Raw genomic sequence first — 117167 nt, 5'->3', positions numbered from 1 at the left:
ACTTACTGCCGGTGAAGTGGTGCTGCTGCAGCCATGGGTGTGTGTGTCTCCAGCTGTTTCCGCTCCCCTGCCAGCCTCCCTATGGTCTCCTTCGGGCCCGTTTCAGGCCTCTCTAAGCACGCAGTGGCCATTTTGGAGGCCACCATGCATGTACACAGGCAGGAGCGTAACAATGATAGGGCAAGGGGAGACAGTTGTCTGGGGGCCCCACTGCCTGGAGGGGCACCCCAGGGGCACCTCATGTGACTCCCCATTGCCCCCTGCCCAGCCCCATAGCCTCTCAGCCACTTGCCTTCTTCGCTGTCTCTCCTGCTTGTTCTGCTGGCCCGCAATCGAAGCAGCAGGCAAGCTGCAAAGAGCTCCTTTCCTCCCGCCTCTCAGCTGATCGGCGGGGCTTCCACGGAGGCCTCCGTGTAGGCCGCAGTGAAGCCTGAACTCGAGTAGGGCCCAAGCCAGCCAGGAAGGAGGAGGCAGCCAGAGTGTTCTCTGCAGCAGAAGACCCCTTGCTGCCCTGCTTAACCCAGACCAGCATTTGCCAGGTAGAGTGTGAACTCCTTTTTGTGGTTACCTTTCCCGCCCCCATATATAGGGATCTGCTTGCCATAGGGCTTGGATATGGCGGGGGGGGGGAGGGACCGAGAAGTCTCTGAATATTTATTTTGAAACAGCTTGGAAAATTTGCTGACTTAAAAAAAACTATCTAAAAAGTCCTATAAGTGGTTTGTTTCATGGCAGAAAATTGCAAAAACTTCTGGAACAGTATTTTATTAATTTTATTTATTCATTCATTCATTTATAAATGCACTTATGTTCAAGTTGTTTTGCAACCCAGAAGGTCTGAGTGAGAACTGTGAAGCATGTGTGGTGCTTTTATTTTATTTTTCTTGTGTGTGAACTGCTCCCCAATAACTTGCAGGGACTTCAGGGTAAATCTGGCCAACATGTGAATGCAGCACCTCCATTCCAGAGGAGATGTGTCTTAAAGGGCTTTAAAAGCCTCCTGTGAAAAACCTCCTGCAATCAAACTTGACTGAATTTGTTCAGAATTCTGGGAAAACAAACATAGGCTCAACCTGCATGGTTGAAAGTCTCCTTTGCTAATCTGCAGCGAGGGGGCCATTTTAATCGTTCATCTTTCTAGTGTGTTCTAGGCTTTAAAAGTATTACAAATGTATAGTACTCAATGTATATCACTATATATTGTGATGTGTGTGTGTGTATTTAGTGAAATGTATTTGCAGGCAGCATATTTATTTTGGAATATCAGACTTAAATCCTTGGGGGCCTGGGATGTGTGGAGGCCCTGGACTTTGTGTGTGGGGGGGCATTTTAAAATCTTGTCTCTGGGCCCACTCCAACCTTGCTACGCCCCTGTACACAGGCCATTTGCGTGCCCAGACTCGGGCACACAAATGGCCCATGTGCATACATGGTGACTTCCAAAATGTACACTGTGCACTCAGAGAGGCCCAACTGAGAGGAGGCCAGTGGGGGGAGAGGAACTGCAGAAGACACACACACACACACACACACACACACACACACACACACACACACCGTGGCTACAGCAGCACTCCCTAATGCTATGGAAGTACTCAGCGATGGTGAGTCTACCTTCCCCCTCCCCAAACGTAATGTCTCTGGCACCCCCAAACCAGTCCGAATTAGAACCAAACTGGGCCCCTCATTTGGAGTGCCAAAACTGAACATGTCCGGTCTGGTTCGAGTCTGGTTTGGACTCGAACCAAACCAGGTGAACCAGTTTTGTGCACATCCCCACCAGCTGTTATATGAAGAAAGGAAATGGAAGTTGTCGCTCTCCATCTCCAGGCAACAGTTTCCCCCCAGCTTAGTTTCTTCTGCAGTTGCAGGCTGTCCTCCCTGTGGGTAGTAGTGGTGGAGTGCCTTTATTCTCATGGAGCTGATGGGCAGCTGATGGAGCCAGGGGTGTAAGAGGGGGCCTGTGTTCACCCCCTCTCTGGCGGCCCCTCAGAGTGAGGGAGATAATGAAGAAAATAGGGAGAGGTGGAGCTAGAGGGCCCTCAGAAGCTAGGGGCCCAGGTTCTTTCAGTCCTTTCGCTCAATTATAGCTACACCCCTGGATGGAGTGCCTTTATTCTGCCACATTCTTCCTGCCCCACACCAGTATATTAAATTTCTATACAAAACTAAATGATCAAGAAATAGCAGCAAGGATTAAATAATACAACAATCAACTTAAAAGCTCTCTGGAACAAGGTTTTATTAATTGCCCAAGTGTAAATAAAATAAGCTGACATTTTAATATTTAATTGAATTTATATTCTGTTGCCTTCCATGATGGAACTCAATCAGGTAGGGTAGATTAGGCTTGGAGATGGTGGCTCACCTGTGGGACCACTCAGTGACTTTTGTAGCTGTGTGGTTTAATTCTGGACTTACTATATTCAAACTCACCGCAGCACACTGATTCACACTGATGCCCACCCTAAAAGGCTGCTTTGAAACTTGAGCCCGTTGCTGTTGATTATTTCTGCAGTGGTGCAGTTTCTTCCTCTTTCATATGGTGCCCTTTTCAAGCTTGGACTGGCCCACTGGGCAGCAGGGCATTTTCCCGGGGCACCGTCACCTGGTGCGCCCTGCTGTGCTTCCTGGGCTCTCCCCGTGACAGCTGCCCGGCTCCCCTTCCCCCCTCTCCCTGTCCAGAGAGCCCCACCTCCTCTCCTTCTGATTGGTTGTGAGAAGCTGGTTTGAGTAAACGCGGCAACAATTCTGGTGTGGGGCAGGGACTGTTGAAAAGTATGGGAGAATGATCTTACACCTGTCAGTAGGTTGCATAAAACAACACACTTCCACTTCCCCTTCCTCACCACCCTCCAGATCCAGAAAAGAGTGCTGGAGCTGGAAGAGAAGCCCCACCTTGGCTTGGACACATACACACACGTGCATGTCTCTCTGTGTATCTATTACGAGCATTGCGAGGGGAAGGTCTGCATTTTCTTTTTTTCATTTTAAAATTTTATTGATTTTTACAATACCTTAACAATCAAGTTACACTTAATTAAGTAAATATTGACTTCCCGCTTACCAGTCTGCGTGGTTCTTGTTAACTATACATATAAGCCATTGCTATAATAATACAAAACTTATATACACCAGCTTACAATTCGATTTTACCCTACCCAACCTGCTGTAATTACTAAATTTCAAACCCTGCTGAAAGGTCCATGTTAGAAAAATAGTTCTTTAAGTAAAGCAAGAAAGGTTCCCAATCTTCTTTGAAACATTCCAAGTTTTCATCCCTTATAAGTGTTGTAAGTTTTACCATCTCCGCATATTCCAAAATTTTTATCAACCAGTCTTCTTTTGAAGGCATTTTATTGTCTTTCCATTTCTGCGCATATACTATTCTAGCCGCCGTGGTTGCATACATAAAAAGAGTTAAGTTTCTTCTAGAGAACCCTCCTTGAGGCATTTTCTTAGCTCCCCAACTCCACTTCCAACCGTTCCCTCCTTCTCTCCCACTCTGAATTCTCACAAGCTCTTGCCCGCAAAGGGGGCGCTTGAACGGAAGCTTCTTAACTCCCAAGTCCAAACACCAGGGGGGGGGGTTTGAGCACCAATGGGTGTATGTGCTGGATACATATTTCCAACTAAAAGAGAGTGAGAGGGTGAGTATCCTGTGGCCCCACATTCACTGCACTGCCCCACCCTTTATGCTTCTCTTTCCCATTTTTCATGCACAGACCCCTCCCCGTGAAGCAAAATCTCTTTGCGCTGGGAGAACGACCGAGAAGGAGTGGCGGTGGGGAAGGCGGACCTCTCACCTATCCTGGTTGCCTTTCCTGTATGTGGCAGATAAGGGGAGGGGGGCAGGGGCGTAGCAAGGTTGGAGTGGGCCCAGAGACAAGATTTTAAAATGGCCCCCCCCTCACTGAAGCTCAGCTCATGAAGTAAAGAAATCTTAAATGAGGATGAATAGTGGTAACAAAAAGCACAGTAAAATTTATATATAAATTATTTTTGAAAAGGTTTTGTAGATTGTGGATAATGCAAGTCATTTAATGGTACTAGAGAAAGACATGCTGTACTGGTAGCTCCAAGTCTTAACACTCACCTCAATATCGGAGAATGAATACAACTGAAGGAACCTCAGGCAGGTGTGCAGCTGAGCGAGTCAATCATGTGACTTGCCTCCGGCGGCCCCCCCCAAGGCAATGGGCCCCCAGACAACTGTCTCCCCTTGCCCTATTATAGTTACGCCCCTGGAGGTGGGGGGGTCAGTAGCTAATTGTCTTATCCTTCCCCCCACCACCACCACACACACACCACTTCCCCTGCCTTGGGGCATGTAGGCTCTTCTGGGTGGCTTTAATGGTTTGTAGGGTTTCTCCATCTTCTTTCTCCCCCAAATAGTTTGAACATACATTGCCCAAATTCTATGGCATCTCCACTGGGGAAACTCATCTTAAATGAAGCCTGCTCTTCCCAGCCACCTAAGGGAGAGAGAAAAAGCATGTTGTAGCCAAGAGATTACTTTTGAAATGCCTTTCCATTAAAGAGGCTGTCGATGAGCTGGTCGCTAGTCACCATCACTCTATTTGAGCTCCCCCCGCCCCCGGGTATTCTGCAGATCTATGTCGTCCCAAAAATAAAGGACACCCTTTTTAGAAATCTGGCACATGCTCTCTCTCCTGGATCCAAATTTCAGCTTGGATCACATATTCAAGATGACTTAATGCATACTTTTTACCTCCTCATCCTCATCCCAAGCCCACTACCTTATACTTGCAGTCATGGTGGCTGAGGAATGAGAGAAGTGTGTGTGTCCCTGCCTCACTTTTTAAATGCATGCTTAGAGTGAAGTGGGAAATATAATTTGCATTAGCAATTGCAAAGACAGTTCCTCGATGGTAGTTATTCGAGACTAATTGGCACAAAGTAAAAAGCCTGTGTGTGATCTTGTGCAAGTTTCAATAATGAGATGGAGGGGAGTAAGTAGAATTTTGTGAAGGTGGTTGTTCATGCTGGCCAGTGAACTGCTGTGAAATGCAAACCTTACTTATATGTTAAAATATACATACGAATCCCGCCCCCACCACCACACACACAGAGACACTCACTCAGTTCTGGACTTGTAAAGGTAAAGTGTGCCGTCAAGTCGATTTCAACTCCTGGCAACCACAGACCCCTGTGGTTGTCTTAGGTAGAATACAGGAGGGGTTTACCATTGCCATCTCCCTCACAGTATGAGATGATGCCTTTCAGCATCTTCCATGTAGCATGTGTATAAATGTATCTGTAAGGGACAGAGAGGAGCCATGAGATTTCATAACCCCATGTGAAATGAGCCTGTTCTTCTATATGCCTTAAAATAACACAGCTTGAGAGGCTGATACTTATCTCCTCAGCTATCCTGGAGACCTTACTTCTTATAAAGTCAGAGCCAGAGGTAGGGAGCTGGGGGTGAGAGAAAATGTTTTTTTGTGTGCCACACGGTGCATGGTGCATTATTTACGTGTGTGAGAGAGAGTGATGTGCACACACCAGGGGCGTAGCAAGGTTGGAGTGGGCCCAGAGACAAGATTTTAAAACGCTGTTCTAGTAGCTCCAGGTCTTAACACTCAAATCAATTTCGGAGGATGAATACATCTGAAGGAAGCCCGGGTGGGTGTGCGGCTGGGGGAGTCAGTCATGTGACTTGCCTCTGGGGGGCCCCCCAAGGCAGTGGGCCCCCAGACAACTGTCTCCCCCTGCCCTATTATAGTTACGCCCCTGGCACACACTGCCTTGATAGTGCTGCCCAGAACAAAACTCTTCCCACTCACTGATGGTAAGAACTAGAGGGAACACTGGTGGGAGGGCAGGCAGCTCGTGGAAACTGGTGGGGAGAGAGAACTTAAAACAGTGCTATTGTAGGACTGAAGGGGAGATTGTGGAGTGACTCATAGAGTGAATTAAGATGCCATCTGCTTCCGTTTCTAACTATCCTGCAGGAACTGGGCTACATAGGAACACATATATCCAAACTAATTTATTAGTATAGAATTGTGCTTTCTTAATAGTTACAAGTGATATTTCATTTGAAGTATTTATAGTAACCTATAAGTAACAGAAAACAGAGGTCAGATATCAAAAGTTAACAGAAAAAAATAATTATTAAATGAAACCCAAAAGGTATGGTGAAACCTACCCATTCTGCTCAAAACCTGGCACCCTCCCCACATACTTTCCACTGCCTCTCAGTGCCCCCAGTCCGGCCCTATATAGTTGAGCTTGTACAGTATCTTGTGCTCACTGCTACTTTTCCCCCTTCCAAGTTGGACATCCCAGTTAGTCAGCCTTTCCTCAAGTCTTAAATTGAGAAACATTTGTCATAAGGCAATGGGAGCACAAATGAAACAATCTAGCACATGGGGTACTCTAAAATCTAAGTGCTGCAGAAATCATAGTAGAAAACATTCTGCTTCCACTAAAGAAGATCAAAGCTGTAGGATGAGCTTAAAGTGGTTTTATATACAGATGATATTCATTCATCAAATGAATGAATGAATGAATATCACTTTCGGACCTAGCTAACTCTGCCCTTCCCTTGATGAAACTGATTGCTAAATATGCTTCTCTTTCAGGATGAAAAATTAATTGGTCAAAATCTGATGCACTATATTTGTGTAGGGAATGTCTTTCTGGTAAGAGACACCCTTCTATTACAGCAGCGTGCACAGAGGCAAAACACAGCGGAGTCTGCCTAGGCATGCGTGTATGCTGAGAGCAAAAGAAATTATTTGGAGCTAGTTCATAGTTTCAAATCAATGAGTCTTTATTGGAGAACTCCATTCTAGATAGGAAAGTGGAGAGATAGTATCTCTAATCTAGCTAGCTAGCTGGATGCAGAGAGATGCTGTCTGCATCTCTGCACACATGGTGCAGAGAGAGAGGCAAGCCTGTGGGTGATAGAGGGAAGAAAGGAAGGTAGGAAGGAGGGGAGGCAGGAAGTCCCTGAGAGTAGCAAATTAAAGGCATAGTGTCAGAGCAGTAGAGAGGAGGAATGACCAATGTTTTGATCCCTGTAGCCCTCTGACTCACTAGTCTGTCCCCCTCTGTCATTGAGGCATTAGGTAGCACAGAGTCCTTCACTTCCAACAATTTGGGTCCTTGCCAAAAGATATTTCTTTAATTATGTTGGGTGTCCATTGACAGAAATATCAGTTTACATACTTGAGTGTTACTAATTCCAAAGACTGAATGAGTGAGTGAGTGAATGAATGAATGAATGAGCATTACTATTTATATACTGCTTTTCAACAGAAGTTTCCAAAGTGGTTTACATAGATGTAAATAAATAAGTAAAATGTCAAGCGATCTCATTAAATTTAGACCCCCTTCTTAATAAAATTGAGATCAATGTATAACACCAGGGCAAATTACACTTTACAGGGCAAAATTAATGCACTCAAATCTAATGTAATATCTAGAATGATTTGTGTTTTGCTTGGCTTACCGCTGAAGGGACCACAAACTTATTTTATGAAAATTGAGAAGATGTTTCTTACCTTCATATGCTTGCCTTCACACTGCAAAAGCTCCACCTTCCCCTCAAAAAGGGAGGCGTTAACCTACCACAGTGCAGGTATTAACATAATGCCTTTTTGGACTGAAATAATTGGAAGTTGGATAAAACTATAAACGCTATTAGCTGGGCTGGGCACAGAGCATCTGCGTCTCTGCCGGCCCACTTCTCCCTCCCACCCAGCCATGGTTTCTCTCTTGCTTTCAAGCCAGCCCATCCCCTCCTCCTGCCTGCTGCCTCCTCATCCCGGCAGCCATTTTCTCCCGTCCCCATTGCTAGTCCGGCAGCTGCTTGCGAACTCTTGCGAGAGCTGCCACACATGGGATTAGCACAGGGTACGCCTAGGAGAAATAAATATATAGATGCCTGTCTAGGCATACCTTGAGATGCAATATTTAGCACCTCTTAGAAAAGATCTGGCCCTAAATTCTAAGTTTTTGAAATATCCCAAGAGATTTCCCCCTTACAACTGTGGCAACATGCAGTGCATGGGAATCTCCTTTTAATGCACCTCTGAATCTTTACTCACATGACTCACTAACATTGTGCAGTGATCCCCAAATAAAGATAGCCAAACAATAATTCTTATGGAAATAATGGACTGAGAAGGGGCTATTTATCTTACCTCAACTAAGATGTCCTTCACTGGAATTTAAATCATTTGCAGTTAAAAGAAGAATATGGTTTAAAACAACTAGCACCCTGGCAATACCTACAGTTGTATCACAGTATAGCAGTTTGGCTCAGTCCTCATGCCCTTGGAGCCTCAGAGCATCCTGAAATTCTAGCTTTTCGGAAATCAGTCTCTAAGTTGGCAATGGCTCAAAAATTTTTATGCAGTGTTCTAAGAGCAACCAATCTTGATGTTTTGAAGAAAGAATGATTGGAATAGGAATTCAGTCCAGGAAATCTTTCTGGTCCATTGGAAAGCGGTTGTAGTGAATATCCTGAAGTCCTCTCTTGATAATTCAACTCCAGTTGAGGAGGAGGAGGAGGCGGAGGAGGAGGCGGAGGAGGAGAAGAAGAAGAAGAAGAAGAAGAAGAAACAACTAGCATTATATTCTTATTGGACCCTGGACAGATTTTTTAGATTGGGGATCACAACCTTTTGGAGAGCCAGCGTGGTGTAATGGTTAGAGGACTGGGGAGACCCGAGTTCAAATCCCCATTCAGCCATGATACTAGCTGGGTGACTCTGGGCCAGTCACTTCTCTCTCAGCCTAACCTACTTCACAGGGTTGTTGTGAGGAGAAACTTAAGTATGTAGTACACTGCTCTGGGCTCCTTGAAGGAAGAGCGGGATATAAAATGTTAATAATAATAATAATGATGATGATGATGATGATGATGATGATAATGATGATGATGATGATGGAACAGCAGGGAAGTACCTTGCCTAGGGAGCAAGAGGTTGCTGGTTTGAATCCCTGCTGATATGTTTCCCAGACTACGGGAAACACCAATATCAGGCAGCAGCGATATAGGAAAATGTATAATCTCATACTGCAGGAGAGATGGCAATGGTAAACCACTCCTGTATTTTACCAAAGAAAACCACATGGCTCTGTGGTCCCAAGAAATCTTTTTCCTGTGTGTTCCCACCAGCTGGTTCTGGATTTTTCTACAAGAATTTCTCCCTCCCCATCTCCTGGACTCCCTCCACAGAATTTAACCAATCTGCTAAAAAAAACCACCCCCCAAGTGCTTGCAATTGCAAATACTCAGAGCAGGCCATACTCAACAGCTGTCAAACTCTGTTTTACTGAGTTTTGAAAAATGCCAAGTTTTGGAAAATGCCACTCCACACATCAAAGGAAAGTGGTGGGGCATAACAGGCTTTTTTCAAAAGCCACTGAAAATAGAGGACTATTTTAAGTCAGACATAAATTGGGCTAAGCCAAAATGTGCAGCCTCAATTTGGGGAAAAACAGAGTTCTGTTGGTAAAGGTCCCTGATAGCCCGAAGGGACTTCGAAGTAATGGCAGCTGATATGTGAACTCACACTCTTCATCCCGAAGGAGATTCGAACCAAAAGCCATGTGTGTAAAGCCGAGTCAACACTGTCTAGGCAGCACCACTTTACCTTTTGGAGTATGCAGTGTTCCAGGACACATTGACTTCACCTTTTGGGGGAATATATCACTGTACACCTATATTGGAATGAGATAGTTGAGTGAATGAACTTAGCTTCAACTGTTCCCTTTAAATCTTCAAAAATTGCAATTGTGCTAGGTTTAATCTCTCAGATTACAGATTTATCAGTAGCCCAAAGGGACTAATTCTGCAACCTTGGACCACAACTGGATGACTGGTTGACAGATGTGGTGGAGCTTGCAGCTAGAGAGGAAGTCACCTTCAGGAAGATGGACAAATCGTTCAAATTTCCAGAACTATGGACTTATTTGGGTTCTAAGAGTACATACTCACACAATCAATGTTTGGTTCATGGGAGAGCTGTTTTTCTTCTTATTGTTAAAGTATTTATTTATGTTTAGCTCCTTTTTTTCCTTTTTGAGGCTAGTGACTATAATATGCACAACTTGTGTTGTGCTGTTTGATTGGTTTACTACAATTCTTCAATAAATAATAACAAAAAAGGACAAAGCACTTTTAAATTAATAAGTGAAACTCACTATGCACTAGGGTCTGTCATTCTCTCCCCTCAACCTTGAGGGTCCTGTGTCTTGAAGAGTTTGTAGGATAGGCAGGAGTCTAAATTATGCAAATGTTGTGGCATGGAAATCTGGCCACAAGAGCAGCTGTGCCTGTCAGATTTGTAGCTGTCATGCAAATATCTAAAGCAAAACAGCCCTAAGGGTAAAGTTGTGCAGTTGAGCCGGTGTCGACTCCTGGTGACTACAGAGCCCTGTGGTTTTCTTTGATAGAATACAGGAGGGGTTTACCATTGCCTCCTCCCGCACTGTATGAGATGATGCCTTTCAACACCTTCCTATATCACTGCTGCCCAATATAGGTGGGAAACACACCAGCAGGGATTCGAAACAGCAACCTCTTGCTCGCTAGGCAAGTTATTTCTCTGCTGCGCCATTAGGTGGCTTCAGAGAGGCCCTACTAAAAAGAAATTTGGCAACCCTAACTAGAAATATTCAAAAAAATATTTTTCCATATGCAGCTAGGTGGTTTAAGAGAAACCATTTGTTCTAGGTATATCATCTAGCTTTGCTGTATCTCCAGGTTTGTTAGTTGCTCCATTAATAGATTTGCAAGTACTGTATCCCTGCAACATGGCTCTGTTTCCCTGTCACTGCAGAGTGGGAGGACAGATGAGTTGTGTGTCTACACAGATGGACATTTGAAGCTCGTAAAGCAACCTGTTTTTCTTCATAGTCTCTGTGCATATAGGAGCCTAGCAAGCTTACTGCACCTGAAGGTAGGTTACTAATTAGGTTAGGAGAATATATTTTGTAAGACAGAGAAGCCATATTGGGCATCTGCTCTGACCCTGTTCCCCAAATCATAGCGCTCAATAAACGCTGAGGGTGTTGACCAAATAGCTGGCTAGTCTAGTTTGTCTAGCTCAGAAAAAAGGAGGCCTCTCAAATTAGTCACAGAGGATGAGAGACCACTCTGGTGATGTTTTCTTAGCCAGTTGTTATGCTAAAGTTAGTCACTCAGCGGGCCAGAAACTGGGAAGAAACAAAGCCCTGGTAACAGACAGTCTATTACTGACTTGGCATGATGAAGCCCTATACAAGTAGCACGAGAAAGCATGTTTCATGTTTAGCGTGAGCGAGGCTCTCCTTTTGATCCTGTGGCAGCAGGGCAAGTCAAGGCATGGCGCTATGGGATAACTCTGAGGGACAAATTACTCTACTAGTGGTCAGAGGTGTTGTGAACACTTAATACCTCTAAGCTAGGCCTGCTCAACTTAGGCCCCCCAGATGTTTTTCGACAACTCCCATAATCCCCAGACATTGTGGCCAACAGACAGGGATTATGGGAATTGTAGGCCAACATCTGCAGCAGGGCCAGAGTTGAGCATCCCTGTTCTAAACTCAGCTTACTCCTCCTGGACTTTCTCCCTGCCAAGTAGGAACAGCCCCAGGTTCTTGCTCACCTGAGGCAAGCTGTGACTGCCTTGCACTCTCCACAGCATTTAATGGGGCACAGGTTGAGGAGACTGTTTCCTGTCAGAGTCAAACAGTAAGCAATGTCCAAACCACAGCCAGTCTGAGTTGTTACAATATCCAGTCAGTCAAACCAAGTCCAAGTCGAATTCCACAAACAGAGTCCAAACAGTCCGGAGTCAAAAGTACAGTCAAACAAGCAGGGACACAGCTGAGTAGCTCACCAAAGTACAACGTTGGTACCAGCAATGTGGTTGTGGCGAAGCCATCTTAAATAGGCTGAAGCCATGTGCTCTCAATCATGGGTCCCTGAGTCAGCAGCTTTCCTTGTTAGTCGAGCCGTTCTGCACGTGCATCTCATCTCCTCCTGTCTCTTCAACTGATGCCTCTCTACAGCTGAGACTGGCTGCGCCTCCTCCACAGGAGCTGTTGTACTAGGCTCTGTTTCATTTTCAATGTCCCGTGAGTCGGTCCTGCTTGCTTCTGCAACTTCTTGCCTTTGATGTAGCTGCACTCCCTCCTCCACTGTCACACTGCCTGCCTCCTCCTCCTCCTCCTCAGAGTCTGACAGCACGCCCATGACACACCTGAGGCAAGCTGCGACTGCCTCACACCCTCCACAGCATTTAAAGGGGCACAGGTTGAGGAGACTGTTTCCTGGCTGGTAGTCTTTTCTCATTACCTTGGCCACCTTTCAAGACTGGCAAGGGGGCTGGGCAATGAGAAACTGCTGCCAGCAAGCAGCCTCCTCTCCTTAAGCCCATATACCAAAGCCTTTCAAAAGTTAGGTGGGCGTATCCACACTGGACCTTCAAAAGGCAGCAAATGGTGGTTGAGCAAGGCCTCTCCCCTCAGCACCCATCCTGAGCGTCCCCCGGCAGCCCATGTGCAGAGCACACAGGTATTCAATGGCGGAGAAGTGTGCTAAATTTTTCTGAGGTGTGAATTCTCATTCTATCATAGCAAATGAGATTTTTTTCAATTAAACAACTCTCATGACCCCACTTTCACTTTTTCACACTTTCCTTTACTATGAATAATATGAGGAAGTAATCAATTTAGCACACTTCTCCTTATGAAGACAAACCTCATAAAAATAAATTCACCAAAATTCCCCCCTCTGCCCAATCACTCTTAAATTGGGGATGGGTGGTAGCCTCCACCCATTAGGCACTATCTACCAGCCCACCCCACTCCTTTGGGGCAGATCCACTTTCTGCCCCCAATCTGCCCCAAAGACACCCAAACTTCAAAAATTCTCAAAAAATCAGCCTTCTGCCCAATCCCCCTGAAATTGGTATGGTAGCCTCCACCCATTAGGCACTACCACCCCACCCCACTCTTTTGGGGCAGATCCACTTTCTGCCCCCAAACTGCCCCAAAGTCACCAAAACTTAAAATTTTTTCAAAAAATCACCCCTTTGTCCAAACCCCCTGAAATTGGGGTGGTAGCCTGCACCCATTAGGCACTACCACCCCACCCCACTATTCTGCCCCAGGCCCCACTTTCTGCCCCAATATGCCCCAATCTGCCCCAAAGACATGAAAATTTCAGAAATTTACCAAAAATCAGCCCTTTGCCCAATCCCCCTGAAATTGGGGTGGTAGCCTGCACCCATTAGGCACTACCACCCCACCCCACTCCTTTTGCCCAAATCCCATGCTATGCCCCCGAACTGCCACAAAGTCACTAAAACTTTAAAAATTCACAAAAAATCAGGACTTTACCCAATCCCCCTGAAATTGGGGTGGTAGACTCTACCCATTGGGCACTACCACCCCACCCCAAAATTTTGCCCCTGGGCCCCTTTTTACCCCCCCGAATCGATTTGGATTCGGATTCGGATGAAATCCGAATCCGAACCGAATCAAGGGTGATTCGGGTGACCCAGATTCGGGCACAAAACAGAACGGGGGTGATTCGGCTCGGGTCCGAGCCGAATCACCCGAAAATCCGAATTGCACACCCCTAATCATAATAGTATTATGATTATAGTAATAATGACAACAGAACTTTGTACAGAGCTCTACAGATAATATAACATTTTTTACAAGTGAACAAAGGTCAATCTTCTTCCGTTGCACTTCCTCCCCCTTCAGTTGCGCTGCCTCCACCTTCACTTCCGCCAGCTTCGCTTCCTCCAGCTTCGCTTCCTCCAGCTTGGCTTCCTCCAGCTTGGCTTCCTCCAGCTTGGCTTCCTGCACCCGAACTTCTGAAAATATAAAGTAGATTAAATTATTAAATTAAAATGCACTCAGTAAATTTTATTTCCCCCCAGTGAATCTGGGAAACATTTCTTTGTTGCCATTACTATGGCAAACTAGAAACTGTGGGCTGGTTTTCACAACTGACGGATAGGATCAGGATGCACCTTTCCATATAGACATACCTCTTTTCAACAGGGAGACTGTGGCTCTTACCTAGCCTACCAAGCCGTTCTAGGTCCTTTGAGCTTCTGCCTCGTTTGGTATTTCTTGCTTTTCCATAACCTTCAAGCCTGGCTTTGTGGTTTGCCAGCACAGCCCAATTCTGGCTCTCACATATCTTTTACAGGATTGCAGGTACACATACAAGGTGTCTTGCAGCATTCCCGCACTAAACCTGGTCTCCTACAGACTGAAATGGTTGCAAAACCTTAATTCCTCATAGTGGGTTGGTTTATACAATTCTAATGAGAGTCAGAGACATGTCCTACCCAGGTTTGGGAGCTGTGTGTGCTCCCATTTCTGTTAATAACGAAACATACGTCAGAATAATGTTTTGCAAAAGCAGATGTCTTCTTAAGATCACAGTCTAACAACAGATTAACACAAGAGGGAAGAAGAAACAGTAAAGTTTTGGACTTTGCAGCTACTCACGCTTTCTTTGACTCTGTGCTAGCGCCACCTTCTGCCGTCGATCTGTTAAAGAGTGAAAAGCAAAATTTAAGAACAATTTGTGGCAATCAGGCTTGTTCTCTTCCCTTTCCGGATCTGGTCCTCAGGTCTGAAAAAACCAAAGGCTGTTCAGGTGCTAGAAATGCAACTCTGGATTCCACCCCATAAATTTTGTTTGAGAATTCCATCACAGAGACCAGGTGAGTAGGGATAATGGAGTAGCGCGGGGGGGGGGGGACTATACCTGGGCCGTGGGCCCCACCAGGGTGCCCCAGGGCATCATCCCCACCTACTGCTACCTGGTGCTGCACCTATCTTCTTTCCCGTTGTGACATGGCCCATTCAATCAGTGAGTGCTTTCTGTGCCGGCCCAGTAGGGTTCTTCCTTCCTCTCCTTGGCAAGCAAGAGAGAGAATCCCCCAGCTGGGTCAACACAGAAAGCGTTCTCCAGTTGGATGCACCACAGATCTTGCTCAGCCCCAGAAACGCCTCCTGCATTGGTGTACTGACACAGGGTGGAAGGGGTATGGCCGGCAGGGGATGGCACAGCCGGAGACAAGCCTGGCATCAGAGGAGGAGGCAGTGGCAGTAGCAGTATGTGTGTGGGGAGACCCGGTGCTGACAGAGGAGACATCGTCGGGTGGCAGGGGTACAAGCCTGGCAGCATTGGCAGGAAAAGGGCAGGCACCTGCCTGTCCAGAGTTGCTGCCAGCCTTCCTACAGCCTGGACAGAGACTGGGAGTGGGTGAGGTACTCAAAACAACTTTCTCTGGCCCATCTTTAACAAGCAGAGATTCCATTTCTTCTTTGACTATGTCTTAGTGGGAACTGATTAGTTTGTTATTGTTTTATGCCTAAGTCTATTGCAATGCATGCAGAGCATCCTATATTAAGTCTGCTCAAAGGTGGAGTAGATAGTGGATGTAGGGTAGAGCAAACTGGCATAAGTAAAAGGTTGTGCAAATTAGCTACCTTTAAAAAATGTATCTGACAATCCTACTTTGTACTAGGCTGTCTTAAAGACCAGCTCTAAGATGACCAGATTAATGAGAGGAAGAAGCAGGCCCAGATTCCTCTACATTTACTTACCCTCGTTTTGAAGCTTCACTGGGGGGCTTTGTCAATGATGATTTTGGTGATGGTGTGTGCAGAGCTCCTTCCACAGGTGCAGGTATAGACGGACGTGCGGAGTGAGGTGCGGAGTGAGGTGCAGAGGGAGGTGCAGAGGGAGGTGCAGACTGATGTACAGATGGAAGTGCGGAGTGAGGTGCAGACGGAGGTACGGACTGATATTCGGATGCTGGTACAGACTGAAGTTCGGATGGAGGTACAGATTGATATACAGATGGCGGTACCGACTGAAGTACAGATGGAGGTACAGACTGATGCATGGATGGAGATACTGATGGGGGTACGTATGGATGTACGGATGGAGTTGCAGATGGAGGGGCGTACGGAGTTATATATGGAGGTACGGATGGAGGTACAGATGGAGGTACGGATGGAGGTATATACGGAGCCATATACATGGGCATTGATGGAGGCACAGATGGAGGTGCGGATTGAGGTGCAAAGTGGGACGGATGTGCAGACCTAACAGAATGAAAGCAGACATTAAAGAGAATCTGCTGCATCTAGGCCAGCCTGAGCACATTTGCTTACAGCACTACACAAACCAACCACATACACCTTTGCTCCAAACAGTCTGTGCTCTATCAGAGGCAGCGGTGCCCCTAGGTAATTTTGGAGCCTGGACCTAAAGGCTTCTGGAGCCCCTGCCCCACAAGTTAAGCATCATCCCCCTACACACACACATACACATACACACACTGTGACACACACAATATTTTTAATACGTGGATTCTTGAGGGCACAAACAGCAATTGAACTTACAGGAATGTAAGAATATAAAACAGATATATTTATGCAGATATGCACTAGCAGAAATGTTAACACACAAGTTGAACATATTCCCATCCCACATATTTCTTTTCCCACTCCCTCCTCTGTCTCTAAAGCACCTGGCACAGGTCACAATTAAACTTGACCACCTGGTGCAGTGAGGGCCAGGGGTGACCACACCACCCAGGACAGCCTAAAAAGGATGTGGGGGCCCCCAAGGGGTGTGGAGGCCAGTGTTGCCTCTAGCAGGGATTTCCAGATATTGTTCACTACAACACCCAGCAATGGCCTTTGGCTGCAATGGCCTTTGGCTGGGGATTCTGGGAGCTGTAGTCAACAACATCTGGGAATCCCTGTTAGAGAGAACACTGGTGGAGGCCCTGGACTTTGGCCCCAAAGTTCAGGGGTAAGAGCGCACCACTGAGCAGAGGCAATTCAGGAGTATATTGACAGTAGCTTCAGGACAAACCAACAAACATCCTTCATCATACAATGCATATTCTCATGGAATTCATTGCCACAAGATGTGGCGATGGCCACTAGCTTGGATGAGTTTGAAAGGAGAGGATGCCAATTCATGGAGCAGAGGTCCACTGACAGCTCAATCAAGATAGCTCAATTGAACTTCCACATACAGAGGCAGTATATCTCTGCATACTTGATATTAGGGACAAACACTGGGCAAACATTATTGGTTTCATGCTCTGTTTGTGGTCTAGCCAGTGGTGGGCACTGCAAGCTAGACTAGATGAATCTTTCACCTGCTCCAGTAGAACGTTTTAATATCCTATCTGTATCTGGTAACCTCTCGCTTAGATAACTACAATGCATTGTATGTAGAGTTGCTTTAAAAAATGACCCAGAAACTACAGCTGGTAAAAAATAGGGCTGCAAGATTATTAACTAAGACTGGACATTTTCAGCACATGACGCCAGTGCTTCATCAGCTGCACTGGCTCCCAGTCCGTTTCCAGGCCCAATTCAAAGTGCTGGTTTTAACCTTTAAAGCTCTAAATGGCTTGGGGGCCGGGTTACCTGAGAGAGTGCCTTGCTCCCTATGTCCCAACCAGGACCTTAAGGTCTTCTTCCGAGGCCCTCCTCTGAGTGCCCCTGCCAAACGAGGAGAGGCGGGTGGCTACTAGGGAGAGGGCCTTTTAGGTGGTTGCACCGCATTTATGGAATAGCCACCTGAGTGAGCTTTGCTTGGCTTCATTGCTTTGTTCTTTTAGATGCCAAGTAAAGACCTTTTTGTTCAGTCCAGCCTTTTAAATCTTGATGTTCAAATTTGATTTTTTAAAACGGATTTTAAAAGAGTTTTTAAATTCCTTTGTATTGCATTTTGTATTTTCCCTCCCCCCTCCCCTTTTTGGTCTGTTATGATTTAATGAGGTGGTTCCCAGATGGGGTTAAGCAGGGGCTGAGGGGATCGGGGGTTGCCCGGAGGTTCTAGCATGCCTGAGAGCTCCGAGCCGGGAGGTTGCTTTTTAGCCTCCCGGTTGGGAGTCTACTTGTGAGTTGCTGTGGTGCAGAGCTGCGCCGCAGCAACACACGATGCAAAAACTCGGGTTAGCAGAGCACTCGCTCCGCTAACCTGGGCTTAGGGGAGGGTAATTGTAGCCCAGTGGTTCTCACGTGTGGGCACAATTGGGCTACGCTCCCTTATCATGAGAATCGCCTCAATGTGTTATGTGTTTTGATTTCACGTTGTAAGCCACCCAGAGAACAATTTGTTATGGGGTAGCTAACAAAGTTGTTCTTCATCATCATCATCATCATCTTACATTTATTACTGGCTGATATCCAGAGCAGCAACCAGAATAGCTGCCAATTTTTGCTGCTCTTTCCTGTCCCCATAAGTGCTCTTTACCTTCCAAAAATCCCTCAAGGACATAGTTTTGGAAGGCAAAGGATACAGAAAAAACTTCTAAGGTGTGAATTCTCATTCTTTCATAGCAAATGAGATTTTTTTTCAATTAAACAACTCTCATGACCCCACTTTCACTTTTTCACACTTTCCTTTACTATGAATAATATGAGGAAGTAATCAATTTAGCACACTTCACCTTATGAAGACAAACCTCATAAAAATAAATTCACCAAAATTCCCCCCTCTGCCCAATCACTCTTAAATTGGGGATGGGTGGTAGCCTCCACCCATTAGGCACTATCTACCAGCCCACCCCACTCCTTTGGGGCAGATCCACTTTCTGCCCCCAATCTGCCCCAAAGACACCCAAACTTCAAAAATTCTCAAAAAACCATCCCTCTGCCCAATCCCCCTGAAATTGGTGTGGTAGCCTCCACCCATTAGGCACTACCACCCCACCCCACTATTTTGGGGCAGATCCACTTTCTGCCCCCAATCTGCCCCAAAGACATGAAAATTTCAGAAATTTACCAAAAATCAGCCCTTTGCCCAATCCCCCTGAAATTGGGGTGGTAGCCTGCACCCATTAGGCACTACCACCCCACTCCTTTTGCCCAGATCCCATGCTATGCCCCCGAACTGCCCCAAAGTCACTAAAACTTTAAAAATTCACCAAAAATCAACCATGAACCGAATCACCCGAATTTTTCGGGTCCGAAATTCGGGTGATTCGGCTCGTGCCCGAAAAATATCGGGGGACATCGGGGGTGATTCGGTTCGGCCCCGAATCACCCGAAATTGTTCATTTCGGGCACAGATTGTTCTGTGCCCGAAATTTTTTGCACATCCCTAGAACTCTGCAATTACTCACAGTGTCTTCGAACTGGGCTTTCTAGCAGGGGACGGTGCAGTCATTTGTGACCTGTCAAAGCAAGAGAAGCAGAAGTCAGAGAAATGAATGGGGTTCAAGGCTGCATTCTTCTCCTCCCTAGTCATTTGGTCATCAAATTGCAATTACTTCTCAAAGACAGCAGCTTTTTCAAAGTCACTCAGCTGTAGCGCTAGATATACAGTGTCAGCTCCAGTGCTGATGCTGCCCGAGGTGAGGTCCATGCGCTGCTGGCCACACCCTTGACACTGGCAGCAGCATCAGGGGACAAGGCCAGAGCTGCCTCTTTCATGCACCCATTCCTCGTCACTGCCATGCGGATGGATTTTGAACTGCAGATCAGCTGTGTGGGAGGAACAAGCTCCCTTTTCACCCTCCTCTCTGCTGAACCTGCAGTTTAAAATCCCATCCCCAATGGGGAAGAGCGAAGAAGGTCATGGAGACAGGAAGGGAGTCAGGAGTGGCTGGCAGGGGAAGTGACATCTGGCCGGTGAAGGGCAGGGCACTCAAGCTGTACTGCTATTCTGCAAGCAAAAGAGTTTGCTGTCATTATGCTTTAAACGCATAACTGATTCAAAGTGTGTGAACAGGGCACTTTCCAGATTGCACGCTATCACAGTGTCACAATGGTTCTCTTAAGTGTGCTTCCATAGTGCCTGTGTTTTGACATCATAGACCCTGTGTGGTATGGAAGGTGCTTTTCATATTTCTGATGCCGCCTTTTGGATTTTGTTGCTGTGTCACAGCCCTATAACGTCGCATCTGCATTGGGGTGGGTGGGGATCTGCCCGTTGTAGGAGGCTTGCCCCCTTATAACGGATCTCTAATGTGGTTTGAATTTGGCGCCACAAAACATTGCAGTTTACACCTTTTTTTGCGGTGTAAGGATCACAATCTGGAAAGCGCCCTGGTGACCAAATAAGGGGCAAACTGCACATGACATGAGATCCATGGTTAGAAGACGAAAATTCTCCCCACCATACCAAAGTGGCCATTTGCCCCCAAACTGATGATTTGCAAAGGAACCATTTCGGCACTTTCCTGCAGCAAAATGCTTCCCTTCAGGCAAATCGCATTCAAAATGTAAACAGCAGGGGGAGCAGTCTCACGAAAACTAAAGTAAAGTAAAGTGTGCAATCAAGTCAATTTCCACTCCTGGCACCTACAGAGTCCTGTGGTACACTTTTGGTAAAAGAAAGGAGGGGGTTACCATTGCCTCCTCCCACTTAGTATGAGATGGTGGCCTTTCAGCATCTTCCTATATTGCTGCTGCCCGATATATTATCAGTGGGGATTTGAACCAGCAACTTTCTGCTTGTTAATCAAGCATTTCCCGCTGTGCCACTTAAGGTGACTAACAACCCCCCAAAACAGCAACTTCTTTACGCCGGATATACAACATCATAGCACTATATTGCAGCGATTAAATTCGAAACAAGGCATCCAACATATGAATGGCACCCTGCTGTCAGCGTAGGGACTGCGGTGTCACAGCACAGGAAGTGTGGAAGCACACTTCAGAGATACATCCTGACCCTATTGCAGGGTCTAATCTGGAAAGTGCCTTCTAGGTTAAGGCTGTCTACTTACTAATGCCAGCTTTAATGTCATTTGTAGCTTGGTGCTCAGTATTTACAGTTAGTTCCTGAATGGACCAGTCAAAAAATAACTGAGGAACCTGATCTGGAACTGATTGAACTTACATTTTTAATAGTTCAGTTCTTTGATTCTTCATATTATGCTGTGTGTACCTATTTCTCTGTTGTTCAGGGCTGTTTGTGTTATCGGTGAAACCAAAGGCTGAATGGAAGGAAGGCATGAATCTTCCCATGGATTGATGTTCCCCAGACCTCTAGTAGTGGAGGCATACTTTTTTTTCTGATTTAAAGTGAGGGGCACACTTTCTTCCTAGGTCTGCAAAGGCTTACTTTTAGAATGTGGAAGCGTAATAGCCACCTGCCCTCACGGGAGCCCACCCCATGTGGTGTTTTCCATGAGCCACTGAGTTGGGGGGCTGGGGCAGATCTGCCGCTGGGTGACTGTGTGGAGCAAAAACACGTCACTCAGTGGGACCAGGGTTAGGGGAGCCACGCGCTACCTGCCTCTCTCTCTCCCTCTTGCCTCTCTCTCTTTCTCTCTCTCCGTCACCATCAGCAGCAAAAGGCTGGCGCATGGGCGAATGACATCACAGCTCAGTGACATGCGCCATCATTTGCCCACATGCTGGCTCTTTGCTGCCAGCAGCAACAAGGACAGAGGCAGGCAGGTGGTCAAGTGGGTGGGAAGCTGTGGAGGGAGGCAGGGAGGGTGGCAGCCAGGTGGGTAGGCAGAGGTTAGCTGCGGTGGCAGTGAGAGGCATCAAAAAATCTGGCCATGGGCCATTGCCTGTATCATGACGCAAGTGGCTAGGGGAGCCTGCTGACTGGAAGCTCAGAGTGGTGACTTGCGGAGATGCAACAAGCAGGCAGCCCCTCTCAGGCTGGGGAGTTCTTCTATGCCACTGCACTGGGAGTGACACAGCTCCAACATGACAGGATCGCCTGCCCTCAGTGGGGTCTCCCCTCCCCAGAGGCAGTGCCCGAGCAGTGAGTCATGTAGGAGTGCAGCAGATTCTCTGCAGGGAAGTACTTGGGGCTTCAGGAGCTGTGATTATTCTCATGAGTTTATTCCTTGTGGCACATTATTCATTCTACTTCAAGAGCCCCACCGCTCATTAAGATCATCTGGGGAGGTCGGCCCACAACTGACACCGGCGTGTCTGGTGGCAACTCAGAGTTCGGCCCCCTCTGTGGCCACCCAAAACTTTAGAGTGCACTCCCTGTCAAAACAAGAGCTTCAACATTTCTGGTAGCCTTTAGAAAAATGCTCAAAACGAACATGCTTTGTATTGTTTTATTTGTTGTACTTTAACCCTTTTATGTTCTTTTAATTTTTGTAAACTGCCTTGAGACATATGTTTGGGCAGTATAAAATATATAAACAGGTTGCTTACCTGTAACAGGTGATCTGGTAGTGATTCCATACATTCATAAGGACTGGGTTCTGCGCCTGCGCAGACCATACTTTGGATAGAATTCTCTAGCTCCTCGCGACGCCCAACTGCCCGCAGCGCGTGCCTACAGTACCCTTAAATGGCGGTTAGGCATCCCCTTTCCTCAGTTTCTTGATGATAAGCCATTCAGTGTGACTGAGGATGACTGGCACTACGATTCTGAGTAGAGTTAGATATCAAGATGTCACCAAGGCAAGCACTGTAGCTTAATCTCCTTGTTCACCCAAATATGCAGTGGGGATGGACAGGCAGGTCTTATGAATGTATGGAACCACTACCAGGTCACCTGTTACAGGTAAGCAACCTGTTTATCTGGATAGTGGTTCCAACATCCATAAAGACTGGGTGAATCACAAGCTGCATAGTATGGTGGTGGGTGCATGAAGCTACGGTAGGATTCTCTTTAAAACCGCCCGTCCAAATTCAGCCGCAGCTGCTAATCTAATGTCCAAGGCATGATGCTTGATAAAAGTCTGGTGTGATGCCCACGTGGCTGCCACACAGATGTCCTGAAATCTGATGCCCGATAGGTGAGCTGCAGAGGTTGCATATGACCTGGTGGAGTGTGCCCGTATCTTAGAGGGTGGAGTAATGTTCTGCAATTCATAAGCCTTCTTAGCTCCACCAGCCAGAACACCAACTTCTGGCGGGATGGGGGCTGTCCCCTATGCCAGTCCTTCTCACAGACAAATAAGAGATTCGTCTTACAGACCCATTGTGTAGCTTTCAGATAGTACAGCAGTGCCCTTCTCACATCCAGAGAATGCATTGCCTTGTCAAGCTGTGTCTCAGGATTCTTAAAGAAGGTTGGCAAGACTATATTCGTATTGAGGTGGAAATCAGTGATGACCTTTGGTCTGAAGTCCGGGTCTAAACGCATCATTACACGGTCAGAGTGAATCACGGTGTATGGTTCGTCTATCCGGAGGGCCCCAAGTTCACTCACCCTCCTTGCCGTGGTTATTGCCACTAAGAATAAAGTCTTAAGGGTTGTTAATTTCAATGACGCTGAGGCCATGGGTTCAAGAGAGGCCTCTGTCAGTGCCCCTAGGACTAGCGAAAGGCTCCATTTCTCTGCAGGCTGTCGAACAAGTGGGTATAGATTATTTATTCCTCTGAGGAAGTCTTTACATTTAGGGTGTGTGAAAACAGTCTTGCCATCCCAACCTGTGTGCCGCGAAGACAAAGCGGCCATGTGGACCTTTATTGAAACATTAGCTAATCCCGCCCTCTTCAATGAGGTGAGATAAAGGAGCACGTCCTTAAGCTCAGCCTTTTTAGGTTGAAATCGATGTTCTTGAGCATAGGAGCAAAATCTACGCCACTTAGCATTGTAGTTCTTTCTCGTAGATACCCTACAAGTGTTCAAAAGGATCTTCTTCAGAAGCCTATATTCCAAGCTGTTAGATTTAGTACTGACAGGTTGGGGTGGAGGATCTGGCCCAGATTCTGTGTTAGTTGATCTTCCCACTTGGGGAGGCGTATGTAGGTCCCCTTTGACAGTTTGAGTAGCTGTGTGAACCAGGGCTGGCGAGGCCACCAGGGAGCAATCACGATTGCCCGCGTACGTTCCTGGAGGAGTTTGGCCACAATCCTGGGAAAGGAGCGGAGTTGGTGGATATATGTAGAAGAAGCTCCTCACCCATTGAAATTGAAAGGCGTCGCCCTTGGAATGTCTGCCCAGACCCATTCTGGAACAATAAACATCGCATTTCTTGTTGTGTTCTGTCGCAAACAGATCCACCTCTGGCCACCCCCAGGTTATGAACAAATCCTGAAGGATCTCTGTGTGTAGTTCCCACTCGTGTTGTTGCAGTACAATTTCCCTGCTTAACGAATCCGCCAAGCAGTTTAGGCTCCCCTTGATATGTATCGCTTGTAAGTGGAGACCTCTCGGGATACACCAATTCCATATTTGCAAGCTTAGGTTGCATAGTGCACGTGACACTGTACCCTCTTGTTTGTTCACACAGGCTATTGCTGTGGTGTTGTCCATCTGTAGCTGGACCACTGTGTTCCGTAGATCATTTTGAAACGTGAGCAAAGCCCTGTACGCAGCTAGTAGTTCCAGGAAGTTGATATGCATGAGACTCTCTTTCCGATTCCACAGGCCTTGAGCCCTTCTGTCTCCCATGTGGGCCCCCCAGCCCCGCATGGTTGTGTCCGTTGTCAGGGTAGGTAATGGATTCTTGAATGGTACCTCCTTCAAGAGATGAGCCTCTCTTGTCCACCAATGTAACGACAGCAGAACCTTTCGTGGTAGTAGTAGCCATCTGGTCTGCGGATCGCGTTTCGGACGAAAAAGACGGAGGAACCAAAGCTGTAAATTGCGCATCCTTAACTTCGCATAGGGTACTGTAGTGGTGCATGAAGCCATTAGGCCCAGAAGAACCTGTATTGTCCTCGCCCTCTGTAGTGGCGTCAACTGGAATTTTCGCACTAGGGCACATATGCGTAGGTACTGCTCCTCTGGCAGATATGCCATCTGCTGCAGCATATCAAGATGCGCTCCGATGTACTGTAGGCTTCGTGCTGGGGTCAGATGAGATTTCTTCCAGTTGATCTGAATCCCTAATTCAATTAATAGTGATTTCACAATCTCTATGTTGGAGATTAATTGCTCTTTGGATTTGGCTGTTATGAGCCAATCATCGAGGTACGGGTACACCGACACACAGGCCGAGTACCCTTAGGTGAGCAACAATGACTGCCATGCATTTTGTAAACACTCTTGGTGCTGTCACTAGCCCAAATGGCAGAACATTGTATTGATAGATCTGCGTCCCTAAGGTGAAGCGTAGATATTTCCGGTGGTTTTGCTGAATGCCTACATGGAAGAACGCATCCTTGAGGTCGAGCGTTTCAATCCATTGCTCTTCGTGGAGCAGGGGAAGGATGCTTTGCAACGTTGTCATGCGGAATTTTTGTACTTCGATGTATTGATTGAGCCAGCGTAAGTCCATTATTGGACTAATCCCTCCGTCCTTCTTCGGAATTTGAAAGTATCGGGAATAGAATCCCGACTGGCCCTGAGCCCACTGAACTGGTGATATGGTCTCTTTCTGCAGTAATTCCTGCACCTCCTCCCGCAAGACAGGAGTATCTGGTGTGAACCTCATTCCCTGGAATGGAGGGAGCTCCTTGAATTCTATAGCATAGACTGTCGAAACTATTCTTAAAACCCACCGGTCTGATGTTATGCGGTGCCATGCTTGAGCATGACTGGCAAGTTTGATGGTATTTCCGGCAGGCATCAAGGTGATCTTTCTCCTCGCGCTCTTGTTGGTATTGAATGTCTCGCAAGGAACCAAGGCTGAGATGTTGTCGGTCAGTGGGCTCTGTAATAGATCAAAGTTGCTGCTTCGGTTGCTGGGTCACTTTATTGCGGCCTTGTTGGTTACTCCTGTTCCGTGGCTGGAAATGTCTTCGATTGTAGCGCTAGTACTGGCGTTTGTAATCTCTTCGTTCTGGTTGGCGATAATAACCCTGCCTCTTTTGATAGGGTTGGTACCTTTGGTATGACTGGTACTGAGTAGAATTAAATTTCTGGTTCATGAAGGAGCATGCCGTCAATTTGGATTTTTTCCACTGCTCCATAGTTGTATCTGTGTCATCCGAGAATAGACCTTTTCCTCCAAAAGGCAAAACTTCAATACGGTCTTTCATATCTTGTTGTAGTTGGGTAGCCCTTAACCAGGCATGACGTCTCAAAACAACTGCAGATGTCAAAGTACGCGATTAGGACTCCGCTAAGTGCTTTGCGTTAGCCAGTTGCTGTCTTGTTGCAGTAGTTGTATGTAAGAAGGTAGCTTCAAATTTCTTCAGAAATGTCTCGTGATCTAAAGATGCCCGTTGGTCATAAAGAAGTTTCCACAGCGAGTGGGTGTACTTAGCTTGGCAAGCGATATAGTTCGCAATTTTTATTGATAGGCAAGCAGTCAAATAGGTTCGCCTTCCCAATACGTCCAGTTTGCGCCCCTCCTTGTCTGCTGGGGTTGTATGGCGCTTACCCCCTTTAGTGGTCGTAGCACAGTCTATCACCAAGGAGTTTTGTGTGGGATGTCTAATCAAATACTCATTCTATTCCTCCTGGACACAGTATAAAACTTCTAACCGTTTGGAGGTCGGTGATGTCTGGAGAATTTCCCAAGCAGACTTGGCCGCCCGTGAGATATGAGGCAACATTGGCAGATACACCGGCTGTAACCCCGTTGCCTTGTTCATCATATTCTATACTGGATCATCTAAATCCAGTGTCTTCTGCTTTACATCCAGGCCAAGGACACGGGCCATCTCCGCAATTTTTTGATGGTATCTCTTCATCTCATCATTTGGAGAAATAGAAGGGATTGCTGCAACATTGTCACTTGTATCAGGAAGTACGGGTTCCTCTGGAGCATCGGGCTCCGTTGTGTCTGATGAGTAGCGATCTGGGTCATCATCATCCTCATCATCATCCCCTGAAGAGGGAGGCAGCGGTGAAGTAGGAGGAACGTTGCCCCCGAACCGTGAAGAGGCATCATCCCTAATAGTGGGAATTGAGTGGTCTAGCAGATCCGCCTGGAGCGAAACAGACCTTAGAGATGGTGCCTCCTTTTGAGGGAGCTGTGTAGTTTGTAGGCAAACCAACTTCATTTTCCTAATAGTTTTTTTTCTGGTTCCGCTGGCCAATCGGCCTGCAGTGAGACTGTCCTTTGTAAAGTTATAGGAGTGGTAGTTTGCACTGCCGATTCCTTTAACACCCTCGGGGAATGCGTTTGTCCTCTTTCAGACAGCCATAACTGGAAGAGAGAGTACTCCTCTGGGGAGATGGTGCAGGTATTGCGCCACCCTCCCTGAGGTAGAAGGCCTGTTGTAGGAGTAGAGGGACATGTAAAGGACGGTGTTTTCGGGACTGGAGTGGTGTCTCTGAATCCCTGAAAGGTATATGTGGAGGGTGTAGTCTCTTCTGACCATAGCATGCGGTGGAGAGTGTCCTCCTCACTGATGTCATGCATTGGAGGTTGAACCTCACAGTCCATGTCGTGGTCTGGTATTGGCTCGAGTTCATCATCGTGGATTATTGCCACTGTCTCATACTGTCTCGTGTCAGTACCGAGGTCGGTCCCGATCGCTGCTTCTTCTGTGTACTCGTCCAGCACATAAAGATTCAATCCCACTTTCAATCTTGATATCGTCTTCGACCTCGTAGCCTCTGCTGTAAGCATCGTTGTCCCAGGTATATTTGAGGTCAACTCTGCTTCTGATGTTGAAGCCTCTGTTGTAGCCATCTTCGGCATTGGGGCCATTCTCAATGTCGATGGCTTTGCTGGTTTCGATGTCGATGCTGGTTTGTGTCTGGACGTCGATGCCGATTTCAACGTTGATGGTTCTGCTGATGTGTATCTAGACATTAATGGAGACTGATCTGGAGTAGGGGCAGGCAAAAGTGAGGCTGCTCGGCGTTGAGGGCTCTGATAGGTCTGAAGTCCCGTAGGGGAAGGCGTGTATTCGGAGCCAATCATGACCTCCTTTGTCCGGTGCTTCTTAAATCTTTTCTCTTCCAGCCCCATTCTTGGTGTCGAGCTCTTTTGTTTCCGAACCGGTAGGGTCCCCTCCGGTTTCTTAAAGGCTTGAGCTGCAGCCGGAGTCGAAACTTTAGAAGTCAAGGAGCTCGGTGTCATGGTGGTCTTTGTCAATTTCTTCGACGTCGAAGCAGCTAGGATGGCATCTTTAGATGACGCGGACTCCGAGACTTTAGACTGCGTCACAGCAGGTCTCGAGTCTGAGGCCCCACGATGCTTAGACTGCAATGCCTGCTCCATTAATACCACTTTAAGGTGAGCCGCTCTGTTCTTTAGAGTCTGCTTATTGAAGGTAGAGCATATGGATCAACTAGAAATATTATGGGCCTCTCCTAGACAGAATAGGCAAATCTCATGCCCGTCCATGGAAGGGATTTTCCCGCGGCAATCGCAGCACCTTTTGAAGGTGGTTTTCTCCCTTGGCATTTCCTTGTCTAAACTCATGGAGAGCCAAACAAGTCAGACCTATTTTGGGTCTGAATTGTTTACCAAAGAGAAGTCTGTTGCTATTCCAAGTAGTTCGCCAGAGAAAACCGTCGTCCGTTCCGAGTCGTTCGCCAGAGAAAAACCGCCGTCCGCGTCTTTTTTTTTTTTTTTTAGATCAGTTCGTCTTAGCCAAGGGTTGTTCAAAAGGTTAGTAAAAGTCCATGCCAGTCGTAGTAAACTATTCAGTAATCTCTCTGAGGAGCAAAAGTTTCCCGAAGATGTGATCGCTTTGGCGGTCAACAAGAAACTGAGGAAAGAGGACGCCTAACCACCGTTTAAGGTTACTGCAGCCACGCGCTGCCGGCGGTTGGGCGTCGCAAAGAGCTAGAGAATTCTATCCGAAGTATGGTCTGCGCAGGCGCAGAACCCAGTCCTTATGGATGTTGGAACCACTATCCAGATCAAATAAATACGTCGAATAAACATTGTTTGGGAATTACTGCTGTGCATATTAAGACACAATTTGTATTTTGCATGGCACGCAGACGTTACTCCATGGGTGTCCTTTTTCCCAGTCCAGTTGGAGCTTGCATTTGTCTTCTGTGCAGCTAGAAAAGGAACTGGTCCTGCCTGCCGAACTAGATTAGCTTCCCTTTCCTAGCCATACTACTGGGCGCTTTCCAGATTAGATCCTGCAACAGGGTCACGACGTATCTCTGAAATGTGCTTCCGCACTTCCTGTGTTGTGACACCGCAGTCCCTACGATGACAGCAGGGTGCTGTTCATATGTCGGATGCCTTGTTTCAAATTTAATCACTGTGATATAGTGCTATAATATTGTATATGCGGTATTAAAAAGTTGCTGTTTGGGGGGGTTGTTAGTTTTCGTGAGGCTGCTCTCCCCACAGGGTGCTTTGCTATTTACATTTTGAATGCGATTTGCCTGAATGGAAGCATTTTGTCGCTGTTGAGCAGCTAATCTGGAAAGCGTCCCAGACAGCGACCGATAAGCCCTTGAACCAATCCAGGTTCCAGTTCAAGACGAAGAGGGAAAGACTCCCACAGGGCAACCCTGTTTTCCCCTCCAAAATTTCTTTGGAATTGAACATTTCCACACCATGTGTTTTCCCCGTCCTTGTTTCGCAGGCTAACATAATTTTCTTCAGCAGGAGGTCACATCATGGACAAATCCTAAACTAGAGAGCAGACCAAACAGCCTCCATGTGTACTGCGTGGGGTTACTGTTTTATAGCTGCTTCCCTCACAAACACAAAGTAAACACTTATATAGATTATACTAAGAGTTTGTTTGTTTGTTTGTTTGAAATATTTCTGCGTCTCTGGGCTGTTTACAATTAAAATCATTTATTCAGAAATAACTCCATTTTCTCCTTCCACTTCCCCACCCTTTTCCTTTCTGACTCCACCCCACATACTCTCTACAGGATCCCCACGGGGACAAACTTCTAAACCAGGGATCCTCAACTTTGGGCCCCCAGATGTTCTTGGACTTCAACTCCCATAATCCCCAGCCAAAGGCCACTGGGCCTGGGGATTATGGGAGTTGAAGTCCAAGAACATCTGGGGGCCCAACGTTGAGGATCCCTGTTCTAAACAACAAAACATAACAGATACTGAAGCTCTTCTCATGATCAGTGAGAAGAGCTTACGGCGGGTCTGTGGGGAGAGTGGGTTAACTTACCCCTCCCTGCAGACGATCACCAAGCCGTCCCTGGGCAGCCAATTGGCTGCCCACTCAATTACCAGCTCTGGTTGGGGCAGTGGGGATCGGGGGCCACCCGGCTCCCAGGATGCCCCACGCATCCTGTTTGAGCCTCCTGGCCAAGGTATCCTTGTGTGTCGCCATGGCGCAGTGCCGTGCTATGTTGGCATACGATCAGAAAACCCAGGTTAGCGGAGCACTCGCTCCACTAACCTGGGTTAAGGGGAGGGCTACATTGGCAGGCTAGCCGCCAGAGAATCACTGGGCTCGCCCGCAAGCCTGGTGGTTCTCATGATGGGGGGAACCGGGCTGGGCTCCTTTAGCCCGGTTTCCCGTGATCATGACAATAGACTCATTGGATAGAATACAACCATTACTTACATTTTTCTTGAGCTGGGCCTTCTTGAAGGCGGTTGTTCTAGCGGTGGTGGGCTTGGTGGACCTGGCGGGTTTGGTGGCGCTCCTGGTGCTCTGACAAACAGAGAAGAGCCAAAGTTATGTGGAGCTTGCAGAACAGTAACAGGGTCTCAAATGGTTTCACAACTTGGTATCATTTATCCAAGACTGTATGGCTGTTATGAACCTGGCTTTATTGGTACAGCGACACTGCACAAATTTGCCCTGCATTGATTCACATCATGCCAAGATTGTGTTGGTGGTTGAAAAGAGATAGCCTTAGCTATGAACTGCTTGTATCGAGAACAGGGTACTGGCTACACTTTTAGAAAGATCAAATCCAAATTGTGTGCTAAGTAAGGCTAAATCCTGCAACAGGAATAAATTATGTAAATGAAACAGTTTGGCAGTTTGGCAAAAATATAAATAAATAAATGTTTTTCCATAAGAGAGAATGGAGGAGGAGAATGACTCAGACCTCAGGCACTAGTGCTGGAGATGGAGCTTCTTCTTGGATCCAACCTCTTTGGCTGGATCCCCCTTCTTGCCTCACTACAGTGGATGCTGCTGCTTGGGGCTGCCTTCTCTTCTCCTACTAGCTTTGAGGGCTAGAATCTCCAAGAAGGCTCCTTCTGCCCTTCCCTCAGCCCCAGAGAAGAGTGGGGAACTCAATACAAGTCAGACAGATGCCTCCGCTTTCTTCTGGGGCCTTCAGCTGAGCAAGAGATATTGACTGTTACCCTATGCACATTTAACCTGGGGGTTAGTTGCACTGAACTCCATGGGATTTACTTCTGAGTAGACATGCAAAGGAGCAGGATGCTTTCCAGATTACAATCTGTTCAGCAGTAAAATGCTTCAGCTTGGCAGGTTCATTTTGAAAATGTAAAGAGTTTGTGCAACCCTCCTACAATGGGAAAATACAACTATATATTTGTGACACACGTGCAACATCGTAGGACAAAAATGGAAGGATAAAATCCAAAAGAAGGCATCGGCAGGGGCATACCAAGGTAGGAGTGGGCCCAGAGACAAGATTTTAAAATGGGCCCCTCGCTGCCTTCCTCTCCTTCTCTTGGACCCATGTCTCTGCTGCAAAAGAACATTAAGGACACATGTAATATAGTGCAGCAGATTAACAGACAACCCAAACTGTCATCTGAATCTACTCCAAGATATATGGACCCAATGATGGGGGGTTGTTCTCAAACCCAACAAAACAATTTGCAAAATATGGGAAAGGCAACTTGTAGAAATTACATGCTGTGTTTTAAATATATTGGCTTTTCACAGTAGAGGTTTTCCATGGTAAAATCATATGTCTTAAAGAGCAATGCCAATTAATTTAACATATTTATTTATTATTTATTTATCAAATTTTTATACTGCCCTTCCAAAATGGCTCAGGGCGGTTTACAATTAAAACATCCAAACAATCCTGCCAACCAGTGCTTGGTTGTGGTTCTTTCAGAGTTTTTCCAATCTACGGTTATAACCAAGTGACTCAGTTTGAAAGCCTTGACCCTTATTTCAAAACACACCCACACCACCCGAGACTTTGTGCTGATATACTTTTATAATAAAACTGCAAACCTGTGTATACTGACTGGGAAGTCAAGTCTTTCCCTCCTCCACACATACACACACAACATGGCACACGTGGGTTCTTGAGGGCACAAACAGCAACTGAACTCACAAGAATATAATAATATAAGACAAGTATATTCATGCAAATATGCATTAGCAGAAACATTTCAACACATAACCTAACATATTCCCACATCCTGCATCCTTTATCCACTCCCCTCTCTGCCTCTGAAGAATCCAATATTTAAACAACTAAATTCCCAAGAATATAAAGATGTAAAAAAACCCAAGGTAATGGGGGGGGGTTTGAGGGAGGATGGGGGACCTTGGGATTTTGTTGTTTTTTAATGCAACTTGGGGGCTGGGTGGGAAAGAGACCCACCATTCAGAAAAGCAGAAGCTGCTTAGCTGCTCCCTCATGCCTTTCTCTCCTGGCTTGCACTCTTTCCCTCGTCATCACTGAATGGAGTGTTTGGAAGGAAGGCATTTTCCCCCTCTCCCAGCTTCCCTCCTGCTTCTGCTGCTTTTGCTTTTTCAGGACATTTGCAGAGTTCAGGAGTTTTGCAAACACAGAGAGCAGACATTGGTACAAAAAGAGAAACATACACAAGACAGACCCGATCTCCACAAGGGTGCTCCATTCTCCACACACACACCCCACACATGAAACAATTCCTCTTTCCCCTTTGAAGAGAGACGGTTTGCAAACTGAACTCCAAGCTCCATAATTTGCAAAAAAAACAACAACCCAAAATGGGGTGGGGTGGGGGCTTACTTGTTCTTGTCTTCTTTGTAGTGTCTCCCGCCCTCTTCCACCTCCAGATCCAGCCTGGGCAATAGAGGGCATATAGAACCGCCCCCCTCCCCCAACAGCAGGACAGAGCTCAGCAGCGTTCCAAACAATTATTCTCAGCTACCTCAGCCTGCCAGGGAGAAGGAAGCTTCGCCGAAGGGAAGTTTGCTTGTCTCCCTCCTTCCATCACCTTGGGCTCCAAGCAGCTCGCTCTCGCAAGCACGCTGCATGGGCTGCGAAGCAGGGAGAAATATGGCAGGCAGGCAGCTGCCTTTGCTCTCTCTTGCAGGCATGCTGCACGGCAGAATTGAGAGGGCAAGGGCTGGCCTTGGGGGGCCCTTCAGAGGCTGTGGGCCAGGAGGCATTCATCTCCCTTTGCCTCATTAGCGGTACGCCCCTGGACATCAGAAATGTGAACGGCACCTTGCTGACAGCGCAGGGACTGCAATGCCAAAACACAGGCAGTACGGAAGCACACTTAATGGATAGTAATGACACTGTTGTAGCATATATTCTGAAAGCGTCCAGGCTATGAAAGTGGATATTAAGCACGGCCCATTCCTATGCATGTCTACTCAGAATGAAGTCATTATGTTCATTGGCATTTACTCCTACATATATGTAGGCATAGGATTAATGCAGATTGCCGCTGTTTATTATCAGCACAAGTTTGAGAGTCAGGAAAAGCTCATTTTCAGGCTCGTTCTGGGAAATGGTGGGAGAGAGTGATCGCAATCTGCTCTAGCAACTCCATTGTTTTGTCCTCCATTTCCCAACTTTATTGCACATTAGAGAAAGGTTTTATTTAAAAAACTAAAAAACAAAACAATACCAAACTGCCCAAGGAGTCCCCCGTTGCAACTTCCCACATCAGCACCTCAAAGCTGGCAAACCTCTATTGAAAAATAATTGTGGAAGAGACATTGCAGGACATATAGTGGCCACCAGGACCAGGAAATGGCAGAGCATCATAATCAACCACATTGTCATCAAGCCACTCCTCATGCACCTCGAGTAATGCAATGCCTGTCCACACTAGTTGGTTATGCAACTGCATTAAAAATCAGGCAAATGGCCACGAACCAAGTCGGGGGGTGGGGATTGAGGAGGGAGATGTTGACAACATCAGAACGCAACAAGCTAGCAATGATGTCATCTAGATTCTCTGTAATAAGTGAGCTCAGCCTTTTGGCCGATGAGGAGGCTAACCAAACTACTGGGTTTATTAGTCTGTATTCGGCATACTGTATTCAAGGATCCTACCCTGAGCATCTCCTGAAAGCCTGGGATGAATACCATAGGCTGAGCGAGTCTGAAAATGACCGACCAGACTTCTTTGGGGACCAACAGCTCTTCATGGTCCTGGAGTTTGAGTTTGGTGGCAGCAACCTGGAGAACATGCGGAACCGGCAGCTGAGCTCCATGGCTGCGGCTAGGAGTATCTTGCACCAGCTCACTGCTTCTCTGGCCGTGGCTGAGAAGGCGCTCCACTTTGAGCACCGTGACCTGCACTGGGGGAACGTCCTGGTCAAAAAGACCAACCTGAAGGAGTTGAGTTTTACACTGAGTGGGGAAACCCACACCTTTCCCACTCACGGCATCCTTGTGAACATCATAGACTACACCTTCTCCAGGTTGGAGAAAGACGGCCTGACCGTCTACTGCGACCTCTCCACTGACGAAGAGGTGTTCCAAGGGAGAGGGGATTATCAGTTTGACATTTACTGCAAGATGAGAGAGGAGAACGAGAACAACTGGGCTGACTACTTTCCCCACAGCAATGTCCTGTGGCTGCACTATCTCACAGACAAACTCTTGAAAGAGGTCTCTTTATAAGAACAAGGTTACAACGGCCTCCATGAGGCAGGTGCAGCAACAACTGCAGCTGTTCTTCAAAGAGGTGCTTGGCTACAGAACTGCCACAGACCTACTGAACTCAAGCACCTTTTTCCACTGACTAAGCTGGGCTTGGGGTTGCAAACTGGGAATTTTTTTTTTTAAGGTGCTTTTTGAAACCATTTTAAAAATAATTTGGGAAAGAAGGTGTTGTTTTACTCTCCAAATGTTCTGACCACCTTTTGGGATTATGCAGAAACAGAAACACTTTTTTCTTTCAATTGTATTGGCTTATGTTTTAATGGATTTCAGCCTCAATGCGTTTTCCCCAAAAACCTGTGAATTCAACATTTAAAAGTGTTTGTTTGAAAACATTTTAATCTAAGCCAGGGTTTCTTGGCCTTGGGCCCCCAGATGTAGTTGGATTACAATTTCCAGAATCCCCGGCCACAAAAGCCATGGGGATTCTGGGAGTTGTAGTCCAACGATGTCTGAGGGGGCCAGGGTTAAGAAACCCTGACCTAACCTTTTCATTTGTTTTTAGCGTCTTGAAGTTTTCTTGCTTATTTTGAAAAACATTTCCAGGTCTTTATATCTTACAGTGTTTATGGCTTAAATAGCGGCTTATACAACAAATCTGTTGTATTGTTTTTATGGCTGTTTTTATATGTTTTTAGCTTGATTTTTTAATTGCTTTTTATTGTATGTTTTAATTTTTGTAAACCGCCTTGGGGTTGTTTTTTTAACGAAAGGCAGTATAGAAATGTAAAAATAAATAAATAAATAAATAAAATAAAAATGAAGGATAGTGATTCTGAAGGAAAGGGCTAGTGTAGGAGCAAAGATGAGATGTTATGCAACCCATGCAGATCTGAGAATATTCCTTTCATTTATACCTTGCCCAGCTGAATATATCCTCATCTTCTGAGGATTCTTCGTCATGCATTTTGTCCACCATGCTCTTTTTCTGTGCGTCATCCAGAGGCTGGTACATATCCTTGAGCCAAAGAGGCTTATCAAGCACTGAAGAACCTGCACTGTAAGACTGAGCAGAAGAAGGGGATGTGTCAGTGGGTCACAACAAACCAACTTCAGGCTTTGGGGTTGATATCATGCCATTATTTAGAGGTTTTCTAGATGATCGTAAAATATGCTACAAACAGAGCTTGCAAAATAACCTGAGAGTTTACAGAGAATCCAGAGCCTCCCACAGATTGTTGCGTTTTTCTTCTGGGATCTGATGGGGAGGTCACATGGGAAGAAGGTTGCTGGTGCGATTTTCACTGCGCCGCCTGCTGGCCACCTCTTGCTTCTCGTTATTAACCCACCCCTTTTCAAATTTATTTTCTGGTGAATGTGAGCTAATCACAAAAAACAAGGAGTGGCCAACAGGGGGGTGCAGCAAAAATTGCACCAAGGGCCTTCTTCCCATGTGACCTCCCCATCAGATCCCAGGAGAAAAAGCAGCACCAATCTTGGGGAGGGTCTGGATTCTCTGTAAACTCTTGGCTTGTATTTATCCACTAATTCTATATAGCATCTTTTACTGCCGTCTAGAAAACATCCTAGATATATTATAGTAATGCCCACCATTCTTCACATTAGAATGCTAAAAGGAAGAACTCAGAATGGGGCCATATAGATGAAGAAACGTGGCTATGTGGGCAGGAGGAGAAGTCTTAATCGCTGGGACAAGAAGCAGGTTTAGTTCTCATCACAAAATAGTTTAGAAATGCACAAAAAAAGCACTTTCACAGAAAAGTGAATAGAAGGTAGCCTCCTACAGAGAAAGGTAAAGTGAGGAATACTGCTGTGGTGAAGACAAAAATCTCTATTTCTAAAATTTCTGTTTGGCTACTTGAAAATCATATGAGGGACAGTGAAGGGAAATTTACATGGTGTAGAGTTGTTGGTTTTTTATATCAATAACTTGCAAAATCAGATCAAATAACTTGCAAAATTAGATCTCAATCTATTTAGGGCATCAGGAACATTTCTACAGTATTCATTGATTTTTTTGAGAGAACCCCCTCCCCCCCCCAAATTTTAGGCAAATGAGGGGAAATTTGCATGGGAAACTTTTTCAGATAAATTTCCAACAAACATTTCCAGAAAATCCATATCTCTGTTGATGACTAGAGAACATAAGCTATCTCCTTACCTGTTCTGCACCTTTCTTTTTTCTGCCCAGAAAGGTCCTTTGAAGAAGAATAAAAAGAAGAAATTAACACCCAGGCCTGATCATTTGCCTTGGAATGCTTGGAGATGGAGGAGGGAGAGAATGGAACAAACTGACACGTTATCTCAAAGAAATTGGTGATATGTGTTTTTTAGTGGTAGTCACAGTTGGTGTACCAATTTTGCCCATACATGAAAAAAGTTGTGCAAATTGCGCACATGGGATAGATTTGTACACTGAAATGTCAAAAATGGAGAAGGCATAATGACAACAGGAGGAGAGGTTTTAGAATATGAAGGCTGGGGAGTGTGTGGTTAGATGAATAACATGGCCAGAGGCTTATGCAGCACACAGAAGCTCTGCCCATTGAACACTGGAGGATTTGGCAGACACTGTTTGCATACTTTCAACTTTTCATCCACTGCCTTAATGGCTAAATAATTGTTTTGGTTTTTTTAGCATGGAAGTGGACACCGAAATCCTGCGCTTGAGACCGGGTCCTGTGTGTAGAATCCCAAGAATCACAGAAGACCAGGCATTCCTGAGCAAGGGTTACCGTTTTTCTTGAGGGGTGCCATCCTTAGCTGCAGAACGCTGCGAGCAGATCTGTTTGTCAAGACAAAGAGAGGGAAGACCATGAGCAACCAACCACCACATAAAGATTTCTTGCATCTGGCCAGAGCCAATGATTTGGGTGGGAAACCAAGACATTGGTTGGTTAGCATTCCTATAATTATAGTCCTCCTAAAAAAGAGAGGTGTTGGAGCTCATTGTTGCTTGGATCTCCCGACTCTAATCCCTGTTGTGAGGAAATGCCTGTGGTTAGTCAGGGGTAAGGGAATGACACTGAACGTGCTCAGAGTCCCTACTGTCTTTGCACGCTTCAGATCTGAGCTCTGGGATTAGAAACAGCAGCTGAGTCCACCAGAGGTTGAGGCAGGATGAACTCTGGCTCAATTTAAAGCTCTCTACAAAGCATGAGTATTTGGCATATCCAATGTGATAGTAGTTCTTCCTCAGCTGGAGGGGACCGTGTCTTTGGGGGACATTCGCTTCCCATCCCAAGCCCTTGGATATGGCAGTTAATAACTCCAACTTAAAAATGCATTTTTAGCTTACCTCAATCAAGCAAATTACTGAAATGATAATCATTATCACTGCAGTCACTGAAATAGCAAACAACAGCTTTTTGCCATAGCCAGATTCTGGGATTCCCTGGCTTGGAGTCTGCAAGGTGAGACAAAGAGAAGGAAAATGGAAAATAGGCTTTTTTGTGTTTCTGCTTTTAGTCCCCACAGAATAAAAAAACACCACTTGTATTGCTCTCTATTGAGCTTGCTCTCTTATGGACATATGCAATTGTCTTATACCAAGTCAAACATTGGTCCATTCAGCCCAGTACTGTCTACTCCATTTTACAGCTGCTCTCAGCCCTGAAGCCTTAACTAAGATGCTAGAGATTAAACCTGAGCTCTCCTGAATGCAAGACATGGGGAATTGCCAAACAGAGAACCACTCTATTTGAAAATTGAAGTTCACACAATTTCTCCACAGGGTGATCTGACGAGTTTGTTGGTCATTGTGAACTTTCACAGCATTACCTGCTGACCATTTGCTACCAATCCATGATGGGAATCAAGTCTTTTGAGACCATCACAGATTGGCAGCAAATGGTCAGCAGATGGCGCTGTGAAATTGTGTGATGGTTAGTGACATCATCTGAATGCATCATGGAGAAGTGGTAAGAACCTCCATTTTCAAACAGAGCATTTCTTCATCTGGAAACACCCATGATCTGCCACTCAGCCACGTGGTTCCTCTCAGATGCAGCCACAGGATGTTTGCAGGCCCTAGAGAATGAACTTTTTGGCCTCTGTTTTCCTTATTAAATGTCATAACGTATAATTAAGAATCTTCTTTGCTCCAGCACCACAATTTGTAATCTGCACCTGAGCTCCTCTGTTTCTGCTAATTTCCTGTTGCTGTTGTTTAATTTTAATTTGTTTCACTTCATCATCCATTAGTTTCTATGTTGCTATGTTGTAAAAACAAGTATACAAGAAGGAGGCTAAAGATTTACATTCCTTCTTAAAATAGCTCTCAAACCAAAGTTCAAAAGCAAATACTGAACATTTGCAAAATTCTACAATCCAGGATAAAGATAGATGTTAGATTTTTTTTTCTGATTCCAGAGAGCTGAAAGTGGTATGATTGAGCCATTGTCGTTCATGCTTTGCAAAGTCATTTTTATGGCACAGTGTCTTCTTTGGTCAAATAGGTTCTGCAGGAGTTTATAGTTCAAGGTGCAAAAATCACCCCCATTCAAGGGAGGTACGTGTGAGTGTGAGAAAGGGAGAGCAAATGAGAGAGAGAGCATGAGAGCACACAGGCAATGTAGATTCTTCATTCCACCTTGAGTTTTCTTCGAAACCATATTATCAGCTTTCTAGTATGAGCAAAAACCTCATTCCACTCTACTTTGTCCCTTTCAACCCAGATCAACCTGACTCTGCCTCTCCTTGCCTTTGATTTCTTGCTTCTTTACATGCTGTGGCCCTTGGCTGCAGGCCATATCCACAGATGCTGATCCCTTGAGCCAATTTGCACCTACCCAGTCACAGCTGAGTGGCCCACTAACCACTTTCAGCCATTTTCCAGGAAGGAGTCAAACCAAAACTCAACCTGAACTGAAAAACTAGCTCAGAATTTTGTTCAGTGTTCCAAAACTGAACTTTCTTGCTTGCCTTGAACTGGAGCCAAACCCTTTATCACAAAAAGTGGTAACTAGTTTATTTATTTAACATATTTCTATACTGCCCCAAACTTGTGTTTCTGGGTGGTTTACAATTAAAGTCATTTAGAAATTAAATTAAATTATATCAATTAAACAATTAAAATAATTTAAACATTAAAATCATTAACATTAAAATTATTTAAAATCCCACATTAAAAATATTAAAACTATAAATCTAATTAAAAGCTTTGGTGAAAAAATATGTCTTCAGTGACTTTTTAAAAGTTTCCAGAGATGTGGAGGCTCTTATTTCAACAAAAGTCTCTTAGTTTAAAAAAAAAAAGTGGCAAAATAATGTGGTTCAAAACAACCTATTTAATTGTATGGTAAATGTTTTGTTTTTCTGTTCTTTTAATCCTGTTCCATGTATTTTGTTGGTAGAAACCATTAACAGAATTGAAAAATAATTCATTTAAAAATATATTAGGGTCATTCACACAACCACTGGGGCAGGGGATGGGGAGGGCGACTCTCCATTCCCTCCCAGCCTCACCATTTATCTGCCTGCCCACATAGTTGACACTGCAATGAGCAACGTAGCAATCTGGAGGCTGGGGAAGCCAAGCCTGGCCTCCAGAATCCCACAATGCAGCACCACATGAGCAGCACTGTGCATTGAGAAACCCTAGAGGCTGGGTTGTTCCTTCCCTTGGTGTCTATCATTAAAATGGTTGCCAGCAGCCTGAAAGGTGCTACCAGCACATGACCAGATGATGAGGGTGCATGTACACCTTCTTACTTCACCTGGACTACCCGGTCGAGGAGTGCCGGAATTGGGACCGATCCTGGCAGTTCTCATGAGCAGCTGTGACCCGGTAGGGCTGCACTAGCATGGCTAGAGCTGGTCATGAGAATGACCTCATTGTTTCTCAAGTGAAATGGATATCATGGTACTTATTTTACAGATACAAGTAAAAGTTTGATGTTATTATTCTGCATGAGAGTTTGACATTATTCTGCATGTAATATAGTTTGATATTATTCTGCAAGAGATATATTCTGCAAAAGAATTTGATATTTTCTGCATGAAATATATTTAAATTCATTAAAAACTAATTCAAATTGTCTGAATCGGTTACCAAACCACTTTTTAAAGGCAGTGTCTAAATCAGAACTGTGTTTATTGAAATTGAAAAGAAAGCATGAACGACAACCCAAATGTTTAATGAGTTGACTCTATGCTTTCAAGAAGCCAGTGCCAGGTGAACTCCCATTGCCTCCCATTGTCCACACCCAGTGAGCAGCTTTGGAGCCACATCCAGGTCAGCTGATTGTTGCCCAAGCTCCCAACAACCCATTAGTAGGCTTGACAACCCCTCAGGCTTGACAAGGTTTGCCTCTTACCTCAGGTGTCCCCAGTTTTCTTGGACTTCCTGTGGTCAAGTTGGAGACATTCTTCACAGACAAGAAGTATGACTTCCACGGGGCAGAAGTATCCTTGACGTTTTCTCTCTCACTGAAGAGTTTCATGAGGAGACCTGTTCTGGAGATTAGCTTAGCACAGGCCAGCTGGACCTTGAACTCTGTGCAGTCCATTTTGAGGATACGGAGTGTGTGGGATATGAGGTTCCTCACTGGTGTGTTTGGGATAAGGGGCGATAGCCGCTTGTTCAGCTCAGCTTCAAAAAGGTCCCCTTGAAGCAAGTAGTCATCATCAGTGGGCAAGATGTTCAGCTTGTGATGAGCAGTGGTCTTCACTTCATGATGCTCCCAGTGTGTCTCATGGGACAATGTTATGTCAGGGGAGATTTCATTTAAGGAGGCCTCTGTGTCATCTCCTGGGATTTGGGGTGCCTCTGCATTATCTCCTGGGATTTGGGGCACACCACCTTCCTGAGTTCCATGCATGAGCTGGTTGAGCAGCGCTTCCTTTGCCATTAATGGTGCATTCTCTGATGTCTGCTCTGAGTTTCCTTCACTAGGTTCATTTTGGGAAGAGCCGAACGTACCCTCCAGCAGCGAACTCTGACTAGTGGTGCTAGTGGTAGTAGTGGTGGTAGTAGTGGTGGTGGTAGTGGTGGTAGTAGTTGTGGTGGTAGTGGTACTGGGAGCCGCTGTTTCTTCCTCATGCAGAGAGCGGTTTTGCTGGCTTGACTCATTGACATGTTTCAGAATGATAAGTACTCGGCCAGTCAAGTCAGCAGCGTCATTATCTACCATGATGGAAGCTGTCAACAAGGGGAAGCTAGTTGTGGACTGCATAACAGACCGCTTCCAAGCAGACCGGTGTGCTACTTGGCGAGGTCCCCCTTGCCTGCCCCTTTTATCTTCTGTAACTTGTTCTCTGAGTGCCATCTGTAGCAAATTGGCCAGCATGTACAGCTTTTTCAGTTCAGTCTTGTCATTCCACTTGATTTGCAGGACCTCTTCAGGTTTCAGCTTACCTAATTCCTGGACCGATTTCAAAAGGTGTGGGTTGAGTTCACCTAAACTGGTGTTTCTCTGGCTCACAGTGACCTTCATTGTTATGTTGCTGTGTAAAAGTTTCTCAGGCACAATGTTCAATATACCGCTGGCATTCAGCTTCCTGATTTCCAACGCCTTCATTACTTCTTTTTGCATCTTATTCAAAGCCTCATCTTTCTCTGCTCAGAAACAAGAAGAAAGGAACAGTATCATCCAATGTCAAGAGGCACTTGATGCTCAGATTAGCAAGTTGCAAAAAGAGAAGTTGTAAAGGAACAAATGTATTAGTGCATATCATCCTGTCGATTACATGCAGAGCAAGGATGCACCAGTTAGCAAGAAAGCAAACTAACAGGATTTCCCAACAAATTGCATCGGTGCAGCAGGGAAGCTGCAATTTTTGATGTCCCTCCCCCTTCCTCAGGAAGTCCTCTGTGACACCCAGAAATATGTCCCTGAGAATAGCACAGCCCTCGGGGACATGTTTTCAGGTGGCACAGAGGGAAAGACATCAAAAACTGCAGTTTCCCCACTGCAGTTAGTTGGGAAGTTCTGTTAGGCTGCTCTCTTGCTGCACTGGGGAAGCTTTGCTCTATGTGTCAGCTAGTCAGTGCAGCAAATCATCCTGGATTTTTGGATGGTCAACCGATCTGCAAGGGAGGAAGAAGCTGTGGAACTAGTTTGCCTGGTCTAAGTGGCGGTGGGATTTAGGGTACAAAGAGAGCTGGAAACAATATGAATATATGAAGGAGGCTGCCTCATATGGAGTTGAGACCACTGGTCTATTTAGCCCAGTACTGAGTACTCTGATTAACAGATTTTCAAGATCTCAAGCAAACAGTGCTTTCCGAGACATACCATCTAAGTCAGGCTTGCTCAACTTTTGCCCCCTTGCTGTTTTTGAACTACAGCTCCCATAATCCCCCATTACAGTGGCCAATAGCCAGGGGTTATGGGAGTAGTAGGCCAACTACTACTGCAGGAGGGCTGAAGTTGAGCAGGCCTGATCTAAGTCCTTCTAACTGGAGAAGACAGGAACTGAACCTCTTGCATGTAAGCCATGTGCCCTCCCACCAAGCTGTGCCCCCCTCCCACCATGGCTGGAGTTTGGAGCTGGCTGGCAGAGATCCTAAGAGGATTATGGAGAAAAGCAGTTTTTGGTTTCAGGGTGATGTTTTGCTTTTGGGCCTGTACAAGTTACTGTACATCCAGCACTGCTTGCATCTATGTGCTTGCTTTGTGATCTCTGTGTGTACTTGCTTCTGTATCCCGTTAAGCGATCCCCAAATTCCAAGGAAGATGACATCTGTGAGAATGTCCAGGTTGCAGTCTTAGTCTGAACATAGGGTACTTTCCAGACACAATCAACTGTGCGATGCTGAAAGCTTATGCATAAGTTCAGAGTGGGTTCTTACTGATAGTACAAATGTTCCCAAAAGCTTCTGCACTGCTTTCTATGAAGATCTTATTCTCTGACTACACACTGATCAAAGACCTACCTTGCACTATTTTCTCAGCAGCACCTGCCAGCCAATGCTTGCAGTCACCACATAGTAAAAGAACGGAATGCAAGTGCTGGCCAACAGGTGGTGCTGAGAAAATAGCACAAGATAAGAAGAAGTATGTGTAGTTTCAGTAAGAATGCCCCTCCCAAGGCCTCGTGCTGCATGGAGGGTGGTTTGTCCCAGCCCTGCCCTGGCATGAGCCCTTGAAGACCTCAGATTGATCCAGGACCGTTGTGGGGGCAAGGTTTGAACAGCAGCTACTGCTGCTCCCTGTCCCAAACTATCAGTTGGTGCCGGGTTTTCAAGGAGGGAGGAGCTCGCTAATGCGGCTCCTCCACTTGATCTGAGGGAGGCCTGCCTTTGCGGCCTCGTGGATGGCTTCAGCAGCAGCTTGAAGACAGCAGCGGGGTGCAGCTTTTAGCAGCGACAGCGAGGGGCAGCTTTGCAGTGGCGGCATCGATGACGGGCCTGCAGCATCGGCGGCTCCGGAGCTCCCGGTTTTTGGGCTGCGGCCCAGTTGGGGTGGTGGTTTGGGGCACTTCTTCAGCAGTGTGGGGGTGCCACACCAGTGGGCTTTGGCCTGGCACAAAACTTAGGAGGCCGGGGAAGGGACACGTGCTTCGTTGGGCCCAGGATTGGGCCTGTGGGGGCTTGGCTGGGCAGCGGGTCTATTAGCATGGGCTGTGAGGGAGTGCATTGGCCCTGGGGGTTGATGTTTGGTGGCAGTCTGGGTGAGCCCTGGTTGGTCTGCTGTTTTTGGCTTTCATTTTGCTTTCTGCTGGCGGGACTTTGGTTGGGTGCTGGTCTCTAGGGAAGGGCGGTTGGCCTAGTGGGTTTGTTCCCCTGTCTTGTTATAATCCCTATAGATTATAATATAGATTAAATCCCGAGAGCCAGCGTGGTGTAGTGGTTAGAGTGCTGGACTAGGACCGGGGAGACCCGAGTTCAAATCCCCATTCAGCCATAAAACTAGCTGGGTGACTCTGGGCCAGTCACTTCTCTTTCAGCCTAACCTACTTCACAGGGTTGTTGTGAAAGAGGAACTCAAGTATGTAGTACACCGCTCTGGGCTCCTTGGAGGAAGAGCGGGATATAAATGTAATAATAATAATAATAATAATAATAATATAGTCCCAATCTCTGTGTTGGAAGGAGGCATGGCTCCTAAGACGGCCCGAGGGAAGACTCGGGGGCAGCCTACTCGACCCCCGCGCCAGCCTGCACCACAGCCTTCTTTCTTGGATGAGGATGATGCAGCTATGGTTCAAATCAGGGGCCACATCCAATGCATGGAGGCTTTGGAACGGACTAAGAAGAACCCTTCTGATAAGGGGGCAGGTCCTTCTGGGGTGCCCGCACAGCCTCAGAAACGCACTCGGGGTGCTGTGAAGGCTCAAGTGTTAAAATCACTTTCTGATAGGTTGGCATCTTTGGAAGGTAATTCAGCGCCTGGTGTTCCTATCAAAGATGAGGACTCATCTTTGGTGGATCCTGGTGGTATTCTAGTCCCGGTGCCCATGTATGGATCAACTCCCATTGCGCCAGCGCTGGCAGAGTCCAGCGGCGGGAGTGGTCCTCCTCCTTTGTTGCCAGGTGATCACACTACACTTTCGCCCTCTGAAGGTACCGGCCCATGGCCTGCATATCCCTGGCCATATCTTCTCTTGGGGGATGGGGCTTCAACACATTTTGGGGCCCCCTACACACACATGGCGGGGGTGGGTGGGCACAAGCTTCCCAGGTGTTTTGGCCAGCACACAGGGGGTGGCCGAGCAAGTCTGGAGGGGCACGACTGCTCCTGGTGTGCCATCTATGGTAAGTGCCACAGGGGGAGCGGGATTTTACCCCATGGGTGTTTTGCTGTCCCCTCAGCACTCCCCTTAGGGGGCTGTTGGGCTCCCCCTAGGCGATAATTTACTGCCCACCATCAAGGAGAAGATATTAAAAGGGGAGTATGTAGACATGTTCAGCCTGTTGTTTCAGGAACCAGAAGTTAAACACAAGGAGGGAGAGTCCTGTAAGGACCATGAGGTGACCAAGCGAAAGCCTATGGAGAAGACTTGGAACAATTGGCTTTCGGGTCACACCATTTTTATGGGAGTGGTTCTACGGGCTCAGCTGGCTAGGGGGTTGGCATTAGTTAGTTAAGTACTTGGACATCATTCACCAGGCAGTGTCTGATTTCGCTGGGTCTGCATGGCTGCGGTACGATGACAATTTCTGTATGCGCTCAGTTTTGGATGCTTCTTTGCCGTGGGATGTTCCTCTACAGGAATCCTGGCTCGTCATTATGTCTCATTTCTACCTCGTGAAGGGTAATAGGTCCGACAGCAGCCATTTGCTGTCTCGGCCCACTGCAGTTATGGCCCAGTCTAGTGGGGGCCATCAGTGGGTTCAACCCCACCTAGTTTGTTGGCAGTTCAATAACGGGGGCTGGTGTGCCAGGACTGCCTACAAGTTTAAGCACGCCTGCAGGCTGTGCCGGTCTAAACACCCAAGCTCCACTTGCCTCGGGGCAAGGGTATGGGGTTCGGGTCCCAGAAATTGGCCAGGGAACAGCAGAAAGGGCAATCCCCCTCTTCCCCCTGCGGGAAAAGGGCCCCAACCCAGTTAAGCTGTACATGCTGGTTGCACGACTGTGGGATAATCCTGTTTGGAGGGCTGCGGGATTTTTAGGCAAGGGGTTTTTGGATGGTTTTAGGATACCATCTGAATCCCAGCGGACCGCCTTTTTGGCGCAGAACTTGCGGTCTGTTGAGGGTATGGAAGATGTGGTTGAAAGGAAGATAGGTAAAGAGGTTGCAGCCGGTAGGGTGCTGGGGCGTTTTGACACCCCGCCGTTTCCCAAATTGTGGGTGTCCCCTTTGGGGGTGTTCCCTAAGAAGGTTCCGGGCGAGTATCGCCTTACTCATCACCTTTTGTACCCGCATGGGTCTCAGTTAACAATGGGATCCCTGACTATTTGTGCTCTGCGTTACACCTCTTTTGATGAGGCGGTGCGGGTTGTCTGCGTGTGCAGGGTAGGGGCCTTGTTGGCAAAGTGCAACATTGAGTCTGCCTTTCGCCTTTTGCCAGCTTGGGTTTTTATTTGGTGGTAAGTTTTATTTTGATAGGGTTCTTGAAATTGGTTGTTCGGTGTCCTGTGTAGCCTTTGAAGCCTTTAGCACATTTTTGGAGTGCACCTTTTTGAGGTAGCTGTGTGACCTGATGATGGCGGGCCTTTGGTCCCCTCAGCACAGAATGTGACTCATGGTGGGCATTAGGGAGGATTTAGCTGTGTGGGAGGCATTCCTCAGGGGTTTCAACGAGGTTTCTTTTTGCAGGGGCGAGCAGCTCCTGGAGGCTGAGCTCCAGGTGCACTCTGATGAGGCTGGGGGAGTAGGTTTTGGCATTTATTTTCGTCGAGGCTGATGTGCGGCCCGGTGGCTGGCAAGCTGGGTGGATGCAGGGGTCACTCAGGACCTCACCTTTTTAGAACTGTTTCCTACTGTGGTGGCAGTACACCTCTGGGCCACGGAACTCACCAACTCCACGGTACGCTTTTGTTGTGACAGCCAGGCAGTTGTGCAAGTGATCAATGCCCAGACTTCCTGGTCACAGCGGGTCATGGGTCTCCTTCGGGTTTTGTGTTGCGGTGTCTCAGTTTTAATATTCTTTTAATATTCTTTTTGTAGCTAGGCATATTCCGGGGCTATGAAATGACATCGGCAATTAAGAGATAATGTGAGAACAGTTTTGAATGTATTGGAGTATTACGAAAAACACAATGATAAACAGATAGCTATGATTTTTCTGGACGCAGAGAAAGCTTTTGATAATGTCTCCTGGCAGTTTATGTGGAGGCTATTAGATGTAATGAGAGTTGGTAACAATTTCATTAGGGCTATCAAGACGATCTATTCGGAGCAATATGCTAAAATTATTATAAATGGGGAACTATCAGACAATTGTAAAATATAAAAAGGAACTAGACAAGGATGTCCACTTTCCCCATTACTTTTTATATTAGTACTGGAAGTGCTTTGCAGAAATATTAGAGAAGATGATCAAATACAAGGCCCAAAAATTGTGAAACAGGAGTATAAACTAAGAGCCTTTGCGGATGATGTAGTGTTTTTTCTAGAAAATCCATTAGAGAAGATCGGAAGACTCTTGGAAAAAATACAACAATTTGGCCAACTGGCTGGGTTTTATATAAATAAGACTAAAACGAAGGTGTTGACAAAAAATATGGATCAGAAATCTAAGGATAGATTTTTTGAAATAAGTGAACTGAAAGTGGAGTAGAAAATTAAATACTTGGGCGTCTGGTTGACAAACAAAAATGCTTTGTTGTTTTTAAATAATTATATTAAAATATGGAATACAGTAAAAAATGACTTGCAAAGATGGTCTCGAATGAACTTATCTTTAATGGGAAGAATTTCAGTTGTGAAAATGCATGTTTTACCTAAAATGATGTTTCTTTTCCAGACTATTCCTATAATTAATATTTTAACTTGTTTTAAGCAATGGCAAAAGGACATAACCAAATTTGTTTGGCAAGGGAAAAGACCAAGAATTAATTATAAAAATTTAACAGATGCTAAAGAAAGAGGTGGTCTTACCCTGCCAGACTTAAGGTTGTATTTTGATGCTGTTTGTTTGACGTGGTTAAAAGAATGGATAACATTAAGAAATCCTAGAATACTTGATCTGGAAGGATTTGATAGAAGGTTTGGATGGCATTCATATTTGTGGTATGATAAAAGTAAAGTACATAAAGATTTCCTTAATCACTATGTAAGAAGAAGTCTAATGAGAGTGTGGGTAAAATATAAAAAATGGTTGGAACCTAAAACTCCATTATGGCTATCCCCGATTGAAGCTTTAGCACGTAGAGAGATAAATATGCAACCAGAATGGGGTACCTATAGGGATTTGTTATGTTTCCAAGAAAAGGGCTGTAAATTAAAAAACCTAATTGAAGTACAAAATTTGGTTAGTAATTGGTTTCAGTATCATCAGTCAATTGGTTTCAGTATCATTCCGTATCATGAAGTTTATAAGAAGGATCTTAAAGTTGGATTTAAGGATCAAATGTCGAGATTTGAGAAGGAGCTGTGTGAAAATGATGAAAAATTTGTTTCTAAGATGTATAGGCTGTTGCTTTTGGAGGAGACAAGAGATGAAGTGGTTAAAACGACAATGATAAAATGGGCTCAAGATGTGGGTCATAATATACAGTAGATATGGCAGCTTGGGAAAAATTATGGAAAATGGATTTAAAGTTCATTGAATGTTATACTTTAAAAGAAAATTATTATACGATGATGTACAGGTGGTATTTGAACCTAAAAAATTAGCACTAATGTATAAAAATGTTTCAAACAAATGTTGGAAATGTTGACACTGTGAAGGAATTTTTTTCCATATGTGGTGGTCCTGTAGGAAGGCAAAGGCCTTTTGGGACATGATATATAATGAGTTAAAAAAAATTGTTTAAATGACATTTCCTAAGAGACCAGAATCCTTCCTGCTGGGAATAACACAAGGAGAGTTTTCCACAAGAAATTTAACATTCTTTATGTATGCAACCACGGCGGCCAGAATAGTATATGCGCAGAAATGGAAGGATAATGAATTGCCCTCAAAAGAAGATTGGTTGATAAAAATTTTGGAATATGCTGAGATGGCAAAACTTACAGTACTGATAAGAGATAAAAACTTGGAATGTTTTAAAGAAGATTGGAAACCATTCTTATTATACCTTAAGAACTATTTTTCTAATATTGATTTTTCAACAGGGTTTGAAATTTAGTAATATTAGCAGGTTGAGTAGAGTAAAACTGAGTTTGTAAGGTATAGGATATATGTTTTGAATTACTATAGCAATGGTTGAATTGTATAGTTAGTGATTTGCGCGGATTGGTGAGCAGGAAGTCAATATTTGTTTAACTGGATGTAACAAGATTGTTAAGATATTGTAAAAATCAATAAAAAATTTAAAAGCAAAAAAAAAAAAAAGGCATATTCCGGGGCTACAAAATGACATCGCTGACGCCCTGTCTCATTTCAGGTGGACATATTCAGGGAGTTGGTGCCCGAGTCCATGCCGGATCCGGAGCCCATGCCGGAAGCCCTGTGGCGGCTTGGCAGGTAGAAGCCTGGCGGGCTATTGAGGCTTCGTTAGCACCCAGTATCAGGGTTAGCTATTCTGCCAAGGTAGCCGCTTTTCCTGTGTTTAGGCGGGGCGAGGGTTTGTCTGAGGAATGGCCTATTCCCCTTGCACATCCTACAGCTTTTGGTTCATTTACACACTGCAGGTAGGGCGATGTCAACCTTGGCAGGGTATGTATCAGCATTGTGCTTTGAGGCACAAGCCAGGGTGGTTTCTGACTGTACCGGCGATTGCCGGGTGCGTCGTATGCTCTAGGGCTGGGCTAAGGGGTCCCCTAGGTGTCCAGATCTGTGGTGGCCATTGACCTTTGAGTTGGTCGCCGTAGTGGTTGGGCATTTGCAATCAGCTTGCAGTTCAGATTGGGAGGTTGTCTTGTTCCAAGCGGCTACACTGGTCTCCATCTTTGGCGCTTTCCAGGCGAGTGAGGTCTTGCCGCGCAGTGGGCACGCATCTCGCGAGCATTGTCTCAAATTCCAAGACTTGCTTTTGAAGGACGGGGAGGTGCAGCTTCTCTTGCGGTCGTCCAAAACGGATCAGAAGGTGAGGGGGCAAGTTATTAAGCTGGCCTCTGCCAAGGACCCCGGGGTGTGCCCTATGGGTGCTATGTGGCTTTGCAGCCCAGCACAGGCAGTTGCCTCTTCGTGCACATGGATGGTGGCCCATTGACGCTGTATCAACTGTGGTCTGTGCTGAAGAGGGTGCTCTCCTCCTTGGGTGAGCCGGTGCAGGAATTCAGTCTGCACTCTTTTCAGATCGGTGCCACAACCACAGCCAGCTGTTTGGATTTCCTGGACGACAAGATTCAAAAGATTGGGCTCTGGCAATCCAAGGTTTTCTTACGTTATGTGTACTAAGGAGCCTGTGGGCCCCTGGCTGCTTGCTGGGGGCTTGGCTGCTTGCTGGGCCAGCTATTTGCACTTTGGCGCTTTATGCCCTTGTGGCTGGTTTTCAACTTATGTTTTCTTAGCAGGTGCTGGCGGAGCAGCGGCTTCAGTTCGGGTCCTTATCTGTGGCCACTAATTGGTCTTTTGGTCTTTAAAATGGGACAGCACCTCCCAGATCGGCACCCAGCTTGGGCTGGGCCAGTGGGCCAGTATTTACTGGCTGGGAATGCGGGGGATGTTATGGAACCAGTTGCTCCCGGTTGTGCGTGACCATGTAGCCAGGAGACCCCCTCCAGACGTATTGGTTATTCATTTGGGGGGAAACGACTTGAGTCAGCAGACGGGGCTCTCCATCATCCAGCAGGCCCCTTCGGACTTTGCAGTGTTGGGATCCTGGATCCCCGGGGTGCGCATTGTTTGGGTAAATTGGTTACAACACTGTGTTTGGTGTGGGGCCCGGAGTCTAAGGGGTGTGGAATGGGCCCGGCGCAAAGCATCCGTGATTATTGGGAGGATTGTGCTGGTGTCTGGAGGTGCAGTTATTGCACAGATGGGTTTGGTTTATGCCCAGCCCGTTATTTAGACCTGATGGGGTTCACCTGTCTGTGCAGGGGTGTGACATCTACCTCTCTAATTCAAGGAAGGGGCTTGGCCTAGTGTTGGAGTGTCTTGGGGCCGGGAGGTTAAGCTAGGCTAACCTCCCTGGGTGGCAGGGACAGTGTGGGCTGGGTTGTCAGGAAAAGTGGGTATTAACATCTGTGAGCACCCTTGGACAGTTGAATAGGTTGATTGGTCTATTGCTCCCTTGTGGTTTGAGCAGACCAGGGATGCTGGTGGGCCATGAAACCGGCTTCAGGACTTCACAAATCCTAGGGCTCAGTGGTCTGGGAGATGCAAAGGCCTAGAAGTGTCCAGACCCCTGAGGGGTTGACTATGAAGGGATAGAAGCAAGTTGTTTACCTGCTTCCTTCCAGAGTCAGGGTGTGTCACCCAATTAGGATGCAGGGTAGGAATGTGGAGCCAGAACCAAGTGTTGTTAAGCCCGCACTGTCAAGAGGTGGGGTGGGGTGTTTTTTCCCTCCTTTGTCCACTACTCAATTAATTAATTGATGAATAAAGTTGTGGCCCTTTATACCCAACACTTAGTGTTCATGTCTTCTTGGGCTAGGGTCTGGGAACAATCCACTTAAACTTGCACAATTTATTGCTGCTGGAAGCACCATAAATCTCCGTGTGTTTTTTAAAAAGGAAGTTTCTAGCTGTTTGAAAGTCTATAAGCAAAATCACAACAAAGAACCTTGTAGCTCCATTAACACAATGTCCTGAGAGAGAGAGAGAGCCACCTGCCATCTCTTCCCCAGTTGCTCATTCTGCCTCTCAACAGCATAGTGGGGAAGACGGTTTTCTCTCCGGGAAAAGAGAGAACAGGAGTGTGGTCAAAGGAACCAGAGAGACCAGGGCACCCAGGGCTGTAGTTTCATGGATCCTGGTCCAACAAAAGCAATACGCATGTGACTGCTGAATCAAGCAGCATGGCCAATGTGGACGGAGGTACAACATGCATAGGGATACTGAGCAGCAAAGAAACATGTGCCTTGACAGCTAGATGATTAGGCAATCAATCACAGGGAGCTTGACAGTCTCCACACAACTAAGATTTGACTATGAGTTATTATTAGCAGTGATGCAGCTTATTGATTAGTAAGATCATAGGGCACTTCACACCATCGGTTTTTGGGTAGGAGATGCATCTTACACAAGTTTGGGAGCTGTGTGCACTCCCGTTGAGCAGTTGTGTGTGAGTAAAAAGCAAGTGTGGGGGGAATGATTGTCTGGGAAGCAGTAGCTGGGGAGGAGGATTTCCCCTTCCACTTTATTAAAGAGCTGGGAACAGCTGCTGGTTACCACCTAATGGCGCAGCAGGGAAATAACTTTCCTAGCGAGCATGAAGTTGCTGGCTCAAATCCCTGCTGGTATGTTTCCCAGACTATGGGAAAGACCTATATCGGGCTGCAGCAATATAGGAAGATGCTGAAAGGCATCATCTCATCCTGCGCGGGATATGGCAATGGTAAACCCCTCCTGTATTCTAGCAAAGAAAACCACATGGCTCTGTGATCACCAGGAGTCAACACTGACTCGACAGCGCAACTTTACGTTACAGCTGCAGGTTAGGATGAAGCTCTTCTGCCCAGATATTTCTTAGTAGATGATCACTCCCCGCCCCACACCTTGTTTTTTACTGACACACCATCAGTAAGTGGGAGCATGCACAGTTCCAGAACATGGGTAGGATGCTTCTCTGACCCAAGGAGTGATCATGTGAGCTGCCCTAATGTCTGTTTGCCCTTCAGTTTTTCAGTAAGTATTAACAAGTTTGTTTGCTTGTTTTAATAAGAACTTATTCTTGATCTCTGGAGTACAATTACTGGTTTGGCAATCGAATCTGAAAAATAATTAGAGTCCCAGGCAGCTGACACTCCTGAGAAAAGGATAGTAAGGGCCTCTAGAAAGTATTGCCCTTACACTTTCAGAGGTCACTCTGCACAAAACACAAGGAGGAAGGATACATATTTTGGACAAAGGGAAGGACTCCAGGAATCAAAGCAAAGGTCAAAAAATTATTTTATCTCCAAAAGGAGACATTTGCAGACCTGCTTTTATTTTTGTGCAGTTTTGGTCATTGCCATTTGAAGTGTTCTTTCTTAGTACATTCTGCCGATTAGCTCATTTTGCAACATTTTTTCCCCCCTGCTTAGAGGGAAAATTTTGAAATGCTCTTTAACATTCAAATCAATACAGAATTTCATAAACTACCGCTGGCCTACCGCAGAGAGTTTCGTTCGTGGTACATGTGTCGGTGCAGTCCAACTTAATTGTATCAGACAATACTTCAATGTCATCCTTCATACCGCAAAGACAGCAGGACATCTTGTTAGGCAAGATGCTGTGGAGGAAAAAGACAGAACTCCTCACAACTTCTTGGCATCTCTTGCAGAAGAGGACAGTAATCAGCAATACCCACACCAAATCCAGTCCTTTCAGGAGGGTGCTATGCCAACCCACACTTTTGGGCCTCTCCACGTATCGTCTTCCCCACATCTCTAAAGAAAATATTTCTAACTACAAACTACCCTATGAAGGAATATTCCCATCTCCATATACTGAAGAAGATGGAGCTGACTTTGCTGTGAGGGAGATAATTGATATCATCTTCCTCCCTTTGCTGTGAAGGAGATAATATTATCCCTTTGCTGTGAGGGATAATAATTTCTGATGAAATTATTACTTGCTGAAGAAGTATGAAGCTGCTTTATACTGTGGGAAATCCTTGGACCCTTGAGTTCAGTGCTTTCTAACTCTAACTGGCAATGGTTTTTTCAGTGCTTCAGATGGAGGTCTTTCCTAGCTCTGTTCCCTGATATTATTTTATCTGGAAATGCCAGAGAGTGAATTTGGGACCCTGCATGTGCACAGCTCTGTCATTAAGCTATGACCCCACTCCATTTCTGTTTGAGTGTTGGTGAGGGAAAGCACACAAAGGAAAAGAAGGAAAAGAAGGGAAAAAACTTTTTTTTAATGCAGTGATATTTCCAGAGAAGATAGAACTGGGAGATGTCTCAAAATGATGCCCAAAGATACTCATTACTCTAGCTAAGTGGCAGGGGCAGAGCCACCATTGGGCCAACGGGTTCAAAGAACCCGGGCCGCGCCCAATCAGGGCAATGGGGGGCCACACTTGCGGCCCCGACACTCCCCCCGCATCTGATGTCAGACGTGGGGGTGCTGGTTTAGCTCCTGAGTGAGGGCCGCGTGGCCCCCATTCAGGAGTTAAAGGGCCTCTGCGTTCACAGCGCAGCCAGGAGTGGCTCTTCCCTGCAGGTAAGAGCCGCTCCTGGCTGCGCTGCGAATGCAGTGCCAGCTGAAGTTTAACTCCCGAAGGGGCCGCACGGCCTCTTCAAGAGTGCAATGGCTGGCACTGCATTCGCAGCACGGCCTGGAGCGGCTCCGGGCCATGCCGCGAACGCAGCCTCAGCCTGAGTCTAGCTCCCGAAGGGGTCACATGGCCCCTTCGGAAGTTAAATGGCCGGCCCTGCGCCAGCCTGACTCGCTCCCAAATGAAGCTGCGGGGCGCCATTCGGAAGCCAGGCCACACACCGCACATCTGATGTCAGACGCGGGGGCGTGGCTAACCCCCGCATCTGATGTCAGATGCAGGGGGCGGGGTGAGTGGGGCTGCCGCAGCTGCCATACACAGGCTGGTGGTGGTCAGGTTCTGCCACTGCTAAGTAGTTTTCAAACTTTTTACCATCAGGGAATCTTTTCCGGTTTTTTGTCTCCTGAAGACTCCCTGCATATCTGCACCTTCCTGTGTGTTGCAGAGGATTCTGGGGAATGTTCCTGCACTCCTTCAACCCACACAGGGTGCTGGCCAGGGCTGTTGCCCTCACCATTGGTCCACACGGACTGAGCGTACAGCTTAGAACACACTCAACAGTCCTGTAGCTCCATATTTCAGTGGGAAGTTTGGTAGTGGTAGACAAGCTTCAGGCAGTGATGTCATTGCAAATTCAGAAGTGCAGGCACTCTCCATGACAGCCCCCATGGCCATGCACACCCCAACAGTCAGAGAAGCCGGGAAGTACCTACACTCCGTCCCTGCGCGTCCCCCCTCCACTATACCCCTGGCTTCAGGGAAGCTTGTCTCTCATTTCTGACCACCTCACTGAGAAGCCCCTGTCAAGTTTCTGAGGAATGCCTGTTCCCTAAACTACCACTCTAGCATGACTTCCATTCCCACAGCAAAACTTGATAGCATGTTGGGCAAGAAGTGTGGATTGGCTAACAACTTGCTAGCAGTGTGAGTATTGGTAAGCCGTCCTCCTCACAGGAAAAACTACAGCCTCTGAAGTCGCCCCTATCTACCTACTTAGAGGGCTGAGGAGTAGGAGGGGGTTAGAACAAGGCTGACTCCCCATTTCCAATTGTCTCTTTTCTTCTCTCGTTTGGCAACCAGCAAAGGGAAAAGGGTGTAGATAGTACTTACAGAGTCTTCAATTGCTGGGAGGTCTGGAGCAGGTCCTCCAATATCTTTGGGGTCATTTCTGTGGAACTAAGGTCTCTGAAATAAGGACAGAGAATTTTTGCAATGCCAATGCCAGATATCATGAGATCCAAAAGAGAAAGAGAAAGCCAGTGTGGTGTAGCAGAAGTAATGTCTAGGGAGACCCAATTTCATGAAGCTTGTTGGGTTTGCTGCTTTTGAACCACACAACTCCACATCATGCAGAATGGAAAAGGGAGAAAGCATCATGGCTTAGCTCTGGAGTCTTAGCTCTGGAGTACTGTTTAGTCAACAGTACTAAAGAAATGAGTGCTTCAAAGCACATGCAGAGTGTATTTTTCTCACCACTGAGTAACTAGCTTCAGCCTGCCCTGAAATCATGCCTCCGACCAGCAAGCTGGACCTCCAGTAACAAATGCATGAGGGCTGATCTAGTTTATTCAGTGATGACACAAAAGCAGCCTGCACATGATCAAAGGAGCTTAATTCGTTATCATTAATTCTTACATTCCAGGCACAAAATCTTGGCTCAAAACAAACTTGACAATCTACACATACTCCAAAAAATCTCTTCTTCTTCTTCTAATTATATCATGCATTTTAGAGTTGAAGCCCTGCATTAAAAACAGGATACAGGGAAATGCCCTACACTCTGCATATACTCAGAGGCAGTTTCACATAGTCAGAAATGTACTCTCAGATTTTTCCATTACAAAAAAAATATGGGAAAGGTCTGATGAGTTCTTCTGGACCACACAGTGGCCCTGAAGAGGAGTGTCTGTCCAAGATGCAGAAAAATCAGTGATCATGGTAATAACTAATTCATTTCAGGTACTTACAGAAGCTTCAGTGAGGGAAGCTTGTAAAAACAGGTATCATCAATGACTTTCAGCGGATTATGGTTGAGAACCCTGCAGTGGGGAGGAATTAGACCCACTGGTTACAAGCTTAGCACAATGCAGGAAGAAGCTCCAGCAGGCAGGGGTGGATTAAGCTATTTGCTGCCGATAGGTGACCAGAGATTTGCCACTCCAGCAAGGGTTCCCCTTTACAAGTAAAGGGCTTGGTGGGGGGAGGAATTAAATCTACTTTAAAAACATTTCCAGCCCATTTCAGGCCTTGTGTGCATGTGCGCAGAGGCCCCCAAACCCGACCTGTCATTTGAGAGGTAGGTGGGATGAGGAGCTCTCACTTCCATCTCCGCCACCATCCTGCCACATGCATGTATGAAGATGGCCTGATGACCTGTCATGATTTGGGAGGCAGGCGGGCCCACTAGGAGCTCTCGCTGCCTTCACACAGCAGCGGTTTAAAAAGTTTTCAAAGTAGATCCAACGTTCCCCTGCCCCCCAAGTGCACGTGGCAGATTAATGCGTAGGCAAATTTGCTGCTCCTCAAAATTTGCCGCCATGGGCAAGTGCCTTCTTTGCCTATGCGTTAATCCACCACTGCCAGCAGGTTACAAATGGCAGGCTAGTCCAAGATACAGTATGTTGCCCTGCCCCAATTAGATGCACTGTGCAGATCAAATGTCTCTCCCCAGTATCTTCAGAGACGTTGGGGGGCAAATAGCAAGTGTGTGTGTGTGTGTCTGTGTATAGTCCAATCCAGATTGGGACTGTAGTGGGGATAAAGGGTTATAAGCAGCCCCCCACGCCCCCAACAGAATGACCCATTTCTGGACCAGCCCCACTCCCACTCCCAGGTGCTCATTAGATAATAAAAACCAAACACCCCAGGACAAAACATAACATGTAAAGTGTGTCACTCCTGCTGACCTCAGAGCCTTGTGGTTGTCTTTGGTAGAATACAGGAGGAGTTTACCATTGCCATTACCCGCACAGTATGAGATGATGACTTTTAGAACCTTCTTATATCGCTGCTACCTGATATAGGTCTTTCCCATAACCTGGGAAACATACCAGCAGGGATTCGAATCGGCAACTTCTAGCTTGCTAGTCAAGACATTTTCCCACCACGCCATGTAGTTTAGCCCAAAGGTGTGTGTGGGTAGGTGGACCAGCAATGTGTTTGTGAGCTAGTGACTGAAAGCCAGCCAGGCAGACCACACAGGCCCACAGACAGGCAAGAGCCTTGTATGAGCTACATCCTAGGGATGTGCAAAAAATTTCGGGCACAGAACGATCTGTGCCCGAAACGAACAATTTTGGGTGATTCGGGGCCGAACCGAATCACCCCCGATGTCCCCCGATATTTTTCGGGCACGAGCCGAATCACCCGAATTTCGGACCCAAAAAATTCGGGTGATTCGGTTCATGGTTGATTTTTGGTGAATTTTTAAAGTTTTAGTGACTTTGGGGCAGTTCAGGGGCATAGCATGGGATCTGGGCAAAAGGAGTGGGGTGGGGTGGTAGTGCCTAATGGGTGCAGGCTACCACCCCAATTTCAGGGGGATTGGGCAAAGGGCTGATTTTTGGTAAATTTCTGAAATTTTCATGTCTTTGGGGCAGATTGGGGCATATTGGGGCAGAAAGTGGGGCCTGGGGCAGAATAGTGGGGTGGGGTGGTAGTGCCTAATGGGTGGAGGCTACCACCCCAATTTCAGGGGGTTTGGACAAAGGGGTGATTTTTTGAGAATTTTTGAAGTTTTAGTGACTTTGGGGCAGTTTGGGGGCAGAAAGTGGATCTGCCCCAAAATAGTGGGGTGGGGTGGTAGTGCCTAATGGGTGGAGGCTACCACCCCAATTTCAGGAGGATTGGGCAGAGGGCTGATTTTTTGAGAATTTTTGAAGTTTGGGTGTCTTTGGGGCAGATTGGGGGCAGAAAGTGGATCTGCCCCAAAGGAGTGGGGTGGGCTGGTAGATAGTGTCTAATGGGTGGAGGCTGCCACCCATCCCCAATTTAAGAGTGATTGGGCAGGGGGTGAATTTTGGTGAATTTATTTTTATGAGGTTTGTCTTCATAAGGTGAAGTGTGCTAAACTGATTACTTTCTCATATTATTCATAGTAAAGGAAAGTGTGAAAAAGTGAAAGTGGGGTCATGAGAGTTGTTTAATTGAAAAAAAATCTCATTTGCTATGATAGAATGAGAATTCACACCTCAGAAAAAACTTCTCTTAAATTGGGGATGGGTGGCAGCCTCCACCCATTAGACACTATCTACCACCCCACCCCACTCCTTTGGGGCAGATCCACTTTCTGCCCCCAATCTGCCCCAAAGACACCCAAACTTCAAAAATTCTCAAAAAATCAGCCCTCTGCCCAATCCTCCTGAAATTGGGGTGGTAGCCTCCACCCATTAGGCACTACCACCCCACCCCACTCTTTTGGGGCAGATCCACTTTCTGCCCCCAAACTGCCCCAAAGTCACTAAAACTTCAAAAATTCTCAAAAAATCACCCCTTTGTCCAAACCCCCTGAAATTGGGGTGGTAGCCTCCACCCATTAGGCACTACCACCCCACCCCACTATTCTTCCCCAGGCCCCACTTTCTGCCCCAATATGCCCCAATCTGCCCCAAAGACATGAAAATTTCAGAAATTTACCAAAAATCAGCCCTTTGCCCAATCCCCCTGAAATTGGGGTGGTAGCCTGCACCCATTAGGCACTACCACCCCACCCCACTCCTTTTGCCCAGATCCCATGCCATGCCCCCGAACTGCCACAAAGTCACTAAAACTTTAAAAAGTCACCAAAAATCAGGACTTTGCCCAATCCCCCTGAAATTGGGGTGGTAGACTCTACCCATTGGGCACTACCACCCCACCCCAAAATTTTGCCCCTGGTCCCCTTTTTACCCCCTGAATCGATTCAGATTCGGATTCGGATTAAATCCGAATCCGAACCGAATCAAGGGTGATTCGGGTGACCCAGATTCGGGCACAAAACAGAACAGGGGTGATTCGGTTTGGGTCCGAGCCAAATCACCCGAAAACCCGAATTGCACACCCCTACTACATCCTCCCTAGATTTGATCAATGTTGGCCAGATGACTAGTGCTGGGGGTTTGCTGGTGGCTCAGGGACAGGCTGCTGCCCTTGCACATGTGCCAGCCATGCCCCCTGTATCAACGTCAGATGCACACCGACACAGGGAACATGCTAGCTCTGGGAAGGGGGTGGATGTGGTTGGAGGGGGACATGTGGTGCCTTGTCTGCTCCTAGCCAGCACTTTGTTTGCCAGCTGGATGCTTTCTTCTTCTCTCTCGCTCAGAACGAGAGCTTCATTCACTGGCTAGGTGTAAGAGGGGGTGGGGGACACCGTGGTGGTCCCCAGACACAGTGGCACAGGGACATTTGTCTCTCCTTGTCCAATTGTGGCTACGTCCCTGGGCCAGATGCTTAGTCAATCTCCTTCTGAGCTGATGCGTGCATACCCACATCGCAGGTTTTGACACATCATTTTTGAGCCTAGGTTTCCAGCCCTGGCATCAGCGGTTAATAACTTCTCAAAAGAGAGGTGCACTGGAGGAAGCCTCCTTCAAAGCTGTAGCTTCTGACTGAAAAACTCTTTTCTTTAACCTCCCATATATCCAGGCGGACTGTGGTTACTGAGTGGCAAGAGAGCTACTCTCCGCACAAGTTCAGAGGCCCTCTTTTCATTATACACCGCCTAGAGATATACATATCTCTACCTATCTGTACACCTGGAGAGATACATATCAGGCAGTATAAAAATATGATAGATAGATAGATAGATAGATAGATAGATAGATAGATAGATAGATAGATAGATAGACAGACAAAACTATAAGCTACATCTTCTAGGGTTGAACTCTGTCATTCAAAAGAGTTTGGGGGGGGTTGAACCCTCCCTGGGGTCACACAAAGTACCTTACTCTGCAATAACAGGCTAGCTATTTTCAAATTTGCATTCACTTACATCTTGAGCAAAAACTGCATTCCATGCCAGGCCTTGAACGTCCCAGGAGTGAGCTTCTCAATAAGATTGCTGCTGAGGTCTCTAGAAATAAGCATTGTGCACAGGATGTTGCATTGTACAAAATAAGCATTACATTTTAATATTTTTTAAAAAGATAGATCGGATAGGAAAAACTATCCTTCCTTTGATATTCCTGTCTGATGGTGGAGGTCAAATTGCCACTTGAAGCCCCTGCAGCAAAGCATGAGGGTGGTGTCCTTTCCAGCGGGACAGCTGTCCTTCTCAGCTTTTATGTCCAATGACCCTTTCCTAATTCCCTCAGCTAGTCGTGCTAATTCATCTCTTGTCTGAAGCTCCAGTGCCTATTTCTAAGATGAAGAAGAGGGCCATTGTTTAAGCTGGCCTGGAAGCCAGGCTCTCTGACTCTGGCAATCTTGGGCTCACAGTAAGCCCTGCCTTCTACAGATGCTCAGCAACACTTTGGTATGACTTCCCATTCCCCAGGGCTCAGCTCTGGCACTGAGAGTAGTTAGTTAGTTAGTTAGTTAGTTAGTTAGTTAGTTAATGTATAACCTGCTCTTCCACAAAAAGATGTTTTCAAGGCAGCAATTACAATGAATAAAGCAATTTAAACACAGCAGGAAAAAAATCACAAGATTAAAGCAGTGAAGTGGGAGAGCCAGTGTAGTGCAGTGGTTAAAGCCCTGGACTAGGACTGGAGGGACATGAGTTCAAATCCCTGTTCAGCCATGAAACTCACTGGGTGATTCTGGGCCAGTCACTTTTCCCTCAGTCTAACCTACCTCACAGGGTTGTTGGGAGGATAAACATTACCATGTATACTGCTCTGGGCTTCTTAGGGAAAGAGCGAGATACAAATATACAAATAAAATAAAATTTCAGAACTAGGCAGGCTAAAAACAAGACAGCTGTTATTTCAAAAGGCCTTGGAAAACATAAAGGTCTTTGCCGGGTAGTTAAAGGACAAGGAACATAGGAAGCTGTGATACACTGAGTCAGACCATTGATCTATCTAGCTCAGTATTGTCTTCACAGACTGGCAGCGGCTTCTCCAAGGTCGCAGACAGGAATCTCTCTCAGCCCTATCTTGGAGATGCCAGGGAGGGAACTTGGAACCTTCTGCTCTTCTCAGAGCAGCTCCATCCCCTGAGTGGAATATCTTACAGTGCACACACTTCTAGTCTCCCATTCATACCCAACCCTGCTTAGCTAAAGGGGACAAGTCATGCTTGCTACCACAAGACCAGGTACCAAGTGAGCCTTCTCGCAGAGAGATTTCTGTAAACAAGGCATCACATATGAGAATAGATTCCAGGACTGAGATCTGACTCAGCCTTGCTTTTAGAACTCTGAGCGCAGTAAAGAAAAATGTAAAAGAGTTATAAAGAAGCACATGCACAGTACATAGCATCACTCACCAATGAGTAACCCAACTCCACACAGACCCGGAATTATGGGCCAAGCTTCCACACTTAGAAATGGTGGCCCCTAGCAGCAGGCCTGACTCCCAGAACCCTCGTGGTTTTAGAAATGGTTGTGGGAGGGGAACTGCTCCTAGGGCAGAAGCTTGGGAGATGGAGGACCAGAGCCTCAGGGTGGAAACCTAATCCATCCGGGCTCCCCCACCCCATCCCCATTTATTGTTTTTATGCTTATTGACTTACATATACTGCACAAACGGGACAGCTTCAAATGCATTCGTCTCAATGGTCTGGATTTTATTACAAGACAGGTCCCTGTTTAAAAGAGCACATAACAATGATTAAACTAGGGAGACTACAAAGGTGTGTCCAACACCACCTTTCTCACTCAGCTTATCTGTTTTGTCTTTTCTCATCCAGTGCCACTGGCCTGGACTGGTCAGCTTTAATAGAGGACAACAATCTACACCCCCCCCACACACAAATGAACAGATCTTCCATGCTCCTGCTCAGAACTGCATGTATGGGTGTCCAGTTTGGCTTTGAGGCTCAGCAAACAAGGCATTACTAGAAACTTGGGAGCTTGGCGTGAGAATGTAATTCTCCCCGAGTTTGTTTCAATTCTGCTCTGTAGCCTCCAGCCAAATAAAACGATTTGCACACCTCAGTAGTGTTGAAATCCTCACTGCCAACTGACCAGAAAAAAAACACTGCTTGGCCTCCTCTCATACTCGTAGTAGCAGCTTGGTCTGCAGAAATTAGCAGGTGAAGCATTTAATGGCATGGAGACAAATATCATTACTTGCAAGGTCGGCAGAGCAAGCACTGTTAAAGGCATAGGAGCAAGGGCCAATAAGAAAGCAGGATACTCTCTCAGATATCACGTGGAGTATAGTTAGACCCACTGATTTCAAAAAGATAGAGACATGACTGACTGTCAGGAGGGCTGATGTTAGCAGTTACAAAGGAACTAAAGGGAAGTGGCTGCAGTTCAGGTTGTGATAAGAATCGATTCACCCTTGTTTTTGTTCCTGGAAAAATGAAACTCCATGAGTTATGCTAAAATAAATAAGACCAGAAAGAGATAATAATCTCTCTTGGCCTCCCACAATTAGCCAGCTCCCCAACATATATAGGACATCCCCAACAGCTCACAATTCTTCAATTGGTTCTTGGCAATTGTAATCATATATGTTTTGGTTGAAATCTTAACCATACCTTATTTGGAATATCCACTGAAATCAATAGGACGTATTTCTAAGTAAACTTTAAAAAGAAAGAAAGACTGGATAATTAATAGTTTTTTGTTCTATAGCCATATAATTTTATTAACCCCTGGGAAAGAGGAACCTTTTAATGTGGTGATTCTCTTTATTTAGCAGGAGGAGAGTAATTGGCCCTATCCACCCCCAGCACAGTACTTCCAGTGATTATTGCTGTTGTATGTCTTCTGTTTCTTTTTAGATTGTGAGCCCTTTGGAGACAGGGATCCATCTTATTTATTTATTATTTCTCTGTGTAAGCCACACTGAGCCATTTTTGGAAGGGTGGTATGTCAGCTACTAATGTGTTCTAGACATGCTACATCCAAGATCAGAGACAGATGTAATTGCATAGAAGAATTCTGTTTCTTATGAGTTGAACACATTGTTATTTTCGTTATGCATGAAACTGTCAGAAAACCTTTTGTCACCCATTGATTAAAATATTGTAAGGCCATGTAAAAATTGCCCTGGGAACTGGCAACAGTTCCAGTTGGCCATCCTTGGTCTCAATAAGTAGAGTCAACTTTACTGCCAACGGTATAGTCAACTGTACTGTCAACAATTCCAGCCACCTTACTGCAAAACTGAGTTCCAGACTAGGTTAGAGAAGAACCTTATCATTACATCTGAAATAGGTGTGTCCTGATCTGGATCAAGACCACAGTGAGGGAGGGGGCTTAGCCCATCCCCCCTATGCTGACAAAAATCTGCCCTGCTGCCATTTACCCTGGGAAGGAAATCACATATGGATGTGCAGTTTTGACCCAGAGAGTCAGCAATCACAGTACTCCTAGAAATGAGAACTTACAGATGTGTAAGTGAAAGCAAGCCCTCCAGAGAAGTATTCTGAAGTTTGGTCAAACTGTTGCCCTTGAAAATCCTGGAGAGGTGAAGGAAAGTTTAAGAATATCACAAAGACAGGATCACAACCTTGCTTTCTGTCTTAATGGTTTGAGTATTAGCACAATACTTTCACCCTGCGCTCAAATTCCAGTCCAGCTGCAGTCATGAGCAACAAGTCTGGACAGAGATGTGCATCCCCTTCCACAGAAAACAAAGGGGATCTAGCCTGTTCAATATCCAGCCTGAATAAGTGTCACAGTGTGAATGCACACCTCCTTCCATGTCAATTACGCATGCAGAAGGCTGCTCACAGGTATCAATGTCCTTTGCTGAATTGTGATGACAATCTTTAAGACCCACCCATATATTTGGGGTCTTGGAAATTGCATGGTTACATAATAACACCCCATACAAAATCTGAGATTTAAGCTTCTCCATCTCATCATGAAGTCCCTACCCCCTGCCCCATTTTGAATGTATATCTAATAAAAATGACAAAAGATATTCAAGTATCTGCATTAATTCTTATTGTATTACCATATGTATACCCCACTCCATGCTCAACAAACTCTCAGTGTTGCCCATGCTTTAAAAACTTTATCAATCTACCTGGCAAATGTAGATCTAGTAATCTCCTGAGCATTCTAGAGAGAAAATATTAGTTCTGAGCTATCTACCAACTTTGGTTTAGCAAAATTTATCATGGTTAACTTACAAAGTTGTTGAGAACATACAAGGAGCTCTCCCAACAGTCCAGATTTCAATTATCTTGCAATGTTGCTAAGCTGTCTTGCAAAGTGTTTGTCTTGGTCTAGTCAGCTAAGTTCTTGGCTTATTTCATACAGCCAATAATTTCATTTTAACGAAATCACAATTACTGTGGCTAACATCAAGGCAAAGATTCCAACTTTCTGGCAGAGCTATGTATACTCACAAGTACTCGGCCCAAGGATAGGCCTTCCACACCTGCTTTCCAATGGAAGAAATTGCATTCCCTGTGAAATCCCTAGGGGGGAAAACAGATAGGGGAAGGGGAATGATGTTGAAATAGATATTCCTAAGTGGGATGCCTTCAAGTAGTGATTTCCAAGTGTCAGACAAATTTTGTCTTTGTGCTTCTGTGCATCTTATGTGTTTCTACCAGCTTCTTACAGCCCCTGGATTCCTCTTAAGGAAGGTCATCTGTGCCGAGGGTCTCCACCTTACAGCTCTAGATGTTGTTTGACTACAACTCCATTGTGTTGGCCATGGTGGCCTGGGGACGATGGGAGACAACATCTGGGGACCCAAGGGTAGGAACCCCTCGCCTTAGGCTGCCCTGGTTTGTTTTCTGTTGGAGGATTCTGGAAAGGAAACCCTCATAAGGCATGGACACCATAAGCCAGGGCTGTTCAATGTTGGCCCTCCTGCAGATGCTGGCCTACAATTCCCATAACCCCTGGCTATTGGCCACTGTGCCTGGGGATTATGGGAACTGTAGTCCAAAAACAACTGGGGGCCTAAGGCCTACTATAAGCCAAGCAGCCACCGAAAGGTTGGGGGATGAGAGTGCTGAAGTAACATCTGAGAGACTCCCTCCCTCCCCACCATCTCCAGCAACTGCAACTGCCAGCACCAGCTTCTCAGTGTTCCACCAGGCCCTAACAGCCACACAGTCCCTGTGAGGGGAATTATCTGTGCTGCCTAGTTCATTTTGTGTAGGGGTTTGTTTCTGGGAGAGAAGCCTTTCTTGTTGAGCAAGGATCCCAAATGGCAAAGCAGCTAGCAGTCACCACCATCAGCTACAAGACTGGGGTGAGAGTGGTGGACTAAAATCTATAGGCCAAACTAGGCAGGACATTAAATGTGTCTTCATCAAGCTAGGGGCTTATTTTTATTCACAAAGAGCAGCTTTGTGGAGCTGCAAATTGTATCAGGACCATGGCTCAGAGGTAGGGGTGTTTAATCTATTATTTCTGCACTAACAAAAATGCACCCGCATGGCTATCTAACTCTGAAAACAGCCACTGAGATAAATAATTTTAAACTAGAAAATGGCACAGAAAGGGTTAAACACTCTCTACATCTACATCATGCTCCCAATACACATTATGGCCCTGCAGAGCTGCTACTTGTGAGTAAATTTATGCCTCTATCTAGACAATGATGCTTTAAAGGAGCCCCTGGTGGCACAGTGGTAAAACTGCTGCCCTGTAACCAGAAGGTTACAAGTTCTATCCTGACCAGGGGCTCAAGGTTGACTCAGCCTTCCATCCCTCCGAGGTCGGTAAAATGAGTACCCAGAATGTTGGGGGCAATATGCTAAATCATTGTAAACCGCTTAGAGAGCTCCGGCTATAGAGCGGTATATAAATGTAAGTGCTATTGCTATAAGTGCTATTAAAGAACATGAAGCTGGAAATGTGCTGAACCCTATTCCCTTTCCTCACCACACACACACACACACACACAATTACTTATGTTGTATCTTCTGATGGGTTTTTCACTTTAAGCTGTTTTCGCAGGGTAAGAAATAAAAAAATAAATAAAAATAAAAATAAGCCTAGGGCTACACTAATGCAAAGAAGTTCACGTCAACATTTCTACTAGTTGTTAAAAAGCAGAGGAATCCTGCCAGGGGGGAAACCAAAACACATGGCATCCCTACTATGCAGCCTCCCCAAAGTTGTGCAAGGTTGCCTGGTTTCTCTGTGCTGATCAGGATAGTGGGTGCAAGAGATCCTAAGCTACACACAGAGCAGCACCAGCTCCGTTTGTTGTTATTCCAGGCAGGGCAAGACAGGGCATCTTGATGTGGCAGAGTATTCTGGGCCATGCTGCTCTCATTCTGTGCAGGAGGCTGGTCATATCAGAAACAATACAAGAGCCCTGGTTTGTACACTTCTTCCTATGCAGGCTCAATTCATATAGTGCTGCTCTAGGCGAGTGCCTAGTCAACGTGTGTGCCTGAGTCAACCTGGGCAAAGGAAGGGGCCATAATAGAAACCTCATTACTTATATGACATTATATGTTAGAAACCCCATTGTACCTTCTTTTCCATTGCCTGCTCGTTTGGCTATTTGGTTCTGATGAATGCTCTTTTGGGACACATCTAAAGTGCATGTTCAGTGGCGATGAAACTGGCTTTCTAGGCATTGGATCCACTTCCCCCTTGTAAACAGACTAGCTCTGGGGTCCCGATTTACCCCACTCCTTTGGCTCTCCTTCCTCATCTATGGCTGTTTTTGTGGCTCATACAATTGATGCTGCTGTTCCCATTTCTTTCTTTAAATTGTTATTATTTAGGTGTAAACTGCTCTGGTTCCTTTGGAAGAACAGAGGGGTATTATTTTAAAAAAAATTTTTTAAGGCATCAGCCAAGCTACCTCGAATTAAGAAGTATCTTATCCCACCCACATCACTCCTAATGGAAGGCTCTCCCTAAAAGGTTTCTATCCTTAGAGTTCTGGAAGTGGGGTTTAAGTACTCACAAGAAGAAGAAAACATAGGCATGAGCAGCTGTCTTGGGAACGGGCACATGGTGGAGTCCAGGAGAGCTGGTGACTCTGCTACAGTTGAGAACTTCCACGGTGCAATGGCATGGGTTGGGGCAATTTCCTGCGGCTGCTGCATCCAACTGCATCCTGTTCCCTACAGGTGCTGCATCCAACTTATGGCTGACGTGACCAACTTGCATAAAGAACACAAGTAAGATCACGAGAAAAAGGTGGATTTTAGCAGTGGCAACAGGGCCCGTACCACAGTACGGATCCAGTTCAACCATTTCTGTCTTTGACTTTGGACATAAGCCTGTGTCTGCACTCTGAACGTTCCACTTGGTTGTGACATCATTTTAGCAGGACTCCTAGCATCACAGAATTGCCATGGCAACAATGTAGGCCCAAATGCACAGACAATCAGTTCATGGGCTTGAGCTATTTGGGGCTGTTTGCTCTGTGGATAACTGAACTGATACTAACGCTTGTTGACTGACATACAGGGATCTGGATTGCATAAAGTGATTAGTGTGGTTGCCTTACAATTGGAGATTCGATTGGATAGCCTGGATGTTTGACCTCTCCCAGCTTTATCATATTAACCCAATCTCTTCAGGCATGTTAACCACTGAAACAGCATTACTGGAACTTGGTTAAGACTAGAAACCTTAAGACAAAGCAAAACAAAAAACATGAAATGTCCACTCAGCATCATTTAGATTAGCTTATAACCAGGCCAATATTGAAAGAAAACTCACATTTGGTGTACTGAGAATGAGAAGCTGCCTTTAAATGGAAGAAACAAAACTGATTTACTTTTTAGTAACACATGTATTAGAAAAACAAAATAATTGGGGGGTGGGAGGAAAAACACCCTAGCCCAAACTTCATTTACATAAATACCTTAAGCCATCTGCTAGGGAAGTATCTTTTCATAAAATTTTCATCCAAATCCACTTAACACAATAGAACCAGCTTCCAGATAATATAAAGTGCTTAGGATGGGGCAGGTGCCCTTTCAAAGAACAGAGAGGAAAACTGAGCACAGGTGTAAAATATGCCCCCCCCCCCCAATACATGGACTCCTCAGACAAGACCTCTTCTTCTCCTTCAGGGTTTGGCTGTGAGAGTGACAAGTCAGTCACCTGGGGAGAAAAGAAAGGGCTTATAACTCTGTGGAGTCTGAACTACATCTGGGTTACTCAGATTTCACAGACTGAGAACAAAATTTCATCAATTCAAATCTCAGAAGTCCAAGCCTATGCAGAACACAAGATGATGGGCAGAGTCATAGGAACATGGGGAGCTGCCTCTACCAGGCCATTCTTCATCTAGCTCAGTATTTTCTACACTGACTTGCGGCAGCTTTCCAAGGTTCCAGGCAGGAGTCCTTCACGCCCCTACCTGGAGATGCCAGGGATTAAACTTGGGAACTTGTACATTTAAATTCTTCGTTTAAATGGAAAAGCATTTCTACATGCCGGCAGATGCTCTGTAAACATGCAGACAGATGATCTACCACAGAACTACAGCCTCAACCCCAAAGGGGGAGTATTTTACCTTTACCGGACAGTGCTCATAATGCTCACTCATCCAAATACAAACCAAGGCAAACCCTGCTTAGCTCATGCATGCTACCACAAGATCAACTTTCTACCCCAAAGAGTTGGGGCATGGAGGGTTCCATGGAGACCAAAGGTATCAGATAAGTGAAGAGAGCATGAAGGGGCATGGAGGGAGAACAAGCAACTGAAGGCATCTGAAAGTCAAGTCAATAGAAGAAGTTTAAATAGGATATAAGAAGAAAGAGGGAGCTATGCAGAAATCAAAGAGAGCAGCAACATGATCATAGGAAGGACTAGAAAAGATTTGCTGATCTGAAGACTTTAAGGCAGAGGAAAGAGGTTTGAGATAAGGAAGCAAGGATCAGCAAAAGAGATGCAAAAAGCCAGCACAAGAGGGGATGACGGAGGAAAGAAAATTTTCAGTTGCTTCAAGAGAAGGAAAAAGGAAAATGTTATAGATATTATGGAGATGACAAAAGAGATAAGATCACCAATTGAGTGGATATGTGGGGGGAGAGAGAAGAAGCAAAGGATAACATGAAGTCCACAAGTTTGTGGTGTCTTAGAAACAGTAGAATTGCAAAACAGTGGACTTTTCCAAGTTTGTGGGAAAAGAAAAAGTAGAATTGCCTAAGAGAAAAGAATGAGCCCTGGAGGTGGGGGGTGAGGGGAAGAAGCTTAGATTGTATTAGAATGCAGCATTGAAATAAAATGTCATCCAGGAGGAAGTAGAAAAGAAATCTATTTAGCCTATTACAGCACTAGTTAAGGAAGGAGATCAAGCAAAAGGAGGCTCGGACTGGAGGTCATTAGCAGATAAAAATGTTGGTGATCTAAAGAGAGAATAATAAGAGCCAAGCAGGGTGGAGGAAGAAGGGAATTCAGGATGGGGAATGCCAGCAGATAGTAGGAAAGATGGGACGACCCCCGGTTCTAGTGTTATGTGAGAGGAAGAAGAATTTCTCTCTATCCACTTTGTCCACTCCATGCATTATTTTATAGACCTCTATCATGTCTCCCCGCAGTCGTCTTTTTTCTAAACTAAATAGCCCCAGTGTTGTAGCCTTGCCTCATAAGAAAGGTGCTCTAGGTCCCCCTGATCATCTTCTCCTCCAGAGGGGCTGTTGTTCTATGTGCTTTACAATTTTATCCTTGAGGATGCTTTCCATCAATTTGCCTGGAACGGATGTTAAGCTAACCGGCCTGTAATTTCCTGGGTCGCTCCTGGATCCCTTTTTTGAAAATCGGTGTTACATTTTCTACCTTCCAGTCCTCCGGTACAGAGCCCGATTGCAGGGATAAGTTATATATTTTAGCAAGGAGGTCGGCAATTTCAAATTTGAATTATTTGAGGATTCTTGGATGGATTCCATCTGGTCCTGGTGATTTGTTAGTTTTCAGTTTTTCCAGACAGTTTAGAACATCATCTCTTGTCACTTCTATCTGACTCAGTTCTTTAGCCTCCATCTCTGAAATGTCTGGTTCAGGAACAGGTATATGCTCTGTATCCTCTGCCGAAGATGGACACAAAGAACTCATTGAACTTCTCTGCAATGTCCATATCCTCCTTAATAACCCTTTCACTCCCTCATTGTCTAATGGTCCAACAGCATCCCTGGCAGGTTTCCTGCTTCTCATGTATTTAAAGAAGTTTTTATTATTCCTCTTGATATCTTTTAGCTAAACCCTCCTCAAACTCTCTTTTTGCCTTCCTTATTGTCACTTTGCATTTCTTTTGCCACCTTGCATTTCACTGCCACACTCAACTTTAGCCAATTTTTTGTAATTGTTTTTATCTGCCGTGTTCGACTTTATTCTGCATTGTTAAAAAAAGTTTTCTTTGGCTCTGTGAGTGACTAAACTTTCGAGAAACTACTAAAATATGTATCTGAAGTAAAAAGTCATTGATTTGCAAAATATTACTGTAAAGAGCAGTACAAAATATTGATAAAACTTCACGTAAAAAATGGTTGTATGTTATGATGTCTGATCTTGAAGATGAAATATTTTTCTCAACCATTCCTCCTGTTGCGGCTATTTATAAGAAATTATAGGCAGTGGAACTGTTTTGTTTTACCTTAAAAAATCTAGAAGAAAACTTTAAAAAATTTAAATAAATATTAAGGTATAAGTAAATAATTTGTTGAGTCTTAATGTCTTGTCAGTTAAGCAATGGAGGGGGCCGAGGGGGGCACCATTGTTGGGCTGTGCTTAGGGCATCAGTTGCCCTTAATCTGGCCCTGCTTACAGCAGGAAGCAAAATAACCTGGATGAAGATAAATTAAAAATAGGGAAGCAGAGAAAGTGCAATAGCCGTTGACTTTAGATAGGAGGAGGGAAAGGGTCAAGAGAGTAAGCAGTTGAGTAGAGGAGAGACTAGGAGATGGGCAATCAATTGACTTTAGTCTGTTTCTTATGCTCCTTCTAAGTCTAGAGCTATAACAACATGGTGGACTTCACAGGTTTGGGCATTTGGCCAACCCAAAAAGATCTGGTCAACCAGCCAGTCAAATAATGGTACAGTGGCTGACATCTTGACTAACGAAGCAAATGGATGTGTAGGATATGCAGGCTGCTTTGAGCTGTGAAAAACCCTCAGGAGATCCAGTCACTGACCTCCCATTTGGTCCTGTACTCCAGAGGATTGAAGCCTTATTCCTTCTGCAATGTATTTATTTTATTGTTAAATTTATATACCTCCTTTCATTAAAAACAATCCCAAGGCGGTTTACAAAAGTAAAAATAATAATAATAAAAATGACAGTTAAAAATATTAAGCGAAAAATATAACAATAAATCTGATTTAAAATATATAAAATACAAACATAAAAACTACACAGATAAAAACACAGAAGCAGCAATAAAACAATCATGTAAAGGCCTGGATAAAAAGCCAAGATTTAACAAGCTTTCTAAAAACTGTGAAGGAGTCCAACGAGCGAATCACCACTGGGAGAGCATTCCAAAGTCTGGGGGCAGCAACAGAGAAGGCCCTGTCCCACGTGCATGACAATCGAGCCTCCCTCTTTGTTGGGACCCGGGGCAGAGCCCCCTCAGATGATCTTATCAAGCGGGCAGCAACCCTTGGGAGCAGGCAGTCCCTCAAGTATCTCGGGCCCAAACTATTAAGGGCTTTAAAGATCAAGCACCTTGAATTGTACCCGGAAACACACTGGTAACCAGTGCAGCTCTTTCAAAATAGGTGTGATATGATCATGTATGGCCGAATGGGTCCGCTGGAACAAGTATCCGCAGTCCACCTGCTCTCAGCTTGTTGCAAGCTGGTGTCAGGATTCAGGTCTGGCTTGCTGACTTCTGTCACTTAAGGCGAAAGCCAAGAAGTTGCCAGTCCCAGCCCTGACGCCAGCCCTGCCTCCATTGCCAGCTCCACCCTCTTCCCTATCACCTCTCTGTTTGACATGGATAAACTGCTGCTTTAAATTGCAGGTCGGAGGCAGAGGCAGTGAAGATGGCGCTTCTAGCATGGAGCAGCAGTCTCTCTTTATTGCCACCAGAGGCGTATCTAGGGAAAATAGCGCCCAGGGCAAGTCCTGAAATTGCGCCCCCCCCCCCCATTCAAACATAGTTTAGAGAACACTAATAATATTAATAATATTCTGGAGGTGGAGATTTATCTCATTTATTAAAAGGAAAGATATACTTTAAACCCTGCAAAACAAAAGCAAACCCACACCACAGATGTTATGGCTAGTAGTGGGTGTGAAAAATGCCTTGCCTTCAAATAATCCATCTGCAACGGGGCAGTGTCTTGGGGCTCATCTCCGCTTTAGGCTATGCAGAAGGTCCTCAATTGGGCCTTCAGGACAGTATTCTCTACCCATGTCTGCTACCCAAGTCTCCTTAGCAGCTCCAAAGGCATGGAGTCCTATGGCATTTTTGGTATATCTGTTATATTTACAAATATAAACATGGAGTAGCAGCCAAACACTCAGGCAAGCAATGATGGTCTTTCAAGTAGCATCAGTCCCCATTGTATTCCAAATCCAGGAGTGCGTATTAGCACCCACCCCCGCTGCTATCTGCCAGTAAGCAGCAACATTCATACATTTATTTATTTAGTTATTTAACTTTTTAAAAATATCCCGCTCTTCCTCCTCCTCCAAGGGGCCCAGAGCAGTGTACTACATACTTAAGTTTCTCCTCACAACAACCCTGTGAAGTAGGTTAGGTTGAGAGAGAAGTGACTGGCCCAGAGTCACCCAGCAAGTCTCATGGCTGAATGGGGATTTGAACTCGAGTCTCTCCGGTCTTAGTCCAGCACTCTAACCACTACACTACGCTGGCTCTAGTCCATGAAAGCCTGTGCTACAACAAATGAGTTAATCTTTAAAATGCCACAAGACTGCTTGTATTCTTACTGCATCAGACAGCATGGCCCCTCTGGAAACTGTTACTACAGAAGAGCAGCAACCCAACTTTTTAAAGCGTGATCATCTTGATTGCAGTCAAGATTCAGAAGTCTCTTATCTTGACTTAACAATTTGATGGATTTTGTGTTTGCAATCAAGATGATCACACTTTAAAAAGTTAGGTTGCTGCTCTTCTGTAGTAACAGTTTCCAGAGGGGCCATGCTATCTGATGCAGTAAGAAGATAAGCAGTCTTGTGGCATTTTAAAGATTAACTCATTTGTTGTTGCACTATCATGGACTAGATGAAGTGAGCTCAAGTCCACAAAAAGAATAGATGGAACTCTTTGGGGACAGAGGGAGCCAAGTAGATGTTATCTTTGCTTTTCTGTAGCACTGAACTAATAAAAGCTAATCAAATCATTCAAAAAGAAAAAAGATCCTTACTAATACCCCAAACCAGAAACCAGCACTCCACTTCTGTGTTGTGTGACCCCCCACCCCTTGCTTTACTTTTTAAACTCTTCTTTTCCATCCCAGTATCACTATGCAAGAAGAGAAAGAGATCAGCCCGTCTTACAGATTTACATATTTAAGTACTGTGGCCAAAGCAGCTCTTTGTCTTTGAATGGTTTTTAATGGTTTATTCTTCTGTTGGCTTTGTGGTTAAGATTTTGTAAGCTGCCTGCCTCAAATAGTTTTGAAGAGTTGAAACAACAACATTAGGCAAAAGGGGAGCGGGGTGGGGGGGAGGAAGAGGTCTAAAACATACCAAACCCCAGAGACTGGAAGCCAAGGATCACTAAAACACACCCAAGGCAGGGAGGGCTTGCTTGCTGGGGGAAGCCCTGCAGAAAAGAAGAAACCCCTCCCCACACCTTCTGTTACTTCCGAGCAAGGCAAGAACTGAAGTGTGTGTGTGTGTACGCGCACCCCAGGCAGGGGACAGACACACGCCGGACTGATTGGGGAGGGGGGTGGAATTGGGAAAAGCGAGCAAGGGAACAAAAAGCAACACGCTCGCCTCCTAGCAATGCAACAGCTCTGGCCAGCAGATCCGAAAGGGCAATCGCACACACCCTTCCCCCTTCCCACCTCCATACAGCCTACTATCACCTCCTCCAAGTGGAGGGAGGCGAGGAGAAGAGCGGATTTACAGTGAATCAGTGATCAGAATTTCCATAACCGAGAAAAAGAGAGTCTGACGTAAAGTTCCTGCCTTGGGCTGAAGTAACCATTGCACTTCATGAAGCTGCTCCGAATAGAAATGAAGCAGCATATGGAATCAAAACGCTGCAGAAACACACCCGAGAGAGAGAGAGAGAGAGAGAGAGAGTAGATTATTTTGAGAGCAGTTTACTTACTTGTATGCATCTAGGTATGCAAAAACAAGAATCAATAACGAACAGTCAGCAGGCTGGCAGGCAGCAGCACACGAGGAAGTATCTACAGCAGGCAGCAGCACGAGCACACCCAGCAGTTGCTGCTCTCTCCCCAACCTAGTCCACATGGTCGTGGTGCCGGCATGCTCTGACTGAGCTGGCGCGGCCGGGACGCTCACGCTCTCCGCCAGCCAATGGGCGCCCGCAAGTCGCCCCATCACCCACCCAGATTTAGAGCTGCTGCTGCGCCTGGTGAGCGAGGTGACTGGGGAGGGGAGCGGGGCGCCGCCCTGAGCCAGAGGCGGCAGCGCCGGTAATGCAGTGAGCCTGCTGGGCGGCAACACAGCACAGCGGCTCTCAAACTTCCACGTGGTCACGTAGGCATGCGCTCTTTGCAGGAGTGCGAGTGCGGGGGGTGGGCAGCCGGCCGGCCGCCTTTCCTGCCAGCCAGTGGGAGCGCCCGCCAGCCACCCCCACCACCCTCCGCCGCCCGGAATTTAGGGAAATTTTTTTTGAAAACAACTTTTTTTGGGTGGTGCTTTTCTGGGGCATCACGCTGCGCCCCCTCCCAGAGTGGCGCCCAGGGCACGTGCCCCCCCTGCCCCCCCTATTGTTACGCCCCTGGTTGCCACTTCTTCTCTTGCTCCAGTAGCTGGATCAGTTTCCTTCTGGTTCTCTTCTTCCCATGCACAAGTCTCCCCTGCCAATGGGGGTGGGCAGAGAGAACCAGCTATTGTAGCTAGCAAAGCAGAAGCTATGAAGAGAGGCCACCACCCTATGCTAGAAGCACCATTTTCTCTGCCTCCATGCCTGACTTGCCATTTAAAATAGTGACATGCCCAGAAGAGCCAGCATAGTGTAGTGTTTAGACTGTTGGACTAGGACCAGGAAGACCCGAGTTCGAATCCGCATTCAACTATGAAACTTACTGGGTGACTCTGGGCCAGTCATGTATCTCTCAGCCTAAATTACCTCACAGGGTAGTTGTGAGGATAAAAACAAGCATGTACACCACGCTAAGCTGCTTGGAGGAAGAGTGGGATATAAATGTAAAAATTAATTAAAATAAAATAAATAAATAAAAGATAAGGCAGCTGGGCAATGGAGAAGAGGTAGAGACCACTGTCTGCATCAGGAGCGGGACCACGATAAATGGGAGGACACATAAAGGGAGGAAAAAATACTGTACTCCCCTGTGGTGTCTGGCCTCCAGGCAGATAAGATGAATGTATGATGGTACATATAATGGCTTGTATAGTGGTATGGAACCATCCCCAGTTGAGTTATATAATCATCTGATCACTTCTTTCACATCAGCTCTAACAAGCTCGACCTCCGCATCTCTTAAGAAATTTAATCACACTTCGTATACCTGGTTTGACCAGGAATGCCTCGAGGCCAAGAGGAAATTAATTTATCACTTCAAATTCTATGGCAAAGGCACCTCTAATGTTGCACCACAAACTTTGGTAACCCTAAGAAGCAATATAAGAACCTTCTAAGAGATAAGAAACTCCAGGCCAAAAAAGAGGAATGGGCTGACCTCATTGCCGCTTCTAAACTTAAAAAACAGACTAGATTCTGGCGGCTAATTTCATGTCCTTTAGGGGGGGGCCCTTCTATTTCTGATTTGGCAATTCCAGCTGGGATATGAGAACATCATTTCTCAATATTATATCAAAAAGAGGGCTCCCATACGGCTATAATTGATTATAAGCCAGACCAACTTCCAAGCTGGAGCCCAGTCACTGTCTCGGAAGTTGAAGCTTTGGTTAAAAAATGTAAGATGGGTAAGGCTTCTGGAATTGATTGAATCACAACTGAAAATATTCACAACAACCTTGATTGGTGGGCTCCTCTTCTTGCTTCCCTTTTTACCTTCATAGATACTACTGCAAAAATTCCTGAGGAATGGGGTGTTTCGGTAATAGGGCCAATTTACAAGAAAGGATCAAGGGAGGATCCTAACAACTATTGCCCGATTCATCTCCTTAGCGTTATTAGTAAACTCTACGCTAGACATCTCCTGGGGAAATTACAGGAATGGCTGGATGGATACTCAGGACATCTTATCCGCCGAACAAGAGGGATTTCGAGAAGGGCTTGAAAGGTGTGTCTAGTACCTGGTGAAATCTCAGAAGCTTGGGGATGAAACTGGGGGTGCTGAATAGTAGAGGCTAAGGCAGGGATGCTGGTGTTACTTCTGTTTTTAAGTGCTTTTGTTTTGCATCTGCAGATTGGATTTTAGATTAAATTTTCTGTAATTTGGAACTGTAGACCACCTGCTAGGTAGGGAGGCAGGTGGCAAAATAATAAAGAGGCCATTTTCATCATCTGAACAAAAATGTAAGAATTGCTTTGCTGGATTGCATAGATGCATCTAGTCCAGCATCCTGTTTCCAACAGTGGTCAGCCAGCTGATTCATGAAAGTCCACAAGCAGGACATTAAAACCACAGACTTGCTATTCAGACTGCTCCTGAAAGTAGAGGTTCCATTTAGCTATCATGGCTTCTAACTTCTATATATAAATAAATGGTTCTTCATCAACTCATTGAGATTATTAATTGCTTCTTAAACTAATCCAAGCTAGTGACCCATATGCCATAGTAGTGAACTCCATACATTAATAACAATGGGTGAACTCTTATCACTTGCTTTGTTGGTTGCAAGCACACTGTGCTCTGTTGGCATCTCTAGTCGAGTAGAACTTGACAAGAGCATAAAAGCCAGGTCCAGCGACTGGAGCATTTCTGTGAATCCTCATGGAATAAAGAGGCCCAAATGCAAAGAATGCTAAATATAGAGCATGCTGAAGGAGAAGACAGGCAAACAAAACAATCTAAAGGAGAAAAGGAGAAACAAGCATACTTTTTTAAAGTTACCAATAATTTATCAAGATTTCCCCTTAAATACAATAATAAATAATACAGAAGGAGAATTATAACAGAAATTAAAAGAAAAACTTCATTTTTTGAAAAAACAGAAACATATTTTTGTGGTGGTACAAAACTATTTGGAAGGCTCACAGAAAGCATAGGGATGGGGCTACAGCGCATACTGGTGTGGGGGAGTGGGTGGGGCTTGATGGCATGCTTGTGGCAGGCACTGCACCTGAGTCCAGCATCCACACCTTTCCTAATTTGCTTTGCTTTTGTTCATCATCTAAGAAACTTAATAAAGTGAGTTTGGGGTTTTCGCTGATAGCGAGTCAGTTCAAACAATATGGCCTGGCAGCACATATGAACAGGAAGGGGCGCACTGACATCCACCACTGATCTCCTGGCACTCTCCCTTTGTTTAAACAATTATTTGGAGAACGTGTATAGCGATTACTCAGATGAACAGTCCCAACACATGATTAAGGGATGTGACTGGAGGGCACTGGGTTTCGGGAAGAAGTCCCCACAGGCACATTCTCAACACGCCCCTTCCTGTTACGGTGTGCTACTGGTCTGTATCATTTGAACCAGTCCACTGGCATTAAGGATCATGTTTTTTAATTTTATTTATTTATTTTTACATTTATATCCCGCTCTTCCTCCAAGGAGCCCAGAGCGGTGTACTACATACTTGGGTATCTCCTCACAATAACCCTGTGAAGTAGGTTAGTATAAGAGAGAAGTGACTGGCCTAGAGTCACCCAGCAAGTCTCATGGCTGAATGGGGATTTGAACTCGCGTCTCCCCGGTCCTAGTCCAGCACTCTAATCACTACACCACGCAGTTAACAAACATGTAAGCCAAATACTACTGTACACAGTCGCATTAGTGACCCTACGGTATCGTAGCCTCTCTAGAAATTAGGGGAGATATTCTTGTATGTCTGGTGCAACCTCGGTGGGATTAAATGCTGCCTGTGAGCTGTATTCCTCTCACTCTCCCAATAATTTGCTGAAATAACCCTGTGTGAGAACTTATTCCACACAGTATTCCACAGCTCATCTAGTATACAGAAAGGCGACCTTCTGATTCAGAAGCCCTCCCTCCTAAACCACAATACTCAAATTATGGGGGAGAAAAGGGTAAATAATGAAAACTATAAGCCACATCCTCTGATCTGCATCTGTTTTAGCCTCTCCCACTTGCCCTCATAAATCACACCCCCAACTCTGTTCCAACAAGGTGCTGTATAAATTCTTAATACACAATTCTTAATACACAGAAACATTGAAACATACACAGAAACATCTCATGAGCTTGGTGTTTTGGGTGAATGCTACATACACAAAGTTCCCCTGGGTGCTTTCCAGATTATCCGCTTAAAAGCAGCTAAATGCCTCGTTCAGGAAAATCGCAATCAAAACGTAAAACCTGCAGGGGGAGCAGTCTCGTGAAAACTAACAACTTGGGGGAAAGTCACATTTTTTGCACTGGAAAAATGACACCATAGCACTAAATCACAGTGATTAAATTCGAAGCAAGGCATCCGACATATGAATGGTACCCTGCGGTCAGCGTCAGGACTGCGGTGCCACAACACAGGAAGTGTGGAAGCACTCTTCAGAGACACATCCTGACCCCATTTTAGGATCTGATCTGGAATGCGTCCTGAAGCAATAACCCTCTTCCTTTTGTTCTCGCTCTGCTTGAGAGAAGTGATGTCCAAAGAAAAGAGAAATACCCTCAACGTGGGGCTCAACCAACAAATAATTCACCAAGGAATATAAACTGAGATATAGGGGAAATGACAATGATGCATTGTGGATTATTCATTTCACTCAAACTCCTCTTAATGAGTGAAATGCCTGCACCAGCCTGTCTCCACACATGAGAGGTACACCAGTCACATCTGGGCAGGAATCTCTACTACTTCCACATAATGATTTTCAGGAATTTATTCTTTGTTTTTGTGTCATAGGAGACGTAATCTAAGATGATGGGAAGGAGACATTCCCTCCTACACAAGAGAAAACGGTTCATGCTTCTTTTAAGGTGGTGCATGCTATCTGCAATTGTTAAGACTAGTGTTAATTATATATACAAATCTGCTGCCTAATTAAATTGGAGGCACCATTTTGACTGATTAATCTAATCAATTAAAAGTTGTAGAGCTACTACCTATGCATGGCAGGAGTGGAAGAAAGAAGGCCAGTAATCCTGTCTGGGGGTGTCCATCCCTTCATTCAAACCTTTACAGTTGTGACCCACCAAGCTCACAGTTGTGGCCTTTCAGATGGGATTAGATGTGGCCTTTCAAAGGGATTATTAAGGAGGATATGGAGGTTGAAGAGAAGCTAAATGAGTTCTTTGTGTCCATCTTCATGGCAGAGGATACTGAGTATATACCTGTTCCTGAACCAGGCTTTCAGGAATGGAGACTAAAGAACTGAGTCAGATAGAAGTGACAAGAGATTATGTTCTAAACTGTCTGGAAAAACTGAAAACTAACAAATCACCAGGGCCGGATGACATCCATCCAAGAGTTCTCAAAGAACCCAAATGTGAAATTTAGCTCCTTGCTAAAATATATAACATCCCTGCAATCAGGCTCTGTACCAGAGGACTGGAAAGTAGCAAATGTAACACCAATTTTCAAAAACGGATTCACAGGTGATCTGGGAAATTACAGGCCAGTTAGCTTAATGTCCGTTCCTGGCAAATTGATGGAAAGCATTCTCAAGGATAAAATTGTAAAGCACATAGAACAACAGGCCCTGCTGGGAGAGAACCAGCTTCCACAAAGGTAAATCTTGCCTCACAAACCTTTTGGAGTTCTTTGAGAGTGTCAACAAGTGTGTGGATAATGGTGATCCAGTTGACATAGTATACCTGGACTTCCAAAAAGCTTTTGACAAAGTTCCTCATCAAAGATTCCTGAGGAAGCTTAGCAGTCATGGGATAAGGGGACAAGTACATGTGTGGACTCCTAACTGGTTGAAGGACAGGAAACAGAGGGTAGGTATAAATGGAGAGTTTTCAGAATGCAGGGAAGTAAGAAGTGGGGTCCCCCACAGATCTGTACTGGGACTAGAGCTTTTTAATGTATTCATAAATGATATAGAAGCAGAGGTAAGCAGCGAGGTGGCCAGATTTGCAAATGATACCAAACTCTTTTGGGTAGTGGAATCCAAAATTGGTTGTGAGGAGCTCCAAAAGGATCTCTCCAAGCTGGGTGAGTGGGCGACAAAGTGGCAAATGCGGTTCAATGTTGGCAAGTGTAAAGTGATGCACATTGGGGCAAAAAACCTCAATTTCAAGTATACGCCGATGGGATCTGAGCTGTCAGTGACTGACCAGGAGAGGGATCTTGGGGTCATGGTGGACAGCTCGTTGAAAGCGTCGACTCAATATGCGGCAGCTGTGAAAAAGGCCAATTCCATGCTAGGGATCATTAGGAAGGGGATTGAAAATTTATTTATTATTATTTATTTGTTTGTTTGATTTCTAGACCACCCTTACAGAATAGCTCAGGGTGGTTCACAAATATAATAAAACAGTTAAAATCAATCAATAATCAGGAATAAAAATTTTAAAATACAATAAAACAGCTTTAAAAAACCCAATTCAAAACCTTATAAAAACCCGATACATTAAAAACCCTTTAAAACAACTTTAAAACCCTGGAAGGCCAGGCTGAATAGGTAGGTCTTTAGGCCTCTCCTAAATGCCAATAAAGAATTCAAATTACAGATTTCTGTGGGGAGTGCATTCCACAATCTAGGAGCGGCTACAGAGAAGACCCACCTCTGGGTCACCACCAGATGAGCTGGTGGCAACTGAAGCCGGACCTCCTCAGATGATCTTAGCGTGCAGTGGGGATCAGACCGAAGAAGATGCTCTCTAAGGTAACCTGAGCCTAAACCGTTTAGAGCTTTAAAGGTAATAACCAGCACTTTGTATTTTGCCCGGAAACATATCGGCAGTCAGTGCAGCTGTTTCAAAACAGGCATAATATGGTCTCTCCAAGCTGCCCCAGAGACCAGCCTGGCTGCAGCATTTTGAACTAACTGAAGTTTCCGAACTATTAAAAAAAGGCAGTCCCATGTAGAGCGCATTACAGTAGTCAAGCCTGGAAGTTACCAGCTGGTGCACCACTGTTCTGAGGCCATCCTCCTCAAGGAATGGATGCAGCTGTCGAATCAGTCTAAGCTGATAAAAAGCACTCCTGGCCACAGCCTCCACCTGAGACACCAGGGTGAGGCCTGGATCCAGGAGTATCCCCAAGCTGCGTACCTGCTCCTTCTGGGGGAATGTAAACCCATCCAGCACAGGGAGATCCAACTCATCCCTCAGATTCTGAGCCCCTACAATGAGCACCTCCATCTTGCTTCGATTTAGCTTCAATTTGTTATCCCTCATCCAGCCCATTACTGCCTGTAGGTAAGCATTTAGGGAATGAATGCCATTTCCTGATGAAGCAGATGAAAGAGAGGAGTAGATTTGGGTGTCATCAATTCTGATAACACCCAGCGCCAAATCTCCTGATAAACCTCACCCAGCAGTTTCATGTACAGTAGATATTGAAAAGCATTGGTGACAGAATGGAGCCCTGATGGACTCCATATAACAGCTCTCATTTAGAAGAGCAACTGTCACCAAGCTCCACCATCTGGGATCTGCCGGATAGATAAGAGTGAAACCACAGCAGAGCACTGCCTCCCATCCCCAACTCCTCCAGGCGACCCAGAAGGATACCATGGTCGATGGTATCGAATTCCGCTGAGAGATCCAACAGAGTCACACTCCCTCTGTCGATTCCCCGGTATAGATCATCCATCAGGTCGACCAAGGCTGACTCAACCCCATAGCCCGCTCTAAAGCCAGTCTGAAATGGGTCTAGATAATCAGTTTCCTCCAAAACCTCCTGGAGCTGGTCAGCCACCACACTCTTGATCACCTTGCCCAATCAAGGGAGATTAGAGATTGGCCTATAACTATCCATCACCGACGGATCCAGGGAAGGCTTCTTAAGAAAAGGTCTAATTATTGCCTCCTTCAAGCATGGAGGCACCTTACCCTCCCTCAGCGATACGTTTATGATATTCACCAGACCTCCTCGAATAATCTCCCTACTAGACTGAAGCAGCCAAGTCGGGCAAGAGTCCAGAGAACAAGTGGTGGACCACACCACTCCAACAGTTTGTCCACATCCTCAAGAATCACAGATTGAAACTGATCCAACCTAACACTGCAAGAAGGATTGCTGAACACCTCCTCTGTAGACCCTGCAGAAAAAGTGGAATCCAAGTCGGCCCAAATACAGGAGATTGTATCCGCAAAGAACCCACTGAGGGCATCACAGCAGAGCACCTCTGGGAGCTAATTAGAAACAGAAGGAGTAGAAATTAGACTCCTCACTACCCTGGATAACTCGGGTTATTTAAAATAGAACGGCTAATACTACAATGCCCTTATACAAAACTATGGTGTGGCAACACTTGGAGTACTGTGCACAATTCTGGTCACTACATCTAAAGAAGGACATTGTAGAACTGGAAACGGTGCAGAAGAGGGCAACCAAGATGATCAGGGGCCTAGAGCACCTTTCTTATGAGGCAAGGCTACAACACCTGAGGCTATTTACAGGTGAAACTCGGAAAATTAGAATATCGTGCAAAAGTCCATTAATTTCTGTAATGCAAATTAAAAGGTGAAACTGATATATGAGACAGATGCATTACATGCAAAGCGAGATAAGTCAAGCCTTAATTTGTTATAATTGTGATGATCATGGCGTACAGCTCATGAAAACCCCAAATCCACAATCCCAGAAAATTAGAATATTACATGGAACCAAGAAGACAAGGATTGTAGAATAGAACAATATCGGACCTCTGAAAAGTATACAGTGTACTGTGCTTGACTGGCCAGCAAACTCGCCTGACCTGACCCCATAGAGAATCTATGGGGCATTGCCAAGAGAAGGATGAGAGACATGAGACCAAACAATGCAGAATTGCTGAAGGCCGCTAATGAAGCATCCTGGTCTTCCATAATACCTCATCAGTGCCACAGGCTGATAGCATCCATGCCACGCCGCATTGAGGCAGTAATTGCTGCAAAAGGGGCCCAAACCAAGTATTGAATACATATGCATGCTTATACTTTTCAGAGGTCCGATATTGTTCTATTCTTCAATCCTTGTCTTCTTGGTTCCATGTAATAGAGCCCCTGGTGGCGGAGTGGTAAAACTGCCGCCCTGTAACCAGAAGGTTACAAGTTCAATCCTGACCAGGGGCTCAAGGTTGACTCAGCCTTCCATCCTTCCGAGGTCGGTAAAATGAGTACCCAGAATGTTGGGGGCAATATGCTAAATCATTGTAAACCGCTTAGAGAGCTTCCAGCTATAGAGCGGTATATAAATGTAAGTGCTATTGCTATTGCTATTGCTAATATTCTAATTTTCTGAGATTGTGGATTTGGGGTTTTCATGAGCTGTACGCCATGATCATCACAATTATAACAAATTAAGGCTTGACTTATCTCGCTTTGCATGTAATGTGTGTGTCTCATATATCAGTTTCACCTTTTAATTTGCATTACTGAAATTAATGGACTTTTGCACGATATTCTAATTTTCCGAGTTTCACCTGTAATTTAGAAAAAAGATGATTGCGGGGAGACTTGATAGAGGTCTACAAAATCATGCATGGTGTGGAGAAAGTGGACAGAGAGAAATTCTTCTCCCTCTCACATAACACTAGAAACAGGGGTCATCCCATGAAATTGATTGGCAGGAAATCTAGGACCAACAAATGGAAATAACTTTTCACACGATGCATAATCAATTTGTGGAATTCTCTGCCACTAGATGTGGTGACAGCCAACAACCTGGATGGCTTTAAGAAGCGTTTAGATAACTTCATGGAGGAGAGGTCTATCAATGGCTACTATTTGGAGGGCTGTGGGCCACCTCCAGCCTCAAAGGCAGGATGCCTCTGAGTACCAGTTGCAGGCGAGTAACAGCAGGAAAGAGGGCATGCCCACAACTCCTGCCTGTGGCTTCCAGCGGCATCTGGTGGGCCACTGTGTGAAACAGGATGCTAGACTAGATGGGCCTTGGGCCTGATCCAGCGGGGCCGTTCTTAAGTGCTGATATAGAATTGTCTAATACAGCTTATCAATAATCAATAAGTGTAAAAAAGGTTGATTCAAGCTTTTAGCAAAAGCTTGATGTCTGGAAAATACCCCTAGACTCAGTTTTGCTTTAGTTGACATAAGCTACACCATTTTAGATTGCTAATACAGAGCCACAGGCTCTGAGACTTGCCCTGACATGTCTTCCTACACTGTGGGGGGATCTGGCTAGGTGCTATCAGCGTTCCCATGTATTCCCTTCTCACACTCCTATGTTACTTTTGTATCCTGAATTCAGCAACAGTCATGAAGTGATGAGCGGAGGCGTAACCACGGGGGGGGGGCAGCCAGGGCACGTGCCCTGGGCGCCAATTGCAGGGGGTGCCAAAGTGCCTGCCATGCCCCGCCCACCCCCACCCCCAAATATTTTTTTTCCTCCAAATTCCAGTGCCGGGGGGGCCGCTGCTGCTCACTGCTGTGCTGCCGCAGTCAGTGTTTTTGTCTCCATGCGGCGCCCGCCCACCTGCAACCCCCCACCCACACACCTCCACCACTCGCTCAGGCTCAGCACACAGCGCACTCGCGACTCATCATGAAGTGCTGGCGGGCAGGCTGCTGCGGGTGGGCAGGCACTCCCATTGGCTGGCGCCACGGAGAGCGCGTGCCCTCCGAACCAGCATGCCTCCACCGACCACGTGTGTGGGTGTAGAGAGAGACCAGCAGTAGCAGCGTTCGGTACACTACTTCCTTGTGTGCTGCTGTTCGTTCCTTTTCTTGCCCACTGCCGCTGACTGCATTCTCTTTCTGCTGCATACAAGTCCGACCACCCCACTGAGTCCAAAGTAAGTAAACTTACAGTTCTCAAAAAGAAATATCTCAATCTCTCTCTCTCTCTGTCCTGTAAGTCGCGCCCCGCCCGCCTGCTTGCTGCTGCTAACCGCTTCTCTGTTCTGACTGGATCTTCCTCCTTGCTCCCCTCCCCCCAAATGTAAAGAGTCCTGGAGGGTCTGTGGGTCTGGGGTCGGGAAACACTCGGAATTGATCTGTGCGTGAGTGTGCAGCCGTTCCCCACACAGGGCCAGGCTCAAGGGCACTCTTTAAATTGCTCATCTTCAATTGCATAATCTTACAAGCCCCATTGGAGCCAACGGGCACGGAATGTATTGGGCTTCTTAACAGCTTATCATACAACATGGATTGCTCTTGCTCAGGAAACATTTCGTAAAGGGGTGGGGTGAAAGCGAGGGGGGAGAATGCAGGGGGAGCAGGGGGAGAATGTGGAGTGGGAGGTGGGTGCTTGCCAAGGCAAGGGCCATTCTTGGTGGTGTTTTGTTTTGTTTCGTTTTCTTTTTAATTGGAGAACCGGCTGGAATCCTCCTTATTTTTAGTTCATTAACTCCTCGCTCTTGTGTTTCTTCTTTTGATCTGAATCCCGCCAGCTTTTCAGGACAGCCTGTTGGTGTGTTGTGTGTTCAGGCTGTGCTGCCCTTCCCAAGCATACTTGGGAATAAGCCCCATTTAAACTCAGGTTTACTTATGAGTAATGCTTTCTGTAAGATCGGGCTGCTAAGCTGCTGTAGAAGGGCTTGTGCAAAATAAATAAGTAAAACGAGGGGAGGAGAGAGAACATAATCACCGGTGTACACTCCAACTTTAATTGTGACTCCGAGTGGGCTGTTAATTTAAAAGCAATTTTTTAAAAAAGAGGTTCCCGCTGCTGTCCTGCCTCTCTCATCTCATCTCCCACGAGAGAAAAGCCTTTTTGGCTTCCCTCTTTTTCATGCCTGTTGCTAACTTGCTAAGGAAGCAGGGCAGTCTTTGTCTGTGGCTGGGCGTATCCGCGCCCCAAGATCATCTGGTGCATAGGACTGAGGAGGGTAGGCATGCTTAAATTGCTGCCTCGGTTCTTTCTATCTGCTGCAGCTTTTTTATTAGACCCCTCCCCGCCTTGGCTCTTCTCCGAGCAGGGATTGCAGGCGGCGCTTTCCCCCCCGCCCTCCACCAATCGCAGGCTGGAGTGGGGCGAGATAAAGAGACAGCCCAGACCCTCCCCCTTGTGTTCAGATCTGGCCGCTAACTTGTGTGTACCTGCCGCGGTAACTTGTAGTAGGGAGTGGGTGTGCTCTTGCTCCAAGAGCTGGGGGTGGCAGCAAAGATATGAGTGGGTGTTCTGCAGCTGCAGCTCTCTGGACTCGGCAGCACCACGGAGGTAGCTTGCACAGTTTTCCTCGCACAGACGGCATACTGTGGGACTCACTGAACTGAAGTCCAACGTTGCCACAAAACTCCAGACTGCATCTGTCTATATTCAGTCATAATGTCAGGGGCTGAATTGAGGATTCCCTCACTCCCCCCCCCCCGCCCTTTGTATCTCCCTGTTCCTTCCCAGCGTCACTTTGTTTCAGCTGGCTATAATGAGCCTTTTTACTCCTGCTGCCAAGAGGAGAATCCGCTTTGCATGCTTTCCCCTTCCCATCTCCTGCCCTTTTTACAGCCTGGTGTGTTGTTGAATTGATGTAGGGAACCCTGATCATGGAAAGATCGCAGAGTGCTTCCTGACTCCTCAGGCAGAATAGCAAGTGCGGGAGAGAAAGCAAAGAGGGGCATGGAAGAGGAGAGGAGGAGGAGGAAGGGCTCAGATCCACCGTACTCAATGACTGAACTTTGCTTAGTTGGAGCACAAACCTCGGCAGGGCTTACTCAGAAGCAAACCCCACTGCCTTCACTGCGATCGACTCTCCACTCGTGTAAACGTGCAGTAGGATTGCAGCCTTCAAGACCTCCCTTCGTTCCTTTCAGTGTTTCTTTCTTCCCTTTCCTGTGATTTCCCCTTCCTTCCTTTCTCTCCTTTCGTTCCCTATCAGGGTCCTGCTCTTCCTTCTCTATCCTTTTATTTCTATCACCCCCCACCACCTCTTTCTTTCCTTCCTATTTCCATCCATCTATTTTCTCTTTCTTCTTCTCCTCCCTCCCTCCTCCTCTCTCCAATTCCTTCCTTCCGCACCCATTGTCAACTGTACTCAGATCCAAAAATTCAGCTGTTGGATCGGGCTCTCTCTGGGTTTGCCCTCAAAAAATCTTTCTCCAGGGAAGCTTTCTTTCTTTGTTTGTTTTAAAGAACTGTTTAGCTTTTCAGTCTCAATAATTAGCTTTAAGAAAAACAACACTTTCTCTGTCTCTTATTCCTATCTGTACCTTGTAGCCCAAATGCACTGCAGGCTGAACTCCAGGCTTACTCTAGAGGAGTCCTGCTGAAAGCAATTGCGCTTGAGTAAGCTCACTGTTTGTTACAGTTCATAGTTTCATTGAATTAAAAAATAAATAATAAATCCCTCTCACTCATCGGTGGCAGTGCTTTCCCTCCTTAAAATGAGTCTTTCAAAAAATGCCAAGTTTCCCCATGGGAATGCTCACATCCTTTTTCTTGACACCTTTAGGTGGTTGCCTTTCCCCAGGAATCTTGTTTTCTTTTGCCTTAAAATAAGTAGATTATGAAAAAGGCCTTAAAAATAAAGGAGCGGGGAGGCTTTTTAAAAAAAAGAACATTTGCTCCCCTCCTAAGTTTTTAGTAATGAGTCAATTAGACAGTACAATAAATTTAACATATTGTTTTAGTGGAGTCCAGTAGGGCAATATTTTGACTGGGTTTCAGCAGATCCTCTCTCAAGTTGCCTTTGAAGTAGATGGGTATCATCAGTCAGATAAGGACACTATGGCAGAGGGCAGCTTCTGGCTTTACTCAGCCGTAAGCACAGGGGGGAGCAGGGTCCAAACTAGATTTCCTGGCAAACATACCTGAATGATTGTATATATCCCATGCAATGTGAATCAGTGCTGGACTAGGACCTGGGAGACCTGAGTTCAAATCCCCATTCAGCCATAATACTTGCTATGTGGCTCTGGGCCAGTTACTTCTCTTTCAGCCTAAACTACTTCACAGGGTTATTGTGAGGAGAAACTTAAGTACGTAATACACTGCTCTGGGCTCCTTGGAGGAGGAGGAAGAGCAGGATATTAAAAATGTTAAATAAATAAATAAATAAATAAAAGTGTGATTGTTGCTGCTTGCTGGCAGGGGTGTCACTAATACGCATTGCTGGAAGCGGGGCTGCTTGAAAGACCATCACTGACTGCCTGAGTGTTTGGCTGCTACTCCATGCTCCATGTTTATATTTGTGAATATAAGTTATCTGAAAGATGGGTCTCAGATGTTTGCAGGGGGGGGGGCGCAATTTCAGTGCTTGCCCTAGGCGCTATTTTCCCTAGATACGCCTCTGGTGATGGGCCATCCTGTTCTTTCCCTTTGATGAGAAAGAGGGTTGTTTCTCTTGCTCAGAATAACGATGCATAGTTTTAAGAATGTAAAGTAGTAACAATCTCATTGTTTGTTGTAGAAGCTTGCTATGGTGATGTATCACCCGACTGTCTCCTGCCCTTTGATTTGCTGGAAGTGTGAAACTTGTTGTCATTTTGTATATATACTTAGAGCAGATTCCATTTTGGTTTGCTCTACCTTGCTGCATTTGATATAGAGCATCACCTTTCTTGTATTCTGTAGAATATAATAAAGTAAGTTAGATCTCCTCTTGGTGTAATCAATTGGCATCGTTGCACCAGGTGCTTGAACCCTTTGCAGTATCAAGCTGACAGGCCAGAATGAAGTTGCTGTACAAGTTAAAAAAATGTGAAGCTTTCAGCCAAAGAGATAGTGAATACAAAAGATGCACTGAATGTAGCCAAAGGGGTGTGAGATAGGTTCGCTTCTCAGCAGAGAAGAAAAATAGTTGGCACATGAGAATAGGACTCAAGGTCTGATAAGGGATAGGCAACGGAGGGGGAAAGTAGCTTGTGTCCAAGGCTGATTGGCACTCGTATGAATGCAATGTATTTTTGTGACAAAGAAGAGCTTGTCTGATTTGTTTTTGATTTGCTTGCTTGTTTGTAACCTATAAAACTCTGGAGCAAGAAAACTTCTGCGCACAGTGCATGCCAGATTCTTGGCGTGTGCTGTGACTTCATGGCCATGAATAAAGACTAATGTTTAGCACACACACTCTTGTTGTGTAACTTAAAACCTGTTGTACAGCAAGCCTTTTTGCAGGAACCTGGTCAATCCTTTTTGGGTCAGTACTGGATCATCAAGGGAAGGCAAGGTTCCAGAGGAGCGCAACTGAAGAAGAACGAACTTGGTTCGTCTCTAAATATTGCTATATTTTCTCTAGAGCACTGTACAAAGTTCTGTTGTTGTGTATACAGAATATTATTAAAGGCATACCTCTGAAAGACACACCTCTTCCAGTGACAACCACAGCACCACATGGTGAGTTCACCGATTGTTGGGACTCGGTGCAGGGGCGTAACTAGGTTGGAGTGGGCCCTGAGACAAGATTCTTAAATGGGCCCCTCCGCCGAGAAATTTTTTAATAATAATAATAACAATAATAATAAATTTGATTTCTATACCGCCCTTCCAAAAATGGCTCAGCACGGTTTACAAAGAGAAAAAGGTGCCTCTTTGCCCAGTTAGCAGGGGACTTTTATTCTCACATTTCTGTCCTCATTCAAAACATACAAAAAACAGATGTACAAAATTGAGCAAATGAGAAGAGAAGAATTATATGGGAGTAAAACCTTTTTTAAAAGGAGTCAGGAAGCACATCTTTGGAGGCTCAAATGGATACCTTTCAGGCACAACTATTTCCAAGTCAAAAATTCCTTTTTCATATGGTGTATTTCCAAAACCAAGGATTTGAGCTTGAAGTTCATCTAAGCGACTTCCAGTCTGCCAGCAAGTAATACCCGGTGGTGGCTCTGTGGACAGCAGATGCAGCTCCCTTTTCAATGGTGAAGCTCTCTGCATTGTGCTCCGTTTTCGAAGAAGAGCTCTAAGAGCAGAGCTGAATGCGCTCAGGGGTGTAGCAAGGTTGGAGTGAGCCCTGAAAAGAGATTTTAAAATGCCCTCCCCCCCAAAGTCCAGGGCCTCCACACACCCCAGGCTTCCAAGGATTTAAGTCTGATATTTCAAAATAAGTATGCTGCCAAGAAATACATTTCACTGAATACACACACACACACTTCACGATATATAGTGATATACATGGAATACTATATATTTGTGCTACTTTTAATGCCTAGAACACACTAGAAACACTAATTATTAAAATGGGCCCCTTGCTGCAGATTAGCAAAGGAGACTTTCAACCATGCAGGGTGAGCCTATGTTTGTTTTCTCAGAATTCTGAACAAATTCAGTAAAGTTTGATTCCAGGAGGTTTTTCACAAGAGGCTTTTAAAGCCCTTTAAGACACATCTCCTCTGGAATGGAGGTGCTGCATTCACATGTTGGCCAGATTTACCCTAAGAGGAAAAAATATAAAAGCACAACACATGCGTCACTGTTCTCACTCACGTCTCAGTTCTCACTCAGACCTGGGTTGCAAAACAACTTGAACATAAGTGTATTAATTAATTAATTAATTAATTAATTAATTAATTAATTCATAAATAAATTTGTTCCAGAAGTTTTTGTAATTTCCTGCTATGAAACAAGCCACTTATAGGACTTTTTAGAGGGTTTTTTTTAAGCCAGCAAATTTTCCAATCAGTTTTAAATTAAATATAAATATTCAGAGACTTCTCAGTCTCCCCCCCCCATCAAAGCCCTATGGCAAGCAGATCCCTATATAGCGGGTAGGGGGAGTGTAACCACAAAAAGGAATTCATATTCTACCTGGCAAAGGCTGAGCTGTCTGGCCTGGGAAGAGGGTCTGCTGCAGAGAGCTGTAGCGGCCACTCTGACTGCCAGCCTTCTTCCTGGGGCTTGCCAGCCTACTCGAATTCAGGCTTGACTGAGGCCTACACGGAGGCCTCCCTGGAAGCCCCGCCGGAGAAAAGCAGCTTGCCTGCTGCTTTGATTGCCGACCAGGACAACGAGCAGGAGAGAGGGCAAACAGGGCAAGTGGCTGAAGGGCCTTGGGGCTGGGCAGGGGGCAATGGGGAGTCATGTGAGGTGTCTCTGGGGAGCCCCTCAAGGCAGTGGGGCCCCGAGACGACTGCCTCCCCCTGCCTAATGGTAGTTACGCCCCTGACTCGGTGGGACTTCTCTGGGCCGGGCTAGGCGATAAGGACAGCTCCAAGATTCAACACTGAGAAGCAGGTGTGCTTGTTCCGGGTTCTGGGTAAGAATGGAGACGGGACAGAGCAAAGGGCTAGTCCAGGGAACCCCTCTGGCATACATGTACAAAAACAGGAAGGATTTGACCAGGACTGTGGGTCTGTCTTGGGCACAGATAGTCACTGCTTTGTACCTGTGTTTTGCCAGGATTTACCTTGGAGACTCCTGCAAGACAATGGCCAGCGGCTGGCTCATTTGAGCATGATCGTCTCAGCTATTTGCAAGGGTTCCTGGTGGGCGCCCATCCTGGGCAAATAATTTACTGGCATGTCTGGGCAGATGCAGCCAAGGAGAAATCTGGATGGTTTGCCAGCCTTGCCAGTAATCAAATGATGATCACCGCACCCCTCCCTATTTTTCTAGACCTAACGCTATTCCCCCGGCCCCTCTTCTCTTTCCTGGAGCGGTTGGAGCAGATCAGAACGTCCAGCTCGATAAATGTAGAACTATCCTCTCATACTAGGTCAGAGCTCCCCTTTGGAGTAGCCGGGATGGGGGGAAATCCTATGTAAACTTCCCACCAGAACAGACCCATGCAGGAGCTACAGCCTCCTTCTTTTATGGAAACAGCAACTAAGACTATTTCCACTGCCCTTGAACAGGTGTTAAGAAACCAAACACCTCACATAGCATCTTATGGGGAGGGAACTCCCCAGCTGATGGCCTCTCTTCGAACCTACCCCATGCCCACTAAGTAGTGCATCCCTATAGTCATGTCCCTTTTGGGGCAGAAGACTTGGTTCTATGGCAGCAAAACACCTCGCACCTGCGAGATGATGTGGAGCTGGTGCACCGGAGATTTCAAGCAATCTTCACTACACACCAACCTAATTGGCAGGGTGTGGAGCTATTATTGGCATCCCTTCTAACCTCAGTTGAGAGAACATTAGTGCTGCAGAAAGCCCAGCAGTATGCAGCAGGACAGGACCCAGTGCCACGAGACAGCAGGAGAGGACCCATGGCCACGAGAAGACCCCCAATGGGACCCAAATGACAATGGTGACGTGGCCCTATTCCGCCTGTTTTCATGTTATCAAATTCATTGTGTTATTTCTGTCACCCAGATGCATTTGCTTTGCCAAATGTGATTCTCCAATATAGTATTGACCCATGTACAAACAGTGTGAGCAACCCGGACTGATGCACATCTGCCAGATACCCCAACTATAAAGGAACAACTGAGATCTTCTTTTAGAAACTGTAATGCCCCCTGTTTTTATCTAAGCCTCGCAATATGCTTTACTTTTACTTTACTTTTACTTTAGCATGTCCTCTGTCAGACCGCGGACTGTACTTTCCCCACACAAGGTTTTAAGGAATTGTCCTTCACACATGGTCTTCTAAAGCCTTTGGGGTCCACAGTAAAAGAAATGTACTGTTGTCTTGCTCTAACCAACACTTTTTTTTGTTAGATCTTATTTATCTGCAGGATAATGGAACCTTACCCATACCTCCACGGGAGAGGTGTCATTCTTGGAGGAAGGAGACTTGACATACGTGAAAGTGCATCAGAGGAGGACATCCCTGGAACCACGGTAAAAACATTCTCGGGGACAAAGGTGAAATTACCCCCCAATAGAAGCAAGCGCGGAGTCCTGAGACTCCAGAGAACTTCAGAAAACAAGTAGGAAATTGACCCAAACGTCATTGGAGCAATGCTGGACTAGCTGCCAGGAGAGAGCTAGTCCAGAAGCATATGAAACTAAGTTGCTGATTTTATGAACTATATGACACTTGATATAATATTGGCTCTCTTGCTAGTTTTGCCAGTGCAATTAACAGGCTTAGAATGAATCCACCCCCCTGCTGGCAAAATTACCAGTCATTAACACTAGCCATTAATTTAGCCCCCACTTAGTTTTATCTGAGGCCTCTTTAGAGGCTTTGAGAAATGCATAGGATGTTTCTTGGGTTTTCAAGAAGGGAAGTTCTTACAACAGCAGGGAAACAGACAAGGTAATGCTGATTTGGGAAGGAGTTGACTCAAAAGCCTTCCTCTTCCTGAAGAAAACAGGCACCTGGTACAGAGCCGCAACCTTTTGGAAAAACAGGTGGGAACCATGGGAACCCTTAACATAATTGGAATTCTTGTTGTCTATTCTGTGACCTATGGAGCATGGACCCCCCCAATAAATACTTTGCCCTGTATGGACATCTTGCAGAATGCTTAAGTAAAACTGATTGCTGGATATGTGCCCATATCCCAGTATATCACAGGGTTGAGTTACAGTACCTCTTGTTCCCTTCCCCCTCACCAACCAAACTTACATGCAGCCCGAATGGTGGGAGGAGGTGAAGGTGTCCTGGTTTTGTTGCCCTAACACTTCTGGGTTCCTGGCTGTAGTCTACACCCCACCAGGCGAGATCTGTCAAGTATTAAAGGGAAATGGGCCATCACCGGGGGGGTGGGGGATCTTAGTGCAGATATTCCACAGCTAATAGCCCACTATGGGATGGAGAGTGGTGTAACCACTCCCACCTTTTCTCTCTCAAAACCATTTGCTGGAGCTTTGGCCAGCTCTATTCTGCCCTATGGCAAACTTCTAGAAAGGATTCCTGTGACTCAGGGACTTGCACTGGAAATCCTACCTCAACCAGTACAAGGAATCCCTTTATTTCAGAATTCTCCTATGGGTCTGTGGGTAACATGTCTAACAATGCTACTCTGCCTAACAATGCTACAGGCTGTTTGCTATATGAGCTGGATGGTCCCAGGGAGCAAGGGTCTTTTTGTCCCTTCCCCCAGGTCCACTGCAAAACTATCATAGTTTTAACATCCAAAGGTACTGGAGAGGCCTGAATGCGCTCTATTTTATGTATGGAGCTAGTGTTAACTATGAGAATGTGCCCTGAGTGTCAATGGCCCTCCAGGAGTCCATAAGTGAAACTACTAAAGCCCTTGGCCTTATCAATCAGGAACTGTCTAAAGTCCGACAGTTTGCCCTACAGAACCTCCTAGCACTGAACTTTGTTTGTGAATCAAGCTTTTTGAAACAAGAATGCTGTTCCTATATTTCTGATGATAAAATCAATATCTTAGGAGTCCGTCAGTAATGGACTATCTCAAGTCCAAAGGGGAAAGGCTCCTGGAATATGGAGTTGGTTAACTGCATGGTTACTAAACCTAGGTTGGCCCCGGGGACTCATTCTAACGCTTATTGCTTGTGCTGTAATTGTATTTAGTGGATGCTGTTGCTTTAAATGCTTTGGTACTCTGTGGAAAATGTAACCACAACTCTCCAATGGACAATTTGCCCCAAATATATTTGAGAACGCTTACTGAACAGCAGAAGGCTGGGTTGCGCAAAGGTATATGTAAGTGACTGACCCTTTGCTCCTGAGCAGGGTCAAAAGAGGGAACTGATGTGGAATTGTCTAATACAGCTCATCAGTAATCAATAAGTGTAAAAAAGGTTGATTCAAGTTTTTAGCAAAAGCTGGCAGGCCAGAATGAAGTTGCTGTACAAGTTAAAAACAAAAAGTGAGGCTTTCAGCCAAAGAGATAGCTAATACAAAAGATGCACTGAATGTAGCCAAAGGGGTGTGAGATAGGTTCGCTTCTCAGCAGAGAAGAAAAATAGTTGGCACATGAAAATAGGACTCGAGGTCTGATAAGGGATAGGCAACGGAGGGGGAAAGTAGCTTGTGTCCAAGGCTGGTTGGCACTCGTATGAATGCAATGTATTTTTGTGACAAAGAAGAGCTTGTCTGATTTGTTTTTGATTTAGCAATAGCAATAGCACTTACATTTATATACCGCTCTATAGCCGGAGCTCTCTAAGCGGTTTACAATGATTTAGCATATTGCCCCCAACATTCTGGGTACTCATTTTACTGACCTCGGAAGGATGGAAGGCTGAGTCAACCTTGAGCCCCTGGTCAGGATTGAACTTGCAACCTTCTGGTTACAGGGCGGCAGTTTTACCACTGCGCCACCAGGGGCTCTTTATTTGCTTGCTTGTTTGTAGCCTATAAAACTCTGGAGCAAGAAAACTTCTGCGCACAGTGCATGCCAGATTCTTGACGTGTGCTGTGACTTCATGGCCATGAATAAAGACTAATGTTTAGCACACACACTCTTGTTGTGTAACTTAAAACCTGTTGTACAGCAAGCCTTTTTGCAGGAACCTGGTCAATCCTTTTTGGGTCAGTACTGGATCATCAAGGGAAGGCAAGGTTCCAGAGGAGTGCAACTGAAGAAGAACGAACTTGGTTCGTCTCTAAATATTGCTATATTTTCTCTAGAGCACTGTACAAAGTTCTGTTGTTGTGTATACAGAATATTATTAAAGGCATACCTCTGAAAGACACACCTCTTCCAGTGACAACCACAGTGCCACATGGTGAGTTCACCGATTGTTGGGACTCGGTGGGATTTCTCTGAGCTGGGCAAGGCAATAAGCTCGAAGATTCCACATTGAGAATCAGGTGTGTGTGTGTGTGTGTGTGTGTGTGTGTGTGTGTGTTCCGGGTAAGAATGTGGACGGAACAGAGCAAAGAGTCAGTCCCAGGAACCCCTTTGGCATACATGTACAAAAACTAGTAGCAGCAGGGGCAGATCCACTGTTGAATACCTCTATGCTCTACACATGGGCTACCAGGGGACCCTCTGGATGGGTACTGACAGGCCTTGCTCACCCACCATTCGCTGCCTCTGCTGCAGGCCCCCCATTGTCCCCAACATTCACTGCCTCTGGCGCAGGCCCCCGTCCGCCACTAACCTTTGTGACCTCTGCTCTCTGCCACTGTTCAGTCTTGCTGGCTTCTCTTTGACAGCTGCAACACAGTATAATAATGTCACTGCCCAGCACCTATTATCCCTGAGATAGCCTCATACCAGGATGGTGACATCATGTTACAGCCAGCGAAGGAAAGTAACCTGGCTGCAACTGTAGTGGTGAGCAGAGGTCAGTGGCAGGTGGGCGGGCTGTGGTGGCAGTGGTGGTGGCCCACCAAAGAATTTAGACATAGGCCATCACCAATATCGCTCCACCACTGAGCAGAGGCTAAAGGAACGTCATTAGAATGTTAATATTTTTCCTTTCTTAAAAGAGATAACTTGAACTGAAGGCATTATCGAGTCTTCCACTGTCATTGAAAATCTATCATAGACTTGGATGGACAGCTGATCCAACTGAACTCAGAGGGTAGGATTGTGGAGACCTCCCAACTGGCTGCTAAAAACCAACCTCCTTGAGTTTCAATCCTTGTCTTCCCTTGCATTGCCTCGCCTCAGCCCTCTCCTCTGCTCACGTGGCAGCAGGGCTTCCTCGCTAATGAGGCGAGGTGAGGCAGTTGCCTCAGGCAGCTGCTTGGCAACAGCAGGAGTTTAGTGGCCCTGTCGCTGCTTGCAGCCCTGCCTGACCCACCACTGCCACCACCCCCAAACATATTTTTATCATGGTGCCCCTGCTGCCATTGCTCTTCTCTTCTCCTCCCTGAGTTCTGCCATGTCCTCCCACCTCCTGCCTTTTCAAAAGGCTGAGGGCAAGGGTGTAGCAATGATTTCTCCTCCGCTCAACGTTCCCTTCCCTGTAGGCTTTTCCGACAAGCTAGCTTTATTCTCCCCACCACATCAGATTTCACTACTTCCTCCTCCTTTCCTGATAAACCTCCATGTTGTTGGCTCAGGCTCAAGTTCCCTGTTTGTAGCCAGCCAGTTGCCCATACTCTGAAGAGACTCTTGCCCTGTAATATCAGAAACTCTTACCCTGGAACAAGTTGCATGAACATGAGACGTATTGAAGCGCATTGTTAAAAAATTATGTTTAAGATTTTTGGAATGTACATTGTTAAATATTATGTTTAAGCTGTTTGGAATGTTGTTTGGAATGGTTTTTTGAGCAATGTAATTCATTATCTTTAAAACATTAAAAATTACATTGTTAAAAATTATGTTTAAGATGTTTTGTCTTGGGCACAGATTCAGCTATAGAGGTTTGATAATTAAATGAAAAATTAAACTACATTGTTAAAAATTATGTCTAAGATGTTTGAAATGGTTTTCTGAACAATGTCATTCTTTATCTTTAAAACATTAAAAAAAATTGGCGCTTTGTGAAAATGGGCAAGCCTAATCAATTGTGCAGCATTGCTGACTGCATCTATCACGTCCCCTTATGAGCAGGTGAAGAGCTGTCATTGTGTGGGATTGCAGCAGAGGCACTGCTATTTGCATGCGCAAGTCCTGGGTTCCAGTCTTGGACTCCAATCAGTTTCCAGGGACCATGCTTCCGCCCAGCAGGTCCCACTCCCCCCCCCCTTGTTAATTTCCATGGGTGCTCTTTTCTGAAGGACTGTCAGTGTTCAGCACCCTCTCATACTCCACCAACCCCACAGATTTCAGCCAGGTGGGTGGGCTTTTCTGATGGGTCCTCTTCTCTGATGCACAAGGCTGTCAGTTTCCCCTGTCCCTGTCATACTGCACTACCCCCAACATATTTCTTGGATACAGGTGCAGCTATTAGAGGTGTGGTTATTCGCAGCAGAGGTGTTTAGTAATCTGGACAGGGGCTGAAAACATTTCCTGCTGCGGGAACATGGGCAAGCCTAATCAACTGTGCAGCTTTGCTGACTGCATCTGTCATGTCCCCCTATGAGCAGATGAAGAGCTGTCATTGTGTGGGATTGCAGCAGAGGCAGTGCTGTTTGCGTGCACAGGTCCTGAGTTCCAGTCCTGGACTCCAATCATTTTCCAGGGACCATGCTTCCACTCCTGGGCTAGGACCCAGCAGATCCCACTCCCAGCCCCCTTTTTAACTCCAATGGGTGCTCTTTTCTGAATAACAGTCAGTGTTCAGCACACTCTCATATTCCACCAACCCCACAGACTTCAGCCAGGCAGGATTTTCTGATAGGTCCTCTTCTCTGATGCACAAGGCTGTCAGTTTTCCCTGTCAGATTGCACAGGTCCTGGGTTCCAGTCCTGGACTCCTGTCACATTCCAGGGATCATGCTTCCACTCCTGAGGTGGGACCCAGCAGATCCGATGGCTGCTCTTTTCTGAAGGACTGGCAGTGTTCAGCACCTAACCCCACAGATTTCAACCAGGAGGGCTTTTCTGAAGAGTGCTCTTCAAAGATGCACTCGGCTGACAGTCTTCCCTGTCCCTTTCGGATTGCACTACCCCCAACGTATTTATTGGACACAGGTGCAGCTATTTGAGGTTTGATTATTAAATGGGTAATTAAGCTACATTTAAAAAACTACGTTTAAGATCTTTGAAATGGTTTTCTGAACAATGTCATTCATTATCAGATGTGCAGCTTTGCTGACTGTATCTGTCATGTCCCCTTATGAGCAGGTGAGGAGCTTTTGTTGTGTGGGATTGCAGCAGAGGCATAGCTGTTTGCACGCACAAGTCCTGAGTTCCAGTCCTGCACTGGACTCCAATCAGACCATGCTTCCACTCTGATGCACGAGGCTACCCCTGCCTTTCTTAGCTTGGCTAAGCTTAGCTTGGCTCCAAATAAGAATTGGTGTCGACTCTTAGCATAATACATTAACTTGTTGATGTTTGTGCACTCAAGAACCGTGTTAAAAATACTGCATGTGCCATGGTGTGTGCGTTTGTAGGATAATGTTTAACTAGTAGCTGTTGCTTTGGGATATTTAGAATTACACACAGAATAGATTTACACAACATGTGCCTTAATTGCTGTCAGTCTTCCCTGTCATATTGCACTACCACGGGCAATTAAACATTTCGAACCCCTTCCTTTTGAGTGGTTGCGAAGGCTTTCATGAATCATCTGGCTGACCATTGTTGGAAACAGGATGCTGGACTAGATATATCTGTGCAACCCAGCAAAGCAATTCATACATTTTTGTTAAGATGATGAAAATTGTCTCTTTATCATTTTGCCACCTGCCTCTCTACCTAGTAGGTGGTCTGCAGTTCCAAATTTCAGAAAACTTAATCTAAATCCAATCTTCAGATGCAAAACAAAAGCATTTAAAAACAGAACAGCAGCATCCCTGCCTTAGCTGTTACTATTCAGCACCCCCAGTTTCCTCCCCATGTTTCTGAGATTTCACTAGCTACTAGACACACCTTTCAAGCCCATTATTACAGCCTTGAGGACTATAAATCTTCTTTTAGAAGAAAACGTCTCAGGACATTGAATTTCTGTCAAAATACTGTGCTTGTGCAATGCAACAGTAGATTCAGGTAGCACATAGAGTTCTGGCAGTGGAGCGGTTGGCCTGCTGGATCCAAAAACAGCTTTGATTTAATGCGTTATATGACCTCTGTAGCACAAGGTGGAGCCAAACTGCAGTAACTGCAGTAACATGCAAGCAAAGCATATCTGATGGGTGTGCTCAAGCACACCCACATCCATGCCATGTTCCAGGCAGAATTGAAGCTCACCTTCCATCCCCACCCCTGGAAGAAGAGATTTGTGCAAATCTTCTAATATAGGGTTCCCAACCCGTTTTTAAACAAGCATACCCCCTTCTGGTCGCAGACCTTCAATTCAGGTACCCTGAAGAGATTGTGTGTGTGTGTGTGTGTGTGTGTGTGTGTGTGTGTGTGTGTGTGTGTGTTTTGATTGATTTGATTGATTGAGTGCCATCAAGTTGGTGTCGACTCTTAGCAAATACATAGATAGATTATCTTCAGGATGATCTGTCTTCAACTTGGCCTTTAAGGTCTCTCAGTGGTGGTGCATTCATTGCTGTCGTAATCAAGTTCATCCACCTTGTTGCTGGCCGTCCTCTTCTCTTTCCTTCAACTTTCCCCAGCATTACAGACTTTTCAAGGGAGCTGGGTCTTCGCACAATGTATCCGAAGTATGATAGTTAGAGTCTGGTCATTTGTGCCTTGAGTGAAAATTCTGGATTGATTTGTTCTATGATCCATTGGTTTGTTTTCCTGGCAGTCCTTGGTATCCTCAAGACTCTTCTCCAGCACCATAGTTCAAAAGCATAAATGCTTTTTCTATCTTGCTTCTTCAAAGTCCAGCTTTGGCATCCATAGAGTATCATGGGGGAAACCATTGTCCAAATGATTCTAATTTTTGTAGGCGTAGACACGTCACAGCATCTAAGTATCTTTTCCAAGGCCTTCACTGCAACCCTACCAAGTGCTAGTCTGCAGCGTATTTCTTGACTGATCATTTACTGTTGATGGTCGATCCTAAAAGGCAAAAGCTATCCACCACTTCAATGTCTTCATTATCAATTCTGAGGCTCATTGCTGTACCCGTTGTCATTAGTTTAGTCTTCTTTATGTTTAATTGTAGTCCCATTTTTTCACTGTGCTCCTTGAGTTCCATTACTAGAGCTTGCAGATCATCCACATTCTCAGCTATCAGAGTGGTGTCATCAGCATAGCGCAGGTTATTGTGTATCTATGCACACACAAATTTAAATGCTACAGTTATGAGACAAAAACAATATCACAAAACCCATGAACAAAGACAAAGGCAATGAATACAGAGGCACACCGCAGGTTGAAGCCAAATTACACATATAATAACAAATTCCCACAGGCACCCATATTATAACAGCAAATGAATACAGTGATAAGGGCTACAACAAGCCCCACATGATAAAAGATGATGACAGTCACTGGAATGCTGGTTGTTGATAATGAAGTAAGTGGTGCTGTTGTGTCGGAAATCAATCCTCAAAAATGCAAAGTGCCAGGGGCGTAACAAGGTTGGAGTGGGTCCAGAGGCATGATTTTATAATGGGCCCCCGGCTCACTGAAGCTCAGCTCATGAAGCAAAGAAATCTTAAATGAGGCTGAATAGTGGTAACAAAAAGCATAGTAAAATTTTTACACACACACACACACACACACACACACACCTGCGTATACCTATGTGCCACAATAGAGCATCATCCTAAATTATTTTTATAAAGTTTTGTAAATTGTGGATGATGCAAGTCATTTAATTGTACTAAAGAAAGAAGATGAAGGAAACCCTGAAGGAAGCCCGGGCGGGTGCATGGCTGGAGGAGTAAGTCATGTGACTTACCTCTGGGGGGGCCCCCAAGGCAGTGGGCCCCCAGACAACTGTCTACCCTTGCCCTATTATACTTACGCCCCTGCGAAGTGCTGCACTCTGCACAAAAACCTTGATCTGAGAGGCTAGGCACAGAAATCTTGAGAGTAGAAACTGGAATCTTTCTTGACAGACTTCCTAGGTTGTGGTCTGTTTCACAAGTGTCTTCATCAGAAGTATAACAGTCTGTGCATCAATAATCATAATAATCAAGCTCCAATCATACAAAATGCATGGTGAAAACATATAATGAATGCAAACAAACCAACCTTAAATCAAGAAAAGCCTTGTAACTAAAAGCAGCATCTCACCACCGTGCCTGCTCGGACATGCTATGCTCCTTAATAGATGGTGCTTAAACTTGGAGTTAAATACTCTCCCCAACCATCAATCAATTATATAATGAGTGGGAATATTGGACCATTCCTGGTGTGGATAAATGAACTTCACACCAATATCAAATTTACCAGCAATTCCAGCCAGCACATGGTTCCATTTCTGGATACCAACATTTGGGTGAATAAAGAACATAAGTTGAGTTTCTCTTTATATAGGAAATCTATAGACAGGAACACATTTCTTCACTATGACTCTTGGCACCCTGGACATTTAAAGGACAATCTTCCCTTTGGCCAGTTAAAAGAAATTCTACAGAAATTACACATTACCATAGGGAAGCTGATTTGCTATCCTCACAATTGGTTAATAGGGGATATCCGAAGGAAGTTATACATAGAGCGAAGATTAGAGCAGATACCACTAGACAGAGTGAGTTATTGCAGGATGCCCCCAATAAACAGCTGGATCATTTGATCTGGTCCATAGACTACACTCCATTATCCTACCAGATCAAGAAAATTATCTGTAGACACTGGCATCTGGTTTCAGATATACCTGGCTGTAAAAAAAAAAACCACACCCCATGGTGGCCTTTAGAAAAATCAAGAGTCTAATAAATTTTTGACTCGCTCAGACTTTACAGTAAGACCAAAAGTGAGTATGGCTGCACAAGGTTTCCACCCCTGTGGGAGTTGCGCAGCTTATGTGTTCAGCCTTCCCACTACTGAATATTGGGACCCGGATTTGAAGAAACATGTTAGCTTAAAAATTTTTACTAAATGTAAGACAAAAGGGATTGTTTATGTCATAGTGTGTCCATGTAATCTGTGGTATATTGGGAGCACTATGAGACCTGTTAAGACCCATGTTCTTGAACACAGATCTAGGCTTAAGAACAGAATATTAGATGCCCCATTAGTGCCACATTTCATTGAGAAATCTCACTCACCCGATGATTTTAAGTTTTTCGTGCTGTTTAAATTTACACCAAGGTCCTTTGACAAACAAGATAAGCAGAGGATTCTCCTTCAAAAAGAATCTTTTTTCATCCACAAGTTCAATACATGTATACCCAATGGGTTAAATGTTAATTGCGATTTCTCCTGTTTCCTTTAAATAAATAAATCACAAAGAAAGGGAAATTAAGATCAGCACAACTGGTCCAATATTCCCACTCATTATATAATTGATTGATGGTTGGGGAGAGTATTTAACTCCAAGTTAAAGCACCATCTATTAAGGAGCATAGCATGTCCGAGCAGGCACAGTGGTGAGATGATGCTTTTAGTGACAAGGCTTTTCCTGATTTAATGTTTGTTTGCATTCATTATATGTTTTCACCATGCATTTTGTATGATTGGGGCTTGATTATTGGGGCTGTGATTATTGATGCACAGACTGTTATACTTCTGATGAAGACACTTGTGAAACAGACCACAACCTAGGAAGTCTGTCAAGAAAGATTCCAGTTTCTACTCAAGATTTCTGTGCCTAGCCTCTCAGGTCAAGGTTTTTGTGCAGAGTGCAGCACTTCGCAGGGGCGTAAGTATAATAGGGCAAGGGTAGACAGTTGTCTGGGGGCCCACTGCCTTGGGGGCCCCCCCAGAGGTAAGTCACATGACTTACTCCTCCAGCCATGCACCCGCCCGGGCTTCCTTCAGGGCTTCCTTCATCTTCTTTCTTTAGTACAAATTAAATGACTTGCATCATCCACAATTTACAAAACTTTATAAAAATAATTTAGGATGATGCTCTATTGTGGCACATAGGTATACCTAGGGGTGTGTGTGTGTGCGTGTGTGTAAAAATTTTACTATGCTTTTTGTTACCACTATTCAGCCTCATTTAAGATTTCTTTGCTTCATGAGCTGAGCTTCAGTGAGCTGGGGGCCCATTTTAAAATCATGTCTCTGGACCCACTCCAACCTTGTTACGCCCCTGGCACTTTGCATTTTTGAGGACTGATTTCCGACACAACAGCACCACTTACTTCATTATCAACAACCAGCATTCCAGTGACTGTCGTCATCTTTCATCGTGTGGGGCTTGTTGTAGCCCTTATCACTGTATTCATTTGCTGTTATAATATGGGTGCCTGTGGGAATTTGTTATTATATGTGTAATTTGGCTTCAACCTGCGGTGTGCCTCTGTATTCATTGCCTTTGTCTTTGTTCATGGGTTTTGTGATATTGTTTTTGCATCCATTACCCGTGTTCCCACAGTTATGAGACAGGCTACTCCAGTCACTGGTTTACATCCAGACTAAGTTACTCAAGAGTACTCACACTGAAATTAATAAACTTGCCCCACTAATTTCAACAAGACTGCTGATGACTAACTTTATCTGGATGTAAGCCTGTGGCCGGAGTAGCCTGTCTCAGAACTGTAGCATTTAAACTTCGTGCTAATTTTCCATCAGTCAGGCTGAGGGAAGGAGTACGCTGAGCTTCTGCACATAGCCAGCCAGTCAGAAGAACAGGAGGAGAGTCTTTTCCTCTTTCCTCCACTTCTACAATAGATACATCGCTGAGAACATGTTGGCTTCAAGCCAGCAGTCCTCCGATGGGGAACAAATAGTGTGGCAGGAGGTCTCTGCATACCCCTGGGAGCCCTTCAGGTACCACTAGGGGTAATAGTACCCCCTGTTGGGAGTTAAAGGACTTTGCGCTGTCTCTTTGTCTCAGACAGTGGAGGACAGACTAGTAAGTCAGAGGGCTAGAGGGTCAAGACATTGGTCATCACTTCTCCACTGCTCTGATGCTATCCCTTTGAAATGTAGATTGCTAATCTCAGGGATTCAACTTCCTTCCTCTCTCTCTCTTCCTACCTGGCCCTTCTACCTTGCAACATGGCAAGCCTCTCTCCCTGCACCATATGTTCAGAGAAGATGCAGAATCCATCTGCATCCAGCTAGCTAGATAGATTAGAGATCCTAACTCCTCACTTTCCTATCTAGAATAGAGTTCCTTAATAAATGCCTTTTATATTGATTTGAAACTATGAATTGGCTCCAAGTTACTTTACTCTCAGGATACACGCATGCCTAACTAAATTTCCGCTGTGTTGTGCCTCTGTGCACTCTGCTATAATGAGAAAGGGATTCTCTCACCACAGAGAATTTCCAACAGTCTCTGCATACCCCTGGGAGCCCTTCAAGTACCACTAGGGGTAATAGTACCCCCTGCTGGGAACCCCTGTTCCAATATACTGAGAGCTCTCTTTTTAAATTCATATGCAAGTTTCCATCTGTACCAGACAGAGGCCCTTTCCACAGCAAGTCTTGACTTTGCACAGCTACAAATGCCAAGAATTAGCCAATCACTATCTTGGCTTCAATGGCTGGTCTAGTCGCCTCATCATGGTAAGGATGACCTGCCGTTTTCACTGTAATTTCAGTGAAAATAAGCTTTCATACTAAATCTGCAGGTATTCATCATTTAAGCGTCATGACTTCCCTCCATGGGTAGGTGAGAGAGCAAACCAGTAGCTCATTGTGTGCTGAGTGTAGACAAAAGTCTGCCAATTACTAATCGCTTCTATAAATAAATGGTCTGGGAATTCACTACCTCTGAGAAGTGATGAACTAGTTTGATCTAATATATAAGCAGCTGTCCACTGTAAATGTATTGGGTCTACACATGTGGACTGGCTCTGGTAGCCAGCTCTTAATAGTTGTCAACTTGCTCCTCTAGGGATGTCTGCTTGTCCGGCACAAAGCCAGACTCCTCCTCCCTCCAAATTCTCAGTGTGTGGAGAACTCAGGAGTTGAGAAGAGTCTCTTATTTTGTGCTCACCTACAGTATTGTTGCCAGAAATATTCCAAGTCACTAATGGTGACCTGCACAATGTTGAGATACAAAAGCAGTTCACACAATGCTCCTGTTTTATGATTGTGTGCAAGGGAAAGGTTGGAGAGGCAGAAGCGATTTCTGGGGGAGAGGAGCTGAGTCAGAGAGTGCCTTCCTACTCAGTTTCTCATACCCAGCACTTTACCCAGGTAGGAAGAAACATATGTCTATTCTAATCAGAGCCCTGTGAACAGCCTTACAGTGTACCTTGAAGGGGATGAGGGTGGGAAAGTAACCATGGGATGGATGGAAGTAGTGGGACTTCTGCTCTCCCTTTCCCTCTATTGCTCTCACAATCCCAATTTGAACAGCTTCAGAATAGATCTGGTTTTGAAGAGGAGGAGAACAAAGAGAAGGAAGTGAGGCCTTCACCCAGGAGACAGTGTCTGAAGTATCTGTGCATTCAGGAATTAATCATCCCCCAACATGGGATCCCTACCAGAGGAGTTGGTGTGGCTGAGCCTCATGTAGATGCCAGCCAGGGTACACTGGGCTGGTTGGATATAGGGGTGACAGAATGAAGTGGGCAGTAAGGATATGCACAAACCTGTCCAGAGGCCCTTTTATGGGGGGATTCAAAGTTCAAAGGCAGGGGGGTGTCTCACTTTAAGGGCAGGGGAGGGTGCACTTGCCTCTCCTTCCGCTTTTCCCCTATCAATGTCTGGTATTTTACAGGTCCTGCGGGGCAGCAGCGTACTTCCCTGCTGCCCTGTTTGCTCTTCGGCTGGAAATAAATGGTGCATGGGTGCACGCTGGGACTTGCGTTTTGGGTGGTATACAAATGTGTTAAATAAATAAATAAATATCCCACAATGCAGTACATGTGCATTGCAATGAGGGATTTGTTAGAGGTTGTTGATTTTTACCCACAATAGGTAAAACAGCAGAGCACTAAGGAATGAGCACACACTCCAGTTACAGAGTAGGTAGCAGATGATGGTTCGGATAGTGCAGCTATTTAGAGAAAACCCATGGAGATCCTTGTATGACTAAACACTAAACATTTATTGGTTAAATACACTTAGATAGATAGGTAAGACCTATCTCCAATCTAAAGGACTACATAGTGGATAGGTAAGGAGAGAGAGAGAGATGTTTCCATCTGCTCTCTAGGAGGAAAGGAAGGATTGCGACTCAGCACAGGAAGTGCTGCAGAGTCAGTTCAGGGGTCATAGAGTAGGGACAGATAGGGAGACCCTGACTCACTATCTCTACTCCCAATGCCCCTAGTGGTTATTAGGACAGTTGGTGCAAAAGGTCGATGCATTGGAAGTTCATCTCCAACAGGATTACCCTGTCAGATTCTGTGTCTCCTAGAGCTGAACTCAGCCCAACGAGACACATAATAAATGGCAGCCAGGTTAAGGGTGCGCTTGCAAAATCTCAGTTAACGGCCGGGTTGGTGTGAAGGGTTAGGTAGGCGGGAAGCATCGGGATCTGCGGGGACCCCGGTGCTTCTCATGAGCAGCCTAACATCAGCTGGGCTGCCCTTGCCCGGGTTAGGCTGGTCATGAGAACAGTCCCATTGATTTTCAGGCCCAAGCTACAGCATTCTTTAGACATTCACCCAGCTAGCATTGATCATTAGCTCAACCGTTTCAGCAACAAATTGACATGCCTATATATCTCGAATCAATCTGTTTTTCTTGTAACAGAAAGATATTGTCTTTCAGAGTTTCTTATGGCTGCCAACAGAGCCCCGAAGCTTGCAGCACAACAAGCACTCTTGGACGCATTTCAAAAGATCCTGCTTGTTGTTCTAGGCAAGGCCTTTTCCTTTTTAAAATAAAAACACTTTTAAAAATCCTACTTCTATCCCACTCTTACATGGGGTTCCAAATGGTCACCTGCTTAGCTGAGTTTCTCCCAGACCATTTTCTGAGTCCGAGGTGGAAGAGCAGAGACACAAGTTACTGGCTTTAAAGCTTGGGATCTTCTCCAAGGATGGTGAAGAAGAGGCAAGTTGACTGCGAATACTTGTTCCAGCTGACCCATTCAGCCATACCTTGCAGCAGGAATAAGATCTGAGTCCTCTGGAGTACAGGACCAAATGGGAGGTCAGTGACTGGCTCTCCTGAGGGTTTTTCACAGCTCATAGCAGCCTGTATATCCTACTTTACACATTTGCTTTGATAGTCAGGATGTCAGCCACTGTACCATTATTTGACTGGCCGGTTGACCAGATCTTTTTGGGTTGGCCAAATGCCCAAACCTGTGAAGTCCACCATGTTGTTATAGCTCTAGACTTAGAAGGAGCATAAGAAACAGGCTAAAGTCAATTGATTGCCCATCTCCTAGTCTTTCCTCTACTCAACTGCTTACTCTCTTGACCCTTTCCCTCCTCCTATCTAAAGTCAGCGGCTATTGCACCTTCTCTGCTTCCCTATCTTTAATTTATCTTCATCCGGGTTATCTTCCTTCCTGCTGTAAGTGTACCCTTGTCTTGGAAATTCTTGGGGGGAAACGTCCCTTGACCCTCCCTTTCTTATTAGCATCCTCTCTATTGCCTGGCTTTTTCAAAAATGACACATTTTCTCAAGCCTTTAGATTAATCACTGAGAATTATTTCCTTGATCCCTATCAATCTGATTTTCAGCTTTCTCAGTCAGCTGACACATCTCTTCTGCACTTTCCATCATGGATCATGCTTATCTGCACTTTCCTGGATTCTCTGATTCCATTCTTTCCTGGCCCCGGTTGTATATTTCTCATTGCTTGTTAAATTGCTGTTCATGGTTATTTCGTTCCATCTTTTCTGCTATCTGCTGGCATTCCCCATCCTGAATTCCCTTCTTCCTCCAAACTGCTTGGCTCTAATTATCCTCTCTTTAGAGCACCAATATTTTTATCTGTTAATAACCTCCAGTCTGATCCTCATTTTGCTTGATCTCCTTCCATAACTAGGACTTCTGGTGCTTTAATAGGCTAAATAGATTTCTTTTCTACTTCCTCTTGGATGACTTTTTATTTCAATGGCCCTGGTCGCACCAGCTGAGACAAACCAGAACAGGGAAACAGAGCTCCGCTACAGGACAAGGTGAGACACTGCGATATCGCACCAGGACACTGACCTCCTTCCTTAGAAGGAGAAGGGGAGCCTGATCACCTCCCATGGGGAGCCCGAGTAGACTCCAAAAGGGGAGTTGAAACCGCCACCCAGGCTTATGGGGGAAGAGATAGCAGTGTAGCTGTCTGTGCGTGTGAATCTGACTGGGCTGAGTGCGGATGACCCCTGATGGGCGCATTTCCCAATCACGTGAGTGCATTTGGGTCGCTCAAGGGGGCTTTTGAGTCAGCTGTTTTGTCTGTCACCCTGTGTGTGAACTGCCATAACCCTTACTGGCAGTTGTCATCATCATCAATTTTATTACGGCCATTGGCCAGCAAAAATAGGAGTAACAAATATACTCAATATAACTATCAATAAAACAATGCTAAAACACAATATAACAGAGTACAATCACTCATAATAAATTACTTTAAAACAATAGACAGCTCTCTCAATTAAGCACTTAATAGGGACCTTAACCTAATGGCAATATAGAAAACTTTAGCCACAATTGTTGTAATCCCGGGGCTTGAATCCGCGAGGCAGTAATATGTATAAAAAAGATCACACCTTCCGGGAAATTTGAGTAACAGAGAGGAAATAAGTTCTTCTCTAGCATCCTGATATAAAGAGCAATATAGCAATACATGGGTGACAGTTTCCAGGAGGCCAATGCCACAAGGGCAGAAAACCACAGCAGGATGATCTTTAGCAAACCTCTGGTCCAAAAGAGAAGAGGGCAACACATTAAACCGGGCCCGAGCAAATGAAACCCGAAATTTAGAAAAATGCAGCGTTTTTAAGTAATTAGCACCTCTATCTCCCAAAGATGTTTTCTGTTTTAATTGTAAACCGCCCTGAGCCATTTCGGAAGGGCAGTATAAAAATCAAATAAATAAATAAATAAGATGGCAAAATCCCAAAATGTAAAGGGGAGCATGTCCTATTGGCCGAAGACATAAGTTCCTGCCGTTCAATATCATGCAACTGGAGAGATATTTCCTTCACCTTATTATATTCCCAAGTGAGGAGTTCTGAAGGAGAAAGGCCCAGTTGAATAATTTTATTATTTACATATGTTAGCCAAGGGTTGGGATAAGAATCCATCCATAAATATTGGAAAAAAGAAAATTCCTGAATCTCAGAACAGAGTTTACTCCATCTAGCAAAAGTAAGCTCCCAGGCTTTACAGACAATGGAGAAAGACCCAGATTCCAAACATAGAGCAGAATAAGGCACACACCTAGGCACTGCAAAGATTGCTCTTAGAAAAATAGACTGTACTCTCTCCAGTTCAGCTGTTACTCCCTGGATCCATAGTGGGACTCCAAAAAGTAGTTGAGCCACGATCTTAGCACGAAATACCTGGAGTGCCATGGGAACAAACTGGCCCCCTTTGGGGAAGTAAAATCGCAAAAAGGCACTGAGGGTATTGCGGGCTTTATGAATTAAAGCCTGTGGGTTTTCCCATTTAGATTATATTGAAATCTTTTCTAGTCCTTCCTGTGATCATGTTGCTGCTCTCTTTGATTTCTGCATTAGCTTCCTCTTTCTTCTTATATCCTATTTAAACTTCTTCCATTGACTTGACTTTCAGATGCCTTCAGTTGCTTGTTCTCCCTCCATGCCCCTTCATGCTCTCTTCACTTATCTGATACCTTCGGTCTCCATGGAACCTTCCATGCCCCAACTCTTTAGGGTAGAAAGCTGATCTTGTGGTAGCATGCATGAATCATCCTGTTTGCTAAGCAGGGTTTGCCTTGGTTTGTATTTGGATGAGTGAGCATTATGAGCACTGTCTGGTAAGGGTAAAATACTCCCCCTTTGGGGTTGAGGCTGTAGTTCTGTGGTAGATCATCTGTCTGCATGTCTACAGAGCATCTGCCAGCATGTAGAAATGCTTTTCCATTTAAATGAAGAATTTACATGTACAAGTTCCCAAGTTTAATCCCTGGCATCTCCAGGTAGGGGCGTGAAGGACTCCTGCCTGGAACCTTGGAAAGCTGCTGCAAGTCAGTGTAGAAAATACTGAGCTAGATGGAGAATGGCCTGGTAGAGGCAGCTCCCTATGTTCCTATGACTCTGCCCATCATCTTGTGTTCTACAGGTACATAGGCTTGGACTTCTGAGATTTGAATTGATGAAATTTTGTTCTCAGTCTGTGAAATCTGAGTAACCCAGATGAGGCAGACTCAGGTTTGTGGTGATCAAGAAATGGTTAAAAGGGTCTGCAAACTGCTCTAATTGCAACTTGCTAAAAGCCCAATAATTCTTGCTGACCTGCTGGAATGCAGGCAAAGGGGGGCCCTCTGATATCTCTAGATAACAAGACGCTAGCCAGCAGTACCTTCAAGGCCACATCTGGAAGGGAGTGGAAAATAGTTTGGCTGTATGGAGGGAGGAGGAGGGGGAAACTGCTTAATTATAGCTTAGAAGGTGATTGGTAATAATTGTAAGATGACGATGCTTATTAATGAGAATTGTATCCACAATATGTAAATTGCTATGTGTTTAAAAGCTGAAGCCACAGTGTAACCGGGGCTCAAGCTTTGGAATTTATTCCCTTGAGACTAATTGCTAGCAATAAAATCTGCTTTCTCTCCATTACTGGTGCCAGTCTCTGTCTCTGAGAACCCGGGGGATTTCTGCTACACAGATGTAGTTCAGACTTCACAGAGTAATAAGCCCTTTCTTTTCTCCTCAGGTGACTGACTTGTCACTCTCACAGCCAAACTCTGAAGGAGAAGAAGAGGTCTTGTCTGAGGAGTCCATGTATTGGGGAGGGCATATTTTACACCTGTGCTCAGTTCTCCTCTCTGTGCTTTGAAAGGGCACCTGCCCCATCCCGGGCGACTTCGTGTGCTCTTGACCCTGTCCCTTCATGGCTAATAAAAGCTGCCAGGGAGGGGACGGGCAGATGGTTGGAGGTGATCGTTAATGCTTCATTAAGGTAGGGCAGGATGCCATCGTGCCTCAAGGAGGCGGTGGTAAAACCACTATTAAAAAAGCCCTCCCTTGATCCCTCCAACCTGGACAACTATAGACCTGTGTCTAACCTTCCCTTTCTGGGCAAGGTGATGGAGCGTGTGGTGGCGTCCCAGCTGCAGAGGGTCTTGGATGATACAGATTATCTGGACCCTTTTCAATCTGGCTTCCGCCCTGGGTATGGGACTGAGACTGCCTTGGTTGCTCTAGTGGATGACCTACGCCGGGAACTAGACAGGGGGAGTGCGGCCCTGTTGGTTCTGCTGGACCTCTCGGCGGCGTTCAATACCATCGACCATGGTATCCTTCTGGGCCGCCTCTCGAGTATGGGAATCGGAGGCACTGCGTTGCAGTGGTTCCGGTCCTTTCTTGGGGGGAGGGTCCAGAAGGTGGTGCTGGGGGACTACTGCTTGGCCCCGTGGCCGTTGGCCTGTGGGGTCCCGCTGGGATCAGTCTTGTCCCCCATGCTGTTTAACATTTACATGAAGCTGCTGGGAGAGGTCATCTGGGGACTTGGACTGAGTTGTCAGCAATATGTGGATGACACTCAGCTCTATCTCTTCTTGTCATCTGATCCTAGGGAGGCGGTGGATGTCCTGAATCGGGGGCTGGAGGCCATGATGGGTTGGATGTGGGCTAACAAACTGAAATTAAATCCGGATAAGACGGAGGTACTGTTGGTCAGTAGGAGAGCCAATCGGGATGAGGCGATTCTACCGATTCTGGATGGGGTTGCACTCCCCTTGAAGGAGCAAGTACGCAGCTTGGGGGTACTACTGGACCCGGCTCTGCTTTTGGAAGCTCAGGTGGAGGCGGTGGCCAGGGGTGCCTTTGCACAGCTTCGGCTGGTGCGCCAGCTGCGTCCCTTTCTCGAGAAGGCAGATCTGGCCATGGTTACCCACGCCTTAGTCACGTCGCAGCTGGATTACTGTAACGTGCTCTACGTGGGGCTGCCCTTCAAGAATATCCGGAAACTGCAGCTAGTGCAAAACGCGGCAGCGAGGGTTTTATCCGGAGCTGCCCGTTGGGAACATATCACCCCCATTTTGAAAGAGCTGCACTGGCTGCCGGTTCGTTTCCGGGTCCAATTCAAGGTGCTGGTTTTGACCTTTAAAGCCCTAAACGGTTTAGGCCCGGGGTATTTGAGGGACCGCCTGCTCCCAAGGGTTGCTGCAAGCCTGACGAGGACATCTGAGGGGGCCCTGCTCCGGGTGCCGACAATGAGGGAGGCCAGGCTGTCGTGCACTCGGGACAGGGCCTTCTCTGTTGCTGCTCCTAGACTCTGGAATGCTCTCCCAGTGGCCATTCGTTCCTCGGACTCCATCACGGCTTTTAGAAAGCTTGTAAAGACTTGGCTTTTTACCCAGGCTTTTACATAATTTTACTGCGGCTTCTGTGTGTTTTTATCTGTTGTATTGTTTTTATGGCTGTTTTTATATGTATTTAGCTTGATGTTTTTAATTGCTTTTTTATTGTATGTTTTAATTTTTGTAAACCGCCTTGGGGTTGTGTTTTTAACGAAAGGCGGTATAGAAATGTTAAAATAAATAAAATAAATGGTCCTGATACAATTTGCAGCTCCACAAAGCTGCTATTTGTGAATAAATTTAAGCCCCTAACTTGATGAAGACACATTTAATATCCTGCCTAGTTTGGCCTATAGATTTTAGTCCACCACTCTCACCCCAGTCTTGTAGCTGGTGGTGGTGACTGCTAGCTGCTTTGCCATTTGGGATCCTTGCTCAACAAGAAAGGCTTCTCTCCCAGAAACACACCCCTACACAAAATGAACTAGGCAGCACAGATAATTCCCCTCACAGGGACTGTGTGGCTGTTAGGGCCTGGTGGAACACTGAGAAGCTGGTGCTGGCAGTTGCAGTTGCTGGAGATGGTGGGGAGGGAGGGAGTCTCTCAGATGTTACTTCAGCGCTCTCATCCCCCAACCTTTCGGTGGCTGCTTGGATTATGGCAGGCCTTAGCCAACCTCCCCCCACCAGTTGTTTTTGGACTACAGTTCCCATAATCCCCCGAGAAAGTGGCCAATAGCCAGGGGTTATGGGAATTGTAGGCCAGCATCTGCAGGAGGGCCAAAATTGAACAGCCCTGGCTTATGGTGTCCGTGCCTTATGAGGGCTTCCTTCCCAGAATCCTCCAACAGAAAACAAACCAGGGCAGCCTAAATTGAGGGGTTCCCACCCTTGGGTCCCCAGATGTTGTCTCCCATTGTAAGCTTATGCAGCCATTTTATGTTGTAAGCACAGCCATTTTATGTTAGGCTATGCAGCATGTACCAAAAAATAACCAAATAAGGTATGGAGTTGTAAACGTTACATTGAATGGTGCTGATAGGCCAAGGTTTGGTGCATAAAGGCGGAGTTATATGTTGTATCCAAAATGCTATGTTATAAAACTGATTGTTAACAAAGATTGGGGGTTCCTGGATTTTTAGCCGTGAGGCGCCAGGGCCGTTCTCAGCGCTGAGAAATAAATCTGCTTCCTTCGCTATCTGAGTTTCTATTGGTCATTTATATCCAGGTTACATATCTGGTGCCGTGACTCGGATGGTCAAGCTGGTCAGTTGACCTACCCGAAGTGGACTCGAGGTCTGTCTTCCCGCCCCACGAGGAGCGACCCCCTCGGCGCCACTTCCCTTCATTCGGAAAGAGAGGCTTGAAACTCATGGGGTGTGCGGCCAGACTCGAATTCCTGACTGGGTGCGGAACGAGGCACAACGCGAAAGAAGTCGTCTGGACAGGTGAGGGTTTCAAGGTTTCTCGAGACGTAGGAAGCCGGGGAATTGCCCACCCCGTGGCAAAGAGCCGCTGTGGTCCAGAGGGCACTGGCCGCTAGCAGGACAGGCTCTAGGAGAGGGCTGAAAGGTATTGCCCTCGAGGTTCTGGGAGGAGAAGGGAGGTTGTGTGTTTGAGAACAGAGTGTAAGGTTGGTGATTGAAGAAGGGGACCCACTAGGGGAAACCTACCGCAAGTGAGGCCTTTGCACTGGCAAAGCGGGACGCTTGAGTAGATATTGTTACCCAGCGACGGGAACAAATTGAAACCAGCGGTGCGCGAGTGACTGAAGTCTGACTACCCAAACTGTCTAACCACTAGACCCCTTACTAGTGGTCCGTATACCCACCCTCATTGTTTCTGTTCGTCTGTGTGAGTGAATTGTACCGAGAAAGCATTATGGGAGGGGGAGGCTCTAAGTCAAAATCGACCACCCCATTGGACTGTATGTTGAAAAACTTTAAAGCAGGGTTTTCTCGTGATTATGGGGACCCCCCGTGCACTGCAGGATGGTTAAGGATTCATTGTGAGGAAAATTGGCCAGTCCAGAGCCCAACCTGGCCACCAGAGGGGAGTCTCGATCTCGGGGAAATTAATAAGGTTCATCAAGCCGTAACTGCTAGCCATCCAGAGCAATACCCATATATAGATCAATGGATGTTAAATGTTATGGAACACCCTAAATGGCTTAGGGGTTGTAGGAAAAGGGGAGTAACCGCTAAAGTAATGGCAGTTAGGCCAACGGGGCTACCATCATGCCCGCCAGGACAAAATGGGACAGGGAAGGAAGGCCCTGCAATTTTAGAAGTCCCAGTGGAGGAAGAGATCCCTCCCCCGTACCGACCTCTGTACCCGATTCTGTCCCCACGGAGATTGAGGGAGACAACTGAGAGGATTAGAAGGGCCAGGGAGGAGAAACAGAAACTTGAGGAGGCAGAAAGGCAGGCTTTTGAAGAATGGTTGAGGAAGCAGGAGGAGAAGAAGAGTCAGGAAATTGGGGAAGGGGCACGAGAGAAGGAGTGTCAGTTGGTCTGCCCTATACGAGTGACCCAGACTCAAGAAGGGAGGGAAACGATATTTCAATACCAGCATGTGCCTTTCACCTCCTCTGATTTGTTAAATTGGAAAAGAAACACAAAAGCCCTAACGGAGGAACCAGGAGAAATGGTGGAACTTTTTGAGACGTTAATAGCAACCCACCACCCAACTTGGGGGGATATTCAGACCCTCCTGCGAACACTCTTAAATAGCGAAGAGCGTAGTCGGTTTAACACTGAATATAAGAAGTTGCAGGAGAGAATGGCACAGGAAGGAGATGAAACTCTAGAAGCAATACAAAAGAAATATCCTTGGGATCAGAATCCGCAATGGGATTTAGCAAGAGATCAAAAGAATCTAGAAGGCTATTATGGACTGGTCCTAGGGGCTCTTAAGGGGGCCGGGAGGCGCACTATAAATCTATCAAAGGTGGCAGAAATATTACAGGGACCAGAAGAGACCCCGGGGGTCTTTATGGAACGCTTAAAGGCAGGTTTTAGACAGTGGACGGCGATAGACCTGGAAGAGCCTGGCAATAGGCGCCAAGTGAACATGACATTCATAGCCCAAGCACAAAAGGATATTAGGAAGAAACTGCAGAGAAAGGAGGAGGCAGTGGATATGTCAGAAGAGATGTTGTTGGGATTGGCAAGAGGAGTTTATGCTAATCGAGATACAGTTGAGGACAAGCAGCAAAAGGCGGCTGTAGTAATGGCAGCAGCCATTCGGGGAGAATGGTGGGAAAACAATAGAGGCAGAGGACGAGGAAGAGGGCGAGGACGTGGAGGCCCTCCGGGAACCCGATTGGGAAGGGATCAATGTGCCCGGTGTAAAGGATTTGGACATTGGAAGAATGAGTGCCCAGAAAGGGGAGAGGGAGAAGCATCAGGAGAGAGAAGAAGAGGAGGGGGACCCATACGGGCTATGGCTGTCCAGGGACATTCAGAATGAAGGGGCCAGGGTTCAGCCTCTGTTAGCCTTCCCCCTGAACCCATGGTGGAACTGTGTATTAAAGGGGAAGGTCTCCCATTTATGACACCCCAACGATCTTCTCAGAAGTATTGGAGAAAGATCTAGAGGGAATACAGACACCAGAGGGGGGCGCCATTCTTCAATATGTGGATGATGTGTTGCTTGCAGCTACAGGGAAGGAAGAATGTCAGCAGATGACTATAAGGACCTTAT

At 45.8% G+C, this 117167-nt stretch overlaps 1 protein-coding gene across 8 annotated transcripts; it reads right to left on the bottom strand.

Annotated features, from left to right (window-relative positions):
- Window positions 1-5998: 5998 nt before the first annotated feature.
- LOC128329248 (leucine-rich repeat-containing protein 37A-like) lies at window positions 5999-92147 on the bottom strand. Of its 8 annotated transcripts, XM_053260088.1 has the most exons (19): window positions 91477-91539; window positions 68171-68557; window positions 64870-64941; window positions 63901-63972; window positions 62071-62142; window positions 60386-60466; window positions 56382-56453; window positions 55525-55599; window positions 53306-53424; window positions 40867-42107; window positions 37848-37955; window positions 37285-37334; window positions 36711-36747; window positions 35446-35594; window positions 30319-30408; window positions 19155-19205; window positions 15604-16107; window positions 14497-14538; window positions 13666-13850 (listed from the first exon to the last, which is right to left on the bottom strand). In XM_053260088.1, coding segments are annotated over exons 2-19 (2985 nt in total). In that variant the 5' UTR covers window positions 68173-68557; window positions 91477-91539; the 3' UTR covers window positions 13666-13702. The 8 variants fall into 8 exon arrangements, with proteins under 8 accessions (XP_053116058.1, XP_053116063.1, XP_053116062.1 ...); XM_053260083.1 differs by lacking the exons at window positions 68171-68557; window positions 91477-91539 and adding an exon at window positions 67407-68131 and having other exon boundaries at window positions 5999-13850; XM_053260087.1 differs by lacking the exons at window positions 68171-68557; window positions 91477-91539 and adding an exon at window positions 92075-92147.
- Window positions 92148-117167: the final 25020 nt, after the last annotated feature.

This window comes from Hemicordylus capensis, chromosome 6, assembly GCF_027244095.1.
Source record: "Hemicordylus capensis ecotype Gifberg chromosome 6, rHemCap1.1.pri, whole genome shotgun sequence".
In the NCBI taxonomy this organism is placed as follows: Eukaryota; Metazoa; Chordata; class Lepidosauria; order Squamata; family Cordylidae; genus Hemicordylus; species Hemicordylus capensis.
This window is presented reverse-complemented; position numbering and strand designations above follow the sequence as displayed.

Coding starts and splice junctions, on each gene's coding strand:
- LOC128329248 (XM_053260083.1), bottom strand. CDS start 67,699: ATGGTTGAACTGGATCCGTACTGTGGTACGGGCCCTGTTGCCACTGCT. Junction 19,206..30,318: donor AGGCCCAGCTCAAGAAAAAT/GTAAGTAATGGT, acceptor TTGCTTTGACAG/GTCACAAATGACTGCACCGT. Junction 13,851..14,496: donor AGCACAGAGTCAAAGAAAGC/GTGAGTAGCTGC, acceptor TTATATTTTCAG/AAGTTCGGGTGCAGGAAGCC.